General features: G+C 46.9%; 5 protein-coding genes across 27 annotated transcripts in view; 1 reads left to right on the top strand and 4 right to left on the bottom strand.

The window, feature by feature from the left end:
- Positions 1-7,228: 7,228 nt before the first annotated feature.
- On the bottom strand, positions 7,229-17,383 carry ABHD6 (abhydrolase domain containing 6, acylglycerol lipase). Of its 2 annotated transcripts, XM_015875437.2 has the most exons (10): positions 17,250-17,383; positions 14,879-14,942; positions 13,262-13,404; positions 11,540-11,699; positions 11,220-11,333; positions 10,887-11,019; positions 10,420-10,577; positions 9,635-9,689; positions 9,201-9,301; positions 7,229-8,490 (listed from the first exon to the last, which is right to left on the bottom strand). In XM_015875437.2, the coding sequence occupies exons 3-10, from the start codon at positions 13,378-13,380 to the stop codon at positions 8,314-8,316; spliced, it is 1,017 nt and encodes a 338-aa protein (XP_015730923.1). In that variant the 5' UTR covers positions 13,381-13,404; positions 14,879-14,942; positions 17,250-17,383; the 3' UTR covers positions 7,229-8,313. The 2 variants fall into 2 exon arrangements, with proteins under 2 accessions (XP_015730923.1, XP_015730924.1); XM_015875438.2 differs by lacking the exon at positions 14,879-14,942 and having other exon boundaries at positions 17,250-17,382.
- A 3,848-nt stretch (positions 17,384-21,231) lies between these two features.
- Positions 21,232-25,330, top strand: DNASE1L3 (deoxyribonuclease 1 like 3). The gene is made up of 8 exons (XM_015875459.2): positions 21,232-21,940; positions 22,890-22,978; positions 23,299-23,391; positions 23,521-23,633; positions 24,007-24,119; positions 24,212-24,369; positions 24,736-24,832; positions 25,014-25,330. The coding sequence occupies exons 1-8, from the start codon at positions 21,809-21,811 to the stop codon at positions 25,140-25,142; spliced, it is 924 nt and encodes a 307-aa protein (XP_015730945.1). The 5' UTR covers positions 21,232-21,808; the 3' UTR covers positions 25,143-25,330.
- A 2,343-nt stretch (positions 25,331-27,673) lies between these two features.
- Positions 27,674-91,060, bottom strand: LOC107319866 (filamin-B). Its single transcript, XM_015875137.2, has 48 exons — positions 90,807-91,060; positions 89,361-89,542; positions 71,882-72,130; positions 70,861-70,958; positions 69,654-69,801; positions 67,048-67,166; positions 66,247-66,324; positions 65,448-65,610; positions 63,995-64,192; positions 62,195-62,332; positions 61,023-61,149; positions 60,415-60,551; positions 59,929-60,122; positions 59,468-59,581; positions 58,778-58,921; positions 58,357-58,480; positions 57,934-58,094; positions 57,304-57,394; positions 56,896-57,065; positions 54,612-54,729; positions 53,761-54,023; positions 52,548-53,145; positions 52,141-52,314; positions 51,590-51,752; positions 51,051-51,211; positions 49,902-50,069; positions 49,649-49,702; positions 48,715-48,838; positions 48,348-48,504; positions 46,951-47,140; positions 45,038-45,285; positions 44,045-44,119; positions 43,213-43,315; positions 42,220-42,360; positions 40,585-40,713; positions 39,903-40,076; positions 39,591-39,749; positions 39,040-39,243; positions 38,324-38,476; positions 37,885-38,007; positions 37,083-37,349; positions 36,638-36,775; positions 36,432-36,547; positions 34,510-34,642; positions 33,309-33,485; positions 30,859-31,077; positions 29,769-29,972; positions 27,674-29,481 (listed from the first exon to the last, which is right to left on the bottom strand). The coding sequence occupies exons 1-48, from the start codon at positions 91,058-91,060 to the stop codon at positions 29,294-29,296; spliced, it is 8,010 nt and encodes a 2,669-aa protein (XP_015730623.2). The 3' UTR covers positions 27,674-29,293.
- A 770-nt stretch (positions 91,061-91,830) lies between these two features.
- Positions 91,831-102,931, bottom strand: LOC107319867 (filamin-B-like). Its single transcript, XM_032447353.1, has 3 exons — positions 102,720-102,931; positions 93,475-93,551; positions 91,831-92,271 (listed from the first exon to the last, which is right to left on the bottom strand). Exon 3 carries the CDS (start codon positions 92,206-92,208, stop codon positions 91,846-91,848), a length of 363 nt encoding a protein of 120 aa, XP_032303244.1. The 5' UTR covers positions 92,209-92,271; positions 93,475-93,551; positions 102,720-102,931; the 3' UTR covers positions 91,831-91,845.
- Positions 102,932-107,747: 4,816 nt separating this feature from the next.
- The window catches only part of SLMAP (sarcolemma associated protein), an 80,398-nt gene continuing 45,471 nt past the window's right edge, over positions 107,748-142,674 (bottom strand). For 7 of the 22 annotated variants that reach the window (XM_015874889.2, XM_015874894.2, XM_015874891.2 and 4 more), the window contains 10 exons: positions 142,227-142,283; positions 139,006-139,086; positions 138,703-138,762; positions 132,964-133,086; positions 132,152-132,226; positions 127,857-128,177; positions 127,054-127,171; positions 126,232-126,403; positions 125,092-125,226; positions 114,738-120,629 (listed from right to left, as the gene is read on the bottom strand). In XM_015874889.2, coding sequence (XP_015730375.1) covers positions 120,540-120,629; positions 125,092-125,226; positions 126,232-126,403; positions 127,054-127,171; positions 127,857-128,177; positions 132,152-132,226; positions 132,964-133,086; positions 138,703-138,762; positions 139,006-139,086; positions 142,227-142,283 — 1,232 coding nt within the window. In that variant the 3' untranslated portion in view covers positions 114,738-120,539. Of the gene's footprint in view, positions 110,968-114,737; positions 120,630-121,622; positions 121,713-125,091; positions 125,227-126,231; positions 126,404-127,053; positions 127,172-127,856; positions 128,178-132,151; positions 132,227-132,963; positions 133,087-138,702; positions 138,763-139,005; positions 139,087-139,224; positions 140,286-140,820; positions 140,948-142,226; positions 142,284-142,674 lie in introns of those variants that run through there. The other 15 variants (XM_015874893.2, XM_015874900.2, XM_015874896.2 and 12 more) reach the window with 7 other exon arrangements.

Genomic DNA, 142,674 nt, shown 5'->3' with positions numbered 1-142,674 from the left:
TGGAAAAAGTATTCCTGATGATTTTCTCATCTCAGAGATGAGGCAAATGCTGCCCTGATCTGGACAAGCTATGCAGGGATTATTGAAGCCAACTATCTGGGCCAAGGTTAATGAAGAAGGCTGTGAAGCCCCCCCAGCCAGTTCTCCCCTCTCAGGTGGGTTGGCATCAGGCTGCAGGGAGGCACAAGGCTTAGCACACAGAGCTCCTCTGCTGATAGCCGGGAAGGATTATTATTGTTATGGTTATCATTGTCATTATCCAGTACCCCCGTCATCACGTGGGGAAGAGCTCTGTGCTGCTCAGCAGGAGCTGGGGATGTCATGGGGTGAGCACAGATGGCTCATCCCTGAGCGGTGGGCTCCTCCTTGCCAGAGCAGTTTCCAGCATCTCAGTCTTGACTTTGAAACCATTGTCATAGAATCATTAAGGATGGAAAATACCACTAAGATCATCAAGTCCAACCGCCAACCTGTCACCACTATGCCTGCTAAACCATACTGGCAAATACAAATCCATGGGGTCATGGACAAAGACTGCTGGATGTGGAAGCAGCTCCACACCCAACCTATTTTCCCTGCAGCCTCCACCCCCCAGTGAGGCACAATTACCCTCTTAATCAAGTGGGAGGGTAATTAGCCACCCAAATGGCTGCCAAGGAATGCCAGATTCACAATGGTCCCTGTGACAGAGCAGATAGCACTAAATGGAGATCATTGTTCTTCCTGGCCCTGAAAACCTGCCAATGTCACCCAGTGCTCAAACCCATTGGAGACTTGTGCCGTAGTTATTAGGAAAAATTTCTCCTCTGAAAGAGTGGCGAAGCACTGTTACCAGCTGCCCAGGGAGGTGGTAGAGCCACTGCCCCTGGAGGTGTGCAAGAAAAAGGCAGATGTCGCACTGAGTGACATGGTCTAGTGATATGGTGGTGTTGAGCTGATGGTTGGACTAGATGATCTCAGTGGGCTTTCCAGCCTTTATGATTCTATAATAGGGCACTGGCATCCCTCTTGGCACCCCTCTATCCCCCACTCCTCTTGCACGGCCATTGGGACCACATACAAGGTGGGACCACATCCCAACACAGTGTCCCTGCAAGGCCACCAAGAGTGTGCCACTGCACTGGGTGGCACTGGGGACTCTGGCTGGGGGTGCTGGGATTACTGCTCTGAGCAAGCAGGAGGAAGGGGCAACACGTGGGCATGCAGTCAGAGGCATCAGGAAGCCACTGCAAGAAAGTCACACAAAATAAGGCAAAGAGGAGGTGGTCCCAGGATGAACCCACTCACTTACTGCCATTGGAATCCCTACCAGGGGGCCAGCTGCTGGCGTCATGCCTGGGAGGGGAATGGTGATAGCTGGGTAACGGTAATCGGTAGAAAAACCTATTTATAGAGCATATAATGAGCTACTTCTGAGAGAAGATGAAAGGGAAGGCGATGAGTCAATAGGGCAGGCAGGGCTGAACTTTCCTGCTAATGAGACCGTTGTTTCATATGGAAGGGTGGCCTGCATGTTCCCAGCAGTGTCACTTACAGCGGATGGGGGAGAAGGGGACGCCTCTACCCTGAGTGAGGCACAGCCAAGCTCAGCTCTGAGCTCAGCCCTGCAACCAGCCCCCATGCTCCTGCAGAGAGAGGCCTCAGAGGCAGTGGGGATCCCCCAGGGCTGTGCACCACATCCCCCAGGTTAGCACAGACCCAGCAGCTCCAACACCAGTGGCTCCAGGGGGTTAAATTTAGCTTCCTCACCCAGCTCTTCATTTCAAAGTTGCCCATGGGAAACATTTCCATTTTATCACGAAAACAACTTGGCTGCAGAAATAAATTATAAGGACATCAAAGAATTAATGCAGTAGTTGGGTGCCCAGGGTCCCCAGAACCCTCTTGATGGGGACCTCCCCCTGGCCATCAGCCCTCCAGCAATTCACCTGCCCCCACCCCCAAGCTCCAGCAGTGGAGAGCAGCCAGGCTGGGGATGAGCTGTGAGCCTGACCTACGCTTGACATCTTGCTGAAACCCAAACTTCACCCACGGTGCCTATTACCTAATTAATAGATTATAACACGCCAGTGGAAATTAACATCAGAGAGGTGGCCCAAAGTCCTTACCCGGCCCAGCTAACGCCAGAAAAATGTCAAATAAAACAGAGGTAAAAAAATAATCCAGGAGCCTGCAGTCAGCAGCCCAGCCCCTGCAGTGCTTCAGGGCCACAGGCATTAGTTTTGCCCCATGATTGGGTGAGGAATGCCGCATCACCCTGAGTCAGGGCTGCTGCAACCACTTGGTGTGGTGGAATATCTCTCCTCAGCCTAATTTTCCAATTAAAGACATCCCCGCAGGGGGAAGAATCACATCATATTATTGAAGATGCTATCGGCCCACAGTCCCCCCAGGTGAGAAAGCCGGGCTGCCCGGCTCTGCTGCTCTATTTTCGCCCTGCAGACTGCTCATTTCCTTGTCCCAGGTCTGCGCTTTCATTTCACTCCCTTCCAGCTTCCCAAATTAGCGCAGGCAGGCTCAGCTCTGTTTGCTTTGGAAGAAGATGTGTTGCCGCAAATTATTTTTGATTAAAGTAAACAAAGACTCTCCCTCTCCTTTATTTTTTTTCCCTCCTGCTTTGATGTTGTCACTAATTTTAGTGCCCAGAGGAGTGAACCCAAGGGCTCTGGCCAGGGCCCAGCGCGGGACACTGGGACACCCTGGGCTGCCAGCCCTGCTGGCACCTCTGCTAAGGGACACACATGTCCCCGAGCCCTCAAACAGGCCTATGCTGGGGCATTCCCATAAGAAGCAGCCTGGATCAGTGGGAGCTGCTGCCACTGTGCAGCCATGCATAGCTGTGGGCATGAGACATGGCTCACTCAGCACTGGGGCAGGAGGTGTGGGCACAGTGGGGGCACGCAGCCTGTTTCCTGTATGTACACAGGGTTGTAAAATCCAGGATTTGGGCTGTTCCCGGCAGCTGAGCCAAGGGATTAGTGGGTACAGTAATTCCCATTTAACCTGTGGGGAACCAGCATTGGATCACATTCACATTTCCTGAGCCTGCTGGCCATTCATGCTCACCCCCATAGCCAGGGCTGGGAACCAGGAAAGCAGTGAACCAGGGGACAGTCACTAAGCATGTGGCATGACATGGCATGGCAGCATGAGGCCAGACCATGGGCAGAATGACACCGGGTCATGTCAGATCCACTCAGGGTTCTGCAGCCCAGACAGTGTGGGGGGTTCAGGTGATGACCTGCACAAGGCTCTGACTCAGCAAGGGTATTATTTACCCAGATTTTTTGTTAGCTGTTTTACAAGGGGATGAAACTGGGGGGGGGGGGGGGGGGGGGGGCATTCTTCCCACCCCAGAGAGCCCCCAGCTCATTGAGGTTTGGGGTGGCTGACCACTGGGGGACACCCAGAAGAGCCCCTACATCCCCCCTCCTGCAGCCCCTGGCAGTAAACCCGCTCAGCACACAAAGCTATTTATAGCCTGAACTGATGTTGATTTGGATGGAGTGAAAGATAAGAAAGTTATTTTTAGGAGCAGGCTTTGCTGGCTCAGGAACGCTGTGTCCCACCTGCAGAGCACGGCTGGGTGCTGGGACAGGTGATCCAGCACACACTGCCTGAGCTGGCACCGTGCTGCAGGATGAGCCTGGTCCCTTCCTTTGGGTCCATGCTCTTGAAGGGGGGGCATGATGCCAACAGGTTCTGCTGCTTTCCCTTTGTTGGACCTCTGCAACCTTGGGAAACATTAGCCCACATGGCCAGGCCCAGGTGAAGAGGTAAGAATAAGAGATAAATCTCCCCAGAAGGAACTGCTGGGCAATATTGCCAAAAAAAACCAGTGCCACCCAGTCCAGCCTATGACAGCTGCATTGCTTTGGGAGAACCCAGCTGGCCTTTGTGGCTAAGATTTGGTCTCAACTGAAGGCTGCATTGGCATGGCTTGCCTGCCAAGGATTCCATGATCCACTCCTGGAGCACAGGAACCATCAGGAAGGACACTCCAACAGTAATTAACCTTCAGGCACGTTATGCAAGCACATTGTTTTGAGGAAGGATGGGAGCGGTGTGGAGCCCAGAGACACAGAGCTGGCAGCAATGGGGGACACACTGTGACCTGGTGTGAGTAAATCTCGGATAAACCCTCATTTAAAGAGCAGCTTTAAAATCCCGTTGCTCCTGGTGCCTACAAGGGGTGCCCATGAAGAACAGCAGTCCTGGCTGACATGCAGAGTGCTCTGACCACACGGCCATGACACATCCCATCCCCACTGGTGTCACATTCTGTCCGCACTGGCTGGGACACCAGGACACCTCCCTGCAGAGCTCCTGATGGCCGTTCAACTTTCGATTTACAGCAGTGCTTATCAAGAAGACTCTGTGTTCCTTACTTCAGGGAAAAAGAAGCCGCACAAAGGTTTCTGCCCTGGGTGCTGGGGTTTGTGGTGCGCTGTATCACAAAGCTGCAAAACCTCAATGGCAACAAAAGCAGAGCATAACACATGGCTAGAGCACCTTGGCACTGATACCATCACGATCACGATCTGTGATCACTGCTGCACCATGGACCCCAGCTCTGCTGGCACATCCTGCTCCCAGCCTGAGCTGTAACACGGTATGATCCAGGAGAGGATCAAGCCAAAAACGGGGTGGGGGGAGGCAGCGAAGGGGAAGATGTGTGAGCACAGAGTGGTGCCACACAGGGTCCGCGGGTCTGAACAAAGCCACGGGCCCCCCACGTGGGCAGGGCTGGCCAAACAGCCTCCTATCCCATACTGAACTATTACACAAAGGCAGGATGGTGTGAAAGCTGAGCAGTGAAAATGGAAATAGCCTCAGTGCCAAGCCCAGCCCGGGGCCAGCAGGAGCGCAGGGCTGTGTGCGGGGCACAGGGCGGGTGGAGGGGGCCGCAGGGGCTCGGGGCAGAAGTTTCGTGCCCTGCCTCAGCCTGTGCTATTTAAATCCATTGCTTGTGAAAGCCAGACCTGAAGCAAGCAAATAAACATTATCTGGAAGCACAACAGCCCTGACAAATCTCCTAAACATCCAGTGGGCCGCTGGCACACGTTGCACAACAGGAAGAGGCTGCGGATCGCACTGCTGCAGCTCCCGGTGCCCCGCTCGGGCTGTGCGTGCAGCGCTGCCCGGTGCTGCGTGCCATCCCCGCACCCTGCCTTCACCTTCTGCCCATCGGCACAGACGCCCCAAGAGCACCGAGGGGCTTTTGGTCGCAGCGGAGCGAGTTAATGATTGAATGATTCGAGCCGAGTTGTTTTTATACCTCCACGTCGACACATGTCGGGAGGGAGAGAGTTTGACCCGAGAGCTGCCAGCTCCTGGGTGGCGGTGCGGGGGTACGGCCCGATGCTGCGGGGGGCTCGGGGAGGACCTCGGGCACATCGCTCCCCGCGGCGGTCGCTTGCTGCCACCTGGTGCCACTTCGTCACTAGTGCCGGAGTGGCCGCGGCACGGAGCCACGGGCTGCGCTGTGCCATCCCCGTGTCCTTCTGCGGTTGTGCAAGGGGAGAGCAGCAGCAGGAGCTGCGTTTGTCCAGTTTATCACGCAAATAATGGCATCACCGCTGCAAAGCTGGGGGAACCTCCAGCTTAATGAGGACCGGGAGGTGGACGCAAACCCTCCTTGGTAGGATGGAAGAGACTTGCAGGGGATGCTCCATGTGTCCCAGCTCCATCAGAGCTCCGTGCAGAGCTGCAGGAGGGAGCTTCTTTTTCCAGGAAGAAAAGAAGGGAGTGGGCAGCTCTGGAATAGTGAAGGCAGAATCCTGCTCTCAGGTGTGGGCAAGTAGCTGCACAGCAGCAGGCAGCTTGTTCCAGCCCCATGCATCACCCACTGAGTGCACCCAGCAGAGACCGGGCTCCCTGAGTCCTCACTGCTGTGATATTTTTGTCACTTCCTGAGTCTGCCATAGAATAAGCTGGCAAAAGAACGTGTTGGCCTTATTGATCTTTAGTTTTAATTCTGCATTAGAGGAAGAGTACTGATGAGAAGCAAACGCTGTCCTGGTGGGAGCAGCGCAGGGTGTTTGGGTTTGAAGCACAAAGCCCAGCAGTGTTACAGGCAATGTGGCAGCTCACCCAACGTGCCCACACAGCTGTTCTCTGAATCACATCAAAAAAGAAAGAAATCAATAGAGCAGCACATCAAGGCTGAATGTAGGTTCTACTCTGCAGGGCAAACTGAGCACTTCTAGGAAGCAGCTCAATGCAGAGCCCCCACCTCAGAAATGCATTCTCACAGCTGCCTGCTGTGCAAAAAAGAAACCCTAAAACAATGAAGCCCACTGAAACTGTGACCCCATGCATCTTCCTTGCCTTCCCTGCGCTGGTTGCAGCAGCGCACACAGGGCTGGAGGGGCACCGTGCTTCTCTCTGGGCACCCTGTCCCACACAGGCAGCAGGAACATGTCATAGGATCTTATGTCCCAGAGTGCTCCCATCCTGGCTTCCCCAGGATAAACACATTCTGCTGCCAGGAGGGTTGTGAAATGCCATGAGTCAGGGGAAGGTTCAGACAGTGGGGGAAGGACTGCGGGGCAGCTCCCACGTGGCACCCTGCACTGTTCAGCCCCACAGCAGCACAGCGCCCCATTTAGCCCATAGCTGAACCAGATCCCAGATGGGAGCCCCACTGTGCACTTCCCAGGGCCACAGCCTTACCTCAGAGTGAGGGTTCTGGTTCCCAGGGGCAGCCCTCGGCACTCAGAAGTGTGGGACTTTGCCAGCTCCCGGCAGGGAATGAGGGGCGAGGTGTCAGTGCCCAATTCCAGGTGCTCCCTGTGCTCGTCAGTGCTCTCAGCTGCTGCCAGCCCCTGTGCAAAGGGCTGGAGTGTTCTACCACCAGGCAGGAGCTGCTCCTGCAGTGATGTCCAGCTGCAGCCAGGAGGTGCCCATTGCACACTTTTACCATATTTTAGCTTTTAAGTGCTAAGACTCAGCTCAGGTTTCCAGGCTCCCAAGTTTTTATTGTGCTTCTTGACTGTTTAGGGCTACCTCCTCTTAAAAAGGAAAAAATACCCAGCAATTTCATCTTTTACCTTAGAGGAGGTGAGCATGGAACCTTCCTGCCCATCACGATCTCTCTCAATATTACCAAGTGTTCCTCATGGCAAAACCTGGAACTCACATAAATGTGAGAGGAAAGAAAAGAGCCCCAACACTACCACCCCACACAGCCCCATCCGTCCTAAAGGAAAGAAACCACCACGTGGAGCACTCTTTAAACTCCTAGATTTTAATTGCCATAGAAATTCTCTGCAGACACCAATCTGTGGCATAGGAGAAACCATACAGATATGTAACCATTTCTTCTCTGGCTTTTACCACATAAAACTATCAGTTATTTTTTTAAATTCTGTTTAATTTTTTTTTAATCAACTCCTGTAGTAGAAACCATAACAAGCGATTAACAGCAAATTGCTCATTTTCCAAAAGAACAAATGTTTCTTCTCTCCAAAAAGAGCAGAGAAACCACTGGGGAGATCCAAATATATGTACAGGTACCTGGGCACGATGGCCGCCCCGTGCCGGCCGGTTCCCCTCATCCACACGTTTTCAGCACCGTCACCATTCACAGAATTCACGGAATTCAGTAAGAAATGTGCTATTTACATCAGAGCATTCTGCAGCACGAGGGGACAGACAAGAGCTGAGATGCGCTTGCCCTGCATTTACCCTCCCACACCGGGCTGCTTGCAGGCTGTTAAGGCATCACACATGCACAGGAGCTGCTCAGGGATCTGAGGAAATCCACACAGCCGAAGTGTGAAGGCGTTCACACACACACACAGAGCTGTGTGACTTCCACGTGTTCTCTCTCATCATCTGAACAAGGAGAGGAGCGCCGTGCCCGGAGCGCGGGGATCGCACAGCACGGCAGCATGCAACGCAGAGCTCAGGGCTGGGAACACGGCGAGTCACGCTCCGGGGCACCTCCTGTTCCCTGTGTCTGTCAGAGAGTCCAGGTGATGCCATTCACAACTGTGTGCCGGTAACGTGGGCAACGTGGGCTGCATCGGGAGCTTCAGCACACTGCATGGCTAGCGGGTTGTGGTTTCTGCTCATTTCTACTGTAACCTAGGAGTAGAAAAGGTTCGGGTCCTGTTCCTGCATCTACACGGGTTGCTCAGAGGTCCTGGGTCGCTGTGTCAGCAGTGCTATAGGTTGGAGTGTCAGTGACTCTTGCCTGCCTCAGGGACTTTGGCACGTTCACCATGGTTTGTACAAATCCCTGAGAACTCGTCAATGCTTCGATGTGTTACAGCTCTGAGATGAGGCCTCGGCACGGCTCCGGCCCCGTCACGCCTGCTTCTTGCTGTTGCCCGTGCTGTGCAGCATTGCCAGGAACTCCATGATGAGGTTTGCTGTCTTGCGTGGCCGCTCTACCACCACTGAGTGGCCACAGTTCTCCAGGATGGACACATGGCAGTCTGGGATGGCACTTGCTAAGATGTCAGCTCCAGAAACATCCAGGACCTGGATGTTGGGGAGAAAAGTCACTGCCATAGCACTGGGCTTTACTGGCCATGGCAGAAACCCCACTGGAGATGCCTTTGCAGGCCCAGTCAAGATCATAGAGTCATTAAGATCATCTAAGTCCAACTGTCAACCCATAACCACCATGCCCACTAAACCTTGTCCCTCAGTGCCATGTGTGCATTGAACACCTCCAGTGACAGCAACTGCACCACTTCCCTGTTCCAGTGCTCGACTATTGTCAATCCAGCAGCACAGGATATCACCCACCACGCCTGTCTAAAGGGCTCCTTTGGTGCCCAAAACAGAATCAGACTGTGTAGCTCTGCACCACATGGCACGTTGCATTTGTCAACCCAACAAATGCTGATGCTGAGCATCAGGACAGAATCTGAGCAGAGATGCAGACATGGCCTTTGCAGTGCAGGTGGGGGAGGGCTGAGGCCATGCTGTACCATCTCCCCATGTCCTGCACTGAGTGCCAGCCTATGCCTGCACCTCACCCCTTCCCCACCCTCTAGATTTCCTTCTTCCTCCCCTTGTAACCACACAGAGAGATGCTTTCTCCTTGCCAACTGTGCACAGAAGAGCACATCTCTCCCTGGTTTCCAGGACAACTCTACTGGTAATTTATTCCTCTTATTCCTCTTCCCAGATTAAGTCAGACCTGGCAGCACCCAAAAGCCTGAAGCCAAGAGGTGGCCACATACCTGGTCCTGCTTTCCCCAGATGACTTGTGTTGGTGCTTTGATCTTATTCATGTTCTCGTGGAGGGAATGACGAGACTTCTCATCCACGATTTCTAAAAACACTGGGGTGGACAGGAGGAGAGTAAGTCTATGGAGAAGGATGCTTTGTGTGCAGCCCCAGTGTGGGGGGGAACCAGCTCACAGGCAGGGGTGGTGGGACAAGCCATGAAGGGCCATCCTTGCAAAGGTGGTGGCATTCAGCACTTCCACCTAACTGCAATACAGGCATTCTGCACCTCCCCATAGACATCAGCACACACTGAACCAGTGAGGGGCATGAGGACAAAGCAGCAGCCCCATCGCCTACGCATTCCTAAATCCATCCACCCTGCTGCCCTCCTGAGCTCTCAGCACGGGGCACACAGGGACAGCCCAGGGATGCAGAACACACTTACATTTTCGGTAGAAATCATTGTGTGGGATGCGGACGTCCACCAGGCCCTGAAGGATCTGCAGGGGAAGAACAGGAACATATTGGGGGGTGGTGGCTGCACTTCATATGGGGCCAGCAGAGTGCCCACCCCACCACCACCAGCTGTCACTCTGGCTGTCATAGCAGCACTTGGGTAACAAGCATTTCACCAGAAACTATTTCAGCTTTTTGTGATGCAAAACTGCATTTTTTGGGCTGGCTGGCAGGGTGTCTGTCTGTCTGAGCCATGACTTTGCTTTTCTTCCTTCTTTTATCCTTTTGCCAAAGAAAAAATTGGTCTTGGCATGACTTCACATTTTTTTCTTACTCTCCAATCTACCCATCCAGACTTCCTAAGGAAAACCTGGCGACACAGGGAGCTCCTCGCCAAGTCCCTCTCACCTCACAATGAGATGATTAACATTTCCATTGCTTCTGCTAAAAAAGCAACAAACAATCCCCCTCCTGGCCGGACAATAGCAGCCTTCTTTATTTATTTAGTGCTTCCTGACAGCCGTATTAACTGAAAAACACTCCTATTGCACAGCTCGCTGCTGGAACTGCTGTGTAACACACGGGGTTATTCCAGCCGCTACTGGCAGAGGGCAGCAGGGAAGCTCATAGGGAAGCTCATAGGGAAGCTCATAGGGAAGCTCATAGGGAAGCTCATAGGGAAGCTCATAGGGAAGCTCATAGGGAAGCTCATAGGGAAGCTGCCGGTGGGCAGATCCGGGGTGACGGCCCAAAACCCCGCTCCTGGTTCCTCACCTGCTGTGGCACCTTGAAGCGAACGTAGGAGCAGAGCTTCAGCATGTCGGCCATCTCCTCGGGTGTGGAGGGAATCAATGGGATCCTGTCGGTGCGCTCAGACTCCTTCAGCTCCCGGAGCGTCTTGACAAATTTGCTCTCAGTGAGACTCGGCAGCCCTGGGGTGAAGGAGGGGTGAGCACAGTGCAACATGGCTGCGGCAGAGCCCCCAGGAGAAGCCCCCTGTCCTGCATGGGGGCCCTAGGCTCTAACTCCAGCTGGGCAAACCCCAAAGCAATGAGAACAGCAATGAGGGCAGGGCTGTTAATTCCTCCCGTGAGCTCTGTGCCTTGCCAGCGAATTTCAGACTACATGTATGAATTAGTTCAACAAATTTTGCACTATGTGATGTGCAAGGGCTACTTTAACGTCAGCACTATGCCGGGCTCTTGCAGCAGCTCCTGCTCACTCTCCTCCCTGTTACTCACCTGCAGGACATATCAGAGTCAGGCTACACACATCCTCCGGGTACTGTGCGGCATAAACCCCAGCAACATTCCCACCCATGGAGGTGCCAACGAGGTGGAAAGGTCTCTTGTTCAGCTTGATGCACTCCACAAACTGCACAGGAGCAGAAGGAGCGTTGTTAGGGCAGAGGAAGCAAAGGCGTGGTGTCCCTAGAGAGATTCACCCCAAAACCATGAGGCCTGTGGACTGATCCAGCAGCCTGGGCAGGACTGTGGGAGGGAGTGGGGCCATGTGGGTACCAGCATCCCTTACATCCCTCATGCAGCAGGAGTGGAAGCACCAAGAGACTTTACCTGGTGGATCCTCTTTGCTTGTCCTATAATGGAGTAATCGTCCAAGGCTGAGCGGGTTGTGCCCTCATGCCCAGGCAAGTCAACACACACCAAGTGCAGGTTCTTGGGGAGGAACTGTCAAAACAAAATAGGGTTGGTCATATCAATGGGAAGGCAGATTTGCATTCACAGGGATGAAAAAGATCCAACGAACAACAGACGCAGAGCTGAGGGTATTCCTAGCACTTTATAACGATCACCATAGCTCACGTGCCCCCACACCACCCTTGAGTCCCAGACTATTGACTCACTCAGCAGTAACAAGAAAACTGGAGTCCCACCTTGACTATGGACAGCCACATGTCTTTGTGGCCTGAGAAGCCATGGAGCATCAGAATAGATGGCCGGTACCCAGGTCTTCCTCTATAGGAATAACAAAACTGATAGTTGTCGTCATAGTTGACGTATCTGACCTGCATGCCCAGGGCTCGACGCCAGTACCTGCGAACAAGGAGAAAATAACTCCAGGAGCAAGACCAGGGTGCAGCGGGACCCTTTTCCCTCAATGGTCTTTGAGCACACACCAGCAGCCTGTTGGTGACTGTCCCCCACCCAGAAGATACCAGCCTGACCCCACAGAAAACAGGGCTATTCCTCAGAAAGCTGACAGCTCCCAGCAGAGCGGGCCTGCAGGCTGGCTAAAGATACTGCAGTAAAACCACCAGCCAGAGGGGACCTGGGCAGAGACCATCAGAGACACTTTGGACAGATGATGTACATGCAGTCAAAGGCCACGCAATAGCTACGGTTTGCCTGCATTTCCCCTACAGTCAAAAGTCAGAACAACTGCTGGGCTCCTCCTGGCAGCCACAGTGCTTCCAAATACGTACACTATATCAGAATTTACATGAGACACAGAATCAAGGTCACCAACACTGCGCTGGGCTGTCCTAGCTCTCTGCCCACTCAAAGCTTATGCATTGTGCAATCCTCTTTTACCATAATCCCTTTTTTGAGGGAGTTAGTGGGACTTAAGCGATATCATGGCCATGTGCGGGTCCTACAAGGAGAGGCGAATTTCTCCCTGAATAAGTGTCTTAAGAGTGCTTGCCTCAAAGGCACCGGTGTAAACTACTGATGGGCAAGTTGGTAACATTTTTAGCAACTGATCCTGATGGATCAATTCAGCAGAAGACAAAATAATCTGCGCAAAGCTGAACTGATCCCCCACAAGGTGTTAACAGGCTCAGCAGCCACAGCTAAACCGCTTAACCCGCGGGCAGCAGCGGCTGACCCTGCTGGGCTGGCCCCAGGTGCCCCCCAGCCCCTGTGGGTTGATACCCAGGTCCCCATGCTGTGGCATCTCAGTGACAATGAGGAGGGAAGTGAGTGATGGGAGAAGCGAGGGCTGTCTTGGGATGTGCCACCACTTCTCTGCTCTCACTCAGCCCTTAACTCACAGCCCTGAAGGATGTTGCTGTGGGCTCATCTCTGTCTCCCCCCCCCCCAACACCACGAGGTGATGCCTTGCCCCATAATGCTATTGGGTTGGTTTGCTGAGGTTTGCATTACCTTGCCCCTCTCACCAACTCCTAGATGCCTTGATTAGAGGGCTGCTATTAAATGCTCCATTAGTAGGACAAACTTAATCACACTGGGAGGGATAACATCCTTCACTTACAAGAGGTCACTTTGATGGGGAACACCCCTGAGCCAGGCTGCAGGAGCCACCATCTGCCACCGGCACGTGATAGCAGCTGTGTGGGAGGCCGGTGAGATGCTGCCCAGCTCCCTGCAGGAGCACGATTCCAGCTTTCCTCTGCTACAAGCCCAGAAATGAAAGCTGACAGCACGCTTATTGCTAATTCCCAGGGACAAATGGCGATGAAGGACATAGCACCTGCCTGCTGCTATCAGGAAGGACAGGATGCACATGGGTAAGGAAAACCATCCCTGCACCCACAAGAGAAGGGGAGAATGGGGAGAGTCCTTTCTGTGACTGCCAGCACAAGGACAGGCCCTGCCTTGGAAGCTGAGCCCTGCTTTCAGAGGGGAGCACTCACCAGTAGTAGATGCGGATGAGCGCAGAGGGCCACAGCAGGAAAGAGGCCACAAAGGCCAGGATGGGGATGGCCAGGGTGCCGCCAGCAATGACAAACATGTTGAGCACATCCAGGTCCATGCTGCTCCTCCGGCCTGGCCCTACCTGTGTGCATGGAACGAGGGATCAGGGGTTAAACACCAGAAAATAGTCATGGCTAAATGAAATCTTGGCAGCCAAGGGAAGAGGAAAACAGCACAGTGTGAGGCAAAGCAGAGCAGTCAGGAGGGCAATAAAGTATCTTCCTCCTTTACAGCTCAGTGTGACTAATTGTTACAATGTTATCCTCCCCACAGTAAATATCCTTAAGGGCAACAAGCTCCAGGTGGGCGCAGACCAAGGCGTGGTGATGCAGGGAGCTCTCAGCCTGCCCAGCAGGTGTGATACCCACCCATGAGGTGCTCACAGCCCCGCAGCCCACATGCAGGCTCTGCCCGCTCCCAAATCCCCAGCACACAGCTGCTGACCTAGAATCCACGGTCTGAGCCCAGCTCCAGGCTCATTACTGCTCTGCACAGGCACCGACTAATCAAGGGAGCAGAGCCTATTAGTGATCTTGGGAAGGGATGGAAGGAACCTGGCAGGGTGCTCTTTGGCCACCAGCCCTTATCCGAGACATATTCATCCCTGTTCCCAATATGGAACCAAAACATTCCCATACTCCAAATGCCCAGGAGCCATTTTGTGCTCGCTGCCCTTCTCAGGATCCAGCCCAGCTCCCAAATAACCTCCATCAGTGTCCCCCCAGGTAACACACCTGGACAGGTGCCCACAGCCCTTCTCTCTGCTCTCCCAGCTGCCAGAAGCAAGGATCTATTTTTCTCATTAAAGGATTAAACCCTGCCACACGCAGCCTTTTTAATTCCTGCTGCTCTCCAGCCTATGTCTTGCCTGTTTCCTCAGCCCAAGCTCTTTTGTCACACTTGGTTATAAAACAAAACACTTGCAGTGCCCGGTGTCCTCTCACCCATGTCTCCTTCTGCCCCGATTTCCCCATGTCAGCACATGCAGATGAATTTCTGCTTCCTTTAGCAGCTGGTGCTGTGCTGTGAAACAGGAACTAAAGCACCGCAGCAATATCCTCTCCCACACTGATGCTGCAATACTGAATCACATTACAAACACGTTGTGTGTGAGCAAGCTGAAAAGTTCACGAGAAGTCTACAGCAAAATCCAATTTCCCACCTTCCCCAGAGAAGGAGTAACTGTAATTCAAGGAATGCAGCAGATGTTTGCACCAGACCTCTCCCTAACAAAGCCAAACATCAGCTACTTCAAGCCTGTCATCCATTTCACACAGTTATTAATTTCACTGTAATTTTGCAGGAAGATTTTTGCTCCCTGTGCTCCCTGCCTATAAACAAGTCCTTGGAGCAGCAGGAACACCATGTGCCAGCAGCAGGGCTGCATGGTCCGACCCACCTGCCAGCTTGTGTTGCCTTTGGCTGTGCCACTAAGACAGGGAAGAAATGAAGCACAGAGCACAGATGCTACAGCCCATGAGGAAGACAAGTCCTCAACTTGCCCCACTCCTGGAAAGCAAAGCCAAAAGGGGAGATGCATTCAAAGCCTGGCTTACTCTGTAGAGATCCCCTCCTCCTCCTCTTGGCACAGGTCCTGCTCACTATGGGTGTTGTGGCTCACTGTGGAAAGAGGAAAACGTTAGGACCATTCTGCTGCTTTCCTTCTCCTTGCTGATCTGCAACAGGGGAAGCAGCCAGTGTGGGGTATTTAAGACATCAGCTCCCCTTCCAGACTCATCACTGGCGCCTTCTGACTAACCTTTCCCCTGTCTGTGTAAATGCAGAACTTTGTGCAGTGTTGTGCCAGCAGGGCACTCATTCCAACTGGGATCAAAGTGTGCACTACAGATGAAGATAATGGGAAAAGCAAGCGTGGCCCCAGGTAGCCCATTGTCATGGAGGGTTGGCTGCCTGGGAGACCTTGGCTGCATGCTGGAGGGGCAGCTCAGGCTAAACAGTGAAAGTAAATGGGAACAGCCAGGCACCTTCTGACTGCCACCTATTACTCAGCACGAGGCTGCAAGAGTTGTGGTGAACAGCACAAAGCAAGGCTCCTGCCCTCATCAATTAACTCACAAGCACCCATTAGGCAAGTCTGATAAATGCTTTATGGTGATGACAGCAGTAAGGCTGTGTAGCTGGCAGGGCATGGGATGCTGAACTAGGAACACCGGTTCGGCCTCTATATCCCATTGCAGCAGGGAGAGGGCTGGGAGACACCCCAGAGCCGGGGTCCAGGCGCTGATGTGCCAGAGAGGCCAGGAGATGGGAGGGAGCTGCAGGGTGCTGCAAGGACAATGTGTCAATGACAGTCCCCAGGGCCACCAGCCAAAGGGACAAGTGGCTGATAGCCAGGTTGGAATCCTCATTAATATTTGTTCTCTCCCAAGCTCATTGGGGCACCCCAGGGAGGCCAGAGAAGACCCAGCCATGCAGCCCAAGTATACATGGTGATTTTTTTTCTGAGCCTCATGCAAGATGCAGCAGCAGCACACAGCAGTGTGTGGGATCAGAAACCTGCCTTTAGCTCAAAAACAAAACCCAAGCCCACGGATGTGAAAGCAGCTCGCTTCGTTTCCCAGGGAGACGGTGAGGCTTTGCACTGAGCAGTGCCTCTCACAGAGCAGTATCGGGGGATGCTGCAGCAGGAACAGGGCAATACCCTGCAATGGGGTGAGCACTGGTGGGGCTGCAGGAGGTGTAGGGGGGTGGGGGGGCTATGGCCACAGGGCCTTTGTGATGCTCCAGGTGGGAAGTGATGCAGCGTGCAGCTGTGTGCATGGCAAGGGAACATTTCCACACTGACAAATCCCCCATGCACACTGTGCTGCTCATCAGGTGTGTCAAAACTCAAGTAGAAAGAATATGGGTCTGTGCTGGGCAGGCAGGGCACATCCCTCCCTGCACCCACGGCTCCCTGTTTCTCCCCAACAGATTGTATATCTCCAAACATCCAAATGCAAAGGAACACATTTAAGCATTTAACCGCTCAAATTGTTGCATGAAAGAGATTTTAAGATCCCACAGCAAGACCAGGGGGCTCTAGTGGGCTTCAGCAGCACAAACAGAGCCCCCGGGAGCCCCAGCTCATAGTGCTAATGGTGTAAGGAAAACCAGCACCATGCAAAAAAACATCTCCATCACAACTGCCTCCCACTGCCATCCCCAACAACTGGGAAAACACTATTGACTGTCATCAATGACATAACTAACATTACGATTCCTCAGAGGTATGTTTCACAGTGTGACCTTCTAGATACCAGTCCCAGCGAAGTAATGATTTAAGATCTATTTGTATTCAGACAATCTCTGCCTGTCAGCCAGCTCTCTGTCTTAATCCAGTCTCCAAAAGGGCTGGAAGTAGGAAATGTGCCCTTTCACCTTCATTTATTTATAGACAGCAGAAATGAGATCATTATTTCTACAGCGCCGGTTCACAAAACACCCATCTCTGACCCACTTGCAGCTGCACGGCGCAGCTCAGGGCCACGAGCCGGACCCCACCACCACGCCACCCCCAACCCCAATGCAGATGTCACGAGCACACTCGGCCTCAGCCCCCTCCAGAGGATGGGGTCGGGGTGCTGAGGTTACCCCCGCCCTCCCTCCTCATCCATATATCTCTCCTCAAAAGCCTCCTCCAGCAAAATGACGGCATCCTTCAGAGCAGCATCGCGGCTCTCCTCCTCTTTCTGCCCTGATTTTATTTATTTATTTTTTAATTGGATGAAAAAATTAACGACAGTTTTAAAGCATATCTTTACAAATTATTGCTTTCCGGTAAGGCCTTTCAGTCTCCTCCTCCCTCCCCGCCTCCATCCGTGCCAGGGCCCGGGGGCAGCGGTTCGGTATCATGGTACCCCCCCACACCCCGGTGCCCCTCGGCCCCAGCGCTGCCCCCCGCAGCTCCTCGCCCCCATCTCTTACCGGGCCGGGCGGCAATGGCAGCACCGAGAGAAACGCGGCTGCTCCGCTGTGCCCGCCTCCCTGCGCCGGTACCGGGAAGGATCCGCGGGGGCGCAGCGGAGCGAACGGGCGGTGATGGAAGGGGCGGTGCGAAGGGAGCTGCAGTGGGGGTGAAATAGGGGGTGGGAGGAGGTTCAAAACGGGGTGCAAGGAGGCGGGGGAGGAGTGGGGTGGAAAGGGGGCTGGAAGGGGGGGGGGGGGGGGGAGATGTAGTGGAGCTTCGGTGAGATTGTAAGGAGAGACGTGATGGGGGTGTAATGGGATTTCATTTGAGGTGTAATAGGGCTGCAGCAGGAGTATAAGGGGGGGATGAAATAGGTATAATAGGTATACAAAAGGACGATACAATGGAGCTGCAGTGAGGGCGCAAGCAGGGCATGCAGTAGGGCTGCAGTGGGGATACAACAGGGGAGCAAGAGGGGGACATAGTGGAGCTTCAGTGGGTACAAGGAGCAAATGAATGGGAGTGTGCAAGGGAGGTGCAACAAGAAGGTGGCAGGGTTAAAACAGGCTGCAAAGGGGCTGCAAGGTGGGTACAGTAGGGTGGGGCTGCAGCAGGTAGGATATAGTGGGGTGCACTGGGGATGTAAGGGAGCATAGAGAGAAAATACAACTGGGATACAAGGGGATGCAGTGAGGCTGCAGCAGTGAAAGGAAGGTGATGCAACAAGGATTAAGAGAGGATGTGGTATGGCTGCATTAGAAACACAAGGGTGGGTGCATCTGGGGTTACATCAGGGGTCTAGAGGGGAGTGCTGCACCTGAAACAGATTGTATGGCCCTCTTTCATGAGGGGAAAATGTAGCTAAATTGGAAATAACATAATCTCCTGAATGAATGCAAGCAAATCGCAATGAATCCTCACCATATCCGTGCTATGATAAAGCACATCCCTTTGGCCCAGCTGGCTGTGAGAGCTGCAAGAAGTACAGTGCAAAGGGCTTTACAGGTCAGAGTTTCTGGCAATAACCCCAAGTGTTTGATAACATGAGCTGCCAGCAGACATTCATGAGACCAAGCACAGGCGAGTTAAACAGACATAACCCGGCTGTGCCACCAGCTCAGTAAGTGTCAGAAACCCAACCTGTGGTTGCTAATGGGGCTGATGATGCTTTGAGTAGCTTTCGTAGGGCTTTCATCTAAAGGGATTCCCAGCAAATTTAGACTGAGCAAGGAGCTTTGGCTAAGGTTTCCTAAGCAGAAATGTGAGGCATTCCAAACTTTCCTAAGCACTGTTTGTAGCCCTGTTTGTTTGCACAGTCTTCCTGTGCCAGGCATGGGGCTGGGAGCAGCCTGGGACACATCCTGTGGGACACGAGCAGATGTGAGCAATGCAACAGGCATCAGCACCGATCACCCAGAAGGAACACCCTGTGAGCAGCTGTGATCAACAACTACACTCAGCAGAGAAGCCAGAGCAGAGTGGGTTTGTGTTGAACCACAGTGTGAGATAACTGAGAAGCTCCCACATCCCGTGCTGACCTGCTCTGCAATCCCAACACCAGTGCATGGATGGGGCTCAGGGATAGAAATCACCAGACCAAAAGCTTCCATGATATTTCCCACCACGGGGTCACGCAGCCCCAGAGAACAAGGTGAGATGATTTGCAACCACAAGTGGCGGCACACAGCCCTGCCACTGTGAATCACCATCCTGGGGTGACACAGCCCCGTCTGTTCCCACTCCTGGTGCAATGCCATGAGCAGCCCTGGGGCTGCAGGTGCCCCTGGCACATTCAATCCCGCTGCAAGGAGCACTTTGCTCAGTGGCACACAGTCAGCAGCCACCTGCAGGGCAGGGATACTCTCCCCGCTCAGCCCCACAGCAGCTCCCAGCGCAGCCCCAGGCAGCCACCCCCATGTACTTCCCATTGCACAACCTGGGAGTGCAGCCACAAACGCTCCTGGCTTCTGAAACATTACCCAGCAAGAATTCCCATTGCCCATTAGCAGCTTTGAATAATATTTTTTTAACTCTGCTCAAAGCCCTTGCATGCATTACGCGTGGTGTAATTATATCCTTCAGTACTAACAATTGCTGTACACTAATTGTCACAAAAGCTTGGCTATTTGGTGGCTGCAATGCCTTTATGGATCTGTAATCCCAAGGTCTGTTGTAATCAGCGTGTGCCGAGGGCTTTGTTTCATTTCATAGAATCATAGAATGTCTTAGGTTGGAGGAGACACAGTAGTTCAGGTGGGGCCTCACAAGGGCAGATTAGCCCTGACAGTCACACCTCTATTGATGCAGCCTAGAGGACTGTGCTTTCAAGGCTACAGGACCACACTGCTGGTTCATGTCCAGCTTTTCATCCACCAGGACCCCCAAGTCATCCACACGGCTGCTCTCAAGGAGTTCTCACAGTCTATACTCATATCCTCATTAAGGATTTAATGTGGGGCCGTGCCAAAGGCTTTGCAGGATCCCAGGTAGATGCCATTAGTTGCTGTCCCTTTGTCCACCAGTGCTGTCACTCCATCGCAGAGGCCACCAGATGGGTCATACACGATCTGTGTCCTTGGTGAGCCCATGCTGGATGTCTCAATAACCTCTTTATCTCACATGTGAGAGATGAGCACCCCAAGTTTTGCACCTCAGCCATGTGGCCTTGCTCCAGGCAGGGCTGCATACAAGGGCTCTGTATTGACAAGATCCTACTGGATCCAAACACATACCCTTTGCCCCACATATTACCTTTTCACCTCCAACTAACTCTAGATAACTTCAGGGTGATGCAAGGACAACTGCTGTTGGAGCCACCCTTCCCAAATGGCCATATTTGGTCTGTAGCCTGGTTTCAAACTTCAGCAGCCTGAATGCTTTGTTATTTATTAACCAGAAACTCCAAAATAGGACAATTAACCACTGTTGGATGGCTGTCCAAGTCTGCCAGGAGCCCAAAGGTCCTTGTGTGTGCCCAGTACCACCCTGACCAGCAGCAGGCATGTGGTCATACTGCCCTGCCTCAGCCTGCCCCATGGCCTGTGCAGCCAGACACCATTTTCAGTAGTGCCCCATGTGGCAGCCAGGCAGCAGTGAGAGGGATTACCAGGGGATCGGGCCCAGCAAGCCCATGGGTTCATGAAAGGCTGCTTGACCAGCCTCATCTCCTTCTATGACCAGGTGACCCGCCTGGTGGATGAGGGAAAGGCTGTTGGCATGGTCTACTTGGACCTCAACAAAGCTTTGACTCTGTCTTCCACAGTATTCTGGAGAAGCTGGCAGCTCACAGCTTGGATGGATACAATCTTTGTTGGGTAAAAAACTGGCTGGAGAGCCAGGCTTAGAAAGTGGTGGTGAGTGGAGCTGAATTGAGCTGGCAGTTCAATTCAGAGCCATGGAGACGTGTTGCTGGGGGACATGGTTAGTGGGTGATATTGTTGGTAAGTAGACAGCTGGGCTAGGTGATCTTACAGGTCTTTTCCAATCTTAATGATTCTATGAGAGGAAGCGGCCCAGCCGCTGGGTGGAGGATTGCTCCAGACATCCTGTGCCCCTGCTTTGCCATAGGGCGCATTCAGACACATCCTGCCTCGCCTGTTCCTCAGAATCTTCCTGAGAGGGGAGGAGGATGGCGAGCTGAAACATTGCTCCAGAAATAGCAGAACTGCAGTACCTACATGGTGCTGCTGTGAGCCCTGAGCCTCACCACCCACATCTCTAGCCAGAGAATGGACCTCATGGAGCAGCTTTATGGGGTGAATGGGAGAACAGCCTGTGGTTGTTGCTTGGAAGCAAAAACAAAGGAAAAACCAGTCTGCAGCAAAGCAGAAGGTGTGCTCATGGCCAGCATGGGGGATGCCACGGCCACACGTGGCAGGGATGGGTGGGGATGCACCCAGCCCAGCAGCCAGCACCTCCCCTGCTCTTGTGCAAGAGCGGGACAGCCCGAGCTGCACCACCTCTGCATTACAGTGTAGTACAAAGGGTAGAAGGAGATAAAGCAGTGCAGGGAGGAGCTGGATCCCCAGCAAGGTCACCTCGTGCTACTACGTTCATGAGGTGGGAGCTGAGTCAGACTGACACAGAAGCTGCCCTTGGTAGGGAGGCAGGGCATGAAGCTCAGGGCTACAGCCCCCAAACATGTTCTTTTAGACACTGAGATGGTAAGTGTATGGAAAGGCCCTTTTCTGTCAGAGCTTGTCCTGCCCATGTTCAGGGTGTGCCACCACCTTTCACCAGATCCTTGGTGCCCACCATCAGTGCCCATCAGACCCCATCCAGCACTCCCAGCTCCCCAGGTTCTTTGCCTCTCACTGAGGGTCTGGCAGAGCCACGGCCTCTTCTGGGCTCAGTACTTGGCTCAGAAAAGTGGGCTGTCCTCAGAGCAGCATCAGCGTCCCAGCGCTTCTTTGGAAGATGGAAGTGAGGGAAAGGAGGAAATGGCAATTCCTGTTCTTGATTGACACAGCTGAGCATTCTGACCTCTCAGCTGGCTGCAGAGGGACGAATGCACAAAAACACGTGTACATATTAATAGGCACGCTCACAGCTGCTCATTTTGTCTAAGTCCCTGAGGATGTTGTTCTTTGTCTTGTTTTCGCTCCTCTGTTTCAACCCATCTCTGAGCCTGAGGATCTGCTCCTTCAACGTGAGGTCTTTCGGACAAGCCAAAATAGCCAGAGCCGAGGTGCTGGATGCTGTGGTGAAGGTACGTCCACTGCCAGGGTGGGACAGATGTGGGGCTTAGTGTGGGCTTCTCATCTGCACCATCTTGTGCTTCATTTCTTTATTCATACTTGAATTTCCAGTGGAAGAATGAGTAAATAATTGAAACCGTTCATGCTGTTAAAGTGAGAATCAAGGCTGCAGTGCAATGGAGCACTTACAGTGCTTTCAGCTTGCGTGAGAGTACAGCACAGACAGCACTTGCCATTTCCTTTGGAATTTGAGCAAGGAATGGATGAAAACCTTTCTGCGCAGTAAAAGCGGCTTTTGCTTGGAACCCACAGAGCTTCGCTTTGTGATATGCTCTTTACCTTGCTTAAGTGCTAATTATTCTGAAACATTCCTGCCTAATTAAATGTATTCTCAAGACGGCAGAGAATCATCTTGCAGAGTGGTGCAGAACTGCAAAGCCTGATTGCAGATTTCTTTAGACAAAGCCTCACCATCTTGTCGGCTCTGTGGAGCTGGAGGTGACTTGGTTTAACATGGAAGGAGCCACGTTCAGCCTCACAGCTCGGCAGTGCCACCCACAACACAGCAGCAGGGACGTGGGGCAGCACTCTGTGCCAGGCTGCAGCTCTGGGGCTGCTGCTGCTCTTTGTGCTGGAATGGCCGTAGTACAGTCAGAACTATGGTGGGATAAATAAATGAGGGATGGTGTATTTACAGTTTCAGGGGGCAGAAAGGGTTTTGTTTTCCCCACAAATGGCCCCCACAAGGTTTGGAGAGAAACAAAACCAGCTGCAAAGCTGAAACCGCTCTGCTCCCAGTTCCTTCTCCCAGTGCCGAAAGGAGAAGGGCTTTGCTTGCACTGCTGCCCACATCCAGGGCCTTTCCAACAGCTGCACAGCAGCAGCCACTTCTTCCCCACTCCTCCCTAACGCCCCCAAACACACCAAGCACAGGCTTGCCTCTGCTCTTTCCCACTGCAGATCATCTCTCGCTGTGACATCATGCTGCTGATGGAGATAAAGGAGAACAAGAACAGGACGTGTCCCTTGCTCGTACAGCAGCTGGCTGGGTAAGGCGGTGTGTCGTGTATGGGCAGGAGGCTGCTGGGGCAGGCAGGCAGCTTTGTGCCATCCGACCTGCTCCAACAGTGGCCTGGGCTGCATATTTCTGAATACAATAAATCCTGCAGGAGGCAGTTATTGGGAAGGATGCTCGGTCTGTGCTCAGCTCTGCAGCTCCGTGCTGCTGGGACAATGGTGGGGAGAGAGCTGAAATGGGCTGGGCAAAGCTGGCTCCAGGCTGATGCAGGGGATGTGATTTTGGAGAAGTGCGGTCAGTGTATGCACCTTTCACATTGGAGGATTCACTAAGCAGCCCCTCTCCTTCCAGCCAGACAAAAGGCAACAGGGAGGAATACAGCTGCATGGTCAGCGGGCGGCTGGGCAGGACTAAATACAAGGAGCAGTATGCCTTCCTCTACAGGTAAGGGTGGGTGGCACCCCCTTCCAGTGCATCACCCTGTGGGGACAGGATGCACACCAGGGCTGGGGCAGCTGCTCTGGGTGTCACAGCACAGCCACCACTAATGGGATCTCCACCATTCTGTTGCAGGAGAAATCTGGTGTCAGTGAAACAATACTACCAGTACCCCGACACCCAGCCTGGGGATGAGGACGCCTTCTCCAGAGAGCCCTTCATCGTCTGGTTCCAGTCACCAAAAACTGGTGAGATGCTCCCAGCAGCGCATTGTCCCTCCATTGCAATGCCCACACCTCAGCAGCCCAGGCTTCACGGCTGTGCCTGTGCTGGCAGCAGGGCTGGGGCAGGTGCCAGCAGCACAGCACGTCCCCATGTCCTCAGCCCGGCCTCAGCTGATGATCTCGAGCTGGGGATGCTGCCATTACACAGCAAACACCCTCTGATGTGCAGCCAGAGCTGTTTCTTCCTTAGGAAAACTTCTGCCTTCCCAACCAGTTTGTTTTTCTTTGTGAAAATGTGATTCATTGTGTGTTTAACCACTGTATTTCTTTTTCCTTGTTTTTTGTGGGTTTTTTTGTTTGTTTGTTTTTGTTTTTTGTTTTTTTCCTTGTTTTTAAGCTGTCCAAGAGTTTGCTATAGTCCCTCTGCACACTGCACCAGAGATGGCGGTACGGGAGATTGATGAGCTCTACGATGTGTATTTGGACATAAAGCAGCACTGGGGCACCAAGGTTGGTCGCCCTGGGGACTACAAAGGCTCCTGCTGGTCTCATTTTGAAGATCCATCTTCATAAGTGCCTTTGAGCCCCTCTCTGCCTTGCAGAACTTTGTCTTCATGGGGGACTTCAACGCGGGTTGCAGCTACGTTCCACGGAAGCACTGGCAGAACATCCGCCTGAGGACGAGCTCAGAGTTTACCTGGCTCATCAGTGACACTAACGACACGACAGTCAGGAGGAGCACCAGCTGCCCCTATGACAGGTGCCCACCAAACCTCCCCCTGCTTATAGCACCCCATGACAAAACAGCACACGGAAAGGTGCCAATGGCAGACTAACTTTGAGCTGCTGTGAAATCTTCCCTGTGTCAGGCAGTGCTGCAGCCACTTGTGCAGGGGGATGCCTCAGCCGTGTTTTCATACTGTGGTTCTTGCTCTTGTGTTCCTAATCTGAACGCTGAGGTATTTGTGTGTCTCACTGCCAAGGGAGGTGATGGGCCGGCTGTGGCAGGAAGCTGGGGGCATCCCCCAGCGAGCCGTGTGTAGGGATGCACCATTTGCAGCTGTGACCACATGGAGGCCATCAACTCATTGCAGCCCCTACCAGCGCCCTGTTCCCTTTCCTGCAGGATCGTGGTCAGTGGGGAGCAGCTCAGCCAGGCCGTCGTGCCACACTCCACTCACATCTTTGATTTCCAGACGGCTTTTCAGATGAGTGAGGAGCAGGTAGGCACAGCCCATCCCGTGCAGCAGGGCTCCCCTGGGCACCAAACCCTTGGCCAAAGCAGGGCCAGCAGTGCCCAGCCGTGCAGCAGGAGATGCACACATGCACAGCTCAGTCTATAGAGCTGCACCCACACAGAGTGCAGTGCATCCCCCCCCACCTCCCCATCCCCATCTCCCGCAGGCTCTGGGGGTGAGCGACCACTTCCCGGTGGAGTTTGAGCTGAAGGCACGCGGTGGCTTCTTCAACTGGATAAAATCCAAGTTCTCAAGGAAGGGGAGAGCAAGAAGGAACCGCCGCTCGGGCTCATGAGCACGCCGGGTCCACTCACACAATGAGAACACAAGGATAACAGCGGGTCTTCCAGCTGATGCGCTCACAGCCGGTGCAGTATTTAGCAGGAAAAGAAAGATTTGGTCACATTTCAAACGTTTTGGGTCTGAAGGTGAATGGAACCTTCTTGATTGTAAGCTCAGTGCAAATAAATCAGCTAGAAGCAGCGTGCTGAGCGTCCTGCACTGCTCACAAGGGTGAAGTGATGGACAGACAAAGAGCTTCACACTGTACCCATAGCACACAGAGGGGCTCTGCGCCTCCCCATGGGTGGCTGAAAATTAGCAGTAAACCAGACATCACTGAATAGTGCTTATTTAGCCTCACGGTACTTTGCTTTCTCAGATCACTGTATTTAGTGCCTGCCTTGTCACACGGAAGGCATCAGCAATGTGAAAATAATCCAGCGGTTCCTAAAGGCAAATATTCACCTTAATGCACTCCCCTTGCTTTGTCTGCTGGCAAACAGATCCAGCCTGTGGGGGAGGAAACAGTTCAGCTTTTGTGCAAAGGGTCTTTGGGGAGAGGGAATGTGGAGCAGATCGTGCCAGTGGGGGACAGCGAGTGCCCTGACTTTCAGCAGCAATTAATCTGAAAGCGATACAGCGTTTCATAAGCTGCCTTGATTAATGCTCCAGCCGAGGCAATAGGAAAGAAAGAGCCCTGATTTAGAACAAATATTTACATTGGGATTTTTATGGAAATGCCACTGTCTGGCTGAGAGCAGCAATGCTTTATGAGAAGGCTGAAATCAATCTGGGTCTCTGGCCCCACATCTCACATAACAGCCTCCTTCTGCCTCTCAGAGAGAGGAACTGCACAAAGGAGGAACGCTCCCTCCACAAGAGCTGTAATGGAGAAATTCAATCATGAAAAATAGGTAAATACGACTCGGCCGTGCTGAAAAAGTTCATCCTTATTTGTGACAGCGCATACAGTGCCTTACCCAGCCTTTGGAAACAGGAGGCATGCTCAGAACCCAATTAACTGCTGCAGCCTGGGGCACCATGTCAGCAGCTGCCACTCTGATGCTGCTGTGGCACAGGGGAGGAGACCCTGAGCTACGGAGAACATCCTTGCACAGAGGGTGCAGAGATGCCCCGCTCCGGGCAGGCAGCATCCATGCACCATTCACAGCATTGGAGGGGGGCTGGGAGGTGTCCAACGCATCAGGGGGGAGGTCTCAGGAGTATCCCTCTGTTTATTGCATGCGTTTATCAGGCGGAATTGCAAATATATCCCCATGTGTTTGTTAGTTCCTGAGTTCTGCACCAGGGGACCATCTCTCAGCTCTCCCCGCTGCACAGGGCTTTAAATAACCGGAGCCACAGCATGGGCCGGTGCACAGCAGAACAAAGCCCTTTTTAGCTGAATGAGGCTGCCGAGCCTTATTTACTGCCGGGCAGGAGTTTTGTGCTAGAAACCAGAAGCGGCCCAGAGAGACTTTGTCTCGTCGAGCCAGGTCTGGGGGCTGGGGCACAAACAAAGGGGCTGTTCTGCGGCTCCAAGCTCTCCGCGCCCCCCACGCCGGCCCCGGCCAAGCGCAGACAGAGCGCACACGGCGCTCCATAGGGCTCCATAGGGCTCCATAGGGCTCCATAGGGCTCCATAGGGCTCTATAGGGCTCCATAGGGCTCCATAGGCGCACGGCCTCACGCAGCAAACACCCCGTCCCAGCCGCAGCGCAGCCCCGCTTCCTCGCAATAAATACAATTCGGGCCCCCCCTGGTGGCTCGGCCGTAAATCCCGGTATCCCGGTGTCAGTAGCAAACCCAACGTGGGAAAGGATGCGGCTCAGAGCTCCGTGCCTCCATCCAGAGCTGCCCCCGAACACGGCAAGGAGCCCTGCAGCGCTCCAGGGCACAGGACAGAGCCTGGGAGCCACCAGGGTTCACTATTTGTTCTTTTAACTTACATAAATGAGCCTTGTTTGCATTATGGGAAGAAGGCACTTAAATCTGGTCAGATTAATGGTGACAGAGGATGCAAATCCAGGCAGATGTGGTGACAGCCCCCAGTTCTATATTTCTATAGACTTCTATATTCTCTGAATATAGAAATGAATGGTACACGCAGCTCGGTGCTGAGCAGCACCCAGGTGTGCTATGAACCTGCACGGCCACGCTGGCTCTCAGGTTTACTCAACAGAGTGTTCTGGTGCCCCATTCCCCCCATACATCAAATAGGAGCTTTGAGCTGACCTAGCACAAAGCTTACGAAACACAGCTAACTGCAGAAAGGAAACAACCTGATAAACCTGGGGCAGGAAAGTCCTTGGCAGCCACCAGCAGCCTGCTGTGGCTCAGGGCTCAGCAGTGCTCCTGGCAGGAGCTGTGTTTTGGAAAACAGCTGCTGGTTGCCATGGCCGTGCCCTGGAGCCGAGGTGCCACTGGGATCCACCTCCTGCTCACTGCCACTGTGCCACCCCACGCACGGTGCTGGGCCTTGAGCCATAGCCAGGCTGGAGCCTGGTGGGAGGTGATGGACTTACATAGGAAAAGAACCCAGCATTGTTTTTAACATGCACATTTTAATGAAGCAAACATTTCTATTTAATAAGTTATAAGATACAATTTTACAATCCTGCATTTTATTCCAGTTTATTTCGTTTTTCCACTTCCTAGTTTACAACATAGTGAGCGTTTCACATTAAGGCACAACAAAAAAAAGCACAGTAAAAAAAAAACAACACCCAACCTTCCTTTATTTCCCCAATCAACTGTGCTCACGGGTAGTGCATCCGACGGAACTAAAGAACTGAAAGCGTGAACTTCTCCATAGGGACAGACAGTGACGTTTCAACAGGTTCTCAACAAATCCTACCTCCTCCTAATAGCAGAGTTAAAGCTCACGTGGAGAGCTGCACTAAAGCCCCAGCAGCTGACAGCAATTCAGGTACGCGCTTGGAAAGCGGTATTGAGTATTGGTATTGAGTAACCCAGGACAAACACGAGTCACAATGGAAGTTTTCACTCCTTGACTCCAGGCAGGAATCCCCTCCAGAGCATGGAAGAGAATTTCAGAGGAGATGAGCATGACTTGGGCACGTCCTTGGACTGAGATAGAATAAAATGGCATGCAGCAAACAAGGTTTGTTGGTTCGTTTTGCTGCTATCAGCGGATTTACACACCCACCTTCCCTCCCCCCAGTACCCAATTACAGTGTGGGTCCATCCCCAGGCTGGCTTTGCACCATCTCACTTAACAGCCAGCAGCCTCCATTACGCCATACACATACACTGCCATGCTCTGACCCACGTGGATTGTGGGTCGCTCAGATGAGAACAGGACTGACGTGGCAAGCAAAGGGCTCTCTTTTAACCCAGCCAAAGTGGGGTTGTTCTTAAGATGACAATAAATCAGCTGGGAGTTACCTGTAAAACAAAGCTTGGGGAATTTCTCCAGAATCCCGAGCTAATTAAAAAGCACATTGCTAACATCGTGGCCAAAAAAGCTACCAGTACAAATTTACAAAGCATTAACGTAAAGGCTGAGAGTGCCCAGGAAGCAATGTTCAGTCTGCTTTTGGTCTGCTATAAAAGATAAACTCTTCCTAAATGTAAACCATTAGCAAAGCGTTTCCAAAAATGTTTTAAATTTGAGTGGTACAGCCACTTTTAGTAGCCTTCTATAATGTTCAGCGTTAAAATGGATCAAGTATACAAAGGCACCTATCATAGTACCAGTTTCATCTCATTTCTTTACAGAAAAGAATTTGAACTGGGGACAGCCCAAGTCATATTCCATAACTAAAATGTAAAGTCTCCAGTCAAATAAAATCAGTAGTTAAGATACCCAATTACAAAGACTAATTCCAGTTTTCAATTAACATCTAAAGTCTTTAACATCCACAAGGGAAATTAGTGTCTAGTTATCCATATGATTCTCCAAACAGTGACCTGGACAGCACTGCAAAGGTACAATTTGAGGAGGACATTAAATAGATTCGTGTTACGTTGATAAGTAGGATAGAAGTGAAATGCTTGTAAAAAAACGTTACAGAAGTTACTTCTGAGTGTATTGAAATGTGAGCCGTGGGTATCTAGATACTGCAATTTGCAACAGGACTGCACCCAGTATAACTCTGCGGCCGAGCTGTGAATGTACAGAGCGACGGACGCGGGGTGGGTTTAGGGAACTGAGACGTGGAAGGGGCTCCCAGGGATGTGCTCGTCACCCCACTTCACCGCCAGGACGTAGTCACCCCTCTCCTTGACCACATACGTCACGTTGTACTGGTGGCTGCCCAGATGCTTGATGGATACCTCTTCACATGGGATTGTAGGTCCGTGGACGCCGACTAACAGCATATTGGAACCTAGGGCAAAATAGCAGTTAGCACCCATGCACTTAAACAAACACGTGTGATGTTTTTACAGCCAGATCATCACCTCAAGCTCTGAATTTTAACTCTGCAAAATGCAGATTTACAGCTAAAGCAGATCAGGTCTCAGAGCGCTGCCAAGAGTTCTCATTAATTCCTAGCTGCCAGCTCACAAAGCCACACTCCTCCTCTTTCCTAATGCAGAGCTCGCAATTAACTGGAAGCTGTTTCAGTGCAAAAGACATCCAGCTAAACCACGCAGTGGGCTCCCGCTCCCTTACCTGCTTTGCTGCAGTCCACAGAGAAGGAGCTTTTCTGACCCACAAAAGCCTTTGAGAGTCCTGCTCCCCGGGAAACCACTTTGCTGGCATCCGAGGTGGATTTGGGAATGGCACTATAGCAAGTTTCAGTCGATGACCTTGTCACCGACTCCACCATGATGGAAGAGGTTTCGTTTGCGCTGCCCAGGGAGACCAGTCGCTGTCCTGCAAACAGAAAAAACCTCTGACACTCAGATTCACCCCGTCCAAAAGGCAGTTAGAAGGAGGTTCCGAAATCCTCCTAGTGACCAGCATGCATTCTGCATCCAAAATGCATTTTCAGAGAGGAGCAATTTCCTTCTTTGGTATTTAAACAGACATGGTCCAGTAACGCTGCCAACAATCCCATCCCAGAGCCCTTAAGTGGTGAAAGGACCACAGGAACTTCAGGACTGAGTTAGCAAAGCTTGCTGCTGGAGAAGAGTTAATTGTGCTCCAATCACCAAACGCCAAAAATGGCTCAAGTTGGCAGAAAAGCAGGTGCAATTTTGCAACAATCCATTTTGAAAGCAGAGCGTGTCCCAGCCAGGGGAGTGCGGTCCCTGCTGCCCACCCCAAGACCACCACCACCACCACCACGTTCCTCTAGCTTGGGGAAGCAACAGTGCTTCAACGCAGCACTGAAGAGAGAGAGCCCTCAGATGTAAGACCAACCTTCCTCATATCACCTGCAAGCCCCCAGATACCCCTTCGGTAAAGGCCAGAAATGCACCAAAACAAGACCAAGAGGGGCATCACTGGTGCTCTAAGTGCATAGCCTACAGGCTTCAGGGAGGTAAATGGGTAAATAAGTCATACATCCCCAGTGCCCTAGAGCTAGGTCGAGGTCTAGCATCTCTCTGTGATGCCATTTCAGAGTCTATCTGTGAGACCCACTCACAGCCTCTCCCTGACACTCCTACCCCAGGGTTTGGCAGTGATGGAGAGAAGCACTTTGCCTCTCATGTCTTGGGGCACCAGGCATCTCCACTGACTGCTGTCTCTGAGGGACAGACTTGCTGAGTGACACTAAGTATGTCGGGCCCACAGTAAATACTGGTTAGCTTTTTACCTGTAACCTTTGCCTTGAAGGGGCTGCCCACTATGTGGTTTGGTCCACCATATTTAACTCCAATTAAATAGTTTCCTGGAGCCATGGGTGTGTACATGACTTTGTAACCTTCTGGAGTTTCCTGGCAGTCCATTTTCACCTTTGATGGCCCTTCAATTGTAACAGAGAGGGTACCTGGACCAGCCTTGGTCGTGTTAATGAAAAACTCCGACTGCAACCCTAGAAAGACGTAGCACAGTAAGACACACTCTTCCTTACACCGTTGTTACAAAAACAGCCTCAGTTATAAAACAGGAACCAGTGACTTGGTGCAAGGGGGCCAGGAGATCCCTTCAGGACCCAAAGGGAAGTATTTTGGCTTCAAAAGGCCGGCTCTAAGGGGAAAGCCACGACTCAGGCTCCTCCATGCCTGAGCTCAGGGCAGCTGGGAGCCACCTCACCATACGGGCCATAAATCAGCAGTGAAGGGCCCACAAGAGAGTGAGAGAGACGAGGGCTGAGAGGTCTCCTGGAGGAGATGGCTGTTTGAACTGCTCTGCAACAACACTCCGAGCAGCGTGTGGAAACAAAAGCTTGTTTAATTACAGCATCTGGTTCACAGAACCAAATTGCTGCTGCTAATTCTAAGCCAGTGACACAATGCCAGCAGCACGAGAAAAATTTAAGAGAGGGCTTTCAGTCCCCCCACATAATTTACTGTCAAACTCTGGCTTCAAACATTTACGACCTTTGGGTTGCTGTATCAGATGCTGCTGACGAGGAATAAAGGGCTCAGAGGCGCAACCAAACCGAGACAGCTATGAGAAAGTTTACTGCAGTGAGACTGAAGCACGCTAAGTGCAATGGCAATGCTGGGAGGAACTTCTGGCCTCTCTGCACAAGAGGCGGCCGTGTTGCAATGCTCGGAGAGCCCATAGCGCACAGCACTGAGCTCTGCTGATCCAGCAGGAAGCTGCACAAGCAGGCTGTGCAGATGAAGGCTGGCCTTGTTGGAGGCTGCAGGCACACGGTTCAGGTGCTCAGCCCTCGGTCTCACAGTGGGTCATTGTGCAGAGCTGCTGCTCAGCAGCTCCCAGGGCAGTGCGCCACGAGCAGCGGCCAGGAGCCAACAAGGGGGCACAGAGTAACAGCACTGCAGCTGAACAGTCTGTTTGGATTGAAAACAACCTCGAGCACCTTTATAGGTGGAGAAAAATCCCTCCATCTCTGCAGTATCAATGGCTGTATTAACGAGTGCTTTTGTTTCCACCTATTAGAGCTGCGAAGGCAGTAAGTATCTTTATCTTACACACTATATCCACACACTTCCAAAATCAGCTGCTTGGTTCCTGCAGAGCAGCACAAGCTTTGCCTGAATAGCCACAACTTTCTTTTTTCCAGGGAAGAAAAAAAAATATGTAATGTAGAATGCACAAAAGACAGAAGTAGATTAAAATAAAGGGAACTCGTCACCTTGCACATCAAAGGGGGAAAAAGGAACAGTTCTGCTATGCTGTTCACCAGTGTGTGTGGCCCCCAGAAACACACGGTTTAACAGATCAAAGCACAGATCCTGGAATGCTTTCATATTTTTTCTTAAAAAGCCCAAAATCGTATAAATGAATAAAAATAATCCGCAATCTTGAGTTGAGAACTGTCAGCTGGGGCAGCCAAAGGGGATAAATGGGGTCAGTATTCATGCTGCACCTGAAGCATGTACGGAACACTACGAACAAGAGCACAACCCACCACATCGCCTACTTGCTGCGCATCATGTTACGTTTAACTCGCAGTCTCAGAGCGGCAAGCGCTAAGGGAAAGCTAACTGGGTGCATCCTGCAACCAGTGGATTAACAGGGGAATGCAAGTTAAAGGAGACTCCTCAGACTACACAGCCAGCTGAACGACTGCATTCACTACAAGCTGCTGGAAACCCTGCTTTACTACTACAGCCCATGACCAACTTTCAGGACAAAGCAAAATAAATCTATGGATTGCACCCATTCCCCCTTGGTCTTTCACCCACCCTGGAGCACGCATGCAGTGCAGTCACTGACTGCTTTCTGATGGCTGCAGAACTCTGCAAAAGCTTCGCAGACCTCATGTCTGCAGTTCTCACGTGGAACTGAGCCAAAGCATCCCCAGAGCTGTGGGGGACCACCTACGTGGAGCTCAGCTGCCCATCACTGCAGAGCAGCCACAAACACCAATGAGCTTTTGCTGCAGTTGCTGGTTTACAGAGGTGTTAAGTTCACTGAGGCTCAGCGTAGCATGCAGACCTGTTAGTTGATGGTTATAAGACTTCAGGAGCATGCGACAAAGCAAAGTTAGTCTGCACCCAGGTCAGTAGAGCATGTGTGTCAGTTCAGCTGTCTCAGCAATGGCAGTCATATAAAAATACACCTGGAAACAGCTTCTAGCTCTTTCCAGAAAGCCAAAGGCCAGCAAGGGAGCTGTACAAGAAGGGTTACCCGTGGTGCCGCTCTCCAGGCCTGGTCCATACGCTGTGACAAGTGTGGGGTTGCCCGCCTGGCCAGGCTCACCAACGCGCACCTTGAAGGGGCTGCCCACCACATGGCTCCCGTTGAACTTCACGTCGATGGAGTGGATGCCATTTTCATGGGGGATGAACCGAACGGCGTATTTGTCTGCAGAGAAAAGAGGCCGTTCTGACATGTCAGAGATGACAGCAGCAGAAGCTGAACTTAATACTGGTTAGCAGCCTGAGCAAGGCTTTCGCACCATTTCAACACGTGCTGGTCCCAGCATAAGCAAACCCAGCCACGCAACCTGCTATGCTCCTATTTAAGTAGGAAAACAAAGTATTTATCACAGGAGGTGTCATGGATTGCATTTTCACCTTGTATGCAAGGAACGGATGGCTGTCACCCGGCCTGCAGCCCAGGAGCTAGACATGACTGCTGAGCCACAGCCCAGCCTGACAGTGGCAGACAGAGCAGCTGGGAAAGGCAAGCTAAGCTGTACCAGCAGGGTGAGCGTGCTGCACTGACACTGCAGAGAAGGCACCTTTATTTAGGAGTCATTCAGCAATTTGCTGATATTTAACATTTTCAATTGCACACTCACCCAGAGGAGTGACTGACCTTCTCCAGCTGGGCTGCAGCAAGACTGGCACAGTACAGACCATAATTCAATCACACTTCAATTGAAAAAAGAAAAGCTCATTGCTGGAACAGGTGCTGAGCTTTCTGTAGTGTTTGCTTACGTTCAGTTTCCTTGACATTCCATATGAAGGAGCGGGTGCAAGTTAAAAATAAACTATTTGTCAAAGATGGAAGCGTAGCTTTGAAAAATAAACTTCATTGGCTAAATTCAACAACCACATCATATTTCAGCCCCTTCCTTTATGAATAATGTCGCTGTACCTTCGCCGGCAAGCCAAGACTTCATGTGAAAACCCTTTAGAGTTTGCCCTTTAATATCAGTGCCTTACAGAAGTTAGGGCTCCATCATTTCATCAGCTCTCTAGGAAAAGCATTGATGGAACAATTCCTACCACAGTTGCTGACAGCCAAAAGCCATTCTCCAAGCACAGAACTCGCTCCTTGGTGGGCTGTTAGCAAACCAAGGGATTCAACCCACTCGCTAAGAGGTAAGGAGCATTTGTGTAAGTCACCCTGTGTGTTCTGACAAACGTAAAGCCGTTCTCACCTGGCTCCAGCTCAGACACATGGCACTCTTCTACAGCTCCGGAGGGGCTGTGGACTTTAGCATCAATCTTGCCCTTTGCCCCGTTCAGCCTTATAGCAAAGGATGCCGGCTGATTAACTTTTAATCCAGACTCCTGAGAATGCAACAGTCAGATTACCAAACTTAAAATGTTGTTTCAAATGGTACAAGATGTGAGGAAAAGAAATAATCATTTCAGCACAATTATTCAGATTTCAACAAAGGACAGCGTTGTGACTTACAGTAATTCTCAGATCAGAAGGTTTTTCACTCTTACACAGTGACCGATTTAAGTCGCCCACATCCGCTATGCTGATCCTTTCAATAGTCCCAGACCATTTTTGGAAGCCAGACAACACTTTGTCAGATCAGGCGAAGGCATGTTTACAAGCCTTGCTACCCATTATCACTGAGGTCAGGCCCCTGTATTCAGGCACTCGATTTAAAGGATGTTTAAGAGATAGCTCCATTATCAACCTGTTCATTCACTCCAGATTCATTCAGGGGAAAAGCCTCTGATAATCCCTTTGTCTGAAAGAGTAATAGGCATGTTTATATTTGCTAAAAGAAGTCACATTTAGGAAGCTGCCACAAGATGTCTTAAAATGAGAAAGCAATTTAAGGCACAGAACCAGATGTGGCTGTGCTGCAGAACTGCTTGTGCAGTGCTGCTTGCTGAAGGCAACTCAGCTCTGCATCCGTGTGGCACTGCTCATCACAGCCACAGCAGAGCTCATGCAGCTATAAGAAGCAATATTTTATGCTGAACATACTTTACCTGACTTCGTTTTCAATTAAATCCTGGAGAGGTAAATAAATGCAACTGAGTAGAACTGAGGTACGATCTATATAAAGCAAATCCCTGATGCAGGTTTAGCTGCACACTGAGCTCCTTTACAGAACACTCAGCTTTATCTGCCTCTCCAGGACATAACTGAAGTGGGTATTCCTGTCAAAAGTCTTTAAATGAAACACAAGAGAAACATCAGTACCACAGTGACTAATTAACGCCCTTGTAACTCCTTGTTAGAAGAGACACTATTGGAACAAGCTGTCACGGTTCATTTATACAGTGAACATTTGGGCAAAGTCCAGGCTGAGCACATCAAAAAAGCCTCAACTGAAGTCTTAATTGCTAATCGCCATTCAGTGAGGACTGAGGTACAGTATATTTAGACACACGTTTTCAGTCTCACTTCCAAGTTTCTGGCTTTGGAGGTTTAAGTCAGACCTTTAATGTTACTTGTACTTTAATGCAAGTAACCACACACGCACATAAAAATAATGGTAAGGTTAACAGACAAACCCAGACCAACTACAAAGCTGCAATTCACTCACACAGATTTGCTACCATTCATGGATGATCTGAGCTGTGACTGTGTGGTTTTGCGATGCCAGCCAGAGTGAATCTGTGCCCTGACTCCACTGTGGGGGCCTGTCCATCCGCCTCAAACAAGGCTGCAGTAATGTTCCTACATGGCCTACACTCTCTTGACCACAGAAATGCAGCTTTCAGCCCACGCGCTGACACAGCAGCTCAGTTATCAACGTGATCATTGCCTGTTCATGTTCACATTTCAGGTTTGACTGGGCTTCCCCAAGCTAAATCAGGCGGGAAAGCAAGGTTTACCTCCTCTTCTTTTTTGTTATCAGATATTAACACCTGCTGTATGTGTATTCTAGCCTACTGCCCTCAAATCCTAGCTAGCTAGAGTAGGGCCAACTCTACTGGCCCATGCTACCAAGCTCCCAAAAACCTCTCTCTGTCTGCAAGCTGAACTTGAAACCAAGCACTAACCAAGGCAAGGTTATCACTAAGAAGAAAGGACAACCACTTTGGTCTCAGAGAACAAGGACGAAATCAGTCTCTGTGGCAAGCTGTGGGATGTTTCCTTATGTCTCACCTGAAGGCTAGTGACAGTGAGCCTGCGAGCATCATCAGACGGAGCGATGATGGGAACCAGGTAGGGGCTTTCAGGAATGTGCTCATCATTGAACTTTATGGACACCTCATAGTTGCCTGTGGGGAGAAAAGATGCAGAGAGTTTCTTTAGTGTATTTGGAAGCAGCCTTCAGTTTTATTTCAGAACACTTTGGTCTTGATATGTACCTGGCTCTTGAACTATGTAAGATACACCACAAGATCCATCTTTATGGTCTTCAAAGGCAATTTCTGCTTTACTTGGACCTTCTACAGCAATGGACAGTCCTCCAGCTCCAGCCTCCCGTGTCCATATGCTGAACTCAGCTGTTGAAGCACATGAGAGAACACACAAGTGTAAGTTTGCTGCAGCTGGGCTCCAGCTTCTTTTTAACAGACCGTGCAGCATCCACAGTTACGTGTATGAGAAATGGTACATCGTGCCAAGATCCTGGGGAGCAGTTTCCTTAACATGAGTTTGCCCACCTGCATGATACAGCAATACTATTCCCTTGTACGTGTTTCTCTGCTGACTACCCCCAGTGAGTGGGGCGAGAGAGGCTCCCATACGGACCAACAGAAACCATTTTATCTGTGCACGGTGGGCATTGGAAGCTGAGGGCACAGGACTCACCTGGGACACCCGTCTCTCCACGCTCCAATCCGGGCCCCCCAGCTCTGACTTTATGAGCCCCCCCCTCTCCGAGGGGTCCCACAGTGAACTGGAAGGGGCTGCCCGGGACGTGCTGCCCTCTGTATTTGACATCCACCGTGTGGACCCCCATCTCTTGTGGCACAAAACGGACACAGTAGGTGTTTTTGTCAACTTCTACTATTTCTGCATCGGAGTTCCTTCCAGAGGGACTAGTTACTTGGGCTGTCATGTCCCCGCAGTCAATTTCTAACAAGGAAAGAACACAAAATGAAGAACAAGAATGACAGAGTGGTTGGGTACTTTTCTTTCAACTGAGCTCAGCAGATTACACAGTGCAGATGACAGAAGGGACATGCAGGTGCTGGGCTGCATCCCAGTAGAGCAGCCAGCCCAACCAGTCACACTCACCAGGTGCTATGGAGGCAGATGAGAAGGTTGGATAAGTGCAGCCACAGCTAGAACTGCCCTGTGTGACTCACTTGTGCCAGACAGCAGTACAAACAATTGAGAGCCAACCCCAGAGACAGGCTGAGCAGTGCAGACCATTTTTTCAGCTTGATGTACACAGAACAGATTATGGCCTCCCTGGTATTTTTATCTCCATACAGTGATCATTGATATGTTTATCTTTAGCAGTTCAAAGAGACCAACATTACCAATGTTCCTCCCCTAAGCTGTCTTAACATGAGGATAACTCAGCAGTGAAGTTCTTTCCACTGCTTCAAGTACACCTACGCTATGCAAGTGCAAGCTTGATTATGGGGAAAAGGATGCTGCTTACCTGGGATTTTTAGGTTCAGATCACATATGCTTCCAACTGTTGCAACAGATGGAGCCCGTCTTGTTCGCGTGATGCTCTCCTTAACTCTTCCCTCACCACTTATCTTCACAGTAAATGGGCTGCCTGCAAGTAGCACAGCAAGTCATTCCTCCTCTGCTCACTGTATATTGCATCAAGGAGAAGATTTAAAGTTTCCTCTAACTTGTAGCATATCAAAGTGAGGGTCTTACAGCCAGTTTACAGAAAAGTCCAGATGAAATATAACCAAGTAATCAAAATAATTCTGGATTCTTGCATGGAGGGCACTGGTAAAGCCTCCTCGAACCTCTGGGACCTATGGTCTGCACAGGATCAGCCAACTCGCCTTGCAGCTCCAGCACTGGACAGCTAGGCAAGACCTCTGCTGTATGAAATGAAGGTGCCAAACGCTCCCACTTACCTGGAATATGTTCATCTGCAAACTTAGTGGACACAATGTACACGCCAGGTACAGTTGGAAAATAAGATACTTTGCAAGTTCCATCTTCTAGGTCTTCAGTTTGGATATCTACCTTGCTGGGTCCTTCAACAGCCAGTGAGATGCCACCGTAACCTGCAATAGAGACAAGTATCCTCACGTTTCCACAGTGATATTATAAGTAAGACTCAAACCCAAAAGAGCAGCTAGTCAGTAGCCAGCTTCTTTCAAAAAGACTATGTGGGCACTGCATGGTGTCTTAGAAGCATTTTTGTCATCTGAATAAGTCAGAATTTATTTAAGCACACATTCAGCTCCTGAGATGTTCTGACCATATCCCTTTTATTTCACTAATGTTGAAATGTTAACTTCAAAGACTGGTCAAGGCTCCACATTAAATAAACACAAAAATAAATTGCATCTTCCTCATTTCCTTCTTGCTGTACACAATGATTCTAGATCCAGCTCCAACAAATGAAAGAAATCCTTTGTTAGTGATAGCCCTTGTTGACTGTAAAGTAAAACATTAGCTAAGATAATGAAAAGCACTTTAGAAATTAATAGTGTTGCCTAGAGTTAATAACTGAGAACAACAACAATGCATTACAAGCAGAATGTTTTGCAGCCTGTGACCTGACCATCCCTTGTAGAGGAAGACAGCATTGTCCTTTAGAGAGCTCCTTTGCAATCAAACTAACCTGCATCTCTTGTGTCTACAATGAAGTCACACATTTCAAAGGTTCGCCCTTCCACCAAACCACGTCCATACACTCTTGCTCGTCTGGCATCTCCTATCTCAGACTGGACCACCATGATTGTCACAGGGCTGTTTGGTACGTGGTTCCCATTTTTCTTGATGCTAACCAGATGTTCTCCTACTTCCCGTGGAATGAATGAGATACCTGCACAGCAGAGAAATGTGGCAAACTTATTCGATTTTTACGTACATTACATTTGATTATAAAGCCTCGATCACACCAAGAAATGAAACACTGAAAGAACACTTTACACATATCAAAGTGTTGTTCGCCAGTGGGCCACAAAATCATTCACATAAGTAGACAAATGGCAGTTTGGTCACAACCTGGAATGCTAATAGAAAAGGTCAGCCTGCTCCACCAGCTGCACCATTTGGTTTGGCAACACTCCTTCAAGAAAGCGTGCAAAAACATTAAGTCATCATAAGTAGCAAAGAAAACTGGAAGAGAGGCTGCTATGTTGCTCTCAGATGAAGGCTGTTAGGGCTTACCAATGTGGTTGTTGGGCAGCCTCTTCAGAAGACAAGGCTCATCACGACCCGATGGGGCTTTAATGCTGGCTGTCAGGAGACTGAGATCAGTCTCGTTGATATCCAACAAAAACTCAGCAGCAGATCCAAGCTTAACTTGGGACCGTCTTCTGTTATCATCTGTGGAAATACAGAGAAATGAGTAAGAAAAATTAGGAGGTCAAATGCAGAACAAGTTGGAGGATTTCCCTTTTCTGACACAAACCAGTCCCTCCATGCTACCAGAGGTTAACATACACTCTTAAGTTCTTTCCATATGTCTAAACTTTATACCTGTAATCTTGGCTGTGAAGGGGCTGCCTGCGATGTGCTTGTCGTTGTACTTGACCACGATGCTGTAGTCCCCAGGTAGGGTAGGCAGGTAGGTGACTGTGCATGTCCCATCTTTGTTATCAATGCAGCTGATCTCTGCTTTGGAAGGTCCTTCAATAGCCAAGTCCAGTCCACCTAAGAAACAAGGAGAACAGCATTTCTGTAAATCTTCATGCACATTAAGACTGAGGACATTTACAGAGGGAGGTTCAGAATACGGTGCTGGAAATACAGCTCCGATCTCTCTTTTTAAAGGAGAGCAGCAAAGAGCTCAGGCCAACTCAGCAAGGTCGCAACTCTGTTCAATCTGTTAGATTAACTTAACAGTGATTCCAGACCCAGCTGGCATCTGCTAGATCGAATTTGCCTTCAGTTTATTTTTAATCAAGTGAATCATTTGCACTCTATACCACATCTGAATCTACTGATCTCATGAAGAAGTAATAAAACAGCTTTTACTGCACATATGACACAGCTTGACGGAGGCCATTTTTGCATTATATTTGCACAAGTCATTGTTTACATCATACCAGAGATTCATATTTGAACAAATGCAAATGATGCTTCAAATTAATGCTAACCCACATCACACTTCTTAGAAGTTCCAAGCTTAGAGTAAGGTGGGTTTAAAGAACAGACTTACCCTCCTCTGCATCCTCTGTGACAATGGTAAAGGTCGCTGGTTTATTGGCAACCCCATAAATGAGGCCAGGCCCATAAGCAGACACACTGCCGCTGTTTGGATAATTCACATAGAACTGCAGAGGGCTCTCTAAAGAAAAAGAAAACAATAATCACTTCGAGGATTAGTGGCCTGGGCTACAAGAATGAAATAGGCATCAAGTTGCTCATACCCAGCAGGATCTTATGCTTATTCACTGCCACATTCTTCTGTGCTACTCTCACCAGTCGGTGTTTGAAGAACCTTTACACCACTCTAGAGCACTTTAAAATGAATATGCCACTCCTTTCATCTTCAAAAGATACTGCTCCACAGTTTAGTCATGACAAAGAGCTACTCCAATTACCACAGATAAGCTTAAATGATGTTGTAAAGGGTCTTACTCATCAGCAGTTTATATTTAGCACATTAAATCAGAGCATGACTCAGAGAAGCAGACTTTCAGTTCAGATACTAATCATGAATTCGGGCAGCTCAGAATTAGGAACAAGCACTGCACATTGCCTAACTCAATGAACCTGAACTAGCAAATTTGAAGGGTATCCAGAAATGCATTTGCCAGCCTGAGATTAGTAAAGTTGGTGCGCGAGAACAAGAAGTACAGTCACCAGCAGCCAGTAATAGTTTCAAAAAAGGCACAGACAGCTTCCAAGTCCAAAGCTACATTCTGCAGCTGAGACAGAAGCAAGCTTGATTCATATTAGCCTTCAAAAAGCACTGAGGCACAGCATCCCTCTGGCCAGGCACAGGACAATGGTCTCATGGAGCCACTACGTCAGCCAGTCTGATCTTAGAAGTGCTATACACAAACACAGCACTGAAGCAGCACTATACATCATGTTATATGAGCTCCTCACTTCAGCCAGTTTCCCTGCCCCAGCAGAACCAGCAGCCCATTACAGGCAGTGCTGGCAGTACTCTGCCCCATATCTGCACACCATGCCACAGAGCCGCCATGTTTCCCCCATGCCTGAGAGGCAGCCCGAGCTGCCAGGGGGACTGAGCGCCAGTGGGGAGCTGGGGAACTAAGGACAAAAGAAGAGAGAAAGAATGAAAGGCAGTGGTTTCTTTTTGTATAGAAGCAGCCAAGAAGAAAGATTACAGCATAGCGTGCGTGTGTGCTTTATTTTATTGCACTGAGATGGAAAGACTAACTATAGTGTTTTAGCCACTTGGTCCTCCGCAGATTGTAGCTTTTACGCCAATGCAGTTTTAAGGATATACATGTACCGTAACTATTAGTTTTGCTGAGCAACAAGGCAGTAAATTTCAACCCCGCAAAAAATGGTATTTTGAAAATTGTATGTTTCTTCTCCATAGTAAAACACCACAAAAGCTAGCTTCCAAAACCAAAATCCATTTTAAGCCTGGCTGGTACTATGAAACCACAATGGAAGCTCACGTGTGCCTGCACTCATTCCTTTGCTTTGCTTTTCCATCGGACTGCATGCAGATGAACTGCTGCTGAGCACTAAGACATCCCAAGCAGCTCTTGCAGCAGTGCTATAATGAGGCTACAGAAACCTCAGCAGGGAAGCAATGTGTCAGCAGGTTGCTGTGCTCAGCTCCGTCAGCCGCCTGTTTTGTCAGACTCACCTGGGATGTGATTTCCCATGTACTTTATGTGCATCTCATGCAGCCCAACTTCTGTAGGAGCATATCTCACTGTCACAGTGCCATCCTTGTTATCCACAATGTCTGGTGTATCAGTCTTTCCAGAGGGCATGTGTACTTCACCTACAAAAAAGCACCGTGTAAACCACAGGAGAAACCGCCTGCTTCCCCTCTCCCACCCACCAAGAATTGTCTGGCTGTTTTAAGCAAGCAATTGTTAAACTACTTACCCACAGGCACAAACAGGAGACTAATGGGAACACTAAACAGACATGTTTTCTACTAAAGTTGCATGAATACAGCACAGCAGTAGACATCTGGCAGGCAGTTCTGTGACCTTACAAACTCCACAGGCAGGGCTGTTGGCTGCAGCCACTGACATTTGCATGGTGAGCCTCAGGAAAGGCACTGCTGTGCTTCACTGCAAGATGCTCTGCCTCTGCAGTCAGGGACAGAGCATGGCTTGGGCAGGGGTGGCTGAGTTAGAGCAAGAACACCCAGCCCACACCTGCAGCTCAGCATGGCAGGGTGCTGCCAAGTGATGCCTGTGCAGAAGAATCACAGAATTGAAAGAACTATGACTGGAAAAAAAAACCACTAAGGTTCTTTAGTTCAACTGTTGAGAAGGCTTGACTGTTTTGGAGAAGGGACACAGTGGGGTGGAAGGTACAAAGCCAATCAATTACGTATGTAGTTAGTCTGGAGGGTAAAAATCAGCAGCAGGTCCTGCAGTGCAGTACTGTCCAGCCCAGCCCCAAAGGCTGCAGCAGCACCAAGAATTCAGAGCATCGTGGGCGTATCCCACTCAAACCCCAGTGGATGCCACTTGATGTGAAATTAAGCAACTGAGCTCCTGGCATAACACAATTCTCCTCCACACACTATGGTCTCGACCACACAGACTGCTGGCTGCAAATGGACAAACATGCCCACAAAGGGCAAAGCCCCCCCAAGAAGCTCCACAACCTTTAATACCTGTTATTTCTCCTTTCCTTACAGCAAAGGGGATAACCATATCGAAGGGCCGGAATCCCATGCCATTCATGTCACCAACTGGCACATAAGCCTCTTCTGTGACCTGCAGGAAACACAAGGCTCGATCACATCACAACCAAAGGCAGCACAGGGGAGCTGAGCAGTGAGCCACTCTGCTGAGAGCAGAAGCAGGACAAGGCGCGGTGATTATGGTGGTCAGCAGCCACTGGCTGGGGCCCAACTAGAGCATCCCGCCAAGCTTTCCTCCATAACACCACCACATCGCAGAGCAGAGCAAATCAAACATGGTGTGGATGGAAGGCATGCTGGAAAAAAGTGAGCGGTCAACATGGAACAAAAGAGCGTGGGAGACAACGCAGCACACACAAGACCCAGAGTGGCTCCATCGGAAAGGATTTAGTTGCTTAAGGCCTGGAAGAGAAAGTGATTTGAATGTGGCAGAGTGATTGCAACACAAAATTGACAACAGAAACAAGTTTCACAGTGCGACTCTGGACTCAAGACACGGTGCTATTTGACTGGGAAAACAGAGCAATGCGGTCAGGTTGCTTTTGCCAACAGGAGACATTGCAGAAGTAGAAGCTGTAGGTGTAATGATCCTCTTCGTGTTTAGGATGTTATTGAGAGTTTACTTGGAGACTCCCTTCAAGCAGCATGGAAAAAACAGGTCTGGATTCCGAGAACAATTGATCAAATAGAAAGAATGAACACAATGACCAGAAAGAATCAAGCAGTCCCAAGAAGCAGGCTGTCATCTGAAATGGAACACAGATGGGGGAAAACAACCAAAAAAAATGTAAAAATTGTGTACCCAAGGGCGGAATCCAGGGGGGGACGCACCCACTGTCTCCTGCGACCGCACAGCAGCATCATCTGCATCTACAGCCTGGTTGGTGGTAAAGGCAGGTTAGCATTGCTCCCATGTCAGCACTCCTCATGTTTTACACAACATGTCCTGTCTGCTGCTGGGCACCTTCCTCCCACCACCCACACCCACTGGGGAGATGTGGGGAGACAGTCACCCATGCAACCAAGGGACAAAGCCACTTCTGGGAGACTCAGAGGGAAGGTGGAGGGCAGCACCTATGCTTAGGTGGAACTGAGTTTCAGAGATGATTCCTTATGGGACTGGCATAGGGGGGGAGGTGAGAGGTTTAGGCCTGAGATTCTCTGTGCACAACCTGGCCCATGCTAATCATGGCCCCTGTTACCCTTCTGCATTTTGTTTCCAAGCTTTTGCTCAAAGGGCTTCTGTGAGCCTTCAGAGGCACCTAGTTTGCACCCAGCAACACAGGGGTCTTGTTTGCTTTTTAAACCTAAGCATACTGAAGGATTGTATGTGGGAAGGGATATAATCAAGAGGGGAATTTGACTGTAACACTTCAGCGAGCGTTTGCAAATCATTTTTAAGCGTGAGCTAACAGCCCACTTCCCTGGGATCTGTCAGCACACCGTTTCTTACTTTGGGGTCAATGTTATACAGTGAAAGACAGACAAGTCAGAGCACCATAGCTGACAAGAGCTGGAATAATTGGTCTTAGAGGCTGATTACAAGCACCCTTACATGGTTTAGAAAAAGAACTACGTGGTCAGGAAATGAAATATTTTGATCAGAGCAGCCAAGCTTTCACTCTCTGACGGCTCACCTGACTGCTCAAAATAACAAGTAACAAGGAGCCATTAGCTCCTGCTGGCCTAATAAACGCCTACAGAAATTTACACACGCACAGAGTTAACCTATCACTGAATAAAACGTGGAAGCAGGAATCTGAGTGGGAGGTATTAGTGAGCAGAGCTGGCTTACCATCACAGTGAAAGGACTGTTGGGAATGTCCACCCCTCCAAAGCGGACATAAATCACGTAGGTTCCTGGTTTGGCAGCAGTGTAGAAGATATCATAAGTCCCGTCCTCGTTTTCAACAACATCTGCCTCAGCCTCTGTCCCATCCGGCGTCAGGACGGTGCACGTCACTTTTCCCTTCCCTGCTGATTTGGCATCTACCACAAAACCAACCTCCTCACCAGTCCTCACCGTGGGTGCAATTCCAGGACCTGCAATGCAAGTTTTGGGCAGAAATCATTCATAGGGCTGCCCTGGGGCAGGTGGCCCAGCACCAAGCACCCCACAGATGTGCTGGGGAGCAGATGAACGGCAGGGACACTCGCAGTGGGCACAGTAGCAGCCAGGGCCACATCTCCTCTTGAGTTACCAGCAAACCATTTTCCTCTGTTCTGTTACACATCCAAAAAATAAATAAAAATCATGAAACAATGCCCAAACTGAGCAGATCCAGCCTGAGGAACATTGTGTTCAGTTGAGAGCCATTAACTTGTATTTGAAGTGTGTATTTGATACTCATGCTTTTGACCGCCGCTTGTTACCAGGTAAATGGCTCATTTTCAAATGGCAACAAACCTGTCATTTTAATACATGAGCAGTATTTCAGCATCCCCTCCTTACAGTGATTACATTTCAGCTTTGCAGCTGAGAGTCAAAGGCACCTCTTGGAAATGGGAAATTTAAACTGGCATCTAAGAGGAATTGCCATTACTGTTATTATGAATAGTCAGCAACTTGGGTTACCTGGAACAGCATCAAATTGAGCCATTAAGGCCTCTTTTATACAAATTTTGAAGCTAAGGGGATACCTGCCGCTCTGTTTTTTGCATTGTGCCAGGAACATATTTCTGGTTTAAAGAGGCCTGAGAGCAGCCAGCTGCTGGCCTGACACCGGGTACGCTCTCATGCACAATTCAGGTCGGTACAATGCCCAGACACTCTCACAGGTCTACAACCACTGATTAATTTTCCCTGTTCAATTTGGCCTTGCCCAATTTACTTATAAATCCTGGACCTAACATTTGGTGATGTTACTGTTAGTAGTTCCTACCCATCCTGCTCCTCCCCACAGCCCCTGCCTGGGAGGTGGCAGCGGGCTGTGGTGGCCCAAAGCTGCACGGTGACTATCTGGCCTGAGAACAAGTAAGGACTGTAGTACCTATAAATGAGCTCCAATGGCAACAAACTTGGAATCCCTCCCCTCTGCCGAAGCACTGATTTTTGAGTTGTAGTAACTTCTTAATCTTGAAGATCCCTCTTTTAACCCCTCTTCCAAATGTTCACCTTACCCTGACCAACCTTGATAAGACAGAAAGGCAGCAGAAAACACTACCAGTAATACCCAACCTGAATGGGATTTACTAGTCTTGAAGCACACAGCCAACTACTTATACCCATAGCGTGAATTCTGATCTTGCTCAGAATGAAAAGCTTCTTGCAGCGCTAGCAGTGCAAGGAGCCTGAATGCAGGGAACGTGTGCAGATGTGTTATTTTTAAATCAACCTCACTGCAATTCTCAACAGAGTTTACCTAGGCCAAAACAAGCATCAAACTTCAGTTGCATCTGGCTCGTTCTAACAACACCCCAGGCAGTCTGAAAGATTTTGCTGGTGACTACAAGAGATTCCTGTTCACCCATGGGGTGGAGGGTTCTTTATCTTTATGAGAACCCCTCTTGTAAGAGCAATCAGATTACACAAAACTCTCGTGTGTTCTACCATGACAAACCCCTTGTGCTTTTTCTTCCTTCAAATTAGCACTTTTTCAGAATTCCCTCACACAGGGAGCACACACAGCCCTATCACACCAACTGCACAACCCTCTGACTGCAGTTTTATACCACATACAAACAACAGCAGTAGACCCCAGCACATACCTGTGGCCAAACACTTGCTGGCATCTCCTGCTGGAGACGCCCTGATTCGGTAAGGAGAGGATGGGATGTCATCCCCACCGTACTTCACACCAATCGTATAGCGGCCCGTTTTGTCAGGGACGTAGGTGACTGTGTACGTGCCATCCTTGTTGTCATGAATGTCCACTCTCTTGGGCTTGCCCTCTTGGTCCTGAGGAAAGCAAAGCAGAAGATTTAGGCACACTAAAGTCAGTTAAGATTCTCTTCAGCAAGACCGGAAACTTATTCACAATGATACTTAGGTGGTCTCAAAGAGGAGACCAGAAAGCAAGGACATGTCAGACTACTATACAACAATCAGGGCTATCAACAACAGCCCTTTACATGATACCAAGCAACACTCCTCAGTGAGGCACCCAGCACCTAAGACCTTGCCAGGCCTGAACATAAGATCAGGCCCACACAGTCCCTTCAACTACCATTTCTACACTGAATATAAGGATCTCTGCTTTAGAATCAAGCTCTCTTATCTAAAACCACAATCATCTCTCTGCAAAATGCTTCTGAAGAAGCAACCCCCAGCTCTCAGAGCAACTTATCAGCTGCAAAACACAAAGCATTTTGGAAAGCCTTCCAGGGTTGCACACAGAGAGCTACACATTGTCACCTTGCTGTAATAAAGGACTTCAATTGCTAAGAGTACAGTATAAGCTGCAAAGGATTTGAGATTTCAGGCACAGTGTGAAAGAGCTTGCTCCTTCCAAAGAAACATTTGACATTCAGAGCCAGAAACTAGCAAACAAATGTATTCCCACCACACAGGGCTTGTAGAACTCGATCTTCAAAGCTGTAACCATGCTGGGAGCTCTGATAAGTAACACACATCCTTCAAGGGCACACTTACATTCCAGAATGAAGCCAATCACTTGGCAGCACTCTGAGCAGATGGGATAGCATGAGAGCAAGAATGCAGAACAGCAAGTACAGTCGCCATGCCACGACCCAGGCATGCCAGAGCTGAGAAACGTGTTTTACGGCCCACTAAACAGAGACCTTTCTGCAGAGGCCACAGAGACCAAGCATCAGAAACTGCAGGGAAAGCAGTAACTAAGTCAGACAAAAACATTCCTGTAGTATCTCTTTAAGTGGCTTATGACTTTGAGTAACCTTGAGGGAAACTTGGTTTTTGTAATTTCTCATCACACAGAGCTCAGTGTGGATGTTACAAAATGTGGCCTTGCTGAACGACGCTGATAGAAAGCTGTCTCCATCTCAAATTCCATCATTTCTGCAACCTTGTAATAAGCTGCACTTATCTCATTTGGGTAATTCACAGAGTGTAAGGTTAATTGTGAGCCAAATATAGTACAGAGGATGACTAATGCAGAGGTGGCCTGCATGGCTTTGCAGTTACTCACAGTTATCTGTACAGTGAGAAGTCCCTGCCCAGCATCTTTAGCATCCACAGCAAACTCCACAGGAAAGCTGGCTGGTATGCCATAGGAACTGAGACCTGGTCCACTCGCTGTCACTTTACTGGCATCATATGTAGGAAGCACCTTCACCTTGAAGGGACTGAAAGAGAAACCCATTATTGCTTCCTACCCCTAAAATCAAGGTTGATCATTACTGCAGTACACACTGAACAGGTGGACAACACGACAGGCACAGGCACTGGCACTGCTACCAACCTTACCTGAGCCTTTAGTGTATGCCCAGCCTATCCCTGGGACACAATTAGATAATCTGAGAAGTTCCTGACTACATTTACCCTTAGCACCTTACCTGCGAGGAATCTCTTCATCTGCATATTTGACAGAGATCATGTATGGTCCCTCCTGTGTAGGGGTGTACACCACTGTGTGGGTGCCATCTCCGTTGTCTACTACGTTAACAGGCTCCACAATTCCTAAAAAAGCAACAGAAAACTTTCTCAGCTGTGATAGCAAAATTCAGCTCCTCATCAGCCATTTGCTGCATGAAGCTCCAGGATGTTCTGCTGATTTACAGTCTGCAAAAAGCTTGATTTCCTTTTTGTTTTTTATAAATGAAGGCAAGGGGTGTGAATCAGTTTCCCTTATTTTGTACTCAAGAGCCATCGGTTTAAGATAGATCTGTCATTCACTGCTCTCTGGGTTCTTATCACGAACAAAGGCTAGCATGAAAAAACTGGAGAAAAATCTGCTTTTCTATCAAGGCCGAGTCAAGGGCAATTGCTCAAAATACATTAAAGGTCCTCCCAGAAAGAAAATGAGTAGGTAATGGTTATAACTGCCTGAACTGTCATTTACAAGATTACACACTGAGATCCACTGCACAGAGTTGAGCCTTAAAGCCAGTTAGTGCATAGCATTCACCAATTTGAGTCTTTCACAATCAGGTATTAAGAAAGGTAGGCTCGCTGCCTAGACAGGAGAACCCTGCAAGCTGCCAAAGTTCCATGAAAGCAGGATCAATTATTTCAATTTGCATTAAGCCAAATCTACTGCGGATTATGTGACATATCAGCACAGATCACACAAAGCAGCCTGCAATTACAAGTTGGCTTGAAAACACAGGAAGGACTAGCAGCACAGCAAGTGCAAAAGAAATATATAGTTGTCAAGGGAAGCCTTAAAAGCAGCACAGTTTGCTCCCACCCCCTCCCCCAGATGATTCTTGCTGTTGCCAGTTAGATTTCTGAGCGCCAAAGCTGCCATTAGTTAGTGAGAGTTCAAACCTGTCGCAGTGTCACCCTTTGGAGAGCGCCATCCCCGGGAATCCGTCTCATCCACTAAAATCAAAGAACTGTTACCTGGAGGGCACTCACACAGGGTGACCTGACCCTCGGGCAGTGAACTGGCTCTTGCCTACTAGCAAGGGGCTGAGGAAATGTCATCAAGTGGCATCACCACCCCTACAAGCAGGGCCACGACCGTACTGCCCGCCCCAATACAGACAGGCACAGCCAGATGGAGTGCTTTGGTTCTCACCTCTGGGTCCTGCCACCACCACCTCCAGGGGTGCCACTCCTGCCTTGCTGGCATCCACAGTAAAGGACTGTGGGATTTTGGCTCGAACAGCTGTTCCCAGGCCTGGTCCTGCAATCTTCACCTTGCTGGGATCCACAACATCCTTTACAGGAACCTTGAAAGGACTGCCTGGAAGTTAACAAAGCTGGTGTTGAATAACACAGATTGAATAGTTTCTGGAAAATGCCCACATGAATGCAAATGGTTGGCTCTGGCTTTGGGACTGAGCTTCTTCCACAGCACAGGCACTTCCCCAGTACCCAAATAAGACAAGTTACAGATGAGCCCAGCCTACACTATGCACTAAATCAACGAAGAAAAAAGTTTCCAAGATGCAAGAAACTGATCAAAACACAGGCAGTCGTTTCCTTCACATTTTATCAATTCCAATATGTTGATAAATAAAAGAGGCCGAACAGGACAGAATCAGCTCCCTCTGAACATCAGGGAAAGGACACCTAGATGTATGCTGTATGACAGTGTGTAAGCACACACTGCAGCAAAACGTGCCTGGCATTTAGGAGCATTAATTATTGGTCTTGAGAAAAACATCCTTCTAATTGCAAGCTGCTGGCTGCCAGATGTATCTGGAACATTGCTTAAACCTCTTCAGCTTTACATAAATTGCAAACACACACAGACAAATGCTTGTTTTCAGAACAGTCGCTGCCTTCTGCAGTGATCAAAATTTACAGCATTTAATATAATCCCTATGGCAATATATGCTTAATATATTGTCAGTTCCCATGACAATATTTAATATAATCTCCATTAGACCATTTTACTGCAGAACAGCCTTGAAGACACCCACAAAAGAAAGGAGTATTTTCTTAAGCCAACAAGTTGTATACTACTAAAGTAATGTACCCCCTGCCCCGACACAACCAGAATGGGCTACATCAGCTGTTTGTCAAAGCTTGTGTCCCTTTTCCTACTCCACCCATCCAGACACGTTTTGCTCCTCTCAACCACATGCTACAGTTTCTGCCTCTATTATAAGGAAAAGCAGAACATCAGAACCTCAGCATCCCCCAAACAACAGTGAGACACAGCAAAGGCTCCATCTCCACATGTTCCTTCCTTTGAAAGCCACTGAACAAATGCTCTTACCAGGAATATGCTCTCCCCCATACGTAATATTGACATCGTAGTCTCCTGGAACATAAGGAACATACTCGGCACTGCAGCTCCCATCCTTGTTGTCTTTACAGCTGATTTTAGACTCTGAAGGACCCTCGACAGTTATTCCAAGGCCACCAATTCCTGCCCCTCTGCAAATGAGAAAGGCAGATTATTGGAATTAACCCATTGCAGTAGCAGCTTCACAGCACTCATGCTACATTTCTGCCCCTACTGGAAAAGCAGCAACTTGACTTCTGATGCCCTGCCTTTAGTGTGCTTTGGAATGCAAAGCAGTTCAGCATAACCTCACTCACATCTCCCAGAATTTTATTCTCAACCATTATCAGCTCATAATCCCTGCAGAGCAGGGAGCTCAGTAACCTATGAGGTAGCAAACACATTAATCAAGAGGACGTAGTTTAGTTATTTTATAAATATTTGTACTGGTTTTACGATCCTGTGTTGCACAGCCCACTACACTCCTCCCTCCCTCAGATATTCTTTAAAGATCAAGTTGGCCTGGTTACCTGGTGACAACTGAAAAGGCATTTGGCTGATTTGTGAAAGCTTCTTTGAGTCCAGGTCCTTGTGCCTTTACACGTGAAGGATGGCAGCCCTCTGTCACATTCACTCTGAAGGGACTGTTTGGCACAGGCACGCCATCATATGTTACACTGACTGTGTGTGGACCTGTTAGAGGAGGAAAACATGTTTTGAACTCCCTAAATATTCTGATCACATCACTCCTATAAGATCCTACAGACTCAGATGTCAGGAGATAGATAAGCCCTTCCTCTTGCATTTCACAAGACTTCAGCAGCGTTTTGTAACTGAGAAGCCATCTACATGCTGTTCTGAAAATAAGCTACTGTAAGTCATTTCTTCAAGTTCAAATAGGTATTTCCTGCAGAATTAGCTCCCCCACTTGCAAAAATCCTGCTGAGAATGCCAAGAAGTTCCTGGCAGAACTCAGCAGTTTGCCAAATGAAAGTATCAGCAGCGTTGCTTGCTGCTGGTTTTCCCCTCTCAAGTTTTCCTATTTAAAAAAATAAAGACAAAAAACAACCACAGAAGTTACCCTTCTCAAATGGTGTGTACTCCACTGCGTATGTCCCATCGGCATTGTCTTGGATCTGACAGTCTGTGGGGGAGCCAGATGGGCTTGTGATCTGTGTCCTGATGTGGTCACCACCAGCTTTTGTTAGAGGTCGGGCATCCACAGTGAACTCCGTTGTAGCTTCTCGGAAGACATCTACAGGACAATGTTTTGAAGAGTCATTTCAAGAAGCACACGCATTTCAGACAACAGAACATTTTGAGAAGCAGCATGATAAACAACATTTGGGAACACAGTGAAACACCCTCTTCAAGGGTCACCATAGGAACATGCAAAGCTATTACAGCTTGCATTGCTCAGAATTCTTGGTATGGGTAAAGAATCTTAAAATCATACAAACTCTGATAGCAGGAATGGGCTGTTCTTACCTTTCCCTTCCACTCCTGGCCCAAACACTTTAACTCTGCTTGTGTCCACAGCTGGCTCCACTTTGACCCGGGCAGGGAATTTAGGCACTTGCTCTCCTCCATATTTCATCTTGATCGTGTACATGCCAGCCGAGAGTGGCACATATGTCACAACATAGGTCCCATCCTTGTTATCATCAATCTGGATCTCAGCTTTGGAACCAGTATCTGACACCATGTCCACCCGCAGGTTACCAGGACCTGCTTCTGTACAGTCAACATTCAGCAGCCCTGCCTCACCTACTTTGCCACGTTCAAGACCTGGTCCTGTGGCAATGACTTTAGAGACATCAAATGGCATTTCTATGTCTGCTTTGAATGGTGAACCAGGAATGTGAACCTCTTCAAAGAGGATGTTTACGAAGTACTCTCCAGGCTTGGTAGGCAGATAGGAGACAGAGCAGGTTCCATCACCATTGTCCGAACATTCAATCTTAGCTTCACACGGGCCTTCCACCGTCAAACCCAGACCTCCAGTTCCTGCCCCTTTGGTATCTATCGTGAATTGAGCTGGTTTTCCAACAAGGCCTCCCCGAAGACCTGGCCCATGAGCTTTTACCTAGGAGAAAATATGCAGCTGAGATATTAATTCTGTCACACTACTGTACCACAGATGACCTTAGACAGACTAGTTACTATGTGAGACTTGACTAACAAGCTCTTAAAAATACACATAAAACAAAGTCTCCTTTGCCACTCCTCCCAGTCTTAATGTAAAGCTGTTATCTCTTTCCTCCATAGAAGTTTCTAGGCAGATATTCATACCCTTTCCACAGCTGTTTTTAATGTGTCACTGAATATAAGGGGTAAGCATGATGAATAATGGATAGCTGTACAGAACTACTCTTGAAATTTCTCTCTGCAAAGAAGCATCTCAATTTATACATTTGATAAGCATTACATTGGTCATGAAACCAACTTCTATTAAGCCAGAACACATGCATGTATCACACTGTGCACAATGCCTGCAGCATTAGTATAAAGTTATTCTAAATAGTATATATTCTTAAAAATTGACTTCCATGAGTTATGAAGTCTGCAAATGAAACAACCCAGTGCTCCGAGAAAGGAAGTTCCAGGGTCTGGTTTGGCCAAATACAAGCCAGGCCTCATGCGACAGCACAGTTCACTATTCAGTTACTAGCTGTTGTTACAGCCATTACCATTCACTCACCTTGGAGGGATCTGGAGGCAGAGTGGCCTCCACAGTATAGGGGCTGCCTGGGATTGGATTGCCATCGTAGCTCACATCCACCACGTACAGTCCTTCCTCTCTTGGGATGTATTTTGCTGTACTGCACTCCTTACCCAGAACTGGCTCCACCAGACATGGCACAGCTTTCCTCATAGGACTGGAAATATTAACATCCAGTTTACCTTGTCCACCAGCTCCTCTGGTGTCAATTACAAATTCCTGATCCTTCCCTACTTCCACTCCTGAAAAAAAGACAAAAATCTATATTACTACATTAAGTACTGAGTGGTTGACAACACTCCAAGAAATCTCTTACTCAATATTAGCAAGGGAACAATAACTGCCAGAGCCCTACTCAGTCTACATCCTTCCATATGAAAAACAAAAAAATAACAAAGTGCCTTGGTTAATCAGAAGCTGTAAAGCTACAGTGCTAAACAAGGCTGTAAGGCACAGCCAGACAGTATCAGAGAGGCTCCTCTAAGGCACACAACATTTTACAGTTGTTCTGCTTTCAGAAAATGAGACTGTGTGAATGAAATTCCACACTTAAGATGTTACACCTCTTTGAACAGTGATCTAGCCCCAAGAAACCAGATTATATCAGCAGGTTGCTGGTTTGGTGAGAAGTCCGGCCTCAGCCACCACCAGGGACTACACCCCAACACAAACCTTGCCCACAATGTACATGCAGATGATTTCTCCCTTAATACAGCAAGTTAATGTGTTTTGCCCCCATATGTTCCAGTAGAAGGTGCCAGCTGTCACAATGAACAAGAAGACACCTCAGAAGTAGGCTTATGGGGCTCCCAAGCCCATGTTGTACTTACTGTTTTCAAGTCCATTGACTTTAACTTTGCTCAAGTCTAGTGGAGCAGCAACTCCCACAGTGAAAGGGCTTTTAGGGATAGGATCTCCACCATACGTTACCAAAACCTTCATTGGTCCCTAGATGGAGAATTGATGAGTTAGTTTAGTGTCTCGCTTTACACAGATGCACTAATATATAATCATTTCATCACCTAATCCATTTCAGCTGGGTGCTGCAGACAGGTATCCTGCCCCTCTGCACCACAGCCACACCACAGCCCAGCCTGCACCGAAGCTGCTTTATTACAGCACTTCAAATACCAGGGCTTTAAGCTGTACAAGTCAGAAAGATTAATGTTCATGTATATTTTGGCTGAAATACTGCACAGCTATGGCAAGTTTCAGCCCAAGATGTGTGCTCCTTTTATTCTCCTCTACCACAGTCCATATTTTAGCTATACTCACTGTTTGCTTACTTTTCATTCTTGGCCAGTTCAGCTCCCAAGTGAAATAATCATGGATGTTTCAGGCAAGCTAGTGAATAGCTTCCATGATTATTCTTAGCTGTTTTTGGAAAACACACACACGGGTAGCTGTAGCAACACCACACGTGAGAGAGATAAGGCTGAGCAAACAGCATTAAACCAAGGTTCCTCCACTGCTGACACGGTCCCTCAGGAATTTAACTACCTAGCCAGTCCTCCAACCACTCCACAGAGTCCAGAGTCTCATCGACCTGCTCTTAGATAAGCTCCTGCTGACAAACCCTAGGAAGGCAGGGTTCAGGACTGATCTACGTGCTTTCAGTTTGGAGAGAAAGCAAGGCTACTATTTACCACACAGCTTAATTTCACTTCTTACTAATCACTGTTCTTGTGACACCACCATCTGTGAGCATCTCCTGTAGGGCCACAGCTCCTCTGTGACTCAAGGTGCTCCCTCAGATGTAAGGTTCCAGCACACACACAGCCACATACACACTCTCCACAGCCAGGGAACTTGTTCTGACTCACTGTACAAATGCTACCAGCTGAAATGCCCCCTATACTGCTGTAGAGTATCCCTACATCATCCAAATGCCACAGTCCAGCAGTCAAAGCTCTGTTCTTATAGACAGGTCTGCCCACAGCTTAGTGAAATCCAAACTCTTTCACTAATAAAACTATCCCTCCCAAAGGGGTAATGAGCCAGAGGGTTTCTAAATCTGGCAACATCCTGAGCACAATCCCTGCACAGGATACCTGGTTTGGGTACCTGCCTTGTCTCACCTTTCCTTTTAGCATGAAGCATTTATTGCTCTTTTACATCCGCAGAGTTGCTCCCTTCTGCAAACCAACCCCGACTGAACAAGCAAAAGCCTCTCCAAACAGACACACCAACCACATCCTCAGATCATGCAACTGCTTTATCCAAAAACAAATGCTAGCTCTGTGGTGTGTCCAAGAATGCTAATCCAGCACTATTAGACAAATAGCGCTGCAGACTTCTCTATCAGTTCATTTTTACACATCTACATTCAAGGAAGTCAGTGTGGTTGACCAAGTCGCTCACTTGTTTGCTCAGCAGAGTACAGACATCAAAACGCTTTCATCTCACCACTACAGTGCCTAAGTCTTGAAAAACACACAAGAATTGAGCATAGCATAAGGAAAACTATTTCTAGTTATTAGCAGCTTCCACTTCAATGGTGCTGCTAGGAAGTATCTGTCTGAACCAAAACGAGTTCAACTAAAGTTTTGTTTTTTTCAACCCATGGGCAAACCTCAAATACAGGCAAAATACTTTGTCCTGTTTAATCTGTAGCCCAGCTTCCCTGCCCAATTCCTTCACTTCTCTGCTCACAAGTCACTCAAACACTGCACTTTTTCACCACACTCTGGTTTCCAGCTGAGCAGCAGCAGGCTGACAGACACACTCTGCAGCCCCAGTGCAGCAGGCAACGGCCACCCAGGCTGGCCATGCAGCAACTGGCCCCAATTCAGATCCCATAATGGGTTGCCACCTTTCCCTTTCAACTGATAAGGCAGCAAAAAGATATCACCATTGTTCAATGGCAATACGAGCCACGTGCTGCTGCTTCAGTATCTCGCTTGGTCCAGAAAAGAAAACAGAAACAAGCCACCAATAACTGAACCAGAAATCCATACCACTGCTTTCCAATCCCCACTGTCCTGCAGGCTTTGTGTTAGGGGAACAGGACACCAGATTTTAACTAGAAGTTCCCCTGTGCACAGCACCAGGTCACAGTCCTACAGCAACACGAGCTGCTCCCTTTTGTACTCCTACTGGAGAGCCCAGACCTACCTGCTGTATTGGAGTGTACCGAACAGTGTGGGAATAGTCATAGTTGTCAATGATGTCCACATCTGTCACTGCCTCTCCTGGCACAGGGCTGCTGAACTGCACATCAAGCGGAGCCTTCCCAGCTCCCTTGGTGAACACAGTGAAGTGCGTTGGCTTGCCATTTTCCACGCCTGAAGAAAAATGTTAATTCTAATTTATGCAGAGCTTGCACACAGAAACTCTTCCCAAGAAGCATTCAGTACCTATAAATCCCACTCAAGCAAAAAAGCCAAGAGAACAGAGTCCTTTTCAGTCGCCTGCCACCCCTACCAGCTGCAGTCAGCACCCCACCACTGAACCCCAGCAGTGCCCAGTCAAGCAGTGGCTGCCTCATAGCACTGGCCAACACCACCTCCACCTAAGTCTCACCAGTTTTGCTCAGCCCAGGTCCTTCGGCTTTCACTTTGCTGGCATCATGAGAGGGGTCCACCTTAACTCTGAAAGGACTGGCAGGAATTTCCTGTAAGAGAAATACAGCTCTAAATAAAACCAGGTCATTCCTCATTATTCATACTAGACAGATAAAACTGAAGCAGAAGCATCTCAGCTCCAGCAGCATCTCACTTCAATGCTTTGTCTTACTGGTGGCAGCATTCAAAGTCTAGGCCAAAGTTAACAGCTGGAACTGTTTGCATGGGCTTTTTCCACTTTCAACAATTAATGTTGTGCCCATTCCTTGGATAGTAATTAAGGTTTTCTACAATTTAGAAAACAGCAATGCCTTGCCTCTAGACTAAGCTAGCATTGACATCACGCTGATTATGACAGCCAAATGCATCACATGGCTTAAACTTCATAGTCAACATTTGTCTTATCTGTGTACATCCAAGTACTAGAAAGGAGTTTTAAAAACAGCAACTAGACAAGGTGCATGTGGGTTGGAGTGAAAAGAGCCACCTGTACATTGTCACACTCAGCCAGTAAGTGGCAGGTGGTGTGCATGGGGGAACAGATAAACAGACTCCGGAAATATCAGCCTGTAAAATGAAGATTACAAACCTCTCCTGCAAAAAGCACTTTAATAGTGTAGCGCCCAGCAGCAGGTGGTGCATACTTCACTGTGAACGTATCATTAGCATTGTGGATAATGTCAAAATCTATGTCTTCCTCCTCGTCGCTGACCACACGAGCATCACACTTGATTCCAACGCTGACATCACCTAGGAAAAACCAAAGGAAGTTTTACACTGGATGGTACAGACATTGCTAGCCAAACTGCCAGCACATTTCTGCTTCCAGTAGTTGCTCAAGACACCACATTAACTGATAAAATGGATCATATCACAACTCATTTTGACATTCTGCTTCCCAACATTTTTCTATTAAAAAAAAAACAAACAAAAACAACACAACAGCATTGAAAAATAGAACAAAAAACCCAGCTATTCACAACACCACAGCAATTATCCAAACCACCTTTACCTTCTCCAGCATCCGTGCAGTCAACAGTGAAGTGAGTTGGTTCACTCGCTTTCAGGCCAGTTCTCTCCACACCAGGCCCAAACACTTTCACTTTCTGAGGATGGCTCCCCTGACCTATCAGCACCTGAATGGATTCACAAGGGTCAGAATTACACATCTGATTCACACTCAAAATCACAGTCAAACTGAAGCATTGCTTGGGCAAAAGCCACATGAAAATAGCACCAAGTTAAGAACAAACTGCCCTGATTCCCCCAGGCTGCAGCTGGACTGATATAAGACATCCAGCATATGAAACTAAAACCAGAAAGCTCTTTTCAACAGCAAAAGACAGCAGAAAGGCACACCGCTTTCAAGTTCCCAGAAAGGTGTCATCACCCTTGTAACAACAAGCAGCCATGAGCAATAATGTTCCACTTACCCTAAATGGGCTATTGGGCACGTTGGCTCCTCCCCAGACAATAGAAATTGTATGCTTGATTGGTTTAACTGGCACATAGGAACAGGCAAACACACCATCAGGTTTGCTCTTCATCTGGATATCAATAGGGTTTCCTTCTCCATCCTAAAGAGCAGTCAGTACAAGCAGCAGTGAGCACAAGTGGCAGAGTGTACAAGCACAAGGTTCAGGTACCCTACAAACATTCATTTAATTTGAACATCTCGTGACTATTCCAACATCTTATTCTTTCCTAAAAAGTGCAACACTAACACTGAAGGAACACACAGACTGCACTCCTGTAAGCCTTCCTCATCTGAACTGCTCGTTTCTCACACCACCTCACAACACATTTTAACAAGTTCACCTGAGATCCACAGGCCCAAAGACATTTCAGGTGCTCCTGAATGACAGCTGGAGAAAATTACAGCCTGCCTTTCTGAGGAGGCTCTGAGTGCAGAAGTAAAGCCACACACTTCAGACTCAAGGAGAGAAGTCACTCTGCCTTGAGTTAGATTTGCTGTCCGACTACATTATATGGATCAAAGCACAGAGCCGCAACAATTGCAGACATTCAGAATTAAGCAGTGCGTAATCCAGCAGAAATACTTAGGGCATTTTTCTCAGTGGCATTAAAGCCCTTTTTTGTTGGAGCCGCCTTTGGCTTTTTACCTGTGCATATATCTTCAGAGGTGCTTTCCCAGCATCCTTGGTCTCAACCGTGAACTCAGCAGGATTGTTCACTATGCAGCCGCTTCTCTCCAAGCCGGGACCGTAAGCCCTCACCTGGAAACAGAACCAAGAGTTTTAGCTCTTTCTGAACTGCAAGCTAAGACAAAGTGATTTATTTCTACAAATCTCCTCTTCCTACAGAACTCAAAAAGCATGGGATACAAGTAGAGGCTAGTGTGAAAGCTGAGAATTTTGACTACTTCAGCACGTTTGCATTATATTAAATCGAAACCACAGCAGCGTTATTAGAAAAAGCTGAGTAATATCTGGCTGGAGCACACAAACACAGAGCTTTAAATAGAAGCAGCTTAAGAGTCAAGCATGTTACCAAAAGCCTTTAGAAGCACCTCTGTAAGAGTTCTACCAAACCATATTATGCCCCAGTGAGTGGTTTACATCACCTTATCCGGGTTGAAGTCTCCTGACGCTGGTCGGATGAAGGCCATGTAAGGGCTGTCCTTTATGTCTTCATCATCACACATGATGTGCACAGCATATTCACCAGGCTCCTTGGGCCAGTACTTCACATCGCATGAGCCATCGTTCTTGTCATCACACTCTATTTTAGCCTGAGAAGGACCTTCTATTGCAAAGCCTGAAAAAGAAACACTTACTTAGAAGTTGTGCTGCAGCTGTGATGGCTGCTAATCTGACACCGTTCCCTCAAACTGCTTTTTTAAGCCATATCCATAACTGATGCTTGCTATCTCTCTCCTTCAGCACCATGTGCAATAATCTATCACTTCCTTCTGTATCTCATCCCACAAAACCACATCCCACAAAACCACAGTCCCCATCCCATGCTGTGATAACTATTGTTTCTCAGGAGCTCGTTACCAGCACTGCAACATTTAAGTATTTCGGGAGAACTGAGTAAAGAAACGTACCGAGAGAACCAACTTCTGTGCCAATGGACTCCACCACGAAGTCAGCCGACCTGCCCACAATCCCTTCATGCAGTCCTGGCCCCCAGGCTCGTACTTTCTGAGGGCCTGCTTCATGGCCTATGTGAACTTCAAAGGGGCTACGAGAGAAAAGAAGAGCACAATTAGAAACATACAGCTTACATGCTTTTCTCCCCAGGCATTTTAATGAGGCTTTACACTGGATTTCCCAAATTAACAGATGCTATCTTGTGGTGGCACAGCGCCCAGCAGTCTTTCTAGCAAAGAGGTCATCTAACCTATCACACACTTCTGCTTTGCACTGCAGATCCCAAGTGTCAAATATTTGGTTTGCTCTGCTTGCTGCAGTCCCTGACAATAAGACAACAGATCTCTTCAAAAACCTCAGAGCCACATCCAAGCTGCGTGAGCCACCAAAGTTTATTATTTTCTTTGTACTCATCATTTTGGGTTTAGCAAGACTAATGCAAACCAACCTCCTGAGCTTTCCCAAAGCCTCTGCAGCCCTAAAACAGCCTGGTGGGTAAAAAGCCAGTCACGCAAAGCCCTAAAGGACACAAAAAGCTCAAACAAAACTAATCCTCACTCACCTTTTCGGGATGTTGTGTCCACCCCATGTAATCGTGACAATGTATTTCCCTGGGGTAGCTGGATAATATTCAAACGCATATACACCATCCATAAAGCCTTTCTGTTTCACAAGCTCCTCCAAGCCCTCTGTTGAGAGACCAGTTGAGCATTAAACTTAACAGCTTCCATCCTGCCGTCAATTACTCAGGCAAGTTCATGTTTTCTAGTATTTATTTTAGCTTGGAAGAAAAAAATTCTTCCAACAGAAAGGGGGGGAAAAAAAGGTCAGGTTATAAGGGAAGTTAGTTGTAGTTGCCCTCTAGGACAAAGAGAGCAAACACTTCCAGAAGAAATACAGCAGAAAGTATTTTAAGTTACCAGACTTAATAGGTTCCCTTGTGTTTTATTTTCTTAGTCTGCAGTATGATGCATGTCATATGTTAAAACAAAAAAGCTTAACATTTGTCAGACTTTGAGACCACAAGTATGCAGGGAATGCCTACTTTTCATTTTCTTCAAGATGAAGAATCTAGGGAGAAAAGCCTAATACACTAAAATTTACATCCCTACGTCTGCTGCTTTCTCCCCCCGTAACCGCATTAAAGCCACACAGTCAGAACGCTGTGTGTGCGGAGGAGGTGAAGGCAATACAATGCACCTTTTAATACAGACCCAGCCTGGGGGGAGGTAAATGCCTCAGAGTACGACACAAACAAAGCCAGTTCCTGAGACTCAGCACAGAGCCACAGCTGGGAGCAGCCCCAAGCCCATGGTCATCAGTGTGCCCACTGCCCTGTTGTGCTGCAGCCCTGGGGCTGTGGCAGAGTGAAGGGACCTGGGACAAGATCCGGGCAGAAAGGTTTCTATGCCAGGTTCCTTCAACCCCTCTTCCCTCCTACTCATGAGCTGAGCATTCGAGTGCATCCAGAATGCTGCTCTAAGGCACTTCCAGCATTTTGAGAGCAGGATTTCCACCTTGCCAGAGCCACTAAAGTGTGATTTGCTTCCAGAGATGAAAGATGCCATGCAAACCCATAAAGCCAAGACAAACAGTAGAGCAGATTTCTCAGTTATGCTATGGTGATCAAATCCCACCAGTTCCAGTGGGCTGCCACCTCTTCACTGCTCTTCCTTCTTGCAACCCCTCCCTTGTCCCCGTCTCCAAAACACAAATTCATCCCAACACACGTACTTGGTCCTTTTATAGTCACCCCAAGGTCTCCGCTGCCTGCTGCTCTCGTATCAACCTTGAAGTCGGCTGTTTCTCTGATGCGGACGCCTTTGGGCTGCAGGCCTCTACCAGTGGCACGACAAGCATTCGGATTGCAAGCTGCAAGGGAATTTCAGACATCAATGCAGTCTTTGATTCTCAAAACACATGCAGCCTAGCCAGCTTGGAACAGCCTTTAGTTAAATGTTGACTCAGGGCAACCACAGCTGAGCTTTCAGCACAAGTCTTAATGTTATAGTAGGAAGGAAAACAGATGTGGAGTCTGCCTAGCCATTGTCCATGTCCTGCTGCTTTTGGACAACAGCATTCAGTACAGCCAGGCAACACTGAACCCCTATAAGAGCCACTGGTTAGAAGTAAACTCCAAGCATTTTGCTTTCCAACTGGATGCCAGTTATCAGATCAAAACTTCTACTGGCTATCAGACCCAGGTATCTCCTGTACAAGGCATAATCTTCTTGATGTTTTTCAAGTTTAGAGGCACGCACAGATGAAGTTCTCCTTTGTAGATAAGCCCTAGTGAACAATATTACTGTGCTGTTGTTTCAGCAGCATGACTGGAATAGCAGTTATTACCAGAGGAAAGTTCTGCATATGCTTCTTAAAGAAATGTCACTTCAACCCCCTGCATGTCGCAGTTCACACCTACAGCAGCAGGGCCATAAAGTCCTCCACTGATGGAAGTAGCCATAGGTAGGGGCAGAAGGTTACACATGGCTGAACTTAAGTTTATGCTTGACACCTCAAGTGCTCCTCCAGGCCTGCTGAGTTGCTACATAAACAAGCTAATGTGCACTTATGAACAATTCTTGTTACACACTCCCAGCTATCGGGTGGTCTTCAATTCCAGAGACCTAAAGGGTTTGAAAAGACTCAGAAATCACATCTTCCCAGTAGTTTAATCCCAACATGCACTTCCCCCAGATATGCCGTGCTTACAGCAGGAACACAAGTCTGCCAAGCTGCTCATGAGGTTTTGACGTGTTTCACGAGCTTACAACCCTTTTGCAGCCACATTACTACACACCCTGTGCTGGACAGTACAAGCAAAGATTGCATGCCATCTGCTAACTTTGAGAACCTGGTGGGAGCATACATCAGCAAGTCTATCTTGAAGTGGGAAAGGCTCACAGAGCCCTTACACAATTAAGCCAGGCAGTCTGTGGTTAAGCAGGTTTCACTGACTGGGTCACACAGTGTTTCAAGTTTGCTTGCAACTTTCTTCCCCAACCCCAACAAAAACAAAAAGCCTTTTGGCTGGGGCAAGCTGCAGGCTAGAAGCTTACGAAAAGCAAACATGACAGAGCATCCTGCACACCTCTTACCAACTATGAAGCCATTAGCAGCGAAGTCCAAAATTCCACAAATGGAGGGTAGCTCAGGAGAGATGAGCAGAGATCTAAAAGCATAGGAGCACGTAAGGATGGAACAGAAAGCAAGTTAAGTGTCAGTAGAGGAGGAAAACAGTAAATATAGTCATCTGAGGAACAAAGGTGGAAAAATAGCAAGACATTGCACAGCTGCATAAAACACTCCAAAATAAATAAACATATATATGGGGCAGCTAAATGTTCAGAGGTCTAGGCAGAAAGGAAACTCCTGCACCAAAAGCCACTTCTGTTTTGTCCAGGTGAACACTCAGTGAATCAGGTTTAAGGTGTTGAAAAGTAAAGAAAACACTTAAGATTCAAGCAAATTCTGTGATCCCATCCAAGGTGAAAAGTGACTGCCTACATTTAGATGCATTCTGAAAAAGCATACCCTCTCCAATGAGAACGCTGCAAGGAGTTTTGGGAATCGCCTCCCCTGCAAAAGTCACTTTGACGACATGAGGACCAGCTTGGACGGGTTTGTAGACACAACGATAGACTTGGTTGCCTTTGTCTTCTACTGTAACTTCAGCAAGGCATCTTCCCTGAGGATCCTCCACTTCCACGATCACATCACCCACACCAGCACCTGCAAAGGAAACCAGCTGAGCTGAGCCTGGCCTTCCCCAGCTCAGTGAGCTCTGAGCCCCAGAGCCAGCACTGGGCACAGCCATCTGCGCACCACTATTATCCCCTGTACAGTGTAAATGTTCTGCCTCTACTGACAGCAACCGGAGGCTGAAGTGAGGTGGGGACAAGGCAGCACAGTGGCACTTTTATGAAGCCATCAAACTGACAGGGCTCTGCCAGCCCCTCAACAAGGCTTCACAACTATATTCCATCAGTGGATACCGATACAGCCTGGTTATCTCATTGCTAAAGCCAGTCATGAACTAGTCCATAACTTCTCCAGTTAATTCAATTCTCTCATGTTTTGCAGCAGTTTAGATTAAGATATTGGACAGCACACATCCCCTGGTCTGAACAAGGATTCCTTCTCTGCTGGAGTATATGTATTCACTTTTGCCTGAACACCTGTTTCTTATCAGTTTTATTTAATTCACTACACAACAAAAACAGTTTTTCAGACACTTTCAGAGGCCAGATGTGCCTGTACATGATTCAGACCACACCCTCACCCAATTAGAGACTGAATATAGCACTTCCCCTCATCATAATCACATTTAATTTTATTTCTAAGCACCCTTGGGTAGAATGCAATTTAAGATATGATACTCAGCATATTTCAGTGTTTCAGTACTTCAAGTAGCTGCTCCAAGTAGTTTCACATTGTTCTAAATGAATTAGCATTTGCAACATCTTATTGACTCACTCCTCTAGGCTACAGCATTGCCCTAACAGCAGGCAACAAGCAACACGATGGAGATGTTCTAATGAAGACAGTAACCCACTAATAATTAGGAGAGAGTTTGAAACCAGTTTGTCAGTGAAGCATCAACTCAAAGTAGCACCAGATTAGATTCTTTCTGCAATGCTAAAAACAGAACACATTAAGCTTTTACAGTCAATTTGCAGTTCATCATTCAGAGGTAGGTATTTCACACACACCCCTGTTAAAAATGAGTAGTGGGAAGAAACCACCCAGGAATTTGCCTGCCTCCATGTGGCAAACTCATGACAAATTTCAGGGTAATGTTTTGCATCTTCCCACCCCAACTCAGCTCAGCATGTCAAATGCTTCACATACAGCTGAAGCCACCAGAGTAGCCCAACTATTATTTCATCTCTGAACTCCATGAGTTGAAAACCCTAATTCCTCCAAAACTCAGGTTCTCCTCATCTGAGAAAGCTGTAGGACTTCTGCACTCATTCATTCTGCTTACCTGCTGTGTAGAGGTCAAAGTAGGTAGGCTTGTTAGCAATGTTTCCTGTTGCCTCCAGTCCTGGTCCCTTTGCTGTTACTTTGCTTGCATCTCCCTGGGCTTTGTCAACGTTCACTTCAAAAGGGCTCTTTGAGATGTGTTGTCCAGCAAATAGGACTGAAACCTATGGACGCACAGCATCAGCTTGATATTCAACAAGGCAGAGCCTGGCTCAGCTGCCCTGAGGCCAAGGGTCTGCATATCTCAGAGGCAAGACAGACCATGCAGCAGACAACCTAGAGAGCTGTACCTGTCTTTTCAGGCAGGTTCTCTGGACCAACCACTCATGCAAGTGCCAAACAATGGCATCACCCACCAAAAACCTGCTTCTGCAGACCCCTGGGGACACAGTTGGATGGAGACCCTTCCCTGCAAAAGCCCTACAGGGGACAGCATGATCAGCAAGGAAACAGCTCACAAAAACAACTGGTTACTCTCCTCCACACCTCAGTGACAACCCACAAAACTGGTTTCATGAGCTGCAAGAAGTGGCTCCAGGTGAGAGAAAAGCCAGCTGTGGCACTGCCTACAAGACCCCACCTCACTGAACACCCACACTTTCTCCCAACACATGCACACCCTTCCCCTTGAGAGGGGAGCAGTTCAGAGAGAAATAAGGCTACATCAGATTGCTAGTCCTTCAGGATGCCCAGAGCCTATTAAACCAGTAGTAAACATGCAGTCCCCATGGGCTCACATTAACAATCAGCTGAGTAGCTCATTTAGCAAGAAAACTCTGGTTATTCGACACACAACCTACCTTGTGAGGTCCAGTAACCTTTGGTACATATTGAACAGAATAGGTCTTGTTTTTGTCACTGGATGGCATTATCTTCGCCTAGGAAAGAAAACACAGCCGTCTTTGAGCTGTGCCTGTGCACAGCAGCCTAAGACTTTTCTGTTTGGCACTTAATACTGTGAACAGTCAGCAACAACAGCGTTGTGTTTCTGTGGGAGTAGGTGCACTCACAAGCTCCTCAGTACATACAGAAAAATGATTTGTCTTCAGATGAGAAGTAAGCTATCTTTTCCCCAGCCCTTCCCTTGCTGTTAATTGCTCTACTAAGGCAGGCCAAAACTGAGGAGACATTAAGTCCAATGTACAGCTGTATTTCTCTGGAATGTCGTAACATGATCAAGTGGAGCACTTGGATGAGAAATTTCTATAAACATTAAAACCAGTATTTTAACTCAAAATGATTCATGGCTTCTAAATAGCTGCTTTAGCCATTCTTGCAGAATGAGTAAGGGCAGATAGTGATTTAGTGCTGCGTGTTATCTAAACGCCCATCAGAATGTACTTGGCCAGTCAAGCTAAAGCACTACAACTACTGGACATTTGACTTGTGTTGCTTAGTTGCAGACAGCAGAAAAAAAAAATAATTTCAGGCTCATCCAGTAAAGCAATTATGAGGAAAAGCTTGAAGTCTGCATTTTTGATAGACAGTACCTTGTAACTTCACTTTAGATTACTTATCTCACAGAAGACAATGGGTACTACAAAATCATTGGTGTTTTGACTAGCTTTGTGTTTTCCCCACAAAATATTTAACATACATACCTCTTCTCTGTTTCCTTCTGGATCCTCTACAAAGACCATCAGATCTCCCTGCCCAGCACTGATGGTGTCTACCGTGAAGATGGCAGGCTGCTTCACCATGTTCCCATGAGGCTCAATTCCTGCAAGGCAGAAGGAGAACAGCTTATTAGCTGCTACAAAACCCAAGAGACAGCTCAGGGACTACCCACAGACTGCTCAGATTCACCATTCTTCGAAAGCTGCTCGAACTATTTTGCCAGTGAAGTCTATAGAAATGGCATGCAGAACCTCTTCACACCATTAAAATCCTGCAATTCAGCACCAATGCCATCTAACTTAATCAGAGTTTCTTTATTCCCTAGCACAGGGCTTGCTAGAGCATGCATTTACCAGCAGGATTTCATCATATCTCTGCACTTAGCCCCAGGTTGTTACACCTGTCATGGTGGTGTCAGACTGGGTGGGAAGAACTTCCCAAAGTTGCTGGATCCAGACCAGCCCGAACATTTATACCCTCCTTCCCAGAGTATTACTTCTCAGCTTATTCATAAAACCATGGGCACTCCATAGTACAATTAGTGGAAAGTGCAACGTCTGATAGATTATAAAGGAAGTGGTTGTGAACAACAGAATTCCTGAGCTTGTTTATCTTCAGAAAACAATAACTTGAGAGCAATGCAAGGAAGATTATGTTTTCACTAGGAAATCTGAGCATTCTGATAAGGTGTTAACAATTGACATACTCATTCTTTCAAACTGACCCTTAGATTATCATCTAGTTTAAACAGCTATAAGTTCACCCTGCATATCTTCAGTTCATTGTATGGGCATTAGGACTTGGAATTTGAGTATCCCTCCTACTGCAGGCACAAAGACAAGGTACAGCTTATCCCCAGAAGATGGTTTCAGACAAGGTGGCATTAGTCATAGCACTTTCTTAGCCTACATTTAATATAAATTTCACCCTATTCCCAGAGAGCTGCTTTGGCTGATTAAATGAGAACTCATCATGCGTCACTCACAATCTGCACAACACCTCTGCAGGCTCACGTCACATTATGCCTGCAGACAGCTGCCCCAGAAGGAAATTAGCAGTATCCAGGGTGCTACGCCTAAGATTCACTTCGGAAGGTTATGAATAACTTAGTGCAGTACTTGAAAAAATGATAATAAAAGAAATTAAGACTGATCAACTTCACACTTGACAATTACCTTATTCTGGAGGCAAGAACTGTTATCTACTTGCCCCAAAGACCCTGCTGAGTTTGGCAGCAGCCCTTTGCTGTCAGATTCACCTTCCAGTACATCAGCAATCAGAACTGTCATTTATACTTAGTGACTCAATTTTGCCATTTAATAGGGAAAATATTCATCTTTCAATAGCTGCTCATTCATTGTAATTTCCTTTACAACAGCTACAGAGCTCCTATGTACTGAAGTAGACTTTGAAAGAGCGTGAACGTGACTGGAGCCAGACGTGGCAGACCAAGGCAGGTTGATCAGTCATTCACCGTCTGACAAATGCCTCCATACACTGTAGTTTGCAGAGGAAGTCACTAACAGAGAACATAAACCCCCAAGAAGTAGAAGTGCTAAACCACTTCTGACTACAGTAATCGCTCATCAGTGCTCCAACAGTATCAATGTCTGTTCAACTACCTACATTTCAAGTCCAAAAAACAACTAAGAAAAAAACCAAAACTAAACGAAGGAAAGTGTTGTTTCTTTCCATTACATTCTTATATATCCAATTCTTAAATACACTAATGCTAAAAACCTTGATGGACCAGCATCATTCTGTTGGCCTGGAACAATACGGAAGGGAGAATAAAGAGCACCACATAAATGATGTCTTGCTATATCCCAACAACATTAAAGGTAGAAGTCTGTCATTCATTCAGCTGTTATTGTATTCCAATCCAGAGTAGAACCACATCAAAAGTAACAGGAATTGTACATGCAAAAGGTAATATGAATGTGTATGTAAATCTACAAAGGCACAAACGTTCATGGTTGAGTCATTCCAATTAGCAAATGCAGTCTTTACAGTAAAAGCTCAGCACTATTTAATGTTTGAAGGGTTACCAACACACCTTTCTGCAAGTGCAAACAAGGTATTCTTATCAAGTGACCAATCCAAATAATCCACTCAGGATTAATGTATCCTAATATGTATCTGCCACTGGTCTGAGAAACTGATTTCTCCTCCTCTACACAGCACCTGCTCAGAGATGTACATAGATGGAAAGATGTTTTTCCTCTTTAAAGTAGTATTTTACCATCAGAAGCACTCAGCACCGTATCAGTGACCACCAGCAGCAATACTGCTAGCTTAAATTCCATACCAAGGCTGTTTCAGCTCCATTTAGTTACTTCTTCCATCTGTAGACTGTAAGACCAACAGCTTGCAAAACAGGTTCAGAGCTTGGGGAATTCACATGTTAGAACTAGGAGTGTCTTTTGGACTACATCCATGTATTTCTGAAACTAGGCACCACACCAAGAGTACACAAGTGAAACTTTGAAGTCTGTTACAGTAGGCCTGGAGTTCAGCATAAGCAGAAAACTCCACCCAGTCTTCTGAAGAGTTAAATACCCTGCACAGCTTAAATTTACTGAGTCCTTACCTCTGCCATAAGCTCTTGCCTTCTTTGGATTCAGTTTGGGTTTTAAAGGAGCTCCTGGCTTCAGCTTGGCTTTAGGGAACTGTGACAGGTAAGTCATTACAGAGTGCTCATCCACATCAGGGTGGATAATTTCCTCAGGAGTAATAACCTGAAAGACAGCACAATTAAATATATTGTTATCAGTGCTTGGATACGGCGTGTCAACAGAGAAACAGAGCTACGGCACAAATTCTTGTGTTTCAAAACTCCCACAGTCTACTGTGATTTCTTACATTCATTTCTCTCTGATAAAAACTAGTTCATTTATCATCTCATGGCAAGAAAAATCAAGCAGCTCATTACGGTCCCAAAGCAGTTTGGGAGGCAAGGGGTTCCTACACTTTGATGATCGGGGGTTCTCATGAGGCTGCAACAAGCTAAATGGTGGCAAGCCAAGACAGTGCAGCCACACTCACCCTGAAAAGCAGCATGGGGATAAGTGAAACCAAAGAATGGGGATTCATAATGCTGTGTGCTGGGGCCTTGATGTACAAAGCCTACAAAATGAGACTTGGGAGAGTTTTTTTTCCTGCTCCTGGGATACAAGGTGCTCCAGAAACTCCAGCACTTTTGTTCAGTTTTATCAGCATAAAAATAGCCTGATCTGTGAATACATTGTCCTCTGTTTAAAAGTCACCTTTGGAGGTGATTCCTTAGTCCACAGAGTTTCTATTTCAGATAATTAATTCATAGAATTACTAAGGTTGGAAAAGACCACTAAGACCATCCAGTCCAACCCCAGCCCATCCCCACTGTGTCCACTATTCACAGTCCCACATCTCCACGGTTCTGGAAGACCTCCAGAGATGGTAACTCCACCACCTCCCCAGGCAGCCTGTGCCAGTGCCTCACCACTGTTTTGGAGAACAATTTAGTCCTAACATCCAATGCAGCAAAACAAACCCACTCAGGCATCACTAAAACTATACTATCTCCCCACTCCACATACTTGCAACACTGGCAACCTTTAGCACAAACCCCTACACAAAACCTCATAACCAGAGCTCTGAAATATAATAGCACATTTCATCACAATTTGCCCTTTCTCAGGGATTTTTTTCTTAAGTAAACTGTGACCTTCAAAAGCATCCAAGCAATTTCACCTGCTTTCCCCAGTCTCAGCATGCTGCAAGAACCAACTCACGCAGTGCTTCCCACACTGCCTTACCTGCGGCACACCCAGCCAGTCATCCGCCTGCTGCATGGCCTCACGAGCGTTGTCAACAGGTTTGCTTGGGTCCCATGTCTCCCAGTCAGGGCACAGACCTGCAAGGAAGTTGCATCATTAAGCACTGACTGCAGAGAAGCTTCCCTAACTGATGAAACCAGCTACTTGTAATGATGTTGCCGTAAAGACATTTGGACACTGGCAAGAGCAACCCCAATGGGAGAAGCACATGCTGCTCGCTGAAACACTTCTCAGACAACAACCAGGGGCTCTTCCAGCTCAGTATTAGGAAGCCTGTTCCAAAAGCCTCCCACCCACCTTGCTTGTCAGCACAAAAGACGTACAGCTTCTAGGTCAGCCACGCAGAGCACGGCTTTACATTTAAACTGTGGAAGACACTGCTCTAAATTCACCACAAATACACCCAGGGATCCTTTATGTTCTGGTGGTTCTCCTACAGCACATTTCAAGAAGAAATTTCAGCTGCCTGCAACACTACCCCACACTGCATTAGCAAGGCTGTATTACAAGAAAGTGAGGAAACTGCCTTTTTCACACTTCATCACATCGCTTGCCTTGAGCTGCACAGTTGTAACTTGCTAAACACTCAGGTTGCAGGCAGCGTGCAGCTTCTGACTGCCCTGCACTCCTGTGCAATCCTCTCCCAGGACACATGAAGCCTCCTGCTGTACCCTGAAACTGAGAGGTCGTTGGCACTCACTGTGGGAACAAGTCTGTCTTGCATTTGGGAGCAACCACTTGTGCCTTTGTCCCTTGCCCCCAATACTTAGACATAGATGCAGCACCTCCAACACTGCAATCGCACATTCTGCTTTAGTCCAGTGTTTCTCTTGGCCAGATCATTTACAATGTGCTGCTTCCCATGGCTGGCCTCTTCAGACTCCAGTTTTCCTTACAGCTTTGCTTCCACCTTCAGTACAGCCCTCCAAACCTTCCCCTCTATGAACAGCAGAGCAGCCCCAAGAACAGAGGGCAAGGAAACATTGATCAAAGGGCTTACCTGGAGCGCAGCTGTCAACGAGAGCCCCGAGTGCTTTGCCATCCTGCCAGTTCTGATTGAAGTTTGTGATGGGCAGGTAGGGGATTTTGTTCTGAATCCAGCCCAGCAGCCTTTGCTTGGGGGTCTGCTTCTTTGCATCATCGTCACCCTCATCCTCCCACACAGGCATGGAAATCGAGTAGTGGAGGATAAGGGTCCATATCAGACCAAGGATCAACTTCAAGTTTCCATCAACTATAGCTTTACTATCTGGAAGACAAAAGACAGACGTTGGATTATTTCCTGTTCTGTAAGGAGGCACATTTTTAAGTTCCTCGCTTGTACCCAGGTAATCCAGGTGAGAAGCCCTTAGGTTTCCACAGGCACTTGCACAGGCAACAACCCTGGTTTATTTGATCTCAACCAAACCATGGCTATCCTGCAACCTCTCAGGATGCCCCTGCATCAAGTGATCTTATCATTCAGAACAGCAACTGCCACCAGAATAATTGCACAGGGATCTTAATGAGCACTAGCTAGTAAATGGGAAGCGTTCAGTTCAAATTCAGAGTGCTTATAGGTAAAGTCAACAAGTGCTGAGCATGCTTTGTGCACTCCTATTCACCTCATGTACCACAGCAATACTTTGATGCCATGTTATCAACATACAAAGGTCTTGACTTTAAAAAAAATAAGTGATTATACAGAAAAGCTACCAAGAAAAGTAAGCAGCAGGGCATCTCCTTTAACCCAGTGCTCACACGATGCTTTTAATATTCACATGGTTTCACAATAGGACAGTATGTCCCGAGCAGATAATACTCTAACACCAGACCTTGAGTGGCATGTTATCTTTCTGAACAGCTAACATCTCGTTGGGCTTGGATTTTATTTGCATTTTTTTAGGCATCAGTTTTGACTAATCTTACAGAACAATGTTAAGTGTCTGGGACTTGAATGCTCGTAGCTGATCTCACATTCAGTCTGAGATGTACAACAGATAGCCAGAAAGTGAGTAAACCCCACTGGATTTTAATGAGCAGCTGTGAAGAGAAAGACAGCATCACACAAACACTGCTGTTTCCCAGCATCTTGTGCTCCTCTCCCTCTCCCCAAGTGAAAGGCAAGCTGTTCAGCAGAGGAAATCACCCTTTGGTTGATTGCAAGGGAGCAGCTCTTACACCGGAGCAGAAGGCACAGTCAAGTTTCACATGATCACAGAATGGTTAAGGTTGGAAGGGACCTTAAAAATCACTGAGCTCCAACTCTCTTGCCACCCATCAGATCAGACTGCCCAGGATCCCATCCAACCTGGCATTGAGAGCATCTCCAGGGATGTGGCATCCATAACTTCTCTGGGCATGGGAGTGCCACAAAGCCTTGCTGGTTGGCTCTGCACAGTGCACAAGATGCACAAGCAGTTACCAAGGCTGGAACATACCAAGTGCCTCAGCACCCATCCCACAGCAGAACCACCCCTCACAACACAGTGCAGGCCACTGCAGCCTCATGCCAGAAACATCTCCAAGCATTAGCTTTGGATTTATACTGACATCAGCATTTTTACTAGAATGGATGCAGCAATGATTTACCGTTCTACAAATAAATTTGTCTCAGAACACCATCCAGCATTCCCAGGGATAAAAGCCAGCGGGACAGAGTCACCTCGAGCACACCGCTACACACACGTTACTCAGGATAAAGAATAGCCTGTTCCATATTTACAGCACATAAATATGTCTCAGTACAGATGTACTGTGGTCACTGCAGCAGCTGAGCAGCTTCCTCCAGCCCCAGCACCTCTGAAGGCACAATGCAAGAGCAGGGTTAAGAGCCCATGCTCTAAAGCTTCTCCTGCAGCACAGGAGCCCCCAGCCCCAGCAGCAGGAAGAGGTCACAGCAGGAACAAGACAGCTCTTCCTCCTTGAGGCTGATGCTGTCCATGCAGCGGTACTTTGTTAGCAAAGTCGGTTTGCTCTTACCGTCTCCACACTTCCTGACATGCATTGGGATCTCATGATGTAATTTTTTCCAAGCCTGCTCGCAGAAGGACTTGTCTGCTCTCCTTTAGGGTGGGAAGAAGGGAGGGAGAACTCCTAGGCAGGACAGACCTTATCAGCACCCTATGGAGTAGCCACGGGGATCCCTTCCAGCTTCCACCAGAGCTCAGCCCTGGCCCGCCTCGGCTCTGAAATCCCTCAGAATTCAAAAGAACCCTTTGAGGTTCACAAAGAAATCAGAGTCTAGCCCAAAGCAGCTTCATTTCCAAGCAGCAGTGTAAAGCTCAGCTCCGCTGGAATGCTTTGTCTCTCCAGAAAAGGCTCTGCTTTAATGGAACTCTCTTTAAATAGTGAACCAAGACCACACAGTGTCTGTCCTCTTAGAGGTCTCTTGATGTTAACATGCAAACACCAGATGCAGAGCAGCAGACCAGCAAGCAGCTGGGCCTGCACAAGTATCACAGCACCAACCCAGCTCAGTACAACCAAGCCTGCAAACACCTCCACCAAGCGCACACTGCCAGTGTAAAACATCCAAGACTGGAACACAGAAAAAAACATAATGTTTCCAGTTACACTTAAGCACCAAAAATTATTACTCCAGGCACTGTCATGTACCACAGCTTGGCCAGTTTTCCAGTGGAATTCACCCATCTCCTGGTTTGCCTAAAGACACTTTTCCTGGCTGCACCAGACTGGAAAATGGATGATATGAACAGCAGACCTTGCAGCACTGCTTTCCTACCACGAGCACTACTTTAGTCATACTTATTTCTCATACAGTCTACACTTTGAAGCTTTACAGAGCCTTTCAAACCATGTTCTTCTGATTACTCCTCTGAAGCTTGTCATAAGTCTATAGCATGAAGATACACGTTTACTGCAGTCACTGCTTCGGGACACAATGTAACCACACAGCCCCTTCAGCAGACACTTCTACCATCAGCAAAGTCGGATGAATTAAGCAGATGGGAACAAGTTGCCTGCTTTTCGATCTGCAACTGGGAAGATTTACACCACATTCATGAGGTCACGGGTCAGTCTCTGCTCTCAGATAGCAGAGATAAGACTGGAATTAATGGTCTTAAGTTGCCTCAACCAGGGAAGGTTGAGGCTGGATATTAAAAACAAAATTATTCTGAGAAAGAGTGGTAGGGCTCTGGAATAGGAAGGAAAGTGCTGGGGTCTCCATCTCTGGAAGTGTTCAAGAAACATGGAGGTGTTGCACTGAGGGCCATGGTTTAATGGACATGGTGTTGATGGGTTGTGGTTGGACTTGATGATTTTGGAGGTCTTTCCCAATCTTAATGATTCTGTGAACGTGCATGGTAGAGACAGGTTGGCTGTTGGACTTGATGACCTTGGAGGCCTTTCCCCATCTTAATGATGAGAGCTTGGTATTTTAGGTTATACTCTCCATCACATCAGACATGGGTACAACAAATGAGTTTAAGTGCACGTTTAGGGCATAGAGAGACGTGTGCTCCCACATACTGAAGTGAGGAGCCCTCTCTGAACTTAATTCACATTATGAAGCCTCAGCAAACATCTCTAAGGGCCACTCACATGTACAGCACCAAGCACTTGCTCACCAGAACTGGTGGGAGATGTCTGCTTTTGAGCCTGTGATGACTTGAGCCCAGCAGCAAACAGACAACCAAATTCAAAAGTGCCATCAGGGCACCCAAACGAGTAGCTCATAGCATGTTTTTATTCTTCGTTTGTTTTTCCAGTGGCCTCCAAGCAACATACAGCCTAGCCCTAATGTGCAAGCCCTGCGGCCTGCATGGTGCATGGAAGTCAGCCTACAGCAGCCAGCACATGGCCCAGCACTGCACTCAGTGCATCGGTAATGCCGAGTGCTACAGGATGGCTGCCAGCACTACTTGCTTGTTCAGTGCCGGTGTTGGTTCTGCAGAACAGCTCAAGCTCTCACTCTTCTGTTAAAGAAACGAAGAAAGCCTATATATAGCCTACGACATTAAGTTTTATGTAGGAGTATCCTGCTTCTTAGTCAGCTATTAGGTTTTAAGTGGCTGCCTGGTAGGGTAAAGAGGAAAACAGACCAAATCAGAGCTAGCTTGTTTCCCCCATCACACCTCAGAGTCTAGATTGTAATTCTGACCCTTTTATTATCCTATTAACTAAGTGGCAACCAGCCCAAAAAATGGATTATGGATATTCCATAGGGTTGCAGTACACGCCAGTTTCAGTCTTGAAACGGAACCAAGTTTTAACTGCTTGAGCTGATTTATAATTGTTGCTCTATACTAAATATTAACATGATATGTTACACTTGGACATGCTAACACTGCACTATTTAGAGTGCAGAGGAAGGCATTACGGTGCCTAGTTTAGAGCCAGCAAACTCGCTTGAGCCTCAAATGTGAGGGTCGAAGCTGAAACCTGGCCTTGATCTGAAGCTTGCAAATTCACCTATTCCAGTGGAGACCTCTGAACTTCACCTGAAGTTGTGCAACACAACAAGCAGGATATCAAGATCCCCCACTTCATCTTGGCTCTTTAACTAAGGGTTGTCTTCAGGCTTTTAAGTCACGATATCCATGACCAAGAACATTCAACTTCTTCTGCCTTTAAATTAAGCACCTTGGACAAATTACAGTTGTATTCTAAGCTTCTTCAGAGCTATAAAAATAATTATTGCTTGATTTCAAGAGTTAGTCCTTCAAGTGAAATTCTTGCATTCTTATGCATCTTTCACAACAGCTTCCCTTGCCCATCTCAGGGTTTTTTTCTAGCACAGTACACATTCATTATTTCAGTCAGCTTCATAGTAGAAGAAAGATGGTTTTGAGAGTTAATAATAATAATAGTGTTAATATATCAAAATAATAAATCATCCCACACGCAACACTAGAGGCCCCTCATTCCTCTACTTTAAAAATTTCCAAGTCACAACAGCATGGAAAATTCCAAGCAGATCTCCAGGAAAAAGGGAAAAAGTCTTCTCCATGAGGGCTGTCGCACACTGGAGCAGAAGCCCAGGGAGGCTGTAACATCTCCATTGTAAGATATGTTCAAACTTATGTGCACGCTGCCTTGAGCAGTCTGAACAAGCTGAACTTAATAAGTACTTGCCTTGGAGAACATGACCTTCAACAGTCTCTTTGAAAAGAAATTATTCCACAAATCAAAAAAGTCCTAATGTTACAAGTGAGCCTTGGAAGAGCACGTTTTGCTTATGTGCAAGTCTGCCTTAGGTTGAGATTAAGCACAAGAACTACACTAGCTGTAGCAAGGTTCCTTGAACTCTGCCCCACAGTAGGACTGCAAGTCATTTTCTGTTGGACAATTAGTGGAAACAAGATAAGCTACAGCAGCAGACAGCTTCCTTCTAAACTGAGCTGTAACACAGACTGTGCTACGTCTTGTGAAACAAATGAAGGACTGAAAAAGCATTTCTGAGTACTGACTTTTTTTTTAGAGCTGCAGCCGTTTGATCGGTCTGAGCAAAGTCATCTCATACATTCTGCCTTCAGCTTTCACATAGGAAAGCTTTAGCACAGCTTGGACTAATCTNTACAGCTGCAGCCGTTTGATCGGTCTGAGCAAAGTCATCTCATACATTCTGCCTTCAGCTTTCACATAGGAAAGCTTTAGCACAGCTTGGACTAATCTTCACATCCAGCTCTTCTAAAAAGCACTTGCTCTCTCCACTCTTCATGTTGGTCTCATTCACAACTTAATGCAATGCCTTAAAGTGGAAGAAGATGACAAACTTAAAATATATGGTCCTTCATAAAAAAAAACAAAGGTGTGGTCCAATAACAGCACCTTCTTCATGTTTCCAGACACGGAAGGAACTTGTACAGTGCAAAGTTCATCTCAGTTACATATCACTTATTCTAAGCGTTGTCATCTTGCAGCTTATGAGTTCTTCCCCACCTCTAATTATTTTCATCTAGTATTCAATAGCTACAGTAATTGTAGGGGGATCAAAAGTGAAGCACTCATTAAGGCTTTATATTCTGCAACAACTAAGGCTCACATTGAACTAAGCTCTTTCAAAGCCCCTCTCCACATTGTTTGTGCACACCAAACAGAAGTAGTACGCAGATGAGATGGAGTTGTCTAAGACGAGCAAGGACATTCTTTGCTGAAGCATACATTATGTGTTCACAGGCTTACTCTGCCTGCTAAAGACATTAGCAACATCCTCTGTGGGGATAGTATGTCTTTAAATCAATTACATGGGTTCCTCTCTGCTTTGAGAACATACTTCAATTGTTTCCTTCAATGACCCCCTTAAGCTTAGGTCTACCTCGCAGCTTCTCAGAGCTCAGCACATAGCTCACTGTCTGGACGTGAGCAGTCAGCTTACCCAGGGAAAGCACAAGTTGTGCTCCGTGCACATAGTTGGCACCAGGATAGCTGAATTCCAGCCAGGTCCTTGGATTCGTAGCCATAACCTGGTAGCCTCTAATGGCAACATACTCCAGCCTGACTGCATCTCAGCCATGTTTGCAGCTTGTGTAAAGTGGAAGTGTAAATGAACACATCAGCTCCACCAAGCTTTGTAAAACATTCTGTAACTCCTTTTTAACAAGGATTTTTCTGGGCCTCTGGGATGGAACTCTCAGGAGGTACAACAGGCAACTGTAAAATTAATTTGGTCCCTTCAGTGCAAGCTTGGAGAAAAAAATAAGAGGCCTTTAATACAGAAAGAATCAAACCAACAGGGCTCTGAGGAGCAAAACACTCATTCAAATAGTTCTGCCCAACTTCTTAATGGGCACCTGCTTAGCAATGCCTACTGAGCACACACAGAAGAGTAAGGCGCAACAGGAAGGGAGCTTAAGCTGGTGGTATAACTGCCACCAGTCCAGCTTCTCCAAAAACAAGTGGAAACCCAACATGGTTGGAAGGAGAAGTCAGGAATTTCAGAACTGGGAACTGCTAGGGCAGGAGCGGAGGAAAAAAGTCAGACCATGGGTGGCTCATGATCAAATTCCTTCCTACTGTTACTCTGCCTGATACAGGGCTCCTGTTGCCTTTAGAGCCATATACCAAGCTAAAGACAAGTAAAACATGTTGATCTGACATGTGGCTGTTGCCTGTGGCTCTTCCTGCTTGTACACACCCTCCTGACTCTTGCAGCGAGTGCTCCCTGGGGACAAGTCTGCCATGGCAGCTCTTGCAGAAGGAAAGGGTATCAGAGACAGCTGGGCTCATCAGCACTGCCACAAGAGCATCCCAGTATGGGAAGGACAAGCAGGGCATAAGGAGAACTCAGTGATGCCCACACACCCCAAGGAAGAGCAAGGATGCAATGCAAAGGGTAAGAGCTACCATTCACACCAGCCATTTAACACTCATCTGCCCTCTGCCATGCAAGTCCTGGTTTGCAACTGCAGAACCACAGATGCAGATACAGGAACACCACACTAATTATTAGCTTCCTTTTCAGGAAAAAGAAGTCGGTGTGAACGTTCAGCCTCTGTGCCCCAGCGAGCTTCCACAAGTGCTACTTTGTTTGCTGCCAGCCCCAGGAGGCAGCACGCCAGCCCCAGCCCTCTACACCACCATGCTCCGTGCCCCAGCGAGGCTGGTGAGCCCCTGCCCAACACCACCGGCTCCTGCGAGCCCCCTGCAGCTCCTGGGATTGCCAATGGGAATCAGGCCTGCTGCAGGCCATGACATCACCACCAAAACCGCCAGACAACCGGCCTCCGCGCAAACAAAGCGCATTCCCCGCTGCTGAGCTCATCCGGTGCCGGCCAGGCCACCGCAGCTCCCACTCCTTCAACAGGGGCACAGACACACTGCTGTGTGCCCTCAACAGCACAGCTCTGCTTCTGGGGTAGAGAATCAAGCAAAGCGAGGCTGCAGATGCCAGCATCCCTTCAGGCTGCACCATACAGCACAGACCAAGGGCTTTTTCCACTGAGGATGTTCCAACATGTGGTGAGGATGCATATGGCAGCCCCCAGCCACAGGTTAGCTTCACACAGTGAGTGGCCACACCAAGTCTGCTGGACAGCTGTGCCCTATCAGCCAGTAAGAAGGCCAGTGGTGTCCTGGGGTGCATTAAGAAAAGCATGGCCAACAGCTTGAGGGAGGTGATCCTCCCCTCTGCTCAGCCCTGGCAAGGCCACATCTGGAACAGCGTGCAGTTCTGGGCTCCTCAGTTTAAGAAAGGCAGGGAAGTGCTGAGCCAGTCCAGTGGAGGGCCACAGAGATGATGAGGGACCTGGAGCATCTCCCATATGACGAAAGGCTGAGGGATCTGGGACTCATATGAGACCCCTATAATTCTGAGAAAGGCCCGGGAAAGGCGTGGGAAGCACGGGATCACGTCCCCACACCAGCAGGGAAGCACCAGGAGGCCGGAAGGATGATGAGAGCAAGCAGTCAAAGGATAATTAGTCACTGGGGAATTACATGTAGAGGAAAGTCCCTGAGCTTTGGGAACAAGCACGCTGGAAAGTGGATTTCTGCTAAATGGTGAAAGGAGGGGGGCAAGAAGAAAGGCATCCTCTTGCCTCTGCCACATCCTGCTGAGACAGCCATGAGAAATGCTTGCCTCTGCTTTTGTACACATCCCTCCTCTGGCACAGGATGGTGAAGGGGAATGACCTTCATCATGTCAGCAATGCGGCTGCAGCACAGGGAGCCTTCGCATTCCCATCACAGCAGGTCAGCAACACGGCTACCCAATTCAGAGGAATGTGGTTCTATCTTAAGTGAGACATGAAAGTTTCAGTCAGATGCAAGAAATACTTGTCTGGGAGTCTGATAAACTGGAGGCTGTTGTTGCATGCAAACAAAAAAGCACCTCCTCACAGCACATCCTGTGCCTACACAACTAGAACACCAAGCCTTGATCAGCAAGACTGCACTGATAAAAGCAGCTGTGGAGTCAGATTTCTGCAAGTGTAACACAACAAAAGCACTGAAGAGTGAGAGCACTGTAACCATCTCTGGATTAAGGTAAACCCTAAACCTCACCTGTTCACTGTGGGTTGCAGCAAGGCTAAAGGAACACGTTTACTCACACTGGGAGTAGGTCAAGATGGCTGTAAGAAACAAAGTGTAAAGCTCTGCAGAGATAGATGAGCCTGTTCAGATAGGTATGAAGGCTGCTTGGATGAAGCCAAAACCAACACGTCAGAAATTACCAAAAATGTTTGGGGAAATCCTTTGCCACAATATACATTGAGATTCAATTTTTCCATCTGAAACCAGAATCACTGCAAAGACACAGGGCCGCTTGAAGGCAATCCCCATTCATGATTGTGCCAGGCAGGGCTGCAATCACAGCATCATGCTGCAGCATCAAGCAGCTTAAGACTGGAGCACAGTTTGTGGTCCTGGGCTGCTAACACACCAGCAGATATCCCATCAGTTATTGCAGCTTCTGAAAGGATTTGTGGTTTGTCCAAGTCTTTTTCTCTGATATTGAGCACCTAACAGCACATCTCTGAGATAAATATATAAGTATTTAAGCCCAGAAACCCTGCATCATATTCTCTATAGCTGTTTGCAGCTTTGTGATAAGCTTACTGCAGAACTTATCAGGAAGTCAGCTGTCTCTGCCTTAACATTTCCTCAAAAAGCGATTAATTCTCCTCTAACATAATCACATCCTCACTACAGAGAGTGCTCATCGTCCCGCACAGGAGAATATCATATTTATGATGTTCCAGTGACAAGCTGCTCACTCAAGGACCAGGCCCATACGATTCACCTAGTGGTGGCAGCTGCCTATCAGACAATCCCCCTGTGAGAGGAGCACTCAGAAGCTGGAGGGCAGTGGCAGCTCTACAGAGAGGCACAGTCACACGGGTGGTCTCCAAGCACCTTAAGAAGAGCCAGATGGGATTAATGGCACAGCTTCAGCACACATTAACCACAGCTGCATGACACGCGCCTGTGCAGAGCGCATACCCTCTCACCCACGCTTCCCAGCACTCCGTCACGGTCTGTGCTCATTGCACAGCCAAGCTTTAGGACACACAGATGCACAAGCATCACCCCAAGCAGCCAGCCATCACAGGCTGATTCCCACCTTGTGCCCAGGACCATTCTGCTGCCCTCCCCTGCAGGCAGCACACCCACTGCTTGCAGGCAGCACCCAGCTTTGCACTCTGCCATGTACACACTGACTGAACAGGGTGCAGCCAGTTACCCAGCCATGGGACCTAGTTTTTCCACTTGCAGCCTCACATCATTCATATTTGCAAGCAAACTGCATTTTGCATTCCTAGCACAATATAGAAAAATGAAGCACTGGCTTTAAGGGCAATGTCACTAGAGCCAGAACAGTCACAGCCACACTGTTCTGCCTGACCTCCTTCTGTACCACCTCCTAATTTCACACTTATCAGGAGCACTAAAGATAAGCTCGATCAGGACTAAGATTTACACCCAGAGACAGTCACCACATCCCACAGCACATCTCCACCCCAGAGTCTACGTATCATTAGCATTTCTGCACATGCACACCATAGCTTTGCTATTTAAGCGACCATCAGTTCCCAGGGACCAATTCCATGTTATCCAAGAACAGATTAATGGCACACCAATCCAGACAGGCAATATTCTGTAGCCTACGTTTAAGTAATAAAGTTGGTTAATTAAAATATTTAAGCTTTCCCTGCCTTAGGCAGCATTTTTAACCAATAGCTGCAGCAGTTTGTGTCAAGCAGTTCACTTTTCCCTCCTTCTAATTAAAAAGAAACCTGTTAGTTGTATATAGCCTAGCTTCAGTTACTTGCTCTATCAGAAATGGTATTACTTCATTTTTAAATATTGAGTTCAGTGCTATGCTGTGATACCATAGCAACACGTAATGCAGATGTATTGAGGCAGATTTTTCTGTCCCTGGCTCAGCCACAGGTGCTGGGCAGAGCTTCACTCAGAAACCCCACACCTCAGCTGTTCCCTGGGACAGAGCCAGCAGTATCTCACTCAGTTTGCTGCCCCTGGTGCTGTGGCCTCAGCTGCCAAACTGGTGTGTACCTGTTCAGCAGCTCCAAAGAATAAGGCAAGCCTCAGTCCCACATCTAATCACTGCTTTGTACAAGCACCTTGCAGGGAAGGTCTGCCCTGCAGAAGCTTACCCCATGTAGTGCCCTGATCTCAGGTCATGCACTCTTGCAGACTCAGCAGCCAGGAGCTCAAGGGCTGTCCAGGCTTCCAGGGGCAGCACAAAGCAGGCACAGCTCTGGTTCCAGAGCAAGAAAACTGCCTTGGGATGACACAAGGACCAAGTGCGGGGCTCTGGTGCCTGCCTGCATGGCAGAGTGAGTCACCCATGGGATGTTCCAAATCACCTCCCCACACAAAGCTCTTTCTAGGCCAAATCCTCATTTCTGGAACTGTCATTTTTAAGTTCCCATCACTCCCACAGTGTGCCAGTGGATCTTAAAGCCCCTCAGCTGGTAGTGAGACAACATCACAGCTGCACCCAGGGGATGTTCAGCCATGGCAGCCAACCACCCCTCAGCCAACAGAGTAGGGCACCAAGTCTAGGAATACATCCTTGTGTTTATATACACATCTCTTTGTGATCAACTCCTCACATGACAAAGCTCACAAAGTGAGGACGCTGGTGGTGACAGGGTTAATTCCTTGGGACAAGGTCTCTGCAATATCCTTCCTCAGGAGTCCCACATGCTCCCATGTTCTGTCTCTGTAAATGTCTGCATGTCGTTAACTTGCTCACTAATGCTCACTGAGCAGCCACTAATCATCTGGCTGTGACAGCACCAGGGTCAGGGCTGTGCCATCCAGCCTTTAAAGCGGCAGTGAGCTGAGTGAAAAACATAAATGGTGCCTTTTCTTTTAACCCCTATATACCAGAGGAGAATCTGGACTATTCAAAGATAATCTCAGACCTTTCCTGCTTCTTATTAGGTGGAAAAAACTCTTATTGGCAAGCTGCTGGCTGTGCTGCTTCTGTACAGCTTTGGAGAGCACTAGGGCACACAGCAGCAGTACTCAATAGCCTGGTTCTGTAGTCCATCGCAGAGATCTCACTCTGCTTTCAGCAGCTGGATTGAGATGGAAATCCTCACTCTTGCTTACTGCCAGGTTAGGTCAGGAACACAACCTGGAGCTGGGATCTTCTGGGGTAGCAGCTGTACTAATGAGCAGTAGGACTTCTCTCTTGTACCGCTCCTAATGGATGCAGCCATCCAGTTGTCCAGCATGCACACTGTGTACTCAGCTAAGAGTGTCTAATTATTCATTTCTAACAGCACTAGACACCACAGTGCTGCACAATGACCACAAAGCTCACGCCCACACAAGTGGCTAGGAGCTTCCACACCCAGCACAACACCAGCTCTCACCAACTTCCTTTTCACATACAGGCTTTGTTTGCTGCCTGTAGGAAGGGAACAGATCTCTACATTCTTTGGAGATGACACAGGCACAGATCCTCAGATGTACAGTTACCCCTGGACACTTATGTTGGTCTTCTCATAGACCTCCAGATTAACCCAGGCAGTTTGAGCTACTTCTGCACAATGGGATCCCCATGAGGCAGGTTTTAGAAGCTCTCAGATGGCAGAAGCCAACGAGTCCATGGATTCTGGTGATAGTCTGCACACCCACACTGAATACATCAACCACTCATGAGTTGGGAGCATTGACTGCACTACTACAGAGGGCCCTTGAGGTCCAGACCAATAGCTTCCATGCATTTGCTCTGACATCCAGAAGCCTGACATCCAGCACTGAGCTCAGGCTATGGCACTGGAAGTTCACACTCCTTTAGGGGTCACCACATTTTCCCTAGCAGTTAACAGCCTAGTTTTGCTTTATAATTGCATTTTTACCCCAAGTCTAAAAGAATTACTGAAAGAAGTAATCTCCAGAAACAACCAAAGTTATTTCTATTGGACTTTTAATTAGATCATCGATTTTGTTCAAGCAGTTACATAAGCTATGAAACATTTGCATGCAGCCACAGTTATTCAACAGCCAGAATGGAGCCGAAACAATGTGATTAGCATCCCAGTCTTCCCACAGTGGTATGTTAGGTCCGCTCAGACACTAACACTTCCCCCACAGGGAAACCTGAAAACAAACTGTGTCTGTGAGTGACAGAGAACCACTGTGACTAACAGGTACCACAGCAAGCAGCAGCTCTGCAGAAGTACCCAGGTGTTGGAACAAAGCACAGTTTACCTATGCTGAACACCCAACAGCAGTCCAGCTCCTAGCTCTTGCACTGAAGCTTGCTTTTCAGCGTTACTGGAATAACTCAGATCAATGCAAAGGTCATTCAATTCAGTGTTTTAGAGTAGACTCTGAAGTGCGAGGGCAACAGATTATGTGGGGAATCTATAAACTCAGTTACAGAGCTGAGAATGAAACCCTGCAAAAACCTACGGTCTGGGTGTTACTTCACAGCCTCTTGCATTGCTAAGATGACAGTTTGGCACCAACACTGCTCAGCAAGCCAGTGTTCCCCATTTCACAGAAAGGGTCATAAGTCTGGTTAACCCAAGATTTGTACCTTCTGTCTGCAAGGCATGTTTGTCATCACACCCCTTCCTATCCAGGGTGATGCACCACAGCTGCATGCAGGACCCCATGGGGCAGCTGCAGATTGGGCACTTTGTTGCACTAAAGGTACGTTCCAAGGTGCTCTCAGTTACACAAGGACTAGTCTGGGAAGCCCACCAAAATTGTGCTGCAGTGACTGCTGCAAGATTTTTCTTAGAGAAGGGCTGTAAAGCAATTAATTACACCACGTAAAGGAAGGATAGTAGGGCGTGTTAGTATCTAGCCACAGGGAACAGTATTTCCTCTTCTGTGTTTGAATAACCTTCAGATTCACATATCATGGATGTTTGCTCAGAGTGCAGGTCTGCTCCCACAGCTTTGTGCACTGCACCCAGAAGGAGACGTTTCAAAGCTTATTTACACGGCACTTCATGGGCCACCTCCTACAGCGTGCTTCAAGCCCACCAACCACACCAGTGCCCTTTCATTCAGCCCCAGGAAAGCACACACACGGGTTTTGTCTCCTTGCAAGGGCAGCTGTAGACTAATCAAGAGCAGCAGGCAGCCAGGAACAGCGCATTCAGCCAGCAGGGCTGCAGGCAAGAGTGGGTCACAGCCACCCCAGGCACAGGCCATGCAATGCAGCTGCCCTGCAGGCCCCAGTGCAGGAGGTGGGTGGAAACAGCCCGGCCATCAGCCAGCAGGAAGGGCGGCCTCACAGCTTTCGGTTACTGCTCTGCAGCCACAAAAACGCTTCCACCACACCCAGGATTGCTGCAGAAGGCGGCGTGTGCCTGCACTGACATGGCTTGCCTCAGCTGAAGGCCTGAGTGGGAGAGATCTGGTTCCAGAAGCATCAGAGCTGCTCTGTGGCTCCCACTGCCCCATGCAGGCACTATGGGCTGCTCTCCTCCCAGCAGAGCTGAAGGCTGGGTCTGGGGTCAAGAGAACGTTGGGTCTGGGGGCCACACCAGCATCCTGCAGGCTGACCATCACAGCCTGCTGTACTTCACAGTTTTTTTTCAGTAGGCCAGTGATATATCAGAATAACTTATGCTTTAGAGTTTGACTTCAGCATGGACTGGTTTCTCACCACTCAATGAGCTGTCTGCTTCTTTAAGCTGTGAGGAACACTACCCAACAAACTCAGAGAAAGCAGCCCATCAACAAGAAGACTGTACAATAAGAGATCATTCTCAGAGGGTCTGGTTTGCTGGAGAGCTATGGCCGCTTTGTTCCAAGGGCAGCACCAGCAGGAAGCCCACACCACTCCACGCCACCAGCAGGGACCGGATTCTGCTGCTCCAACCCCTGCCCACCCCCAGGCAGCTCCAGGGCAGAACATCTGCTGCTGCGTCAGTCAGCATAAGGCTTCCCCAGGAACTTGGGCAAGACCACATCTGGCTGCTGTTTGAAGTGGCCTCGCTTGTTTTTTCCTAACAAAAAAAATAGCCATTTTTATTCTTGCAAGAGCCATGAGTATTGCCATCAAAACATGTATGCAATGTCTTGCTTCTACTTTGCTAGCATTGTACCACAGATGTTAAACTTCCAACTTACAGCACAACAATGTTTCGCATTAGGAATTGTAAGCCATTAAGCCCACTGCAGCAGATTCATTCCTTACTGTGATGTACCAGATGTTATGTGGACACTCAAGGTTAGTTGTAGAGAGTGACAAAGCTGAAGAAAGCTCAGAGAATGTGTTATAGTCCAGAGAACCATCTGGTTATGATAAAACAAACTCACTGTAAGGTCTTCAACTACAGGATCTTGGATTTAGCTCCTAACAATGCAGAAGGAAGTGTCTTCCCTATTAAATTACAGGATACTCAGGAGGAATGCAAACAGGCAGGAGTGTGAACTACAGACTTTTTTTTTTGTCTTGTGGTTAGAGAAGAATAAATCTGTACCAAACAAAAGCAAATGCAGGGAAGAAATCCCTCTGGAGTTTCATGGCATTAATCCCCATGAACAGGCAGAGCTTGCTCAGCCCACTGAAGCAATAACCTCAGACCTCAGTTGACTCAACTCTGAACCCATCATCAAGGCCCTGGGAGGAACAAGAGCAGCTCACCCCAATGCACCCCACCCAGGCAACCGTTACAGGGCTGGGTCCTTACCACTGCTACCACAACTGCAGCAGGCAAGAAAAAAGAAAATAAAGAGCATCTACTGCAGGCTCCACATGCACTTTTCTCATGAAAACCACTACTCATTTCCCAAAACACCATAAGAGAGGGCACGTATTTGTTCCTCTCTACTGTTAGCACAAATACAGCCTGCAATGAACTGAGCCACGTGAGTAGTACAACACAGTGAAGCCTGTAACAAGGACTACATAGATCTTCTTACAGGGATAGGCAGTGAAGTGTGATCACACAGTGATGTGTACCATCAGGCAGTGAAGGATGGCAAGTCCACACACAGGTACACCTGATGCTGGTGGCAGAAATGTGGGAGAACACTACAGTTAATTAGAGATCCATTCACATCAGCATCACCTGCAACATACCATTTCTCTCTGATGTCCTTGTCAGCATCTGTTTCTAACCTAAACCTCACAGGCTCTTCTTGTTCAAGTCCCAGAGTCTATTTCCAAGGGGCAAAGGGAAAACAGAATTCCTCCAAAGCTTGAGGGATTCATTGTTTTACTTTGCGCTACAAGGAGCAGGCAGAACAATACTGGGAATTCAGAAGCATGGCCACACACAAGGTTAACCACATTCTTAGATTACACTGTAGGCTAGGAAAATAGTTATCCTGCCCCACTTAGATTTAAACATCCCCATGTAAGCCAATACAGAGCATAGCATTAGAATACGGAGCAGTCAAGACTTCAGTCCTTCCTGAGTGGAAGGTCTAGTTTTCCAGTGCCTTAAACAAAAAAGATGTTTAGCACATCAGCCTAACCAGACCCAAATTACTTGACAGAAGAGTCAGAACACTCCATAAGTTTACTTTCAGATGCAGAACACTAGAACAGCCCACCTCAGCTACCTGGCACTAACTTGGAGTAAACAATTCATGTAAAGCCATTCATTCCTGCGTGGGGCCAGGTGCTGGACTCCATGACTTTTATGGGTCCCTTTGAACTGAGGATGTTCTGATTTTATACTCTTTGGGCCAACAAACTACTGGAAGACACAGTGCTGAAGAGCCCAACCAAATGACTTAGAAACCAGAGCCTTTCCAGCAGCAAGGTCCACCGTCAGTCTATCAAAAATCATTTTCGAGGGGAAGGATTAAGTGTCACATTTCCAAGAAGCAGAAACCTGCTTCCAAGAAACACTGGATGTTTTCCAGAAAACAGCCTCCAGGGCAGTCACAGGTAAGTGGCAGACAAAATGCAAGTGTGTTTTGACTACCTTCTTATGATGTGTTAATAGCACCCGGAGTGAGACAGAGAGAGACCCATAGCATATACAGGCTGAAAATACATTTTCCTTTTTTCAGCTGTCAAGCACCAGCTCTAAGTATTACCGGATAACACATTCAACAAGTTTTAGAAGCAATCTAGGAATTCACAACTGGTTTTGTCATCCTGTAGTTCACCAACAACCAAAGGCAAATGTTAAAGCCAAATGCTAATTGGAGCCAACACCAGATCGCAGTGACACAGGAGCAGGCAGCAGCACCGCCACGCAACCCCCACCACCTCTCCCCACCTATTTTCTCATATTACTGTCCAACATCCTGCAGTTGGAAGGCAAGTCAGATCAGCTCGCTTATCTGATGAAAGTGCAACCCAGCGAAGAGAAACCACATGTTTTTCAGTTTGATCAATCAGAGCGCTGCAGTCTAGGATTTCCACCTCTGCACTGCACCAAAAACAAGCAGCTGCTCAGCACCCACCCTGCTGCTGCAGGCAAGCATTGGGTGCGAGCCGGGCAGGTGACAGAAACTGCCTGCCAGGCTCCAGACCTTGAAACCCTCTGGCTCCTAAGCTAAAAATCAGTTGACTCCTACCACCTGATAACAGAGTTTGCAGGAGCAAGCTCTGTACCAAACTTAACTTTTACCTCCTCCAAGCAATTCTGTGGCTTCTACCAAAGCACAATGTGGCTCCCATACAAAGTAATCCCCAGGGCTGATCAGCTCCTTAGGCCAAGAGCAAAGCCCTTGTGCTCTGCATTCCTGGTGTCCTACTCCGCAGCGCGCCTGCACACCACTCAGCACCCAGGAATCTGCAATTATCCTCAGTCTGGCAGAGAAAAAAAGCCAGACTTAGCACTTGTTAACACTTCAGTGCTACCCTGCACCGAGATGAAGACTCCTCGCGTTCAAATCACCTGCCCCAACAAGTTTAAGGCTTTCCATCCCGTCTTCACTGGATGGCACAGCACACAGTGGTGCTTTAGAGCTGCTTTTTTTTTTAAGCCACAGATCACAGAGACAAGTCACATACCTGCACTGCAGTGAGGGCACCTTGTGCCTTAAGGAGAAGCATCTTTGATTCAGCCCATGGGCTCAGCTAAACAAGGTGCAGGAGAGGCTGAATCCAACTCCTGCTCCAAACTGAATCAAAGACTGTGGTCAAACACTGATTACTCAGAATATAATCAGATCAATGAGATAAAGATGGAATACCAGACTTCTTCAGTAGCAAGCATTTAGAGGTGTGGGTTGTAGTACTTAGCAGTAGCTAAGTCATACCGCATGGCTTCCAAAGCGTTCCTGGAAGTTAAATAATAACTGGAACACGCACTGCATCCATTCAGCAGCAGCCTGATGGCATTATTAATGCCAGAAATCCAGCAGCTGCAGCCGTCTGGATTCCCCAGCTGATTTGGCTCAGAGCTGGCCCTAAACACCCCAGGCCCCAAAGGCCAACCTGGTCATAAAAGTTCTCCACCTAAAAGCCCTTACTTGTACACAGCTCCAGACCCTGGCATGACCTCATGTTTACTCAGCAGCACAAAACAGACTGAAAACCAAAGATGAAATTCAAAGTTCTTGCACTACAGGCAAAGCAACACTTTGCAGCTTGCAGAAGAGGCAGCGTGGGCTTCAGCCCATCGAGCAGAATGTCACAAGGTTTGTTTGTAATGTCGTTTCTGGAAAGCCAGGTCAGGATGTTTTTTTTTTTCCAGCAGCAGCACAGTTTATCCTGGGCCATATGTACAGTCAAAGCCTGTCCTACCACCTGGCTCCTGCTCCACCCACACATCATGGATGGGCTGCAAACCCCTTCGTGCACAGCCACAGTCACCTCATTCCCCAAACCACCAGCTCTGAGTTGTTTTTTATGAGGCAATACAGCATAAGTAATCTACAGAAGAGCTCAATGCCTTCAGGGCTTACAGCCACCTCACAGCTAAACCTTATCTTCTGGCGTCACGGTGCTGCTGCAGCGGTGTCTTGAGGAAGGAAGCCACAAAGAGCCAGGCCTGACAGAGCAACCTTCATCTCCGGAGCCTGTCAGGAAGCCTTACAGAGGAATAGGAAGGCAGCTGGAGCAGCTATACTTTCCTAGGGCAAACAATGCAGCGAGAGGGAAGAGCTCAGCCAAGGAGCTGGACAGCCGCAGGTCAAGGGCACGCATGTATGCAATGCAAGTCACCAGCCCCGCTCCCAGGTGCTGCCCCTCTGAGGGCTGCTGTAGGGCACCCAACAGGACCCAGACCATCAGTGTGAGGAGCTGCCATGTGCCCACCTCCCACACCAGGCATGGGTTTCCAGAAGGATTCCCATCCCAGACAAGTTCACTATTCCTTACCATTGTCGCTAATGCCGCTGAAGTGAAACAGCTTTCACCTTGGCCAAGAGTTTTAGGGAAGCGAGTAGAGCTGAGCTCACCCAAACTCAGCTGTGTAACTCACTGAGGCCAGACTCATCAGCAGCCAGCAATTAAGAGTTATCTGGCAGAGAGAACTACAAGGCACTCACATTCCTTCCCACAGCCCTCTCAGGCATTCAAATTATGGCTGTACAGAGCATGCTGTGGCCATACCTGAACTACCCCTATCCACCACCGTGCATTCCTGAGGAACACAGTGTTCTGGCAGCCTCTATGCCCCCAGCAGGGACTGCAGCTCCAAAGGGGTTCACACTTTGGTGTGGTACAGAGGGACCCGGTGCCACAAAGCACCAACCGCCCACCCCAGGAGCCAGCAGAGCTCCGGACAGATCTGTTACCCACAACCTACATAGCAGTGGGATTAAGCACAGCCCTGCCTGCAAGAACATGGACAGTCTGCACCAGCCTGAGCTCTGGCATCATCTGTTGTGCTCCAGCAGCAGAAACCAGCCCGTTCCTCCACGTCCTACAGCAGGAGATGGAGATGGGCTGGGGGGAGTGGAGTCCCTGCGAGGCAGGTGGGGTCATTATGGAAAGCGGCACAGAAAGCACACACTGCGGCTCCTCGGGAGGGCAAGTTACAGAAAGCACGGGCTCGTCCCATAAGGAGCAGTACGGTTTGGAACACAGCATGGTTCTGCAGCAGCATCGCACCGCCCATGTGCACGGCCCTTGGGGGGGGCAAAAGTCCGGCTCAGAGAGAACAATTAAAAGAACTCACCAATGGACACCAGTTTGATCCTCTCCCTCTCCAGGAACTCCAGCGCCACTGAGACGTTCTCGAGCTTCATCTGGCTGAAGGTGGGCCGCTGGTGGTACTTGCGGTACATGCGCTTCTGGCTGAGCACCTCGAGCAGCGCGATGAGCCGCAGCCCGTCGCCCAGGTCGTGCTGCAGGTTCCCGATGCTCTTGTTGACGCACTTGAGGTGCTCGTTGCACCAGCGCGTGAACGTGTTCTGCTGGATCTTCTTCCACGGCGCATCCTCCGCCAGGTCCTTCTCGGTGGCCGGCATCTCTCCGTCGGGATCGGCCGCTCTGCGCCCTCCCTGGCCCCGCGCCTGCGTGCTCATGGCGCTGCCCCGCTCCGCCCCCGCCGCTCCGCCCCGGTCCCGCCCGGCTGCACCGCCCGCCGCCTGCGGGCAGAGACAACGAGACTCAACGAGAGCGGGGAGAGCGCGGCGCTCAGCGGCCGCCCGGAGCCTGTCGGTGCCGCCGCCCCGATGCTCCGCCCGGACACAACACGCTGCTCCGCTCCGCTCCGCTCTGTGCCGCCGCCCGCCCGGCACTGATGGGCCCCGCGCCGCCGCCCGGCCTTTATCCGGAGGGAGCGGCACGCCCTCGGCTGCATCACCCTCCGCACCCCGCAGAGCCGGGATGGGCCGGGCCGGGGCTTCGGGGGGGCAGGACCTGGTCCGGGAATGACCCCGGGGCGGTAACGCGGGGCAGGGGGTGCAGCCCCCACGGTACAAAGGCAGGGCCGGGGGTGTGACCTCGTGTTACTGAACGGGCGGTCGGGGCTGCAGCCCCCGTGGCGCTAATGGAGGTGCGGGAATGTGGTCCCTATGGCCCTAATGCACAACTAGAGGTGCGGGGCTGTGGTCCCTATGGCCCTAATGCACAACTAATGGATGTGCGGGGCTGTGGTCCCTATGGCCCTAATGCACAACTAGAGGTGCGGGGCTGTGGTCCCTATGGCCCTAACGCACAACTAAAGGTGCGGCCCCCATAAGTGGTAACGCATGGCCTGTGTGCACCCCCCGTAGCGGTGATGCACAGCCGGGGTACTGACCCATGGTACTAACGGGTGGCCGGGGTGCAGCCCTATGGCACTGCTGCATGTCTGGGGGTTGCAGCCCCGTGGTGTTCAGGTGCCGCTCACATCTCGGGGTGCGGGCACGTTGCTCAGCTCTGCGGGGGGCTCTGGGGGTCGGTCGTAGCGGTGCGGAGCCGCTGGCACAGGGCGGGCAGGGCGAGGAGCAGCACGCCCTGCGCTGAGCAACGCGCTGCTCTTATCAACAGCTCAAACAAAACGTAAACTTCAAAAAGCAACCAAGTAAGGCTCGAATTCTCGGGGGTTTCTCCTTTTTTTTTTTTTTTTTTTTTTTTTTTTTTTCCATTTTTTGTGACTGATTTCCTGGCCGGCCCCTCCCTGCCGACATACAGACTGGGACTTGCCGCTGACTCATTGATGACAGCAAAAAAAGTCAACAGAGCTGCCCCATCTGCGCGCTCCGCGGGAGCTGCCGAGCCGTCCCATGACCCCGAGCCGCTCGGTGCTGCCATCGGGGAGGTGTCCCCCCGTGTCCCACGGCCCCGTGCCCACCCCGCACACTTACGGCTGCTCCTGGCACAGCTCCGCTGGCGTCGGGTGATTTGGCTGCGTGTCCCCGCTCACACACCGAGGGATGGGAGCCTGCCGGAGGAGTGAACCCATTAACACGCAGTCAATAAATCTAATTAAATTAAATGACCGTAGCCACCCTCCACTAAAATGAGAAGACAGCTTTCCGATGATTCTACCCGAGAGCTCTGCTCTAATGTCTTTATCACCCTGTGGCACCGTGGTTTTGCTGTGCAGACTCTATTTGATAGATCTGTTCATGGCAGGTGGGGAAGGAGTGAGGATGGAGGCTGAGTGAGGTGGGACACACATCTGAGCTCCCATTGCTCCCAGACAACAAGCAGCACCGGCTCCTTCTCTAGGAATGTCTCAGATACATCACATGGCACCACAGTGCTGGTCCAACCCAGCTGGTGCTGGCTGGGAGCAGTGGGTGAGCCTCCTGCAAGGGCTGTTCTCCACTTCATCTCTTGATAGATGCTAATTGCATATTGACTTTGGCCTGGGCTGGGTCTATTAGCAACCACCCTACATCCGGACTAGCAGATTGCTTGTAACACTTTAATTTTAGTTCCTTTCCCCTCCAGCACACAGCAATGCTCTCTAACGACGCTGTGCCCGGGCCTCGCTGCAAGCTGGGTCCTCTGCAGCCCATGGGAGAGGCCAGGTCAGGCTGCTCTGGGGTCACATCTGGCCTGGAAACCAGCTTTGGTTTGAAATTAAACATTTTAGTGTAAGTGAACACATGTTTTGAGTTTTATCAGGAGCCAGAGAAGTGAAAACAAGCTACCCCATGGATCTGTCCTTGCTGGAATACCATCCCAGCACTGTGTATTATTACAGATGAACTGATGTGTGCCCTGCAGAATGTGTATTTGTACAGATAAATGTTTGTGTGATCACATGTACGTGTGCAGAGAGAGGGGAGGTGATTTCAACACCACACACTGCAGTCAATGCTTTTTTCTTGCCCTGTCTGACAAGGAACTTTCCATCACGGCTCTTCCTTTGCTCATTAGATGCAGATATAAGGAAGGAAGAACACTGTCATGCCTTGTCAGTGGTTTCAGAGAAGCAGCAGTGCTTTAAAAATATTTTCCTCCCTCTTTAAGATAATTTGCTGCAAGAATAGGCTTTGAAAGGCCCTTTTTGTTCAACAACAGAGGTTCTCCACTGCCCTGCATCCACTGTTCTGCCAGAGGGCTGCTCTGAGTATTCTGCAGATGCAGCACTGACAAACAGGAGGAGACGTGATGGCACTTGTGTCTTCACTTGTTGCAAATAGACACCGCAAACTGACCCAAAAAAAAGAGCATGGCAGCAGGTGGGGGGAGTTCACAAGAACATCAGTTAAGCTTGAGAGGTCCATAAAAGCTGGCCAGCCTTCATAGGGCTGCTGCACTTGGAGAAGCATTGATAACCCTTCATGGACATCAAACCTCAGCACTCACTACCCATCCCCAATCTCAGTGCCCTGCAGTTGTGCTGTGGGACCCACGGCTGTGCTGCTGGAGCGTGCTGGCAGTGGGTGCAGCAGCTCTGACTGCTGGCTGTGCGTGCAGGATGGGACTTTCTGCACCTCCCTTGCAAAAGCAGAAGGGTGTGGGAGTGCTGGCATGGCTGTGCTGACACAGAGCGTGATGGTGACTAACGGGGTCTGCTCCCCAGCAACCAAGCACATCCTGGCCTCGTGACAATGTGCATCTGCCTCTTCTGAACTGGGACTCCCCATGAGATACCCTCCATCTGGGGCACTGGGTATGTCTGCTGCCCTATGCCTTACTCAGCAACAGTTTACTTTGGTGATAGAAGAACAAAGGTCAGAATTAACACCTTCTGAGGCTGCACAACCCCACAGCCCCAGCTCAGCCAAGGCATCACGCGTGGCATCACCCTGCTGCCACCAGGGCTTTGTCCTCCTGCCCCAAGCTTCCCAAGCACACTGCACCTTTCCTCCTCCCCATGCACTATTTGCTGAGTTTCAGAAGACAATAGAAGTGTTATTTCTCTATTGATGAAGCAGTCATTAGGCCTCTCCTTTCCTTACCACGAGCTCAACCAAGCCGAGCGAAGCCGAGGCACGCCGTTCAAGTCAAAGCATGAATTCAATGGGTTGCGTCATGGGCTGCATTTCCTTATTCAGCAGCAAAGTTCTGCGTTATACAAATATTGGTAGGACATCTGATACGACTTGTTCTGAGGTTTTCCAGCCTTTTTTTTTCCCCCTCCTCCCTTTGTTATCTGGGATTGTGAAGACAGCAGTGTGGGAGCACACAGCGATCGTTCAATCCAAATGGGGCAGAGGGATGTCTACCAGAGAGAATGCTCTAGAAAAATGCTGGGAAATGCAAGACTTTGCCCTGGAAATCCATCATTTGCCCACTTAGGCAATGGTTGCTTGCAGTAGCAGTTGTGTGGGGGGCACTTTTTCATCTCCCCGTGCTTGGAAGAACACGATTTTTCTTCTGTGCGTAGAGGTCTCGCTGCATTATGTATGTATGCAGAAGCTGGAAATGGTGCCAGGAGCAGCCATCCATCTGGCAAACACGGGGCTGTGCCAGAACTCACAGCGCTGCATCCCAGGGAGCCTTGCAGCTGGGATTTAAGGCTGTTTCTGACACGGGCTGGAAGTGGCCCACTAGCAAGTCTGCTCCTGCGCTTTCCTGTCCCGTGGCAGCTGAGATCAGGGAGGCAACTGCACTGGGACCTGCCTGGCATGTGCTGGATGAGGAGGGATGGGCATTCCCTGGAAGCGTGTCTCATTTGGGAATTCACCTCTTCTCTTATCCCAAACCTGCTCACTGCTGGTTCCTATGGCAGTGCTGCCAAGCTCATCCTTTTTTCTGGGTGCGTAAGGAGCAGAAGGGGAACTGACATCTGAGGAAGAGTGTGTTTCATTTACTTCCATTCTCTGAATGTGGTTTTAAGTGAGAAATGTGCTCCGTGAGTCATGGGTGGGCATCCCTCTCTTTGCAGAACCTCATTTCAGCCCCCCAGACCCCTCCAGGACGCAGAGCACGGTGCAGCACCCTCAGCTCAGCAGCCCTCGACAAGTCAACAAACGATTTCAAATAGTAACTCGCTTTCAAAATAGCTCAGGATCTGATTTCACGAGCTGTGAAGCCAGAGCTGATACAAGAAGCACAATGCCCCAGTGTGCATCTAATCGTGGCTTCCTGCCCGTATCAGATTGCTGCAGGCGCTGTGGTTACCTCCAGCTTTACCTACTACTCCTATTTGCATTCAGATTAACCGCAGCTCTCTCGCTAAGATGGCATGCATGCTTTCTGGAGTTTGAGCTCTCCTTCCGCTTTTACTCCGTCAGTCGGAGTTCCTAAGAAAGATGGTGTGAAATCATACCACATCTCACCCCTGCCAGCCCCACAGGTTGCTTTAACCTGGGATAGAGATGAATCATGGAATCATTAAGGCAGGAAAGACCACTAAGATCATGTAGTCCAAGCATCGACCCATTGCCTGTGACAGCTCTAGACCATGATACACGCTGCCTTTGGCCACTCTCAGCTGGGTGAAGCACAGGGAGGAACACTCTCCAAGGGAACACAATTCCAAGCAATTCAAATCCCTTCTGTGTAGCATAATATTGTTGAGCTACAGGCAGCTGAAAGCAGGGGGTCATTCAGTGATCCCTGCGCTGCTCTCCTGACGGTGAGTAATCAATCAACCCAAAGAATACTTTAAATGGTTTTGCTTTCTGCAAAAGGCTGACGTCATTCTTTTTCTCTTAATATTTCTCACAAAACATATTCTGAGACAGAAACAAGAAGCCTGAAGGCCACTGGCTGCTGTGCAAGCTGCTTTATGAGCCCCTCGGAGGGCCGATAAGGCTCTGCTGGAGCGCGGGGACACAATGGCAGCACATTGTTCTGCTGTTCAGCCATGAGGTGCTGGCACCTGGGCTCCATCCAGCCCAGCAATTAGCGTGTTTGACTTCCTGCACAAATGGCTCTATGTATGGGAGGCCACATATCTGGGGGCATTTCTCAGCTCAAAAGGGAGCAACCCTTTAAAACACAATATTGCAGTGGCCGGCCTCAAGCCAGCACCCCTTCCATGTGATTGCTGCTAATGCTAATCATTGAATCATTAAGGTTGGAAGAGACTGCTAAGATCATGTAATCCATCCATGTTAATGTCAGTGTCACAGCAATGTCCTATGGCTCAGCTCTACCCCGCAGCGCCCTGTGATAGGAGGACAGTTGCAGGGCAAAGCCTGTGACTTTCACGTCTCTGCTGCAAAAATTGCTGCCTGGCTTTTGCAAAGCAACTCCAAGGGCACCAGCTCAGAACAATGCAGGCTCCTGGGGGATGGCAGCATCGGGGCAGTGCTGCTGGTGGAGGCAGCAGCTGTGCCTGCTGCTCTGTGTGCCTGCAGAGCTGAAAAGGGAGATGATGACAACAACAAGCTGGACCACACGCTGTTGGACTGAAAGGGACCAAAACATAAAAACAGATCCCTTTCAGTCAGACTCCTGTGCATCTCAAAGGGCAGTTCAGCCTTACTGGGGTAATGGGCACAGCCCTGCTCGGCAGACATCTGGCACAGTGCTCCCAGCAAGGAACGTCTGCTTCGTAAACCATTTGTTCTCCTGCTCCCTGCTCCCTCCCAACAGAGCAGCTGGTGGAGGGGAAATCACCCTTGTGGTCCTGCTAACCTGGAGGGAGCAAGAACAAAGTGCAATGGGGTCGGGGTATGGCTTGAGGCCCTTTTTGGAGAGTGGTCCCCACAGCCTTGTCCTGGATGCCTCATTGCTACAACAGAGAGGGAAAAGGGAAAGGCAGAGTCGGCAGCTCTGGGTAGGTGACTTCAGCCTAACAGGGCTTGCAACAGCACAGAGGTGGCCCAGCCATGCCCATGAATAGCAGAGCCCTGGGGCCCCACCATTGCCCTCTCTGAGGCACCAAGCAGCACACGGGCACGGTGTGGGCACCAGGTTCCTCCCATGTTGCCTTCTGGGTGACTGCCAGCCCCTCTAGCAACACCAGGAGCACAAAGCAGCATAAAGCACACTCAGCTGCCAGCCTGGGAGAACAAAGGGACACGGCTCCATGGCCCAGCACGGCAGGTCAGCAGTGGGGCTGTGGGTGGGAAGGAAGGGATGAACACCCTGCCCGGTGCCCCAGGAGTCTCAAACCCCCAGTGAAATATTCTGCAATGCTGCCATCTACTGCCACCGTGCCCAGGGACAGGGACGGCTGCGGGCAGCACCGGGACATCGCAGGGCTCACACCAAAGCTTTCTATGGCTTCTCCTTGCAGCATGGGACCAGCCATTGCAGAACTTGTGCTCAGCTCAGTTCGGTGGGATCCCACACACCGCAGCGGGGACTCTCAGCCCAAAGCAGGCGGGGAGCTGGGCTGCTCTCCCCATGCCTTGAGAAAGGCAGCAGCTCGGCGGGAGGCAGGGAAGGGGATGTGCTGCCCCTGCTGCGCCTGGGAATATCTCCTAATGCCGCAGGAATGCGGTTATGTCATGGCGAGTCCCCCACACGCCCTGCCACTGCCTCGCGGCAATCCGCCAGCGCCGGGGCTGGGGAGCATCCTGATGGCGGGGCAAGGGGTGTAAATCCCAATGATCGGCCGCCACATGCCATGGGGCCACGGCTGGGAGAGATACCTGTGTCTGTGTCAGCCCTGCCCGCGATGCTCCCTGGCAGCAATACGTCCACGGGAGGCAGAGCACAGCCAGGGCACAGCAGCTCTCCCACCGAGAGGCTGTTTGGGGAGATTTGTAGCTCTGTTTCTAGCAGAGGAGCTTTATGATTACAGAAAGAACATGGGATTTTTATGAGCAATTTTACAAATTAGCTTCTCAAATTGTTTGCAGCAGCACAAGTAACGCTGCGGTCATTAAAGTTCATAGAAAGTACCGAGTGCTGCTGCGCTGCTCAGGCCTCCCCCGTGCAGCAGGAACGGGGCCGCCAGCCCCAGCGCTGACCCCAAACACATTTACGGGGGGGACAAGCAGGGAGCCGACCCAGCACAGACCCTGTAACAACATGGCCTTAAAAACAAATAACTAATTATTTCCATTCAACTCGTTTAATTTGGGCTCACAGAGAAATCCTGTTCATCCAATAGTCCAAAATATGTCACGTATTAGGAGCTAGAGAGTCCAACCCAATGAATGAGTCATCACCCAGTGGATGAAATCCCATCTCTTCATGGCTGCTCATAAATAAGACGAGCTCAACTTTATAGTAAGTCATAAGTAAACAATGAACTATACGAAAATCAGAGTCAGCTGTGCTGTAACTGCATGGGCACTGTGCCCATGCCGAAATGAGAAGTGAATGCGATACCATCGCTGTCTGCTCCGGAGGCTGAACACGGGGCCACGGCCCAGCAGGGCTGCAGTGAACATGGAAGGGTGAGCACCCGGACCTGCTGGGGTGATGGAGCTGCCCAGCTTCAGATCCCTCCTGCTCCTCCCCTGGGGCTTCCAGCTTTCCTGGAGCAGCCCTTGAAGGCCTCCATGTCCCCATGGGTGATGTCCTGCTGCCACCAGGCCGTGCCCTGCTCCCCTTCAGCACAGCCAAGCAGGTCAGTCCACCATCCCACAGCCATAGGGCCAGGACAGTAGCTGCTGTGGTAAGGGGAGAGAGAACAAAAGACCATTTCCCTGGGAGCACAAAGCTCTGCCATGCCAAAATACACAGGGACTCACAGCCGCACAGCTGTCCCTGCAGAGCTGGGGCAGTGCAGGGCATCCCTCCTGCATCCATGTCCATAGCGCAGGCAGAACTCAGCCCCAGCTCTGCTCCCCAGGCCGTTTCCCCATTGGAAATTGGTTGTACTTCTTAATGAAGTCGTCAACCGATGCGTGATTCCCAGAAAGGAAATAACGTACAACTTGCATCAGTGAAGTGTCTCTTCTCATCCAACGGCCTTCCCAACCCTCCAGAAGAAATGGAGCTCCATGTTTTCCATATGAGCTGTCCTTGTCACCCCCAGCACTTTGTGTTCGGTTTTCCTTGGAGGAAAAAGGCCTCATGGTGCCACTTTCCTGGCACTCCGCATCTCTGGGTCCCTCACTCAGCACGTTCAGCATTAAATCAGAAAGCCTTAACTCACCCTCTAATGATCTGTTCGTTTCCAGATCCATATCCCCACCACGTGTTGCTGACAGCAGCTGGGCTTGGTGACAGCGGTGCTTTTCCCAGCCACGTCCATGGGATGTGTGCTGTGTATCCATGGGATGTGTGCTGTGTATCCATGGGATGTGTGCTGTGTTATGGGGCAGGGCACAGCCATGTGAGCTGTCACCAGCAACACAGTGGGAAGGCCGAGCATGGTTTATTTAGCACACACTCAATGTTGATGCTCAGTGCTCTTTGTTCCGAGCGTTATCACTTCAGCCTCCAGCTTTTCACCATGAGAAACAGCAAAAAGGATGGGTCCAGTTCTAAAAGGGTCTTCACATTTAGCACTGCTATGAAGCAGAGCCAGACCCCAGCACGTGGAGCTCTCAAAGGCTGTCCCTAACCCCTTATTCTTTTAGTTAAGATGCTTCATTTCATATTAATAGGCCTTTCTGTTGTGTTTAAAAGGCAGAGGAAAAGAGGAAAAAAAAAATCCCATTGTTCTCCCACGTGTTTGTTTTCACTACAAGTGCTAAGAGGAAAAGCCCTCTGCAAAAACAGGATGCAGCAGAGCCCTCTGCCCCGCAGCCCCCCGCACTCAGGGCACATTCCAGTGCTCATTGAGAGGCTATCGAAAGCCATAGGGAAGTGGAAACCATCAGGGGGAGTTTTATTACCCTCCTGAATGGGAGCAATGTGAAGTCCCTGATGAGCAAACCCTGGGCAAGCTCTGCTCCCCTTGGGCAAAGTGCCTACAAACACACAGCAGAACTTTCTCTTGGCTTATAGACAGTGGGGGGGCAGATGGGGTTGTCTGCAGGGTGAACCCCACTGCTGTGGGATGGCCTCGAGCCCAGTGGCTGCATGGCAAAGCCTGAGCACCCAATGATCCCACCCGCATCCCTGCTCAGCTGCCCCAAGGGGCTGAGCTCTGGGACCAGATAATGCCACCCAGACCAGATGCTCCCTCAGCCCCGTGCCCTGGGGTGCCCTCAGGTCCCTGTGTCACAATGTCAAGCTGCAGTGGCTTTTCCCAGCTCACCCAGCATCCTGTCCCCTCCCCATCCTGACCCCACATCCCCCACTGGGTTCTGCACTGCCATAAGCCAGAGCTTCGATTCTAGCCAGGAACACATCCTGGGCTCTGGGCTCTGGCAGCTGTGGGCAGCCAAGGGCAGCAGAGCTCTTTTGACCGAAGTCCCATGCAGCCTGCACACAACCTAATGCTGAGCAACCCTCTGCCCGGCTTCAGACACCAAAGGTACGGCGCTGTCATTGTGAAAATGAAAACCGTGAAGCTCAAACTAAAGGGAAATATTCTGTCTGGTTTGTTTCTAAGGAAAAGCACACAGTGGTGAGAGGCTGGAGGGCTCTCTTTGGGGTGGGGGGAACACTACGCTGGCTTAATTCCCTTGGGATGCAGAGCTACTTGCATTCCTTGTGCTGAGGGCAGCGCCTGTTTCTTCAGTGGAAACAACCATCCTGATTCAGCCCTGAGTTCTGAGCAACATGAATTGCTATTGGGATGGGCTCTGAGCACCTGATGGAGCTGTAGGTGTCCCTGCTCATCACAGGGCAGCTGGACCAGACGGCCTGTAATGCTCCCTCCCAACTCAAAGGATTCTTTGATTCTAACCAGTCATTGCATTTTACAGTGCAAATCACACAATGAATGTTTAAGCGAAAACCTTCGGCAAGACATCACTGCTTTACTATTGCAGAACAAATGGGGTCCAACCTACAGCCCTGTGTCTTTGAGCCAGCAGCTCTGCCTCCATCCAATGAATCAACGACCACAGCGCAGCCCGACGGTGCGATTTCAGCCCCCAAAATCACCTTCCATTCATAACGAGCTCTTCCATTGTTTAGAAAACGCGCCCAAACAGCCCGTGCCGTTCCCGTTCCCTGGTGAACTGCCCGTCAAACGAGGCGAAGATAACAGCCCCCATCCAGCGCCCCTTCCCCCAAAGCACCAAGTAACCCCGCTCATCCCCCCTCGCTGTTTGCGATGGTTTCTCCCACCGAGCCGCAACGCGACCCCCGAGCCCCAGCAGCGGTCCCGTCCCGTCCCGTCCCGTCCCGTCCCGTCCCGTCCCGTCCCGTCCCGGTGTATCCCCGCTGCCCGCCCCGCACCTACCGGGCTGCTCCGGTTCCTCCGCTCCGCTCTCTCCGCCGCCGCCCAGCTCCGCCGATCCCACACTCCGGCAGCGGGGCGGGTTCAGCCCCTCCCGGGGCTCCCGTCGGGGGGCCGGGCTGCGCCTGGGGCTGCGGAGCGCGGAGGTTGTGCCTCGGGCAGCGCCGAGCCTGACATTCTCCCACCGTTCCTGGGGCTGGGAGACCTCCTGCACCTCTTATACCTGGGGAGGGAAGGGGGAAGAACTCGGACAGCACTATTCGAGATGATTTTTTTTCTCCTTCAAGGCTGGAAATTGCTTCTGGCAGAGGAAGGAGCCCACTCTGCGAGGGCAGCCCTGAAACAGAATCGTCTGAACTGGAAGGGGCTGTTAAAGGCCATCTGGTCCGACCCCCCTGCAATGAACAGTGGCACCCACAGCTCCATCAGGTGCTCAGAGCCCATCCAGCCTTTCCTTGGCTGTCTGCAGGGATGGGGCACCTGGAGCCTGCGGTGTGAAGGAAAACCCGCTGCTGGTTGGCTCCGTTTGTGACAATCAGAACTCAGAGCACATTTCTGGTTCTGTGGAGCACATTGACAAACACAGGCTGTTCAGCTTTGTACCCAGACAAGGTGGCTCAGGTCACAGAGGAACAGCCAAGGCCAACTTGGGCCCTGTATGGCTGCAGCACAGCTCCAGGGGCTGTATCTCACTGACCCACCTCTCACTTGGGCTCAAGGACTCTCACATGTTGGCATTCATCAGGAACAGTTAACAAAAACACCCCATTTTTTGTTAAGAACACAATTTTTTATTTAAAAAAAGATTAGTGTTCTTTTTTCTCTCCGTCCAGCCCCAAGTGTCAGTTGTTTTGATATGGGAACAGGCTTGATTCTGACTTCCCACCCAACCAGCAGCCCAAAGAAGCTCCTCACAGAAGGGGCAGAGGTAGGACAGGCTTCTCAGATGCCATTTGCTTTGATTTCCTAAGAACTGATTTGAACAGCGACAGAAGCTGCATCAAGCACAGCCAGCAGCAGGGCCAGGCCCCGCTAAGCCTCACAGACTCTTTCAAGTCGGTCTGAAAACCTTCTTGTTAATCACAATAATTGCATGAGAACCCATCAGGAAATTCTAAAACACTCTAAATGAAAGCTTGGCACCACAAAGCCACCATCTCAGCTTAAAAACAGCTGATGTCCATCCGGAGCGGTGGGAAAGTTTGGTGCAGGGCAGCGGGGGCAGCAATAAATATTTTGTTTAAAGTAAAAACACATTTGTACGTGTGCAGGGCTCCCATCACACGCTGCTCTGTGCATGGTGGGCTGAGGGCTCGCAGGGAAAGCTGAGCTGTGCCTCTGGTGGGGCTGCACCCACAGCTGGGGATTCGGAGGGCTGAAGGTGGGTTCTGGTTTTGTAACATCTACCTGCAAAGTCAATGATGGGTTTCATCCTGGGAATGAAGTCTGTGCTGATAAACGCGTCCTTTGAAAGTTGAGCTGTTCAGAAATGAAAAGGAATAAGGAAGGGAGAGATGCAGTGGTGGGATGAGCGATGGCCTCCACGCTGACAAACAGCTGCTGGATGGACATGGCAGCACAGAGCTCAGAGCTCTCTGGGAGGTGCAGGGGGGCTGGACCGGATGGCATTTGAGGGACCCTTCCAACTCAAAGGATTCTGTGATTCTATGATTCTTTGATTCTTATAGCAACAACACATTTACCAGCACTGAGTGTTGGAGCAGAGCAGCAATGGTGTTCTCCCACCACTTGCTCATGAGCAGCACCATTTGGATGGAGGGAGCTGATGACTTTGACACAACACCTGACTGCTGGGGGAAGGAGTGTGGCTGAATTTAAGTTCAACGTGGGGTGAGGGCACCTTCCTCCAACCCCTCCAAAGAACTGGAGAAGCCCAAGGAGAGCCAAGGGCACAGAACCCAGTGGGGAGCAGTGACTGGAAGGGAGGCCCAGGAGCCGGGTTACAGCTGAACATCACGTGCAGTGTAATTAATCTAAATTAGCTCTTACTTTATAGCATTACCAGCCCGCAGCCGCAGCATGGGGTGATCTCCTCACAAGTTCCCAGGCTGGGGCCGGGCTGTGAGCTGGGTGAGCTCCAAACACGACGTCAGTGTGGGAAGCGGGGCCGTGACTCACCGGGTTCGTGCTGGCTGGGGGTGATGAGCCCATGGCCGGCCCTTTCCACGGCCCCGCTCCATCAATCTCCTGGTTAAGCAGCTGCCAGTGGGGGAATTTCTCACAGAGCAGCAGGGGCCGTGCAGTAACTGCAGTAACCCTTGTGCTGATGGCCCGGATGTGATGCGGGGCCGCAGGGATTTGGGGCTTTTCCTGCTGGCTGTGGCGTCAGGCAGCTCATGGCTGGGGATGGATTTGGGGAATGGGACAACAAACACAACCGGGGACAGGGCGTCCAGTTACCACACAGCGACTTTACTCCATCCTTTGACTTTATTTTATATCCGTATTTCTTCAATATAATAGAATACAAGTTATTTTACAGAATGTATACAAACTATATCACAGTGCTTTACAGAGCAAAGCATGAAGTACATGGTAAAAACCAGGAGGAAAATGACGGGGTCCTCTGCACGGCCCAGCCCCACTGATTTACCTGCGGAAATTATTTGTCTCCCTACTCAGCCCACTTTAGAACTGCACCAGCCAACATCCTGCCCCAAGGCAGACACCAAAGCACCTTCCCCTCCTTGCAGGGAGGGCAGGGCTGGGGCTGCCCACGCTCAGCTCCCGTTGCTCTCCTCTCCATTTCTCACAAGCAGCAAAAAGCAGCAGGTTTTTGAGCATCGTAGTTATTCCCAAATCACCGCACATCCAAAAGGTAAAAAGAAGACAACCTGTCCTTCTCCCCAAGGATGAGCTTTTTTCCCCCTTTTTTTGTTGCATAACACACGGGTGGCCCCAGATAAATCACTGCATTTGGCAGCGCTGCATTTATGGAAGCAGTAAATCAATCACAGCTCTGCAGTAACAGAACCAGGGCAGGACGGGGACCTGTCTCCTCTGATGGCCTCTTGTTTTGCAGCTGCTTTGTGAGCACAGCTATGAGAAGCTCAGAACCATCACTCAGGATATTACGTGGTGTTGTAAGTGATGGATTGATGACTGCCATGTTGCACAGAATGGTGGTGGGTGCCCCGTCCCTGCACACAGCCAAGGTCAGACTGGTTGGGCTCTGAGCACCTGATGGAGCTGTGGGTGTCCCTGTTCATTGTGGGGCAGTGGGAGCAGATGGTCCTTAGGGCTCCCTTCCAACTCAAATGATTCTATGAGTGTGTCTCTAGGAAATAGCAGTGGAAGAAACAATGATGGGGAGGGCAGGGCTTTCTGGAGGTGCTATTGCTGGGGGTCACACAGCAATGGGGAGATAATGAGACAGAGCGAGGGGAACCCTGCTGCTGGGAGAACAGATTACAGATGGATCCCCAGAGTAATCCCTGCAGGAATCCTGGACAAACACAGACCTACGCAAACAACCAACACACAGCAACAAAAGGAGGGTACCAGCTACGCCTGCCTCACTGCGCAACGTCCCATGGAGAACAGGGCGCTCGCTTTGAAATTACTTCTAATGAGTAATAAGAATAATAAAACACCCATTTTCCATTCCCTAAGCTAACGGAATATATGTATAAGTTCACGGCATCTGTACAACAAGGCTGTGTGCAGAACACGTCTCCAAATATGGAAAGATCGGGTTCCCTTCCTGAAAGAGCAGAAGTGAACACACCCATGGCAGAGCTGACAATGGGCAGAGAAAGAGGGCAGGAAAACCTGTAGGAATAAGTTTCTGTCTGTATCACTTTAATTTGGAAACATAGGCCAAACATACGTTTGATGGGTAGGAAAAAAGTATGAGTGGACACGAACATAGAGACCTTTGGGACTACCTCCCCCCCTCATTCCTTTCACTCCAGTTCTCAAGCTGCCACACGTCAGTGAATCAAACTTTGACCTTAAAGCTCGCGGCAGCAGAATCAGCCAACGCTTGAACCAAACATTGCTCATAAGAATCTATTTCATCGTCTTAACTGCACATTTTCCAACTGCAAAAGGCGCTTCAGGCCCCAGCACAGGCTCACTGTGTAGAAATAGAAGTTTCTCTGCTATCCCATCCCTAATAATCTGGAAAACACACAAACTTGCACGTGGGATTCATTTCCAGGGGAAACTCAGCGGGATATTTGCTTAACCAGGAGGAATTCTCCACATCTAAACGCTCCTTGAATGATCTCCTCATTTCTGACCACGCTTCCTGCAGTCCTTGAAGCCTGATGGGATGATGGGTCTCTGCTGACCCTTGTGGCTGCTGTTCAGCGTTCCAGGAATTCCTTCTGACCAGGACCTGGAGCAGCTGTGGACAAACACACCTTGCCTGGGCTGCAGGGTCAAGTGCTACCGTGAGGTCCTTGCAGCAGGAAAGGATCTCAGGCTCTGCCTGCTTAGCTGCACTTACCCAGACAATGCAATAATAGCAATAAACGTAACATGCCCATCTCGTATATTTGTCTGATTTTGTTGCCATCTCTGGAGCAGAGCAGCCATGGCCCAGAGAGCAAGCACAGAACAAGCCTGTGCAATGGCCTCGCAAACCAAATAAAGGCATTGCTGAATGACGTAGCCATACTGGCAGAAGTTGGTGAACTACAGCTTTGAACACTTCCAAGAAGAGATTAAGACTCCGGGATGGAAACGTGTCTTGCCCAAACTAATTTTGCTTAGTTACTACATGAGCTTTTAGTTAACATTTAGAGTCCTCAGTACAGGAGAGACATGGACCTATTGGAGCAGGTCCAGAAAAGGGCAGAGTCTGTTGTTAGAGGACAAGGGGAAACAGTTTCAAGCCAACACAGGGGAGTGTGGATACAAAGAAAGACTGGAAAGAAGGAAGTTGTCTACAATAAGGAGATGAGGCACTGGCACGGGCTGCCCAGGGAGGTGGTGGTGCCCCATCCCTGCAGACAGCCAAGGTCAGGCTGGATGGGCTCTGAGCACTTAATGGAGCTGTGGGTGTCCCTGTTCATTGCAGGGGGTTGGATCAGATGGCCTTTAAGGGTCCCTTCTAACTCAAACAATTCTGTGATTCTATGAAATTGTTTAATAAATTAGCACTGGGCACTCAACACAAAGCTTCTCTTTCCAAACAAGGTTATGACTACGATTAAAAACCATTCAGACCCTGAATAGAAAAGGACTTTGGCAGCTGTGTCATCACAGCCATTGCTCTTGGCTCACCAACACAGAAGCAGCATCCATTGCTCAGACCATGGCGGCTGCACCTTCCCTACAAGCAAGCAGAAAACCATCGCACTGAGCTGACTAGGGAAGCTTTGCCTGTGGAAAATATCATCATTTAGGTTTCCATGTTGGTGGCATAACTGGAATATCTAAGTAATCGTGTGCGTGTTTTCTTGGACTACTTTAAAGATTACTGCATAAAAGGAAACGCTTTGAAGTCCTGGCAAAAATGAGAACTGGAACTGGTGGCTTTATATCCTGCTGGGCCTTGCAGGGCCCATAAGAATATATTTAGAGCTTTCAAGAGATGTCTTGACATCTGACTTCTTCCTTAAGAAGCAAGAAAGAGCAGGCAGCTTCTTTCTCCTTCTTTTGCTCCTGGTTGGCAGAGGGGACCTCTACGTGATGCTCTTCAAACCTACAATGATGGGTGGAAGGAGCTGGTAGTACAAGGCACACTCCTGTACGTTTTAATGCAATGTTCATCATATCATAATGAAAACATTACCCAATTCTGCTGAAGCCAAACAAAATGCAATGTAAAATAATATGTCCTGGGATCTTACACCCATAGTACCCTAAACTATGCTGATTCCTGTTCTAGGTGTGCAAAAAGATGTGTTTTGAAGGACACACAGAAGATCCTGCTAAATGCCCACTCAATTAGGCCTTCTCCAGAAAGTGCTGTATGTAGATATAATAATAATAATATAGATATAATGACCACTGAAGGGGCCCTGACCACGTAGCCCATATCCTAAGGCAATGATGCGTCAAACATGTGCCGAAGCCCATAAAAATCAGTTAAAGGCTGTGATGACAGACAGGATGAAGGGAAAATCTGTTTCTGGGATTAGTAGTTAAGAAAGGTCTTCCAGATTCTGGAGCAATCACAGGATGAGATTTCCAGATGGTTAACCAGGATCTCTGCAAGAGCAGAGAAGCAGCGTGTGTCCCTAACGCTACCAGGCACTGCAGGTTTTCTATGCAAATGGCATCTCAAGGTGCTTCTGAGAACCTCTGCACAAAGGTGGCACCAAAACATTGAGCCAATGAGGCCAGGCTCTCCAAAACGAGTCAAAACCTCCTTACAGATGTTCCTCAGATTTCAGCCTAAAATTTGGGTATTAGGGAAACATGACACAAATGCTAAAAAGCAAATCTGTGTCCTGCTGCCAACCCTCGGCAGGGCCAGGTGCCAGGATGATGGGTCAGTCCATCAACATCTCCCCCATTCAGCTGCAGTGCTGCAAGTGGCAGCAAGGAAAAGGCAACAACCAGATGAAAGAAATCAGGAACCCAACCCAAAAGTGAGTGAGACAGAGCTGGCTCAAAGCCAGAGAGAAGTGGCAACACCAATACAATGTTCTGTCCATCCATGGGTAGCACAAGTGAAGCTGCTTGTTGATTCAAAGTCAGGCTGGATGGGCTCTGAGCACCTGATGGAGCTGTAGGTGTCCCTGCTCATTGCAGGGCAGTTGGACCAGTTGGCCTTTAAGGTTCTCTTCCAGCTTAAACTGTTCTATGATTCGGTGATGCTTGAGGCCAAACCCAGGCACAGAGGCAGGCACAGGGAAATGAGAACTGCCTACATTTCTTTAGACAGTTCACTAGATACATGTTCCTTTTGGCACAGGAAATCCAGGTGAGGAGAAAACGGAGCCTCCTCTCTCCATCAGACAGAAGAATCAGAGAGCTTTAGAAGCTGAATGACAAGCTGTAGAGCAGATGTTCACCCCTGGCAGCAGTTACAGCCAGAGTATCATTTTGCTTTTCAAGCTCTGGCCAGAAAAGATGCACATTTCCTACACCCTGAGCTACGCAGAAGGGACTGAACCTGAACGTGGTGATATTTCCTAATAGACACCAGCAAACTTTTCTCCGGTAGGAAACCAAGTGCTTCCCCAACAGCTCATCAGAGCCCTGAGCAGCAGCGCTCCGAGTGACTCACACTGAATCACCGCAGGCAGACAGCGGTTACCGGAGCTTTATGGTTCAGGCATCATTTACAAAAGGCTTCTGGAGGAGTGCAAAAACAGATAGCTGGAGGAAGGCTGGAAAGGACACAAGAGCTGCCTGTGCTTTGCTCAGCACTTCCCAGCAGGCTGCAAGCACCAATTTACACATGGTTGGAAAGAACAACAACAACAAAAAGCGAACGGTTTTGCTAATAAATTACAAGTTGATGACCAGAGCTGATCTGGCTCGGGACACAGCATCTCTCCAACATGCACATGTGAAGATGAATCACGTGCCTCACGGGGACGTCCTTCTTAACATTTGTTCTCCCAGAACTGTTTAAGATTCCCATGCTGCAATGATGATGTCATTATTTACATTAGTGAAGGCAATATTGCTCAGATCAGACCTAAGGAAGCAGCCCCTTCCCTCTTAGAGCTTACAAACCATGTTAATTTTCTTACCAGGTAGGAGCATAGGAACTCAGTGGGGTATAAATGGAAACACAGGGAAAAAATAGTGCAAAATGACCAGAAACACACACTTGACACATACTTTTATCGCTCCTAGAAAACTGGCTATGTTGAAAGTGACGTAGTTCTCATTGCTCTCCCTCTGTCCATATGAGGGAGATTAAACTTCTTTGTAGGAGAGCTGTAACTGGAAAGTATTGCCATTATACGAAGCACGACTAGCTTGTTCTCTAACACCAAGCATGCACACAGCCTCCCCTCCCCCCCAGCTTACATTGTACGCCAGTTTGGACAGTCAGAGAAAACTCTCCTTCCATACGTTCGGGATGTTAAGATTTCACCCTCCTTGCAGCAGGAAAACAAAGTCATCTTCTTTGCAGTGCCACAGCACTGAGCACACACACAGCACTGAAAGAGTAACGCATGAACTGATCTCTGCCATTGCTGAACACTGCAGTGATCCCGGAGCGGCCGTGGTCCTGTCATGTCTGCAGATGCTCTGTTAAGGACTCCCGGGGCATAGAGCAATTACTAGGATTTGTTTCTGCTTTCCAGGAGCAGTTCTGTTTAGGAGAGAATAGAGAGGGATTACTTTTACCTTATAGTTTGGACTTACAGGGTGTGAACTGAGCGTGTCTTCCCACAGATAGATCACTGTAATGGCTGAAGTCACAGTGGGGTCAATGGGGCTCCTCCTGAGCAGTGCACCCAGCCCTAAGGGCTAATGAGGGCAAAAATCAGGGCCCAATTAGCAGCACAGCGGGGCTGCACAGTCCATACAACTGCTGTGCTCAGGCCACACACCGCGGCCTTTCCAAAGCTCCGTGCTTTTGTTTTGGGGTGGTTTGGTTTGTTGGTTTCATTTTGCTTTAAGACCGCAGTACTCGACATCTGATTCTGGTAAAAATAACAAACCAACTCATTTCATCTATATCGGATTTACATTGCAGCAGTGCTGTAAACTGCATTGTCTGACTCTGTGGGGCTGCAGGAAGTCTCTAAAAGGCATTTTCCATGTGCACAGAGAAGAAACCATTTAAGCGAAGATAATTCTTTCCATACGCATTCTGTACATGGTTATATGCCGCAGGACGAGACAAAACACAATGAGAACAAAGAGTCTTTCAAGTTTTCAAAACAATCTGTGTCTGTCGCGACTGCGGGGACGGCCGAAGTGAAACCCCACGGGTGAGGGGAGGCAATGCAGGGGAGGCAGCAGAGTGGCTCACACCGCACACAGCCAACACGATGCTGTGCAGAGGATGTGAGCAATACCCGATGGTCTCCACCTGGAGATCACTGCACCCTCACCACCATCCCTTGGGAGCATCCCTCAGCTGGTGGCTGCGGTGCATCACCTGGTGCTGCCACCAGGGATGGGAACAGCAGGATGGGATTGAGGAGACAGCAGCGCCCCACTGAGACCTGCAAACCCCAGGAGCACCCCCAGCTCTGTGCCAAACCCTCCCCTTCCCGCTCCTCTCCCCCAGGCATTCTATGGGAATTTCCCCAAACACAGTTTCTCCCCCATTTCCTTCCTCTCAGGACACCTGGAGCTTCCTCCTATAGCAATCCCTGCTGCCCCGGCTGTGACCAAGGCCAAGCCGTGTTCCCAGGCCCTCAGCTCAGCATCTGCAGCTCTGGCACCACCACACCAACAGCACAGGGCTGCCAGGCCAGTACAGTCAGAGACAACGCAGCCACGGATGTGCAGCTTTAATGTGCTGCAGTGACAGGTAGCTTAGTTCAGCAAAACCAGCCCGACGCACTTGAGGAAAAACAGAAGCAGCAACAGCTGGCAGGGATTCTCCAGAAAGCTGCAGGGGAAGGATTTTCCACAATGAAACGTGTGATGAAACACATTTGAAGTCAGTGTTTGACAGCCCGAGCTGTCAGCGAGAGCTGACAACAGCCAGTTTGGCACACAATGGGCAGGGCAGCACCTAAACAGAAGAACAACAAACATCCTTTCCAGCTTCAGCACTGGTGTAAAAGTTACTGAGAGGCAACCGATACACTCAGGGATGTTCTCTGAGCTGCCCCCTGCAAACAAAGGGATGCCTCAGCCAAGATCAGCACAGCTCCAGCACCCCCCTTCCGACATACGGAACTATTAAAGCTTGACAAAGCCTGAATCCGTCCCATTAAAACAGTATTGAGAAGCAGAGCTTCCTTCTGACTGACTGCCCAGGTGTTTCATGCAATGCTCTGCTGCACCAAGCTGCTACTACGCTGCACACCCACATCAAAAAGCCACACGAATACACAGCCTCGGTGCCCAGACACATTCCTGCGGGCCAGCAGCTGTGTTCATACACGTAGCACACAGCTTGGGCTCTGACAGAAGCCCACCCCAAAACCCAACTGCAGGATGTTGAGGTAAAGCCGTGCTTTTCAAAGCACGATCGCTGCTCACTGCTGAGGTTCAGATATCCCACCCTGCGTGCTTGGACAGACATCATCGCATTTACTGAACCAACCTCAGATCCCACTTCTCCGACCCACCGGCACATCATGTCACCGCAGCACGAGCTGCACAGTGTAACACACACAGCAGCAATGGCACAGTGTGATGGCTGTAGGCTGCTGTGACACAGAGGGGAAGGAACGGCTGCCACAAGGGAGAAGCGCTCTGCTGGCTGCCAGCACCTCTGTAAATACAGAGCTGGGCCTGGGCCACTTCTGTGCAGGTGAGCTACACTCTGCACAGCCACAGACAGTGCAAGGCCTGGCCTTCCATTTTTCACATTCCAAGACCGCTCTTTTCACCTTCTTTCAGCTTTATTGTTCAGAAGAAGGAAGGGTGAGGTGCTGATGATCCTCACCAGCATTCACAGGATATGACTGCACCGTGACTCATCGGCCCCTTTCACCCCATCAGAGGAAGCCGCTGGCACGGCTCAGCACCGCCAGCAATACTCATCAAGATGAGCAGCCCTGCAAGTTTGCCCTGCAGACCAAAACCTTCCTGTTACAGAGCTGCAGCGCCACGTTTTCACACCACAAAAGGACAGAGGATTTCCAACGTGGGATCAAACCCTCAAAACTAAAACTCAGAATAGCAGCTTTGCCATGAAACATCGCAGCCAGCAGCACCCAGCCCTGAGCCTGGAGCAGGTGAAATCAAGAAGAAACATTAACCATCTAATTGCAGATATAACTAATCAGCCAGTAACCAACCTTTATTCGTCAGCACGAGGACTTACCATGCTTTAGTAATCTCCAATGTGGAATGTTTTTCACGGCAACCGTAGCCCATTTACGTTAAATGAAACGTGTTATCGCCACTGTTGCACGAGAAGAATTGAGATGGTTCTGAGAGAGATCCCTGCTGGCACCGGCCGCATCCTCCATCCCGACACGGCCCGCAGCTCCATCATGAGGTGTGTGCCCAGCTGAGGGCACAGCCCACATGTCCCATAAAGCAGCGCAGTCCCCACCACAGGGCTACCCCAGAAGTCATCCTGATGGAATCATCCCAGTATTTGTTTCTTAATTAGCAGGGAAAGCATCAGCTTGGGGGCAAATCTCTCTAAATTTGAGATGAGAAACGCTGTTTATCTATCAGATCTCCCGCAGAGGGGCAGGGGTGTGCTGGGGAACACCCTCATCACAGCACACACAGCCTTTCACATCACATCCTAATAACGGGGACTGTAAATCACTTCTTAGTGGCTGGGATGTAATTAAGACCAGATAAACACGACGCTGTGCTGCAGGTGCACCACAGCGGAGGCTTTTAAACAGACTGAGAGCCCTTCAACCCAAAGGGATCGGAAAATAAGGAGATGTAATTCAGAGAACCTGCACAGATGGGACACGGGGCTGTTGCAGCACACAGCTCCTGTTTTATGGTGCTGGCACACAGGGTCAGGGGCATGGCAGCAAAGGCTGAGCATTCCCACCAGTATCCCATTACTGGCTGTTGCTGTGTGACAGAGGGGCAGCCTGACAGAACAGCGTCTGCAATGGTGTCAAACTGAATTCTTCCAGGTGGGAACAAGTGGCACCTGCTGACATCCATGCACCCACTTGCTGAGCGCTTATGGAGGCAAAGCAGTTGGATGTGAGCACAGCGAGGGGGTGGTGCCAACACTAACACACCTGGTAGAACGGGCAGGTGTTAACTCTCAGCTTCACTTTCAATAGAGAAACTGAAGTCACCCAGAGGTGCATCAGAGCACGGCCCAGGGCCAGGCCAGCAGTGCGGGGCTCACACATGGAGCACTCCTTCCCTGCAGCGCTGCTGGGACAGTGCATGCCACGGAGCTTTGGGGTCTGGCTGAATGAAAGACTATGCACGATGCAGACCAGCTTGCTGAGGTGCTGTAGATTTATTCTCGTCTATTTATTTATTTTTAAAACCATTTATTCATCCCAAAAGACATATTGCATATTTGGAACATTTTAAAATAAGAGCCGTTATATCCTTCAAGACAAGTATTTGTGTCACATCCAAACTGATGACATATCCAAAAGTATTTTCCAGAGTGAAAACTCCTAACAAGAAATACAAACAGAATACAAACTTAATGATGTAGCGCAAAAAGATTTAAACAACTCCATCCCATACCAAAGCTCTCATTGCAACACCCGTGGTACGTGTGTGGTAATCCTAAAGGATGCAATCCCCATCTGAGGGCACTGAAAGAAATAAGAGCCAAGTGATTCCATCTCAGTGCTACCCTTCCTTCTCAAGGTTACAAGTGACCATCACCTACCCAGCACACATCAGCAGTTACACACACACACCTGTGCAGCAGAAATATTTCACTTCCAGCACTGGAAACAACACTGGGCTGAAAAATTTGGACCTGATTTGGAATTAGAAGAGAGAAGTGTCAGTACTGGGTAAAAAGCAGCTTCTCGAGAAGTGTGTTGGTGTTCCTGAACCACGACTTCTGAACGTCATCTCACAGTCTAATCTAAATGATCTAGTACTCCAGATCAGCTAATAATCCAGACTACAAAACAGCTGACCCTAAAAATACCCCAAAACAAGCAATGCAATCATCCTACAAGTGTTTTCCCCTCTGTGCTGCAGGGTTCTGGCTCTGGTTGGTTAAAATTCAACAGTTTTTGATCAATAATGTAGATAATCTTCAGCAGTCAGTGCTGTTCAAATCTAAGGGCTGAAAAAAGCCAACAGCCCCAGATGGGTGCAGGGGTAAGCAGTGATGGGATGGGGCTCCTGCCCTGTACTGCCCATCTGCAGCCATTACTGCTGAGCAATACTCCCAAGTTAGATACCACAGGGCCACACCAATGTGAGGAATGCAGATTTAAATCACAAGATTAAAGTCCAAATGCTAGAAGTCCATCAATAGCAGAAAGATCCCGAGGATGTGTGGGATGGCCAAACAGGACCATCAAAGCGGGATACAGAACTTCTTGTTTATGCAGTGTCAGTAAGGTCACGGCTGTAGGAGCACGTTCTGTTCTGACATCCACCCCCAAAAAAGAATGTTCACAACATTAGAAAAAAATTAAAGGCGGTCAGCAAAAGTGAGAGGGATGGAAGAACAACGTGAGCAGCTCAGTCAATTCCTATGAAATAGGATTAAGAAGGTACTTTGATCCCAGTGTGTGGAATCCCTGGATCGGGGCAACTCCTGCAGTAGCAGGACATCCTTCCCAAGAGATGCACTGCAGCCTAATGGTGTGCAGCCAAGACTAGATGGATTCAAACAGCAAATTGCTATTGTTATTCTTGAAACAAGAGCCCAGTAACTGCTCAGTAACGTACCTAGATGTTCTCTAACAGTTCTCTTCCTGCAGCTCTTAAATCAAGCTTTCCTTCCTTCTAAAATACATGCTGTCATTTGACGCTACGCTTTTCTGATATTAAAACCAACCAGTGACTTTCATGACTGTGATACCCAGATCAGTGTTCTTTCCACCTCTGCAACTGAATTTAAGTCAGAGCCTCAGGGAGCCACCACCGCTGCAGCTTTTGTTTCAGCTGCTGATTTGCTCCCATATTTTAGGCCAAATGATGCCAGCACCTGTTTGTTAAAGCAGCAGTGGGTGCAGCCCTCTCCAAGCAGAAGATCTTGGCTCTGTGGGCAAACATTTGCTCACTGACCTGTATTTGGCACAAAGGAAAAAGGCAGGAAGGCTGGAAAAGCAGAAACACCACAGCCCCATTCCTGCCATGGGAGGAAGGAAGGAGCTGTGCGTCCATAAGCACACACACAATGGGAGAAGTAAAACAGCTGGATTGAGGAATTTGGTGCAGTTGTTTGCTGGAAACAATCACCTTTCAAACAGATCCAGAGGCATAAAGAAGAGGAACATGGAGAGGGAGGGATATGGCTTCTAATTCCTTCCTACATCCTATCACTGTATTAATGAAGACATGTGCTGTGGTACATGAAAGCCCAGAGGGAATAAAGGCTGCAGTGGGATCTGGCCAGCCCCAGCACGCAGCTGCAGCATGTTTGTCAGAAGAAGATTCAGGCTGAAGAAATGACTCTTGCAAGTGGCAGAATCACAGAGATTAAGGCAGGAGAACATTCAAAATGTTACGTAAAGCACACTGAAAATGTGAATGGGTAATCTACACTGGAAGACTCGATTAAAAGTCCTCAAAACTTAAGAATATACTCCAAAAAAAGCACGCACAGATGATGCCTTTTTGCCTCAGCCATTTGATACTAAATCTCAGTAAGACTGCTTTGTAAGAGAACTTTGCAATGTATTGTGCAGGTTCTATTTAGCACCAAAAGATCCAGAGACTGGAAGAAAAGTCAGGCCAAGGTTTTGGGGAAATACGGTTAGCTCAGCTGCAAGGAACAGCAAGGTTACGCTGCATTCTTTATGCTATAAATGGGAGGCTTGCTGCTGCAGAAGTCCCCAAAAGTTGGTACAATTTCTATTGAAAGAAAATCAAAGGGAAAAAAAATTAAGTGCCTCAGCCATGGCTTCAGAAGAAGCGTTCAGATATTACATTAAATCTGCCAAATTCAGCCAGTAACCAACAACTCTCAGACTTTCTAACTACAAAAAGCTTTTAAAAGTTGAAGGTTGAGTGCAAGTTGAGAGCACTTATTTTACAAGAACATTCAGAGCATCTTAAATGCTTTATGAAAAGCTGTTCTTGATGTACCTGCAAGGCTTAGGTCATCCAGCCTCACAATTTAAAAAGAAAACCTACATCTGAATGTTGAAGAGCACAGATATTTACCATAAACACAAGGAAAAACAGCTGAGAAGAGATGTTTGTGAATAGAGTGTCCATAGAACTTCGGTGTCAAAGCACTGGAGAAATGGGAACGTTCCTTTCTCCAGCCATCATCCAGGGATTCCCAAAAAGAGTGAACAGTGTATTTTAGTTGATTCCTGATAACTTTGAACATGCAAATGTCAATAACTCCTGGGAAAGGCACAGTATTAGGGAAACACAGGAGTACTCGTAAGCATGAACGCCATGCAATGTGTATTATGCATCTGTGTATGCAATATAAATATGCACACATGCACATAATTAAATCTTTCTCCTTTAATACATCCACGTTGGGTCTCAAATTTCAGCTCTCTGATGCACTACTAACGATTTCTCAGAACACAGCATTTGTCTTTAATACAAACTCAATCCCATGTCCCAGGCAGTGCAGCTCAGCGTGGGGCACCCAGTGGCTGTGTGCTCCCCAGGGTTGGTCCCATGGAGCTCACCCCTTCCCATCGCCAGCCCCAGGGCCCGCTGCTCGGCAGGCTGCACTGCTGGCCTCTGCTCCACCTCCTCACACCATGTCTACGTGCTACCAGCAGGGAGGAGGGAAGAGGGTCAACTGCAAAAGGAACAGTGGCTGCAGGAGGGACACACGGGGAGCTGGGGTACTAAAACCTGAGAAGGCAGCAGCAGGCTCCCTTCCCCCAGAAGGGCTTTCCATATCCACTGCTCCTCCAGGCTCATGACCTCGGCCTCAGGCACAATCCAGCTTTCAGCTGTAATCACTATTATGTTCTCCCCAGCAGTCATGTTCCCAAGTTCTTCAAGGCCCTCTCCTCCCCCCTTTCTTTCCAAAAGCCACAGAGAGGAGAGAGATCAGTTAGACCAAAACCTAAACCAGTGAAAATGTGAAACACAACGTAAAAAGAAAATAAATAGTAATTCTTTTGGTATTACTGAACATGCTGCAGACACCGTGCCTAGTAATTGTGGCAGTATCTAGCACGAAAGAAACTTAGCATGAGTCTACTGTTTTTCAAATGAGATCCAACTCAAACATGCATAGGGAGAGTAAAGTTATTTTATTAAATCATGCACATCACGTGTGTTAGTGCAAATAGTTTAATCTGTACTCCAGAAATTCTATTGTATTTTTATATCTTTACAAAATAGATTTAAAACAATTATTTACTTTAAAAAATGTAATTCTGAAGGTAAGCATTTCAGAACAATATTTGCAATAACCTATATACAAGAGGTACTGAGTACCACTGGCATACGAGTGTTCTGTGGTTGGGTGGCTTCCTGCAACTGAAAGTGATGAAATGAATGAACTAAATGACGATGTTTTCTACAAGTCACTCATGGACTATTTTTGCCGTAACTAATAATCCTCCCCATAGAAAATCCCATGTAACTTAAGACAGAACCTTTAATTAAAGGACAATGACCCTCAAAACCTTACAAGGTAAGTTATATACTAAATTTCTATTTAAATATTTAAACTACCTGTCGATTGCCATACAATTGTTTAAAGCCAATTTCATTGCTGAGATTACCTCCCTGTTTTGAAGTTTCCCTTAGCAAAGCCATTTTACTTCACCGTTCTTCAGTATATCGTTTAAGTCTTCAATAAACTTTTTTGACAGAACTGTTGAGCTGGACAGAATAACTACAGCCTACGTTTAATTCAGCAGTATCTACAGTGATTCCCACCAAAAGTCAGCAAATAGCAATAGTTAATAGTACTTTGATAAGGAAAATAAACTTTGTAATGGGGACCACTGCATCATACTTACAGCCATGTGATGAAGATGCACAAAGTTCTACTACCAAATTAAAGCCATCTTCCACCGACCCATACATGACCAGGGATGATTCCAATTTCGTAGTATTTTATGCAACTTAGAATATTTTCAGCTGATCACAATGTACTGTAGCAGTTCTCATAACAAAGTTACATCAATAAAAGCTTATTTAAAGAGCTTCCCCAGCTCAGTCAGAAAGTATCAAATGACTGAAAAAATAAAATTGATACAATGTGATATGTGAAAAAGTATTCATACTTTTAAAGAACGCACCTCTTTAAATATATGAAATTTAATAAATTACATTCAAAGTAAAGTTACTGTAAGTTGAATCACTGCACTATGTCCATCAAATGACCAAGTATTTGCTCCCAGAAATGCCTCAGTTCACTCAAGAACACACACATGCTTACACTCGCACACGCGCACACTGAATACTCTAGGCTGGTCGCCACCATCAATATCTATCTCTTTTAAGGCTGGACATGAATTGCGGCTTTCTCCCCCCACCCCACCCCCCCAAAAAAAAATCATTAATAAAAGAATCCTTATCAAAGAAAAATATGTTTCCTTCAAAAGGCGTGGTAAGAAGTTTTCTTAAGTCTTGTTCCCAACAGCTCAGTGACTAACAGCAAGTAAAATGGCGTGCTAGTCTTATAATACATCATCCTGCAAGGCACTGAGCGCACTGCATCCGTCTGCCAAGCTTCTGTGAGGTTACTTGGCTTGGGTGTCCAAATCCAAAGCGTGTTTTTCCTTTTACATCTGGCAATCAGATTCTAAAGTACGTGCCCACAAACCTAGCCGTTATAAATGATTTGGTACAAAGAAGTCTACTTTAGGCCACCGTTGTAGTATTCAGAATCCCAACAAACTAATTTAAAACTTGCATGAAATTGTAAGCAAAAATATTGCTCACAGTATGATGAATCACAATTTTATTCCCTCTTTATAGACAGATACATTTTATACAGTTTAAAGCAAATGACCCTACTGCTGTTCTCACGCAGAGCTGTGCTGTATTGAGAGGTAAAAAAAAGAAAAAAAAAAGAAAAGAAAAAAAAAAAAAAAGGAAGAGAATTAATCTGTTTTCCCTCAGTATATGAATGTTGCCAGCTTCTAAAGGGAGGACGGTGTATGGATTCAACAACAGTTCTCATGGAGAAGCTCTGGTTAGGCCTGGGTACAGCACCACGGCTGTCACAGCAACCAAAGCTGCCATCACAGGCATCCAAGGCCATTGTCTCTGTGTGGAGAGAAAAAAAAAATCAATATCATATTTGCTCTGATTCATACTAATCACTTTACCCCGTGGTTCCTCAAAGTCCTGAGTACCTGTTGATAGGCATCACTACAACGTTACCCACGAGCCCTACTTCAGGCTAACCCTGACCTGGAGTGAACAAAGGGAAGCACAGAACTCTTCATGACTGAGGAGACACCTTTGGCAGTTCCATATATCCAGCTTCGTTACCATACGCACCTCAAAGAAATTGGCTGTTCAATTTGTGAGGGCTTAAGATGTTTAAAACAGCACTTGAGCGAAGTAATCGCCAGACAGGTTTATGCAGTACTGACATCTTTAACTTGGCTTTTGAAGGATTAAATCCAGATCTATGAAATCAGTTCATAACAGACCCTAACAACATCATTTCTAGCAGGTTGTCACAACATTTTATGATGACAGTAAGAGAAGAACACACTGGGAGTAGAGTAGAGAAGATGCAAGCTGAGAGGTCAGAATACAAACCAACCACCTATTTCTTGTCTTTTTTCCATCTTCTTCACAGCAAGTGAGAAAAATGAAAGTGTTTACAGCCAGAGAGGAATTTCTTAGTCCGTAAATAAGAACCAAAGCTTGATTTTTATTGTTATTTAGAGGCAAACTCTTCATTTTTTATAGTTAATTAAGCAAATAAGCTTTCTTACAGGCCCTAGCATCGCAGCATTGCGCAAAAGGTAGCCCATTTGCTAAAGACAAACTGAGACCAAGTTAGAAGAGGCACGTTCAGAACCAGTTAGAATGAAATTAATTGTTAGAATTAAAGGAATCAGACAGATGTTAAATGATTAGTTGATCGTTCAGCTCGTCAGTATCAACAGAATGGCGTATTAAATGAAGGGTTTGCTTCAGGTAAAGAAATACCTGTGAGCATTTCACCATGCACTATTTTATACAGAAATGGCACAAACAGGTGAGAGGGACAAACATACATCGACTGAACAGTAGTGCTTGTACCTTTCGCTACCACAATGGGCCGTAACACCAATACAGGAAAGCCAGGATTAGGCCGATGAATACGGCTGGGACGGGTTGTAATATGGAAGGCTAAAGAAGGGAAGGGATATTAAAAATCACTTTGTGCTATAAATCAATCAGGTAAAGATGATTTAGAGAGGGGAAAATAAGTCAGTGAGTTTTGTTTTAATTGAAATGTATTAAAGACATCTAATAATACAGCATTATCTAATCTGGTATACAAAGTTAGTACACCATTCTACTCAAATGAACAGGAACGTTCAAAAATAAAGGGAAGTGAGGAGAAAATACTCTAAGAAACTTCATCTCAACTTGGAATTTAGTACTTAAAAACAGTACAAATTATTTGCTTGTATTTTATATCTATTTGCTTTTAGATTTTCTGTGCAAGTAATTGGAAATCCCAACTGGATTTCGTAAGGCAGAAAGACTCATACCAGAGATTGAATTTTTCAGCTGCTTCTTCATTCCGCCTTTCCTATTTTCCATCATCAGCCTCCAAGAAAAACAATCTCTTTCCTCCATTAATGAATCAATAACAACTATGTCCACAGGCAAACCCAGTAGTTCAGACATTTGTGAGGTTATAACACAATGTACAATCAGCACTAAGTTACTATAAAGCAGAGAAGTAGATTTCTGTTAGAGATACCACAAAGATCAGCATCTCTGGTAGAGCATCAGACTTGTGAGCAAATGCAGTTCTGAAGATTGATCCAATGATGCAGCTGGGCCAAACTACCAGCAAGCAAGACTGAAGGGGTTCGTTTAGCTCATGGCCTCATTACAAGAATCTGCACATTTTCACAGTTATTTTCAATTAACTGGAAACTACTTTGCTTCACAATCTGGAGAGAAAGCCTCTATCCTCAAAACAATACACTAGAAGCAAAAATGGACCTAATTCCTTTTTAAGCTGTCCCGGGAAGACATCTGCTTTCTCTGTATCTTAGCCTGTATGTTTCGTGCACATACACACAGAGGTTAAGTTCAAATCATGCTAAATATTTTCCTAAGAACTCCTCTGTGCTGAACTCACCTTGATTTTGTTCAGCCAAATAAATTCATGTTTGGAGACTTCCTAAAACATTGGGATCCATAAATAAAGTCTCATTCTGTTTTGAATTTGAGGAAGTCAATCACAGAACTTCCAATGGGGTTAAGAACACAGAAATCTCAGAATTACCTTAGAAGGTATTCTAATATTTGCCATTCAACTCTTGCCATTACAATAATTCAGATTTGTTGTATTCAATGTAAATATTAGACTGACAAATCACATGCAACTATTAATTTCCATGCAGTACTTTATATATATATATATATACGTATTTTGTCATTGTTGCCACAAATCAGTGCCATCTTCCCAAAGAAAGCACAAGGGCAGAAATAATCACAGCAGTGTTCAATAAAGCACCAAAAGCTTCAGTCAACTCCGTGACAGCAGCTCATGTTCTCAAACTGTTCACATAAACAAATCCGTCATGTAAAGCGCATCAGGAAATAATCAGTGACTACAAACATGCAAGCACAAGCAATACACCACACTGCTAAGCAGTTCACAGCACAAAACTGCAGTTCTTTTTAGTTTGGTTGGTTTTTTTGGGTTTTTTGAGAGTAATAAGCTTTGTCTTTCTGAAAGGGAAAGCATAAGAAAAACTTAATATTTAAATTATGTTACAAAAGGAACAGAGAAGCCTTCTCTCTTCTAGTATTTATCAGTTCACCAGATAAGCTGATGGAGTTTCTTTCAAATGATTAAATCTTACCCCTCATGAGCTTATTAAAATACATTTTTTACATCTCCCTATTGCAGAGGAATGCACATAATTAGATGCTTCATCAAAACCATGCGTTCAGTATTAGAATACGTAGATATGCAAACTCAGAGACAGACTGGCCACAAAAATGAATAAATCCCACAGAGGGAAGCTGCCTTCTTGAGGACACTGTCCTCACAAATAAAGTAACAGATAAGGTTTCCAGCAAATAGGGGATAACAGAACTTTAAAAATTTGACCTTGGAAGTCAGCCCAGTATTCATGATGCTTCAAATATTCCACAAAACAGACATATTTTACATTACTGATTGTGAGTAATGCTTGCTTGAATAGCAAGCTCGTCCTTCAAGTCCTTATATGGCTGGATGCTCTTCATCACAGCCTAACCTCCAGGCTTCAACTCTTGTACCTCTTCTTTAGATATGTTTTGGCAACTGCTGTCGTTCCTTATTTCATTTTGACAATCACCTCAAATTCTTCCTAAAAATTCCCTTACCTTGCAAGCTTTCATCTGCTTCTCCAATTCCCTTCACAGTGTTTTTCTTTCCTCAACTTTCTCCCCTTTTTCATGAATCAACTTAACAATGAGATTAATGTTTTAACAGAGCAGAAAAATCTCACATCTGCAGTTACTTTAGTATCTCTTCTATCAGAAAGTGTTTTGGTTTTTTTTTTTTTGTACTTCTGCCTATTTCAGTAATTCAACATTATTTAGGCATTACAGAAAATTCTAAAGCAGAAATAGGTTCCAAGAGAATATTAACATCCTATTCATGAAAATACAGCCAACTGTAGAATGGCTTTGAGTTCTTCACATCTTTGTTAACTCTACTGTGTCAGAGGTTTGTTTTCAGTAAGTGTGCTATGGTGTAAGTATGTATTCTCCTCCCCTAGGACACAGATATCTTCAGAGAATGGTACTTGTAAACCTTTAATTCTGTGCTGTCTGTGGGGGGGTTCATAGCAGCAGAACAGGAAGACAATAAACCAGCCATCCCAGTAGTAAAAAGGCTGTAATTACTTTATAATATCTGTTGCACTCTTAACTTTTGAAGGATTTCAGAAGTTTCAGTATTAAAAAAAATAAACCAAAAATGCTGTCTCTAGCTGTAAACTCAATACTAACAACACAGCCTCTCCAACTATAACAGAAAATAATTACTTCCATGAGTGAATAGAAAGGATGGTTCAGTTGCGTGTGTAAAACATGAGCTGACCAGGAATAATCAATGTTAAGAAGCGTAAGCAAGACTGAGGAGGGAACACATGTCGTAATAATCACTAATGAACTAAAAGCACCTTGAAGAAAGTCACTTAACTCATTTGGATCCAGGTTTCTCAGATTTCACCCATGTGTCAGTCCCTGAAACTGGGAGGTTTTGCCTAGTACTTAATGGGTAGTTAAGTTTGATTTTTTTTTTCCTAGACAATAGTAAGGCTGTTTTAAAAACCACCATACAACTGTAAATCTAATTTGCATATATATTTGTACCCATGAAATGACCTACACATTCAATAGGTAGTACCAGAAAGGAATTTTGCATGCAATATGGTACACAGCTCCTTTTTAAGTCCAGCCTTTTCTGATAAATACTTAGATGTTCCCTTAATCAAGAACACTGTCAGTGTCATAACCAGACTTCCCCAAATATTTTGTACAGACTTACGTTGTTTCCTTTTTCTTGTAGCAGCTTCAAGTTTTCTTTACACTGTTTAAGCTCTTCTGCGATTGACTGCTTTTCTTGTTCAGCCATCTCATACTTCGCCTTCAGTTCTGAGAGCACTGTCTGTGTTCTTTCATACTAAATGCAAAGAGAAAGAAGGCTACAGACCTCTGAACACCCAAAAAACATGCTCACATTTGCTCAGTGCACAGTTTCCTTTCTGTCTACACTGCCTAGTATAACTTGTCTTGGATTAATACTCTCTCTTTATATTAGCAAGGTAGAAAAGCCTTACCCTATGCTCAATTTTATCTACTGAAAACAAGTTTACTTGTATTTGTCATTAACAGGGATTAGAAGGCACAAAACCAATGTCCTTCAGTACTGGCATTTACCATAACTTAAAAGGATAAGCATCTTTACAAACTCATCTGACTACAAACACAAAGATTAGCAAGACTGCTCCTTTCAAATTCCAAAAATGGTAAGGAATGCGACAGGGATGACTTCATGACAAAACAAAGACCAAGATTGCGAAACACAAACTAATAACAGTGACTGGCGGAAACTTCACTCAAGCTGCCCCTAAAAATAAACAAGTAATTGATAGAGACAACAGCCTTCTTCCAGACATGATTTTCAGAACTCAGGCTCCATAAACTAGCTTTTCCTTATGCACTTGTTAATCATCTGTAAAAGCCTGATGGTCCATTCAGAAGAAAGGACAAACAAACCTTGAAAGAATGTGCAGGTCTGCTGTGAAATCGCATGTAAAACTAAATAGAAACATCGTATTGACACAAAAAACTTCCATTTTGATTCATAATGCCTAACAAGACTTAATACAGTGATGATCATTGGGTTCACCTGACTGAACAGCTTGTAAGTACTTTCACTAAGGTAAGGCATGAAAGTAAACTTCAGAAAGTTCCCAGCATGTATACACAAGCTGTTTTATTTTACATCTTCCTTCCAGATTTGACTCCCAATTCATAAATTGTTGGCTAACACAAATGTACTTGCAATTAAAGGAAGAAAAAGATTAATTACTGAAAATGTTGTAGTTTTTACTTGTTTTATGTTGAAATGAAAGGAAAGTCACAGGGCACTGGATTCACTCAAAACAGAAACATTCCATGTTACCTCTTTCTGAACATCCTTTGCTTGACTCTCAGCTTCACTGAGCTGGCTTTTTAGACTAGCTGCGTCCTGTTGATGTTTTTCTCTCAAAGATCCCATCTGATCTTCAAGTTCTTTTCGAGACATTTCAAGAACACTTATATTGCTGGTTAGAGCTAAACTCTGCTTCTGAGAGCTGAAAAACAAAATTCAGTTGGTTCCTCTTCAAATTTAAACAGAAATGATTTGTTTTAAACCAGTTTTCATTTTCTGAGCTTCATATTATTTTTACTTAATATGGAGAAATCATCTTGGAGCAAACATAGAATCAAAAGATCAACACTGATTTCCTATGCAAAGTACTGATACAAAAGATAGGCCATAGACTTGCTTTTAAATACATGTGCACCTATTTTTGCATGTTTGAATAGATTATAGATACTTTCATTCTTATGCCTTCAGTTTCTTATTCGCTTTATTATTCACTATTATTTATTCCTAAGCATTTTGAAACAAACTTGTAATTTGAAGGCAGAAGCCTGTCCAAGGTTGTTAGAAGCAATTCAGCTACTTGCACACATGCTTCTTTGCTTATTTCAGTGGCATAGGATAAGAGCAAAATAAATCAGGATACCTTCTAGAATATCTGGACAGTAATTCAGAAGCATTTGCAGGGGGGAAAAAAAGCTTGGTATAACTAATTGATATGAAAGCATGTTCTGCCAAATGTGATACTGGTGAACTTTCAATGCATTTACCATCAGAACCACTTTTAGGAAGAAAACAGAATAACCATCATCTTAAGCTTCTATGATACTTTCCTACTCAAGCCCATTGTTCCCTTACCTAGAAAGCTCCTTCTCTTGTCGCTGAATGCAAGATGCAAGCGAAGTATTTTCCTTCCTTAGCGTAACACATTCAGCTTCCAGAGCACTCCACTCTGCCTTCAACTTTTCAAGTTCACCTGCAATTAATAATATTCAATCCAAATACAGTCATTTCATGAATGCTTCAGGCAGCACCCACTAGTAAATGTTGGAAAAGCTGCTATTAGCTGTAAATCGTGTTATGTTCTATCACAAGGATCTATGAAACATACAACTGTATCTCTTGCTGTTAGGAAGAGTTTCCTGGCAGTGTGTACAGTGTTTCAGCTCTTCATCTCCCTTAGCAGATCGTCCAAGACCTGAGGCTATAGGCCTGGAACGGTGGCTCCCAAACAGCCCTAGTGGATGCACTACATGTAAAGTGAAGAGCAAATGAATGAGTCTCACAGCTCTGTACAAAGTGCTTTTATGTCACCACATCATGCTTCCAGAATAAAACTTGAATTCTGTATGTATTGTAACATAGGAGGAAACTGCATTAACAATTTTGTTGAGCCATGTAGCGCTGTCTCAAGTGAACCTTTGCTATAAAAAAGTTGAGAAGCTGCTCATTTACAGGCTTAAATTATATATATTTCCTTATTAAGATTTTATGATTTTATGCAAGTTCTTTTGGAAACCTGTTTGGAAACAGTCCCTCTAACAACACAAGTTTTCCCAGTGGCATCATATTTAGACTACTTTTGACATCAGAAGCATATCTAATCTAAGAGAAGGATGACACTGTTAGTGCTGGCCTGTGACACCCTATTAAGCAAGTACCTTTCAAACGAGTAGCCTCCTCCTTATGCTGCTCCTCACACTGCTGACATCTAAGCTGAAAACTGGCTTGTAGATTGACAATTTCTTTTTCATAATCTGAGGCATCTTTCCGCCACCGCTCCAGTTCTGCTCGCACAGTTTGTAGTTCTTCTTGCAAAGCAGAAATATCTGTATCTCGTTCCGATGCTGCCTTTTCTGCTACTTGTTGAAGTGACAGAATTTCATTTTGAGCGCTGACAAGTTCATTTCGAGTGCTAGAAATTTCACTCTCCTTCTCCTCACGAAGATTCTCAATATCTTCCTGTAACCTCTGCAACTGAGCTGGAAAGCACACATTGTTAAGGCTTTATAAACTGTATTTACAGAAAAAACTAGGATAATTTTAAAAAATCTGAACATGTTGTTATTTAATAGGACTAAAGAAGCCTAATGCAATTAAAAGTATGTTAACCTTGTCAAATGATTTTCCTTTAAAAAAGACGTGGGGTCATATATGACAGAGAGTTAAAAGAAACAAGAATTAGGGTCGGACAAAGCTTTCTTAGACAGAGTTCTCCTGTGTAACATAAAAGCAAGTCTCCTGAAATCTGAAACCAAGATTTAGTTCCAACTTGGTTGTAAGCAAAACAAGGATTATAGAAAAAGATGCTGGGGATTAGGGGACAAGACGGAATGAAAGAAAGCTTCTGTGACAAGCCAAACAGATCGGCAAAGCTACATTGGAAACATCTGCCTGTTCAGCAGTTGAAGTTAATTTGTGATGTCTTTAAACATGTGGGGCAGAGAGCTTCTACTTCATTCTCCAAAATTGTAGTAAAGGAATTAAAGTGACTTCTTTGCAAAAAGCATTGTGCAAAAGTCTAGATGAATTCTGGACAGGAAGTGACAGCTGCACCTAATATACTGAACCTTAAGTAGTCTTTTGTTGTTCATGACTGGCCGTAAACATGCAGCAGCCACGTAAGTCACAATAACATAGGTTATTCGGCATTTCTCAACTGCATGAAGCAAACCTTTTAAATTATTCCCATTCAAAACTGTTTGGTTACTAAATACATCTCCTCTGAGCATGACTATTTTTCATAAATATGCATGCAAATAGAATCCTGTGCAAACACTTAAATGGAAAGTATGACAGTAAGAAGAATAAAATAGTTAAACTCTGGCTGACGGAAGCAGAAAGTGTAATTTCCCAAGTGTTTTCTGTTTATTTATTTATTTTTTGAAGTACACCAATCAACATTCGCATGTATTTCAATGATTTTCAATCATTGGAAAAAGCAATCACCAAAATTAATTAAGAACTGCTCTGAGAAGAAAAGATCAAATTTCTTGGCTCCCCTGATACAAAATACCACAGAAGGTAACAATTGTAATCTTATAGCTGAATGTTACCTTTTCTGAAGCAAAGGGCAAATAAGGATGGCAGAAAGCACAGGAGAGATAACCAAGGTTGAGTAACCTTCACAGATTTCCTGTACTTGTTTTCGTTCTCTCAATCCATTATAGAAGATGCCAGAGTGTAAATGAGTCGTGCTGAACAATCAGGCAGCATAAAGACTGCTCAAGGGAGACTTTCACAACAGCTGTATTTGATGCTTGATGCCCTTCAGTTCTTTCACATATAGTGATGGAATTACAATTCTTATACAGATATAATCTAGAAACTTTGATACCAGTTGATGTAAAGAAATGGTAACTTTTTCCCCCCTCCTCTCAACAGGCTCCAACAAGGCTTTATCAAGCCTTATCTCCCTGGATTAACTAAAGAATCTCTGAATAACACGGTTCTGTAATCTGAAAGGAAAACATAGCATGGAAAAAAAAACATGATACCTATTATGTATTGCGATTCATGAGGTCTATTATAGACTATACTAGGTAGGATTTCACAGCAATCTTGTCTAAGATGAAGCAGTACATTCGTTCCGTAACAGACAGCAGCATGATGCGTTTTTGCATATGTGAGCAATATGAGGCTTATTACCATCCAATTAGTACAGAAATTGTTTCCAAATGATTATTCTAATAGAAAAGTAATCAAAATAGTAGATGAGAACAATCTGACAGCAATAGAGCAGAACATTAATCTTTGCCTTGCCACATATTGTTACATTAGAAGCTTTGAGCATCCCAAATCATTATGCTAGAAAACAATACGTTTCTAAAACACCAAGAATTTAGACTTGCTAACATAACAGGATCCATCAATAAGCAAAGGAGTGACTTTTCAACCCATATCTTCTTTATATTATTTTCTTTATCAAGCTCAACTAAGTTCCTACTCCTCAGTAATTATATTTTTTTTTGACTAAACTTTCGTTTTCTTCTTTCTGTCTTATTTACGAACAGCTCTGCCTTGAAATTCTTGGACATGAAAACAAGCATGGTATGAATGAATGAACACACAAAAATATACAACTGTGTTTCCAGAGTTTGATGAGTTGTAAAAGTACCTTACACGGGAAGAATACTGGAACGGCCTCTGAAACATTGGGTGTAAGTTGGAAGGGTGATTAGAAATAAAGCTTCCATTACGCCTCTTAATTATGTAAACCATTACCTCATCTCAACTGAATGCTGCACTTTTTTTTTTTTTTTTAAAGTAATAGTGAGTTACTTGAGATACAAGAACTTCCTTGCTTTACCTATCTGCTCATCTAAAGAGCTTCTCATGTAGAGACAGGATTTCAGTAGTTTCTATGGCACCCCCTCTTCTGTATGACAAACACAGAAGCCATGTAGCACCGGCTGACCTAAAATACTGATTCCATGAAAATACTTGAAGAAATGTTACTGCATGAGGCTGTCCAGGTTTTTTCCTGCAGTACAGTTCAGACAGGCTGCCAAGAGAGAACAATGACATCACGGCAACCTTTCCCAAGTTGTGAGATACGCCACACCCTGAGAGTTTGGGAAGCAGCAAGCCCATGACTAATATCAGAACGCCTTAAACTACAATGGAGAGAGATGAGCAAAAAACATTTGCAAGACTTACTTGGAAAGCATCCAAGAGCCGAAGCCATGCTGCAGTTAAGCGTGGCTCTGGCAAGCTTCTACTGCCTTTTTTTTTTCTTTTTAAGAGCATTTTTTTAAAGAGATAACTATCTATTTGTTTGCTCTGCACACAGCTGCCCATCAGACTGTAATTTTTAACTTCTGCGACAGCATTCTTTCCTTGCAAGATTTTCATTATTAGTAGGATGAAATTCAAAATCAATAACTTCTCTGGCTTTGGAAGGGATGTAAGCTCCTCTTCCTTAGAGGAGCAATAACAGAAGACCTAAATATGTTTTGCTGACATCCCTATAAAGCAATGCAATCACAAAAGCTTCTCAGTGAATGTACCTGGTATACATCAAGTATCACATCCCACAACAAGCTACTATACATTAAAATATCTTTAGCAAACCATTTTTATTTCCAATAGGGAAAAAAACCCATAGATGTTAATAAATCTGTTTGTTCATGTCTCCTAACCATCATTCTTTTCAAGCCGAATGAGGTATGAAGGTTCTACATATTTAACAATCAACATCTGAATTCACAGTTGGCACTCACACTAATATTTGCTCTAAGGAAGAGTCCTAGTGTAACCCTTACTGATTTAAAGGCAGGATAGATGGCCTGTTGACCAATGAGCTTGAGCTGTCACAATTCTTTTAAAACAGCAGGCAACGCAAGGTTGTAGGAGAAGCTGAGGTACTCAACAAATCCATGTCAAGACAGACTTGGTTAGTTCCACTCTTTCTGTCAATACAGAGCTTCAGTAGCTTGGAAATAATAGCTTTTGTGTCATGAATAAGAGTTACGTAAATCACTGGACTTGATTCTGCTATAATTATTTTGGGCTGAAAGAAGCATGATCGTGGCCGAAATTTCACAGCATACTAAGGTTAAATGCAGACTTGGAGGGATTAAAAATGACTCAAGAGGATTCTACCAATAAAGTAAAGAGATTGAGAAGAACGAAAGGATAAGTCCTCTGAATGTTTAGGGAGAGGGTAAAACAGTCATAGTAAGAATCCCTGGATCATTCAAAGCTGACAAAGACTGAAGAGAGAGGGAGGAGGGGAATATGTTACAGATAACATCTTCTGCATTTTCTAAGTTATAACTAGAACTAGAAATTGACAGGTAATATTTCAAAATATATTGTAAAAAAATAAAATAAAATCAGATTTAAAACATATTATTTTCACATTTTCCTTAATTGTCCTTATAATAACATGAAAACAGCTAAAGCTATATATTTATTATTCCTATGAAAGTGGAGTGATAAAGTTATTTCTTACCTTGCAGAACATTTATTTGCTTGTTAGATTCTTCAACTTGCACTCTATAAGCTCTTCTCTCTTCTTCCAATAGTGCTATGAATGAAAGCGAATGTGACCAAAAGTTTGTTAGTAAAAAGTATTTCAGTTTCGTGATTAGTTTTAGACATGACTTTCTCTTAACTGAGAAGATTAAAAACAATCAGATTATTCCAGTAAGTTAAAGCTAGTTAACTGTGTAAGTAGTTTAACAAAAAGACCAAATTAGAGATATTATTCCATTATCATGTAGTATTGCAATTAATTTGAAACTAATATAATCAACTGTCTGATCCAAAAACTACGTGTGCTAAACAACAACTGGCATAGGGGTGGGAGAAAAAAAAGCAGTAAGTATCTCTTAGAACACTGAACAATATGCAATTAAACTAGGCTACACTGCTTCTTGTTAAAAACAAACGGTTTTGTTGATGACAAAGATAAAGCTCCATATTTAAAAGGATGATCACTGAATGCATTAAACTACATGCATTATCTGACTGCAATATGGATGAATCGATAATTCTAGAATGTATTTGATAAGGATGAAATATGTGGAGCTCACATGTGTATTCAATACTATGAAAAGAAGTTGGTCATTCTTGAGTGAAAAAGTCAGGGGTTCAATCTGACTGATTATACATTAAAAGAAAACAAAACAAACTTTCTGTGCAGGACATGGGAATGTTAGGACCCAAATCTAACTGTGAACAAAACCAGACACCCTTCTAAGACTACCTGATAAATACAGTTTTAAAGGATACCCTACATAACCAAGTTGATCTGGGTCTCACCTTGAAGTTCAAAGCATTTTTGTTTACTTGTTCTAGCTAGCTCTTGGGCTTCAATCAGCTCCTTGTGCAGTTGCTGAATTTCTTGCTTAGCCTCAGTCTCTGATTGTGCACCCTGCAGTTCATCTGATAAAAGAACATTTTCTTTAAAGCACACATTTCTACATCCGTTTATTTTGCACTTTTATGTGATGTCTGGTCATTTTCTACTCAAATAATCCAGAGTTAGTTCAGTAAACTCAAAATTGCATTAGGTAAATATTAGAAAAAATATTAATATATTTTAAAAGGAGGAAAACATACACATACTTAAAAATACCACTTATAAAAACATGCAGTAAAACAAAAAGAATACACAAATTCAAGAGTTTTAAAAAATATTGCATTGATTAGTAAAGCTGCCTGTATTGACATAAAAGAAGAAACATCAGCATGACAATCCTTGACTGCATTAACTACTTTTAAAAGGAAGAGACTGTAACCTCCTCCCCCAGCACACACTTTGAGCAAGGACTCTGTGCCACCCAACCCCCTGAATCCACCCTGCTCACTCCCCACATCTCCTTCTATGATCCTCAGCTTGTGCCGGGGGGGATTGATCCGGGTATCAGGAAGAGTTACTTAACACAAATCGCAGTCAGGCACTGGAATGGGCTGCTCAGGTAGGCAGAGGCATTGCCATCTGTGTTACTTCAGAGATGGGCAGATGTGCTGCTTAGTGACATGGGTTAGTGTGGACTTGTGGGTTGAGATGATGGTTGGACTTGGTGACTCTATGGGTCTTCTACCTTAGTGATTCTGTTATTCAATGAAGACCCGTTTATTTTCTTCATGACCTTTAAGGGCCAGATTTTGCCCTTTCATATTTTACTGGACTTAATATTAGGCACATATTTAATGTGATCAGCTATCTAAATATCCAATCATGTGAAACTAAATAATCAAAACGCATGTTCTTCCCTGCAAGCTTTGTATTAATTAAAAATGCATGCAAAATACCTCCTGGCATTGATTACAGGAAATGACACACAGTCATGGAAATCAAATACCTCTAAAGCTGAAGTTTTTAGATAATTTAAATCATATAGAGGAAGAAAAAATATGTATTTGTCATCTAATGGGTGCATATTAGGAGTTGGATGCAGAAACATAAAGAGGAAGACAACGCCCCAGCCTGCAGTTATCTGTAATATCAGGAACAGAAAGCAAGAAACACTTCTGCACTAAATCCTCCCTAAGCAGCACCTTGTGCAGAAAGATCTTTCATAAGTATAACAGACTACACAGACAGAGGTATAAACCTTTATATCACAACTAACAATCACAGCTGTTTGAAGGGACCTCGGGAGATTGTCGAGTCCAACTTCCTGCTAAAGCACGTTCCCTACAGCAGGTCACACAGGTAGGCTTCCAGACAGGCCCTGAATATCTCCAAAGAAAGTCTCCATAACCTTTCTGGGCAGTTCGTTCCAGTGCTCTTTAACCCTCAGAGTAAAGGTGTCCTTAAGTTCAGACAGAACTTCTCATGTCCCAGCTTGTGCCCATAGCCTCTCGTTCCAGATAGGAAGGTACACACATTGCACAGCCCTATGGTTGATAAACATCCATCGCTACAGATTTAAGATGGAGTCAGACTGCAGAGAACAGAAACCCAAAAGGTAAATTATTCTGAAGTTCTCATACTGTGTTCCTCTAAGAAAAGAGGCTGTTTCTTTCCCATCCTCGCAGTAATGAATTGGTGGGATCAAGGGGCAGAGATACGGATACACGTGCACTTCTAGGCTTTTTCAGAACAAAATTATGAGAGCAGAAAGAACAAAGAGGACCCAATATTTCATCCAAATACTTCCTTTTATACACTTATTAAAATTTCTAGTCCAGATTTCTCTTTACTGGAGATGTTTTGTTCCCAGCTTCTCATGGATAAAGATTTGTGGCAATTAGACTTCCAGTCCTTAATGAGACTGCTCAGAAGAAACGGATGAGGGAGCTGACAAATTATGCTCAAATCACGCCTCATAAAGAAGCAGTGTCCCAAGTCAAACAATAGACTCACTAAATGAACGTCCCAGTGGACAGCATTTTCAAATCAGTGAAAGGACACGACATGAAAGATGAGATGGCTTTAAAGGAGATGAGGAATTCAATTTATGGGACAGCACAATCAGTTCAGCAGAGTGACAATGTGTCAAGGTAAAAACTCTTTCCTACTCAAATGCAATAGGGTAGATTCCATACACCTGATAAGCTTCTAAACCAAAAGCCAATAAATATAATCACAACTATGGAAGAAAAACAGGTTTTCAGTCTCATACAAATGACAAATCTTCCATGGCTCCTAGTACAGAGCGGACAATCCCTTCAGTACTAATGCTGAGATTTGAAAAATGGTATCTTGATGTTATTGATATATTCATAACCAGTAAAAGTACTATTGGGTTTAGAAGTAATCCATCACGTACTCATTCCTGGAGTGACTGTTCTCAGAAATCTAAGCAGAGTTTTACTATTAAGGTAATAAAAAAAACCCCCAAACTCCACCAAATGAACAAACAAAAAACACCAACAAAAAGCACCCATCCTTACAGAAAGTTTTCATCTCTGACCAGATTTTTTGCTATCATGTAATAGATTCATCACCCCACTTTTTCCACACCTATCCCAACCCAGTCATGTTTTCCTTAATATCAGATTGTTATTCTTTAAGTTCTCCTCTACTGGTAGATTAAAAATAAAAAAGAATAGTTAATGTGTTCTGTAACAAACCATTCCCAAAGTACTTTAAAGCTCCTTCTCCCTCATTCTGGCTCTCAAAAAGAAGTCCAACCCACAGGTCAGTTTTGAGGAAAAGCAACTATTTCCAGATCATTAAAGACTATGATTGCGTGCAGAGGTATTTTTTCCATCTAACATAAACTTTGATTTTGCAACCTCAGAACCGATAGCTTTAGTTTAAAAAGACCAACAAAACTGAGATTAAATCAACATTTAAAAGCACGAATATATTAACTAAGCTCTGTTTACGTGATTGTCCTTATATTTTTGTTTTGATAGGAGAGACCATAGAAGCACGCACAGGCTGTGACACTGATTCATGTCTTAACCACATGCCTGGCCAGTGGTAGCAACTACCTGAATAGGCTGGTATTTGTCCCGAGTTACAACAGTTCCCTTTCAGAGTCAGACACGATTTCTGAGGTTACTTAGATAAGTATCTTCAGAGCATTCATGTGATTCAGATAAGACAATTAACAACCCAAGTTATCTTCAGCTCTGCAAGATTCACAGAAAACTTGTCATACACAGAATGGCTTAGGTTGGAAGGGACCACAAGGACCCTCAAGGAGCTGGGAGCTGCTAGATGAAGTACTAAATCAGACTTTTGGCCATATAAATGTGTTTGTCATACACGTGAAATATACACTTGGCTATTACTGCAACAATTAAAAAATGGTTACCAAACTTTCTGAGTAAGAACACTGCTGATTCTCAATATTTATTAAGTAAACTAGCACTATTTGGGGAACTAAACTACTCAGTAAACATTTTTTAATAAGATCCCGTGCATCAGTGTTGGAGTTACTAACAAAAGCGGAAGTTGACAAGATCATTGAACTTCCAATGGCATTTATTGCTTCTAACCATCTGTTCAACATATTCTTGTTTTCAGCTTTGCAAATTTTCTTTGTAATAAGTAGTCGCAGGCAGCCTATATAGAAACGTCCAGGGCACTCTTATAAATGGCCCATAGAGATGTTTACCTCCTGAAGAAAAATAAAGCAGCTCTGCTAATCTGTGCAAGTTTTTTCCCCTTCTCATCTTTGCCAGATTCTGTCTCGTATAAAGTTGAAACAAATCCTGAATGCACTCAGAATTTATTGATGGAAAATACACTTGGAGGAAACTAAAGCAATTTAACATCTCATCATTTTCTTGTTCCATGTATTTGTGTTCTACATTCCAGCAGTTAAACAAAAAGAAGCACTGCCTTCTGCAGCAGCCATTTCCGCATTCCAAACAGCTGCCAGATCCGAAATGTTCTCACTCTTCCTTAATTATATGAATGCATAACAAACCCACTTGAAAGTCTTTCTGTGGCAAATAAGATCCTTTTTAGGGCAAAATGAGGCATATGAAGTAGCTCTGACAAAACTGCAAAGAAAACCTTGAGCTTAAGGACTCTTCATAAAAATTACACAGGCATATGATTCATTGTACAGATATTTTAAAATGTTTTCATGAGAACAAAACTGGAATGTCCATAAATAGCCTCAGGAGAAGAAGAGTTATCCTAGTTAATTATAACATGTAACTCAATAGCAAATAAACATTTTTCAACTGGATGAAGACAAATGAAACAATGCCAAACATCCACATGAACAAAAGAATGTTTCCATGTTATAGAAAACTTTATTTTGGTTTTTTAAGAGTTCAGTCGCTCTTCCTCTTCAGTTTAATATACCCTAGACCACAGGCGTTCAACCTTTTGGATTGCCTGGACCGCTCTATATATTTATATAGATATATGTTCTTACAATCCAGAAGGGCAGAAGTATCATTAAATCTATGGATCCACTGATGTGTTTTCTTTTGTTGTTGTCCTCTTCCCCAGAGTATTTGTTTAAGATATTCAGCTAACTGCTTTTGTTTTATAAATACACTTTCCAGGAAGGTTATATGCATTATTATTCATTGCTATTCATACAGACATTAACATAAAATCTAAATGGAAAATGGTCACTGTCTTGAGCACTTGAATTATTTTAAGCTATGTTGAACTGAAACTCAGTGGAAAATATCATACTTAATTTTTGGTTTTTTGTCTGGAACAACAACAACAACAAAATGTATGTACTATATACTTTGAAGTCCTTCCTATCAGAAAATAGGGAAGTGTAAGCAAATAGAGGAAAAAGGTCTTTTACAGTTCTCCTAAATTGAATTATGGTTTCCTGTCTTTCTAAACTATGAGGAGCTGTCACTTTCTTTTTACTCATGATACCAATGTAAGCATCACCTTACAGATATTATCAAACATATAACTGTACAAAAAGCAAAGCTAACTTTCAGTACAATGTAAATGTAACACCACCCCACAATCTTCAGATCTTGAACATGTAAATAGCTTGCTAATTAAATCTACAGTACAAACATCTTTAGTACAAAGAACAGTACATCATATAATTTTAGAAGTATGAAGACCATACCAAGGTTTGACACTCAGTCTAAATACAGTTTAAATGGGGAATTCAAGTCTTCACAGCATTAACAATAAAAATGATTTTAGAGTTTTTATACCACCACATGCAAACTAGCCGGAGCATTTCTGACAGTGATGAAAACCACAGAGGTAAAACCTGGCAATGCTTAAAATCATTTCTCAGTAATGGAGGAAGCTCTTCTCTCAGTGGTTATCAGCTACTATTTCTCAACAGTACTTGAAATGATAACATGTAAGTTCATAGAACAGCATTGCTAAGTAGAGCTAACTAGCTTTAAGCACACATTATTCCTATGCTAGCTCTCAGCAGTACGCTTGTATACCATCCAAAGGAAACATTAGTAATATTTAAGTGCAGTTCTTCCTTACTACCATGATCTAAATACTTCATGAGTCTCTGTAATAACATACTTTTGATTAAAAAAACAAAATCAAAAACAGGAACATTAACATATAAATAAAGATTATATATTTATGTGTAGATTATGTATATAAATGTACAAAAATAAATTTCTCCTTACCTTTCAGAAGTGCTACCTTAGCAATAGGTTCATTTAGATCTTGGTCATCCATTTGGGCATCTAGAAAAAAAAATAATTTTAAGAACAGGCAGATTGCTGACAGGTTTCATATTTAAAGAAGCTTTTATATTTTTCTTATTTTACAGCAGTTTTTTTTTTATAAGGTAGACAACAGACTACACTGCTTTAAAGCGTATTTGGCTCATAATACATGATACAAGCCTTCTCCACTCTTAAAAAATGCTCATGATTAAGTGATTCAATTCAAACTAAGATTTTGCAAAGCTTCAGTTCAGTGTTTACCCGTAGTGTCGTCGCTGCTTTTTTCCTTGCTCGGACTAAGAGTGTCTGACAAATCTGACTCTTTCACTCTTGCTTGGTTCTCTGTAAGAGACAGGGAGAATCAAGTACAGTGTAAATGCTTTGTTCCTAATTTATGTATTATATATACATATGCATGTACATATATCTATGATTGTTAAATGTCACTAGAAAGAAGAACTGAAGAAAGCTCTTAAAAACCTGATGTTTGCTTATTTCTTCATAAATCTGGGGTAAAATGGAGTCCGTTTTACTGAACTCATTAATCTAGCTGAGCATCTAATCGGGGATGCAACTGTCTCATGCGCAGCTTGAACTTTTGTTTAAAGCTGCATTCTTGCCAGTTGGAACTCTTTGCAAAAGCTGATTGTTTTATCCAATCAGGGAACAAATACGAAAAGAGATACAGAACAATGCAGATACTGTTATGAGTCAGAAATAAACTGCTGTGATGAATAAAACTGTGTTTCAGTATTTTGAACAAAAAAATAATAGCAGCAAGACTTGTATATACTGTACTGTAACGAAAAAAGTGTGGCCTGAATCAATAAAGAATACACTAACTGGTCTATAGAAAGAACTGCCAGTTCAGATTGTATTTTCAGAAGGCAGTTGCTATGCTTTTTCCACCAAAAAAAAAAACCAACACCCAAACAAACCCAAACCTTCACAACATAACTGGTCACATACAACCCCCACCACATCACCACATGCAGCTTAATCAGGCCATGCAGCCTTCTCACCACTTCTCAATTTTCAGAAGGTGAGGTGACTCCCATTAAGACAGTTCAGCAACTACAAAGTCACCAACATGCAAGTGAAGCTGAAGAGAGGAAAGTCTTTCTTGGCTGACTATATGCACCCATCGTTGGGCTGACAGCATTGCTGTCTCAGATTAACAGATGTTCTTTCTAAGTATCAAGTTCCAGTTAAAGAGAGTGACATGCACACACACTAAGGGCATCGTTATGACATTATATATGGTAGGAGAGATGTCTGTGTATGTGGAAAAAGCACAGAGAACACAATTTCTTCACATACAGATACATACTGTAGATGCAAAAAAAAAGTGCCAGAGGAGGACCAGGAAGGGAAGATGCACAATAATAAACAATAAGGTGCTTTATAAGAACAGTGTTAAAAACCACTGACAGCAAGCAATAAACACAACAACACAGGAATCATGAGGAAGACTGGGGGCATTGCTTTTGCTTATGAGAAGAGACTAAAAAGGAACTGAATGCCCCCTAAACAAGAAGCGAAAAAAGAAAACATGCAACACTGGGAAGCGAGCAAGACGACAGGTAAACAGAAAGAAAGCATTTTTGTTATCTAACGTGAAGAGTCTTCTTTCTTTGTGCCAGAACACAAACTTTTAAACAGAACAGAAGATGTCAAGTACAAGCAAAGTAGCCGATCCAGAGCAAGGCTCTTCCTATTTTAATAGGACTGAAATCAGTGGTGATGGAGAAGGGGAAAGCACCCTGACACAGTGCATTAGGGGTTCGGGCCTGGCAGCTTTCCCAAACATAAATCATCTGTCTTCATCTGACTTCAAAGCTCACAGTGACTGAGGTAGTTAAGGAATTTGATGGCTGGGGTGGTTCTTAGCTAAGTGAAAACAGTACTTCCCCAGTTTACAAGTGTTATTCCCCAAAAACAAGTTCTGAAGACATCACAATACAGAGCATTTTACATGTATCAAACAGAATTAAACCCACAAGACTTCCAAAAAACCTTAAAAAAAAATAAAATTAAACGTTAGGTATAAAGAGAAGTATATCCTGAAAGCCTCACCCATGCCGTTTGTCTTAGTAGCCAGTCCAGGACTGTGAAGCTGAGCAGTATCTGCATCCAACCAACCTTACCATATCAGGTCATACATAGACACAGCTTCCTTGTTCTGTGCTAAGTGGAGCAGCGTGACCTACAATCTCTACATTAATTCTCTCTCCCCCTCTCCTCCCTCCCCTGCTCCCCTCCCACTTGCTCTCAGGTACAATGCCTCCCCTCCCCCCGCTATCCCTCACCCCTGATCCGGGCACCAAGACCAGGCACCAGAGGAAAGACGTGCAAATATAAGTGTCGGAAATGGCAGACATAGAAAAGACAGATGGCTTAGAACCCTGCTTCCTATGCTGGAACCGGTCTAAAGCACAAAACTGATTCCTGTACTAAATTATTTCACAGCAGTTGTTTCTATTTCCCATAATAAAACTAAGCTGAATAAATATAGCCAAAATCATGAAGTATATTAAAACGTGTTGACATCATACGTGCTTGAAGAGTTCAAATACATTAGCAAACACTAAAAATAGCTCGTTGTACTGCAAGTTAACTGGCATGCAAGCGTTAAGTTACAGTTATTGTATGCATTCTTTTGCCAAATATGGCACGTTGTCTATAGCTTACACACCTACAGAAACAAAACTAACGGTGCAGTTTCATAGAGGAGAAAGGTCTCTAAACCACCAGGACTTTAGCCAAGCTGACATTTATTCAGTGCAGTAACACTTTGCAGAAGGACAAAGAAATGAGTTAGTATGTCTAGACATTAATAAAAAGCTACAGAAGTGGAGTCAGCCTGCAAGCCCAACCTGCATTATTAGATACAGGAAATACTGACCTACATACTTCAAAACTTTCTTTTTTTTTGCAACTTTGACACTGCAAGATAACCATCCCTGGCAAGGTAAATCTTGTCAAACTATATCTTTGTACTTCACTATACTAAAGAGGAAAAGTAGTTGGAGATGCATGCTTTTATTTTGCTTTTGATAAGCAAGCTTAGGAGGTTAGTCACTGCCCTGAAATAATTATGAAGTACAATTTCATTTACATCTTAAGTAGGAATAAACATCATTTATCTTTCCTCCTGCAACTAAAGCAAGTTTGGATTTATGCCGGCACAAGAAATTTTAATCAATTTGCAGGATATGTATATACTGTACTTTCAATTAGAAAAAAAAATACATTCCAGTAAGAACTGAGTTAAGAATTTCATGCAATCAATCCTTGACAGTTGTTTTCTTTAAATCTTTTTACTCTACAACAGGTCAGTATACAACATACCTCCCCCTTTCATTGATTGTTTTTCTAACATGAATATTCAACAAAACAAACAGCCAGTTTAAGAGAGAACATGCATTAAGGTCACATTAAGAACCATGCTTCAAAACACTTAAATAATCCATAAATCTAACCTTTCAAAAGCTTTGTTTCTTCCACTTTGGTTAGATGTCCTTCATCTATGATCTTGTCTGCCAAACAAAATAAGTGTTACTTTCCAGGCTCAAATTAAGCAAGCTTTTCCCTGCACACATCTACGCAGACCACATTCCATGACCAAATTAAAAGCTGATAGTATTACTTTCTACTCAGGCTTGAACAACAACTTAATTCTGGCATGGAATAATAAAACAAAGTACTCAAACCTAGTGAAACATTGTGATTAAGAACATAATTATGCCCTCTGCAATTTATTAACCTAACGTTCCAGTTCACTAATGAAAAGTTACAACTGGTTTTTAAAATGAATGTTTTTTCCCCCAATCTGAGAGCAAAAAATAGGAAATATCACCACTTTGAAATTTTCAAAAATAAGAATTCTGAGAGCTGTTTGCTTGAAGTGAACACCCACCAAATACAGCA

Source organism: Coturnix japonica, chromosome 12, assembly GCF_001577835.2.
Source record: "Coturnix japonica isolate 7356 chromosome 12, Coturnix japonica 2.1, whole genome shotgun sequence".
In the NCBI taxonomy this organism is placed as follows: domain Eukaryota; kingdom Metazoa; phylum Chordata; class Aves; order Galliformes; family Phasianidae; genus Coturnix; species Coturnix japonica.
Note: the sequence above shows the minus strand (reverse complement) of the source record. Positions and strands in the feature narration are given on the sequence as shown.

Excerpts from the sequence above, each read along its gene's own strand:
- LOC107319866 (XM_015875137.2), bottom strand. The coding sequence starts at position 91,060 with ATGGTAAGGAATAGTGAACTTGTCTGGGATGGGAATCCTTCTGGAAAC. Across the intron at positions 47,141-48,347 it reads TTCTCACTGTACAGATAACT|GACCAAGAGGGCAAGCCCAA; the intron begins GTGAGTAACTGC and ends TGCTTTCCTCAG. Across the intron at positions 45,286-46,950 it reads CAGCAAGTGTTTGGCCACAG|GTCCTGGAATTGCACCCACG; the intron begins GTATGTGCTGGG and ends CTTGCATTGCAG.
- DNASE1L3 (XM_015875459.2), top strand. The coding sequence starts at position 21,809 with ATGTTGTTCTTTGTCTTGTTTTCGCTCCTCTGTTTCAACCCATCTCTG. Across the intron at positions 22,979-23,298 it reads CTCGTACAGCAGCTGGCTGG|CCAGACAAAAGGCAACAGGG; the intron begins GTAAGGCGGTGT and ends CTCTCCTTCCAG. Across the intron at positions 24,370-24,735 it reads ACCAGCTGCCCCTATGACAG|GATCGTGGTCAGTGGGGAGC; the intron begins GTGCCCACCAAA and ends CCTTTCCTGCAG.
- LOC107319867 (XM_032447353.1), bottom strand. The coding sequence starts at position 92,208 with ATGAGCACGCAGGCGCGGGGCCAGGGAGGGCGCAGAGCGGCCGATCCC.
- ABHD6 (XM_015875437.2), bottom strand. The coding sequence starts at position 13,380 with ATGGACCTGGATGTGCTCAACATGTTTGTCATTGCTGGCGGCACCCTG. Across the intron at positions 11,020-11,219 it reads AAGCAAAGAGGATCCACCAG|TTTGTGGAGTGCATCAAGCT; the intron begins GTAAAGTCTCTT and ends GCTCCTGTGCAG. Across the intron at positions 9,302-9,634 it reads CAATGATTTCTACCGAAAAT|TGTTTTTAGAAATCGTGGAT; the intron begins GTAAGTGTGTTC and ends TGTCCACCCCAG.